The sequence below is a fragment of the Excalfactoria chinensis genome, chromosome 5, assembly GCF_039878825.1.
Source record: "Excalfactoria chinensis isolate bCotChi1 chromosome 5, bCotChi1.hap2, whole genome shotgun sequence".
Lineage (NCBI taxonomy): Eukaryota > Metazoa > Chordata > Aves > Galliformes > Phasianidae > Excalfactoria > Excalfactoria chinensis.
The window spans coordinates 17,912,802-18,025,945 of NC_092829.1; the positions used below are offsets into that span (position 1 = coordinate 17,912,802).

The 113,144-nt window shown below is 39.3% G+C and overlaps 2 protein-coding genes across 4 annotated transcripts; both read left to right on the plus strand.

The window, feature by feature from the left end:
• Nucleotides 1-4,703: 4,703 nt before the first annotated feature.
• SEL1L (SEL1L adaptor subunit of SYVN1 ubiquitin ligase) lies at nt 4,704-32,077 on the plus strand. Its single transcript, XM_072337785.1, has 21 exons — nt 4,704-4,860; nt 10,677-10,714; nt 11,059-11,281; nt 13,602-13,769; nt 14,414-14,519; nt 15,893-16,055; nt 17,125-17,178; nt 17,275-17,334; nt 17,608-17,689; nt 17,982-18,136; nt 18,857-18,913; nt 19,873-19,941; nt 21,048-21,125; nt 21,844-21,906; nt 23,296-23,383; nt 23,645-23,793; nt 24,367-24,532; nt 25,253-25,327; nt 26,359-26,531; nt 26,619-26,747; nt 28,086-32,077. Exons 1-21 carry the CDS (start codon nt 4,788-4,790, stop codon nt 28,290-28,292), a joined length of 2,376 nt encoding a protein of 791 aa, XP_072193886.1. The 5' UTR covers nt 4,704-4,787; the 3' UTR covers nt 28,293-32,077.
• Nucleotides 32,078-35,155: 3,078 nt separating this feature from the next.
• On the plus strand, nt 35,156-102,882 carry STON2 (stonin 2). 3 transcript variants are annotated; one of them, XR_011903914.1, is made up of 8 exons: nt 35,156-35,324; nt 49,611-49,817; nt 50,289-50,543; nt 56,639-56,836; nt 86,770-88,605; nt 93,042-93,244; nt 94,350-97,184; nt 98,150-102,882. XR_011903914.1 is itself a non-coding variant. In XM_072339307.1 (7 exons), the coding sequence occupies exons 2-7, from the start codon at nt 49,730-49,732 to the stop codon at nt 94,431-94,433; spliced, it is 2,664 nt and encodes an 887-aa protein (XP_072195408.1). In that variant the 5' UTR covers nt 35,156-35,324; nt 49,611-49,729; the 3' UTR covers nt 94,434-102,882. The 3 variants fall into 3 exon arrangements, 2 of the variants coding, with proteins under 2 accessions (XP_072195408.1, XP_072195409.1); XM_072339307.1 differs by having other exon boundaries at nt 94,350-102,882; XM_072339308.1 differs by lacking the exons at nt 35,156-35,324; nt 49,611-49,817; nt 50,289-50,543; nt 56,639-56,836 and adding an exon at nt 68,431-68,528 and having other exon boundaries at nt 94,350-102,882.
• Nucleotides 102,883-113,144: the final 10,262 nt, after the last annotated feature.

Below are 113,144 nucleotides of genomic sequence, written 5' to 3' on the forward strand. Positions count from 1 at the left end.
CAGCATACCAATATGTAAGGGAAACTGTTCATCATAGCCTGAACCTCTGATTAACCATCTGAGGCAAGCAATGAGTCAGCTGTGGGAGCACAGGTGAAGGTAATTCAGCTGTGCTCCCAGAAGGGGTGATACTTGACTCCATCTATCCTAGATCCCATTTAAGGGCTGACCACTGCTAAGGTAGCATCTCTTTCTAGAGATTGTTCTTTTTTGGAGTGTCTTAACATTGGTGAGCATGCATCTCAACTGAATGCCTCAGCACTGGTGAGTCTTCTTAGGTATCTTCTGGCTGCTTACTCTGTAATCATGACTATATGCTTATATTGTTCTAACTATACGCAATATCATTTTGTAATCATAAGAGCAGTACACATCGCTGGAAGCAAAAAAAAAAAAAAAAAAAAAAACAAAAAAACAAAACAAAAAAAAAACACGTAATTTTAATTTTGCATTCTTCAAAGGTCAGTGGCCCATTCCTCCCAGAAGCATAAATCTAGTTACAACGCTTCTCTTCTGACAGCTATAAAAGTGGGATTCTGCAATGGAGATGTTTGTCTTTGAAACTCTTCTCAACAACCCTTAGCAAAATATGTGTTGCCGCTCCATTCCAAGAAATATAGTCCTAACTTCCTACAAGCTTCACTTCTACAGCTTAACTTAGTTCTCTGTTGTCACAGGTTAACCGAAAGTCTACCTGCGCCTGTGACATCTGCTGATGCACTTTATATAATCTTGGATGGGCTGATGCTTTTTCTGAATATTGATTTCTGAATATTGATTTCTCAAGTCTTAGACTATTTTAGATACAGGCAAGTTACTTCTACATGTGTTTCTAAATATCTACAGTTGGTCAGGGTTGATCATTTCTCATCCCCAAACTAGCTCAGAAAAAAACCAATGCATTCTCCAGCTATTGTTTCTTTATAAATGATAGTCTAAACCTTGTGATTCTTTTATGTTCTTCCAGCTGAATGACTCAGTTTTTCTAAGTAAAGAATTATGAACAATAAATAACCATGCTTACAAGCTAACAATGAAAATACCCTAGAAAGGAGGGCATTGCTGGAATACTTCTGCAAACACAAACTAGGTACTCAAGAATTCACAGAATCCTAAGGAATAGCCAATATAACCCAACAGCATTCTCAAATATCCACTTTTCTTCATCTTGTTAATGTTTTCCTTATATCTGAGGATATTTCCACAAATAATAGCTAACAGTATTCCCATAACGAATATCTGGAGTACATCTTTGCTTGCTTACTGTTTCACCAGAGTTCTTCCTTGGGTCCTGAGCCTGCAATCAGCACAGTAAGTTTCAAGAATGGGACTCTCAAGCTGTAAAGGAAAACATAAAGTTCAGGTTCCTCCTGCCCTAGGACCCATCCCCATGCTGCACTTGTGATCTCTTATTTCATCTTGAAGGATTTCAGTTCCTTTGAGTGCTTCTTAAAGTAACTCAGGTTACCCTAGAGACTGCCATTACTACAGCAGTTTCTGTTGTATTAATGTGCAGGAAAGTGGAATGTATACAATATTTTTAGGTTGCAAGCATTTTTAATAGGATGTTGTATATGTCACTGCAATAAATTCATTAATTTGAAATTGTTCTTTCCCCACGTATCTGCACCACATCTTACGAGTCACATCAAAAAGTCATTTCAAAGGTACTTTAATATATTTAAATCCACAAATCTGTGCAGATGTACAGAAACAACTCCAGTTATTTTCAGTTACAGATTCTAAACCATTAGACTACTTTTCTTCTAAATTAAGTTGTTCTCTCTACTTTGATTAGCAGAAAAGAAATCCATTGCCACATTTCTTCAATAATTAAGACATTTTTAAAAGTACAAACACTATGCTTTCACCAAACCTGGACAAAGACTGGCCTGATGTCACAACACTTATAGTCTCTCTAGAGTAAGCAGGTGTTCATTATACTGTGTCTGTTATGCACTGTCATCTAAAGACAAGACCATGAGCACAAAGCCAATTGGATAACACTGTTTTTAGTGGAAGCACACCATCTGTACTTCCTGGAAGGTTGCCATGGTAGGTGTAGAGCTGAAGCTCCTGGCACAATTCAGAGACATAAGGAATCTATACAAATAATTCATACCCCTGGGTCTGCAACATTACAGCTCCAGTAAGAATATAATGCTCAGATTTCAATAAAGCCTATAGGAAATTCCACTGAAGATAACCAGAGCTCTTCCCCTAAGAAATATGCAGCAGGGGGGAAAAAAAGCAACTGATAGCAGTAATTCAATAGCAGTATAGTACAGCAGTATATTTCTCATTGTAAGAGTATAAGGAGTGTAAGAGCATCTGGTTAATAAAAGTACCTGATTAAGTACTATTTAGTGTTATAGAAAAGACAAGCAACAGGGAAAAAAAAGAAAGAAATGCACAAATATTAGTGAGTAGGTAAGAAATAACACAATAACAAAGATGAGAAGCAAGGAGTCATTGACTGATAGCTTGTTAAAAGATAGCCACACCACAAAATTAAAATTGTTGTACTATGGAAACAGGACTGTGATAGTGTATAAAAATATGAAACAATAGTAACAACTTGAGAGGTTATACAAACATTATAGAATGCTTTGGGGAGGAGACAAAGGCAGGGTAAGGATGGGGTGCAGCTGGGAAATAAACACAGGACACTTGTCCAACTAATCCCTGTAACTGACCAGTCTAATAATAACAATTTCCATTAAACCTTTTCTGTAACCTCAGCACGTTCACAGACAATATCAAACAGGAACATTAACCTACCCAAGGATAAGAGTGACCTGAAGGGGTTCTGGACAGCCTAGATAGGTGGGCCACACCCAGTGGAATGGCACTGAACGAAGTCAGGTGCCAAGTGCCACACTTAGGTCAAAACAACCTCATGCAGTGTGTCTGGAAAATTGCCTGGCAAAAGGACCTTGTCACGGAGTTCTCCCTAGAGAACAGCGGGAACAAACCCGGAGAGAGAACAAACCCCTCTTTAACGGCGCGGCGCGGCCCGGCCCGGCCCGGCCACGTGCGCTCAGAGAGGGGAAGGGAAGGGAGATTGCGAATGGGTCTAGGGGTGAAAAAATGAAAAAAAAAAGAACGATCTGAGAACGAACGGCAGTTTAATGAACCCAATGACAGTAAACAAGAACAAGAGAGTTTCAACAAGGAGAAAAAACAAGTCCGAATCTCACCGGCAGGCTGTGGGAGGCGGGAAGGTTCCAACCACGCTGACCACGCTGTCTCCTCACAGGGAATCGGGCAAAACCGGGACCCTTCCCGACCCTCCCTCCGGTGCCGCTTCCCTCCCCCCATGCCCATTTAAGGCAGTCCGCAGAAAAGAAAGAAAAAACTTGTCTCCTTAACTCCCATTATCCCACATGATGTTCTGATGTGGAATAGCAACACGAACCAAATTACAAAACCACAATAGACCTGCAAATGCTACTTAATAGCTAGCTGAATGTGATGCAGTAGCTTGCCCAGGTCAAGGCCAACAACATCACAGTTTGCTTCAGAAATGCCACGGCCAGCAGGGCAAGGGAAGAGACCATCTCCCTGTATTCATGCCCTGGTTGACTGCACCTTGAATCTGACATTTTATGTCCTCACAATCCTGGTTAATGGGACTTGATGGGTCAGGCTGATGGCTGGACTTGACAATAGGGAAGGGTTTTCTCAACCTAAATGATTCTTAATCTTATGTGTATGCCACAGAGGCCAATTGCCAGCAACAAGAGACCACGGATTGCTAGGTCTGTATACATCCAGGTGACTGCACCATAGCACCCAGAGCACAACAGATCTGAGTGCCTGCAACACAGAAGGAATCACAAGCCACGGGGCTCATAGGACTGGCAGCCAGAACCAAAAGTGATGGAGTGTACAATGCAAGGAGCTCATTAGAAACATGTGAAGAGTAGTTCAGGCAGAGAATTATGTATACATGTATGTGCCCACATGCATGGCTAGCTAGGAACTAAAAGACCTGTATCTGAAAAAGGCTCCTGGATCCAAGTAGATTACCAGGTAAGGTATACAGGGTCTGTATGCAGGGTCACCAGCTGGTACCAGTATTTGAGGGGTGCTTTATTTACAACATGATTAAGGAGCTGAGGGGAAAAAAAAAAAAAAGAAAAAAAAAAAAAAAAAAAAAAAAAAAAAAAAAAAAAAGCTGCCTGGTGAAGCCTCGTGTAATAAAATAGTAGTGATCCAAGGTACAGGTTGGTTTTGCACACAGAAGTGGATGCTGAGCCCCCAGGGCCTGCTGAGGGGCAGCCCGTCACTCCCCCAGCACAAACGGCATTGCAGCCCCCCCGCCGTCCTCAAGCCGGACTCCCCTGCAGCTCCTTGCGCAGTTCGGTGCGGGGAACTGTGGGTAATGTAGTTCTGGCTCGCAGTGACTCCTCGCTCCCCGTAGTGACGGCAGCGGAGTGACCTCTGCGAGGCATTGTGGGCCTTGTAGGAACGGGCGCGTGACCAATCGGAGGCGTCGCTTGGGCAGGGCTCTCTCGAGCGGCCGGGAATGGTTCAACCATTATTTCCTACTGCGATCCCATTGGCCAGCGGGAGGGTGTGACAGCCTGTCAGCACCTGCCCTGGCCAATCGGCGCCGGCCATGTAGAGAGGAAAGTCGTTTCCTGGCGGCTTGCGTGTGTTGCGTCCAGCGGTCGGCTTTCGTTCGTTAATACTGAGAGCTGATTGGTGGTGCCGGAGCGGTGGGTGGGGCGAAAGAGCCGGGCTCGGGGTCCGGCGGCGGCGACGCAGAGGAGGCCGGCGGGATGGGGCGGCGGGTGCGTCTTGCGCTGCTGCTGTGCGTCGCGGTTCTTCAGGCCGCTGGGTTGGCAGTGGCTGGTGAGTGTCGGGCTGCTGTTTCTCTGCTACAGGCTGGGTTGGGCTCGGCTCGGTACGGTCCTCGTTCTCAGGGCCCTGCTGCTGGGAGACGGGTTGGGGCTGCCGGAACGGAGACCTTGGGGGTTATTGTGGTAGCTGCTTCGGCCTCAGCAGGTGGTGTGGGAACTGGGCTCCTGGCAACTGTTTGGTCGCGGGCTGTAGGAGCGTAGCTGGGCCGGGCCGAGCCGGGCTGGGCTGGGCTGGGCTGGGCTGGGCTGGGCTGGGGTAGGCCTTTAGCGGCGTAACTGCTCCTCTGGGGTCCCTCAGCGGCTGCAGGGTTAGTGCCTCGCTCGGTCTGGTTCATTCCAGTAACGCGGCTGGAGCGTATTTGGTGCAACTGGGTGTATTTTGGTTTAACGCAAAATGCTGTTTTCTTCCTAATATGGATCTGTTAGCCAACATGCTGATAGCGATGATGTTGGTGTTACCAGATGAACTTTCTCCCACAGATAAATACACAGTGTTCTAAGAGCCTACACTACCGCACTGTATATAATACCTTTTGCTGTTTCTGTTGTGGAGCTGCTTGTGTTCATGTATTTTGTGTTTGTTGCTGTTTTACTTCCCTTTATGAGTTCCTGTCTCCCACTCCCTTCATGGCACCAAAGGAGTGAAAGAGAACAAATGTGCAGTGCCTGTATTTATATAGAGTCTTTAAAATCTGTGAGAACACCTTGAATGTACAGCTTTATCTAGTGTTACTGAGGTTGTGCTTTCCAACTGATATCTCAAGAAAGGTAACTTAACCTCTTCTCTAGAGATAAGTTCATTAGTCTGAGATTTACTTTCATATGTGTGGTAGGGGTTTAAACTTAAGTTCCACTGTTGGAGCTCAGACCGAACGTCAGTTGTAGTTGTAGTGCTTAGTGCATAATGTTATAAGCCAGCTCAGCACTTCATGGCATGGAAAAGGCATACGCAAGGACTGTGAAGCTAGAGAGGAGATGCATCAAGACAATATGAATGCTGTGCTCTCACTGATGTAAAAGATAAATCTGAGTTAAGATAATTCATGTTAAGTGAACAGTCTGTTGTGTTCTGTCAAAATTAAGGGCTGCTTAATGGCACTTCCATGGCTGTGGTGGCATGCAGAATGCAGGTCTTCTGACTGGACTGCTTTTCTACCATCTTATAGCTCAGCTGACGAATATGAGGTTCTCATAGCTTAAATCAACCTCAGAAAAACTTGTGCATTTAGAGTCAATTGGACTAATATAATTAATAGGCCCAGGACGAAACATGGTACAGTACCTGACAGTTTGGGTGCTATTGCCAAACTTAAATTACTCTTATGACATAAAATTTTTCATTCATATCCTGATTTATTTAGGAAAGGATACTAGGTTACAACAGGGAGGAGAAAAAAAAAACAACAACCTGTTTTGTTCCTACTTTTTTTTTTTTTTTTTTTTCCTGAAGGAAAAAGAAGTCATAATCACTTCATGGGTGTTTTGCTTTCCTGCTGTAACAGTGAGTCTGTTACATGCCTCCCTACTCTGTTAAATGCTTCTGTAAATACTTGATCATTCCCTGATGTCAGGGAACTGTTACCTGGAACCAGAGTATATTAAAGGGAGGGATTTTAAGAAGTTTAAATAAAAGTGGTTCATTTGTTATTTCTGAACTCTGGAAGTTACTTTTAATAGGGACTTTTCTTAGTCAGCCAATTAGCTGTGTATTTAAATCCTAACTGTACTCATAGTGTGCTCAAAGCAATTTCCTGAAGGTTTCTTGAGAGAAAACTCATCTAGAGAAAGGGGTGCTACTTAATTAAAGACATGATATTAGTACAGCTTATGAAGAAGTTTGAGGTTGGGTCTAGGGAAAGAATACTAAAGCATCTATGGGGCGTGGGCAAAAGCAGGTGAAAATGGTAACTGCTTCTGTTCTGGTGAAAGGTGGTGATCAGCTGCTGATTGTAGCTGCCATGGTCTTCTGCTGTTTCTGCTTCATTAAAAGTGTTAGGGGGAAAATAATCTTATTTCTGATTGCAGATATTATTTGATTCTAGATATTTTTCCTTGCTCATGGGATTAAAGAGAGAGAAGTTCCTTTGCTCTGTCTGAAGAGAGGAAGTGGTTCTTTCAGAGCTTTTTTTTTTGTACTGGTATTGTTTTATTAACTGGTAGGATAGATGAGTACAAGTATGTTTGTATTTGTTCTCATAAAAGTCAGAGTTTAATGGCTTTCCTTGACCCTCTTGAGGTTGTTTTATTTGTGTGGGTTTTTTTTCCTAACTAGAATACATTCCTAAGATTGTTGCCTTATTGAGAGTTTCTACAGAGGGGCTGTAAACAGCTCGCAGCAATTGTAGGGAGGCTGGAAAAAAGATTTGTATTCAGTATGAGAGTTAGCCTTTATTTTTATCTTGCAGCCACCCTAAAATGAGGGCAATATGAAGATTGTAACTGGGAACAGTTTACTTACGTAATTTGAAGGGATAATTTGAAACTATTCTTGCAGAATAGATGCTGCTTAAGGATTTTGCTTAATTCATTGCAAGTTTTGGAGGTTCGTGAAATAGGAATAGCAACAGTGTTAAACTGGCTCTGGTGACCATTTCTTTTCTGAATTCAACAGTTGAAAGTTTCTTACAGAATTACATTTGTGTTTTGTTTTTTTTAGTTGGAAGGGATCTTTAAAGGTCATCTAGTCCAGCTCCCCCAGGGATATCTCCTTGGGACACAGTGGCTCAGAGTCCCCCATCCAGTCTGACCTTGAATCTTGAATGTCTCCAAGGATAGAGCATCTACCACCTCTCTGGGCATCCTGTTCCATGCTTTACTACCCTTTTGGTTTAAAAAAAAAAAAAAAAAAAAAAAAAGAAACTTATACCCAGTCTAAATCTCCCCTTTTCTCACTTGAAATCCTTTCCCCTTGCCGCTATCATAGCAGATCTTGCTGAAGAGTCCTTCTCTTCTCCAGGCTGAACAGCCCCAGCTAGTTCAGCCCATCCTCCTAGGAGAGACATTCCATCCCTTGGATCATTTCTGTGGCCCTTCTCTGGATATGTTCCAGCAGGTCCAAATTTGATAAGGAACAGTCATGGGTAATTTTATTTTAAGGTTTCCTTTGTTCCTGCAGAGTTGGGATAAACAGGGCTTGCATGCTGTTTCATCATCTTACTAGCTACTGGCACAAGAAGAATGTTGGAATAAGTGAAAATACAGATGATCTCCAGAACAGCAGTCATTAAACTTCTGTTGATTGTATATATTAAGAAGGATATCTATGCTCAGTGTTTAACGTAAAGATAAATATACCTGTACATCCTTCTGTTAATACAGTATGTACACAAAATAGAAATGAAAAAAAATGATGTCAAAGATTAAGTACATGCTATCTTATTTTTTGCTTTATTAATAGAAATACTTTCTTCTTGCACCACAGAGCCGTGTCTTGCACCCCCACTGTGTACCAAGTATAGAGCATACTAAATCTCACTTGTTGCTTTCTTGTGATAGCGTTTGAAACTTGAAAATAGTAGCAAAAACTGTAAAGGAACCAGTTGTCAGTGATCAGTTGGAATGTTTGTCAGAACTCTGAGAGATTGTCCACAGTACAGATCCTGAATTTTGCTTTATTTCCCAAAGATGCATAAACATTCTAATGTCAAAACCAAAACTATTTGTTGTCTGGTAGCAGCAGCACTTTAGCTTTGTAGTTTATTTGTTTTTAGTACAGCAAAACATTGGAACTTCTGGGCTTTTTCAACTTAATGTTCTTATCTGAACTGCACCACCTGATTCCTACTATTCCTACCCCTCTCTCCTTACTACTGTCCTGGAAATGGTAATTCTCACAAAACTCATCTAGCTCTAACAGCTGGGATACTTCTGCTGTATTTGAATAAGCGAACTGAACACAGGTTTTTCTACTTGAAGAATAATAAATACATTTATTTAAAGCTGATCTTAACTATATATGAAGTAGTAGATAATTGAAGCAGATGCTTAGCTGTCCTAGAACCCTGGCTGGGTATGAGAACACTCAGCTGTGTCTGTAGTACTGCTTGTGAATTTCACCAGCTGCCTGTTTTAGGAACAAGTTCTTTTGTCTACTCTTTCCTTTCAGTACTTAATAGTTTTCTAATTATTTAAAAAAAGATAGGATTCATTTTCAAGTTTGTTTGTTTGTTTCCAGAAGCTGTTTATAGAGTTAGGCACCCTCAATAACAGACTGAGTGTTAAAAAAAATGTCTGTTACCTTTTCTTTAGGATTTGCATGTGGAAAAACAAATGAAACTATCAGCTTTAATCTCTGAAGCAGGTGCATGAACTTATTGACTGTGACTTTATTCAGGAATTGAACCTTGACTAATAAGCTGTTCTTAGGTCAAGTTGTGACCTGCCACTAATGCTGTCAGAAGTTTTTTCACCTGCTTCTTGGAAGTAGACACCTCTGTGAATAGAGGGTACATATTATTCATCAGTCCTCTACAATTAACATTAATGTAAGTTATATGTAGTCATGTAATCATTAATCTCTGCAACCTCTTCTGCTTTACCAAGAGTCACAAACAGTTAAACTAGACTTTTTTGCTTGGAACCAATTATTCAGGCACAGGTTTTCAGTAACAAAGCTGGCTCCTTTGGAGAGAATGATAGTGATGCAATAGAAATGAAACAGGGTGATTTACTTTCCAGGATGAAGAGCAAATGCTTAATGAGCTCTAGCTTGTGTTGGTTGTGCTCAGATAGCATTGCAAACCCCAGAATCTTGGGGTGGAATTCTTATATATAGTAGGAGTTAGTGGCATGTTTGTTTAGGTTTTAAGCTTTGTATTTTTATTTGAATTCTGTACTGGAGGGAGGGACACCTATAGCATTTTCTTTCATTTCCCCTAAGTGAGTTGGTGTCAGATGCTGCTAACATTGTCACATCTGATAAGAGTCACATTTCAGCTGTGAAAATTTGAGGCTTTTGATTGAGATGAATGGTAGTGCAAGTAAAGTTGTCTGAGGTTCAGTAAGTAGCCCTTTGAAACAGTTACACAGCTCTGCAAAACAGTGATAAAACTGTCATAACAAGCTTTTGGGATGATCTGCTCCCTTGTTTTCATCTCCATTCCTTTTGCTTTTTGGTGGATCTCTGCCTAATGACCTTTCTGTCTTCTGCTTCTTCTTTCCCATCTTTCTAACCAGTTAGCCTATAGTAGCCCATTCAGGTGAGAAAGATGACAGTTAAACAAAGGTTACAGCTCTTAAATGATATCTTAAAGCTCAAGTCATTTCTCACAGTTCTGAAGATAAGCTTGTGCCTGAAGTTTGAATATGCTGGTCAGGCACAAGGTTTTATCATTCTTATGTGCAACTTAATGTTTAATTATCAGTGAGATGGTGCTAATATCACTTTTTGGTTAATCTTGAAACTGTTTATACTAAAGCTGATATGGTGACTAAAACCCTTTGATTACTCGACTAATTTTCACTTTCTGTGTACTTTTTAAAGCAGTTTAGCTGAACTGGAAGAATTTGGACTACAGTTAATATAGAGGATTACTTTGAGTTACAGTAGTAATAAATCCTGTAGCTTTTCTAATATTGAATACAGTCATATGCGCATAATTTTAAAGATGTGAGATGTTTTTATTCCTCCTGACAACACTTGTTGACAAGGTCTATTTTGAAGTGTATTGCTTGCATTATTCAACTTTATACACTAGAGTATTTCAGAACAATGGTAAGATATGACTAAATCAAAACAAACCTTTAGCTGTTCTTCAAAAATAAAGCATTATGGAAAACATTTGAAATAACTTGCAACCTCTTTTACAGATGAAGAAGGAAATCAAGATGAATCACTGGAGTCAGAGGTGAGAAAAGTTTTAGTCATTCTGTTGTTCTTTTTCTTGTGGAGTAAGAACAAGGGTCTGAAATTCAGAACTGTGATTCAGTTCCTGTGCAATGAAAGAATTAATGTTCTGTATCTTGAAGAGTATTCTTTTCATGGAACTAGGAGGGAGTCAGTGAGAGCTAATAGTTATCTTGATTTATTTATTTGTTTCTGCTACTTCTCCTTAAATGTACTATACTAATTGAAACCCAGATAAAAACTAGGGCACCATATCTTCTAAAATTAATCTTTTTTTTTTCTTTCTTTTTTTTCAACTTCTGTTCTTCGGTTTCTAATCTGAACTATGTGCCTGCTTTCTTTCAGGCTTTACCTGCAGAGGACCAGGTAAAGGACCGTTCCACAGGAACTCGAGTGGTAGCAGGTCAGATTTTCCTTGAATCGGGGAAGTCAGACTCGCAGCCTGAGGATGAAGAGAATCTTCTCAGTCAAGAGGAAGAAAAAGAGAGCTCTCTGGAAGAGTTGAACTCTCTAGACATGTCTGATCTATTAAATAAGGATTTGGAAGATGCAGAAATACAGAGTCCAGGTAACTGCTTGCAAGGTTATAAACAAGTGGCAAGGGAAAGCACTCTGCATAACTTTGGGGATGTAAATAACCACAAATAGTCATTCTTAACTTATCAGCTAACAAGCATCCTTATTTTTCCAGAATTTAATGGTAATTGGTGTCCTTTTATTTACAAGTGTGTATTTTTAGATTCATTTACGTTTTTTGTCTTATTCCTTCCATCTTTTTGAAAAGCTTGCACTGTGAAATTGGTAAAGCACTGAATTTTTCATATAGGACACAAGTACATGTACATTATTGTGTGTGTATAGTAATCATAGAAGGAGAAGTTGCATCAGTGTGACAGTCTGTTGACTGCGTGTCTAGAGAGTAGGTTGACAAAGAAGAAACAAACCTTGATATAAAAAACAAGCTTCCCACAAGTGCCAAAGGGCAACACCTGAGTTGCTTGTAAACTTCAGTAAATTTGTAAATCCAAGTAAAATCTTGTCTAACATGCATAAATTCTAGTGTTCTGGGCTGTTTGTTTGTTTTGGCTAACATTAAAAGTTATATTAAACTCATAACTTGCAGTTAGTAGTGAATGATACTTACATGGCACAGTTGAGTACTCTAGACTTTGTATAGCAAAGAATTTTCCTTTTCACTTTGTCCATAAAAATAAAATCTTCAATTTTGCTAAAAAAGTAGCAACCTGTTAGTATTAATGGTGTCTATCTTCTCAGTTCCTGGTTTGAATATCAGAAGAAATCAAGAATGATAATCAAAAGGGTCTCCATTACTATATTAACTTTTAAGTTTTTTCTAAAATACTTTCTTAATGCATAACCTTTAAAAAAAAAAAAAAAGACAAAAAAAAACACTAATAATGAATACTGCTGTTGAGAGATGTAGTGTTGTAAGAAGTACATTAAAATCTACTAGAAGCTGTCAAAGACAGAACTGCATTAAGAGAGATTAAAGCTTTTCTAAATATAGTTTCACTCATAGGCAGGGTGATGAGATTACGTGAAAAATATTTCTCAGCTTTCCCTGTGTACTTTGCAGGTCATTGAGCAGAGAAAAATTTCGTCTTTGGAATCTAAGGATTAGTGTTATTAAGGCTTTTCTTTTGAGAAAGAAGTTAGACTGCTCTTCCAGCTTGTGAAGAGGAAAAAAAGGAAGTAGTATTTTTGGTTATTTTTCATCCTTTATTGTGTGGCTTTGTTAGTACAGACCTTCATGGGCAGTTTTCCACCAACTGTAACAATCATTTTATATGGAGCTGTCAATTCCTGCCACATTTCCTTTCCAATTTGTAGGTATCTTACAGTAATGCAATTTAAAGTAGCTTATAATACTTTTTATAAATCTGTATTTGGAGTTCATGTGGTATAAAGTTTGTTCGTAGTGAAGTCCTGTCATGAGCTCATAGCATGAGATTGTGTATTATGCAATAGCTAACTTGCATCTAAAATGGTTCAAACATCAAGGCACACTTAATGCACGTTTGATAATACTTTTCCTTGTGTGTTATTTAACTTGGCTAGTAGCACCTGTCAAGGAATCAAATTAGGAAGAGCACTTTGAGCAAGTGATCTATTTCTGGGGATTTTTCCTATAAATAAAAATAAAGTAGTATGATCTCTTGACCTTTCAAGTGTAGCCTCTAGAGAGGAGGAAAAAAACACAGAAACTTTCTCTCTAGCCACAAGAGCTAGAAACTTTACCTTTAAAAAACAGTATAGTTGGCATTATCAATTGCAGGTCTTTGCAAATGTCTTCAAATGAAGCTGAAGACAGCTGCTGAATTCAGCGTGCTGAAACAGAACTTCATAAAAGGCAAACTGAAATAATTGTTTGTTCAAAAAAAAGTTGGTCCGTAGTCTTCATAGAGGATTGACATTACTTAAAAATAGTGCAGTAGTGGAATTGCTTACCTTTGCTAGCATAGTGAGTGAATGAAAAATAGCACTCCCAAAAGTAATTTTGAGTACACCTTAAACTGGTGAAGTGAAAATGGTTTTCAGTGTAAGTATTTACTGAAAAATGTGCACTTGGTGTTTTCATAAAAGTCTTTCCTTAAAGTTGTATATTCTAAATGCATTTGCTGTGAAATTAAAAATAGGATACCTGCTGTTCCATTCCATAACTGAAAATAAGATTAATATTTTTGAGTTATTTGGGAAAGTAACTGTTTTTATAGGCTTCTGGAAGTTTGTATCTTTGAAAGTTTGATTAAATGCAATTTTAACTTCACAGAAGTTAATACATAGGAATGCTCTTCTGTGTTGATGTGATAGACAGCTGCTTCTCTTTATTCTATAAATTGAAGTTATTTCTGGGTGTGTATTTTCAGTTTTGACAGCTATTGGAGGCACTGCAGATGGTGAACCTTGCCACTTCCCCTTTTTGTTTATGGAGAAGGAGTATGCAGAGTGTACTGCAGATGGGAGGGAAGATGGCAGACTTTGGTGCGCAACAACCTATGATTACAAGAAAGATCAAAAGTGGGGCTTCTGTGAAAGTAAGTAAGCTCTTATCTTTATTTTTGTTCAAAGAATGCTTTCTTAATTCAGTGTTTTCATATCTCCTTATGCTCCTTACCACAAGGTCTAGAAGTCCTGATTATGTATTAATGGTCATCCCATGTAAGAAATGAGAAAGGCAAAGCTTTTTTATGATGGGAAATACTGGGAGGGCTGAGGAGGATCTATAGTGTGAAAGCAGTTTTTTAAGCATTTGGGGAATCTTGTAGTGGAAGAACCTATTAAACTCACTTTCTGAGGCTGTAGAAGCATAGAGATTTGAAAGCATTCCCCATTGTACTTGCTGATTTTCTTGTATGCAGGCAAGCTTTTTCTAGAAAAGATCGTTCTGAAGGTAGAATATTTTTTCCATGCACAGCTTGCTTTGGAGCAATAAAAGGAATTCTTTTTCCAAAGTATTCTTTCAAAAGGAAAACTCATGAGAGAGATTGCAAGAGAAGTTATATTCAAAGATGCTCAACACCTCCTTTACCCAGTAATTACTTGGGGTTGTTGATTGGTCTTTAGAAACGTTCTTTCAGCTGTCTTTACCCTTAAAACAAGTAGGAATTTTGAGAGAACAATCTTAAGGTGTGTAATTGGAGATCTTAATGTTTTGGGTTATTTGTTTTGCTTTTAAAAGCTGAAGAGCAGTCTGCTAAGAGAAGGCAGATGCAAGAAGCTGAGGAAATTTATCAGACTGGAATGAAAATCCTTAATGAAAGCACTAAAAAGGCTCAGAAGAAAGAGTAAGTCCACACCCTTCATCCCCACAAGATAATGACTGTGTAGCTGATCAGTTTGGCTTAACAATGAAATGACATAAATTAGACGTTATGGTGCTTTCCTGCTTAATGGGACTTTGCAACATGTTAGGCAGTGATGGTACTGAATAATTTCTGAGGAGTCAGTGTCTTCGAAGTTTTGACTTAATGCAGTGTAGTGCTGCAGTTTTCTTGTTGCAGTCTGAATGTGAGTCCTGCCCAAAAGGAGTTCAGAGTGTGATACAAGTAGTTGATATCACACTCTTATTAGATACTTTTTCAAATGTTTCTTATGGTATGATTTTCATTCAAATTCGATTACTAGATTGGTAAAGAAGAGTATTTCTTGTTCTGCTCTGTTCAGTCTGCAGGGAAATACTAATCTTATTCATGAGTGATTAAAGCTCTAGTAGTCAGCTTTTTTGAGATAAAGTAATGTTTGTAGCAGAAACAAAAAAAGGAATAGGAAGAAACGTGTTCTCTTCTTTCTACCCTCATAATATAATTGTTGAAGTAGTTTTCAGTTTACTGTAATAATAGCAAAGTTAATTTAGAGCTACCTGATACTTGTTTTGGCAACTTCATCAGGAAGTGATGACTTCAGGGTACTGACATTATGTGAGCATGATTACCACGTTAAATTTCTTGATGGAAGTAAGGGAGAATATTACTACCTCAGGAAGATGAACTGCAGCTAGAGGTTGTCCATCACACCTTGGCAAAGATAAGGAGAGATAGTATCTTAGCATTTGATTAAATAGTATCAGATTTAAAAACACTCTCAGCTCTCTTGAACATCTTACACTTTCCTAGAAGATCAAGTGTTAGGAGCCAGATGTGCCTCAGCTATTTCTTATAGAAAGAGAAGAGGAAATAAAAGTAAGTCTTAGAATAGAAAACAAGAGAAGAAAAATCTTGGTATGTTATCAGAAGTCCATGACAAATTGAGTTGAGGCATACTATGTATTGGGTTATGCTGTTTGAAGTTACTGTTCTTCAAATTGCTGTGTAATTTCTTGGGAGAATTTCTGTAAGTTCTGAGGCTGGAATTGAAACAGGAGTTTCCAGAGAACTTTGTCACAGCGTGACTGTTTTATCACATAACTAGTATGTGTGCAGTTGTCTTGAACTGCATTTGTTGTTTTCATCTGAATAATTTTGTACTCATAAAATCAAAGACTCCAAAGTAGTTTTTAGGCTTCTTTTACTCTGGTTATATTCTCTGAGGTTGTTAGAGAAATGGTCCTTGTAGATATCCAGTACATTACCTAAAATTGTTCATATAAATATGTGAATTTTATAGGTTTAAGAATGGAATCTGTTTTGCTTTGCTGTGACTAAAATTGTTTTCTTTTAAGAGCATATCAATATCTTCTGAAGGCAGCTGACATGAATCATACCAAGGCAATGGAGAAAGTGTCTTATGCATTGTTGTTTGGGGATTACTTGAAGCAGAACATACAGTCCTCTAAAGAGCTGTTTGAAAAACTAACAGAAGAAGGTTCTCCTAAAGGACAAATGGTATGTATATTCTTGAATTCTGCAAAAATTTCTATAGGTTTATTAATCATTTAGATTTATAGATTGTAGTTGTTTTAAAATGGGTTTTATAGATCATTCTTTCATCTAGAATCAGATGAAAACAATGAATGTCATCTGTTACCTAGATGAAAGAAAGATAGTAGACATGGTGCTGCTTTTATGTTGTTTGAAAACATGATGCAAAACATCTTGTTCAGGTTCTTACCGGGAGCTACCTGTTTTAGCTGTAGGAATCCCTGCTCATTACAAGAGAGTCATCTAGACAACTTTTAGGGCCCATTTTCAACTGAAATGATTGTGGTAATTGTTCATTACCTTGTGAAATGTGGCTATTGTCAATTTGAGTGCATCAGCATTTGCATATACTTATTTCATTCTCTGTTTCAGAAGTATCAGTTTCTTTTGGAGTAGACCAGTTTCCCTTCATTCTTGGATTTTAAAATCCATGTTCCCTATTTAGTGTTAAAGCTCTGAATTACCTTAGAAAGTGAGAGTATTTTTTTTTTTCTAGAGACATCTCAATAATGATCAGAACTTTCATCAGTCTAGAATTCAATACCATCTGCATTGTTTCTCCGTGCTTTGAGAATTGCTTAGAATAGTTTATGTACTGTATTTTCTATGCTACTAGTTTCTCCACTGAGTCATAAAGCTGGAACAGGTGTTAGAGTAGATACAGTAGTACCTTACCTAAACATAAAGGATAAAAGTAACCTAGAAAAATGTAGATAAACAGTTCTTTTTACTCTAACTGATGTTGTATCTGTGTGCCATATGTGGATGTAGCGATTTCGACCTTCTGTTACGTTAGGCTGAATTCTGGTGAGATGTGTTTAAGAAGCCACCATAAACAACTAAACAACTTAGGAACTTGATATTGTAAAATAAGAAAGGAGGGGCCTGGATAGAGGAAGTACCAATTGGAGGTAGAGAATAGCATATTCTTTTCAGCTTTGAGTTGTATGATTCCTTTATAATTATGTATTCCAGAAATACGTAATCCTGGAATTTCCAAAGAATTTGCTGACTAACTTCATTTTATTTCTAGGCCCTTGGATTTCTATATGCATCTGGTCTAGGAGTCAATTCTAGTCAAGCTAAGGTAATGTTTAAAAAAAAATTTAAAAAATCTGTGTGTTCTCTCTTTATCTTGCAGGGAGATAAAATATAACCAGTGATATTTTATTTTATTTTTAAGGCCCTGGTCTACTACACTTTTGGAGCATTAGGAGGAAATCTGATAGCCCATATGATCTTGGTAAGTAAAATTTCCTAGTCAAGTTTCTGTATTCAAGCAAGTGGAAAGACGTTTAGATTTTCACCTGTAAGCTTGTCCTTGAGTAATACCTTCTGTTTATTGAATACACTTAGCCTTTTGAATGGTATCAGTCAGTTGCTTATCATTTTTTGGAGTGGTCTTATGACCTTTAAGCTTGTTGTATTGTTACTTGCTGAAGTAATGTGAAAAATGTTTGTAACCTGGCAGGTAGTAAGTTGTCAAGTAAGTACCATCTTCTTGTTTTCTTTTTAGGGTTACCGTTACTGGGCTGGGATAGGAGTCCTACAGAGCTGTGAATCTGCTCTCACTCACTATCGACTTGTAGCGAATCATGGTAAAAGTGCTTGCTACTGGACTAATATTTTTGAACAATATAGAAATACCTAAAAAGTCTCTTCTTGTCAGCATTAGAAGTGTGAAAATATAATTCCTTGTTCTAAGTTATCGGTTCATTTCTGAATCATAAGACTTTTTTTTAACCTCTATTTTATAGAAATGAATTTAATTCTTAAGCAGTGTGTCAGCAATTTATTCTCTCAGTAAAAAACTGGATCTCTAATTGTTACTTGAAGTTGCAGTATAGTTTTTGTACTGAGAAAAGCTGCCTTTTCAAATCTGTTTTCTAGTTGCTAGTGATATTTCATTGACTGGTGGAACAGTGGTTCAGCGGATTCGCTTAGCAGATGAAGTAGAAAATCCAGGAATGGCAAGTGGAATGCTGGAAGAAGACTTGATTCAGTATTACCAGTTTGTAGCGGAGAAAGGAGATGTACAAGCACAGGTAAAAGCTTCAGATCATTTGATGGTTTGCAGGGATTTTGAGGAATTGTATGAAGAGTTTTAGAAAGCTAAAGGTCTAATATCTCTATTTCACAGCAATAGGGTTGATTGACATTTACTGGTTATCTTTTATGAGAAGGGGCTTATATTTTAGGGTGCTTAAGATAGGACTTAGAGAAAAGCAAATTCCTGTGGAGAAAAATAAATCTAAAATGTTATTGCTTCCATATCTTAGAAAAGATGACATTAGAGTTCACTGGTAACTAATCAGAGTAGTATAAGAGTAGTTTTAGATGTTGTAGGGGAAGTCTTGATTAAAAGAACTGGTCTTGTGAGAGAACCTCAGCTTCTTACTGCTTTTCTTTTGCATGATTTCTGCATGCTGCCAGCTGGACCTCTTCTGTGAGTAACACAGATTGAGGAGAGGACACCGCAGGCCAACTGTCACAATTTAACTGTTAGCCATGAGTTAGGAATTTGATAGAACTGAAATGTACAGACTGTATTTTTTATATAGGACAGTCGCTTGGTTATTATTCTAGGATAATTTTCCACTTCATCTTAGCATAATGTGGAGGAAATAGGGACTGTACAGTAGTTATTGAAGCAGATCAGACATAAGCATCTTTGTATTCTGTCCTTGTCTGTGTAGTCTGTGTTTCGAAGAAAGTAAATTTTGTAAGGAAAAGTGATTTATTTGTTTTGTACGCTTTATTTTTAGGTTGGTCTTGGACAATTGCACTTACATGGAGGAAGAGGAGTAGAGCAAAATCATCAGGTAGCCTTTATGTGTAATTCCGATATGTATTACAGTTATAGAGGCGGGGTGAAAATGGTGTACCTAAGACCACAATAAAGCAGAACTCTTAAGTACCATAAGGTATTCAGTTCAGTAAAACATAATTTTGTGATTAGTACAGTTAGCTTTGTACTAATCTTAAAAATGAGGAAGTAAAAATACAAAGATGAGTTTTTCCGCTAGGCATTATCTGAAACTGGCTGAGTTTCTGCATATGTAGTAGGATCTTCATGATGGACTGTGTGCACATTAGTAGTGATATTCTGACTCATGAATTTCAGGGGTAGTGCACTTTAATAGACAAAACAATGGGACTAAAGTACTGCAGTTAATAAATCCGTTTAGAAAGCGAAACTTCTGCTGATGTAAACTACCCTGGCTATTGCTCATAGAAATTAAAACAGCTAAACTCTGAAAATATATACTGAAAAACTAGAGAGCTGAGTGTGCTGTCCTCAGGATTATTTCAGACTCTGCTACTGACCAGAAATGATATACCAGCAACCACCCTTAAAAGTACCTTTAAAAAAAAAAAAAAAAAAAGTACCTTAAAAAGGACTCATCTATTAAAGGTTTAAAGAATATATTCAGTGGTCAGAGTGAGTATACCCAAGCTTTGTCTAAAACTGGAGTAGAAAATTCCAGAACTACCTGTCTTCCAAATAGAATTTGGAGATACAGTAAAGAAGCAAGATTAACCTGTATAGCTCGTGTTTAGGAGCTGTTTTTGGTTTTCTACCTTTTGGAATACACTGAGCAGGATTGCTGCTCGGTATTGAGATTTTATATGGGGAGCTCCCTTAAGCAAGGTGGGATTGACAAGCCTTATGCCCAGAAGAACCTGCAAGCTTGACAATTGCACTTGTGCTATGTTTTGCAAGAAAAAGTACTCAGATCATATGTCAAGGTAACTAAAACACTTGTTTTCCTCTCTACAGCGCGCATTTGAGTACTTCAATCAAGCAGCTAATGCTGGCAACTCACATGCCATGGCCTTTCTAGGAAAGGTAAATATGAACACTCAAAAATAAGACAATTGACTATTTTGGTAGAATAATATTTCCTACCTACTGATTTCAAGTAGTCTCAATCTGGAATGCTGGAAGCTTTGCTAGTGTTTTAAATTGAGAGTAGCAGTCTACTATGTCTAGTCTGTCTTGTTTTCCCTTTCACTTTTGGAAGGTTTGTTTTTAGTGGATATTGCTTGAACTAGACCTTTAAAAATAGAAAATGGGCATCTAGATAGTTAACTGTGATGTAATAAACGTTTGTTCCAGGAAGGAAAAAAAAAGTTCTTATTCTGTATAGGAATCTGAGACATCTGAATGAGTTGCTGGTCGGTCTGCATCTATTCTGTATCAAAGCCTGAATCTGTATGCAGAATTAACCTTTTCTGAGACTTATTTTCTTCGTAAATATAAATTGGACTGACAAGCTGCTATTCGTGGTGTGAATTTCTTTCTCCTTAGAAAGGTATTTAGGTCACTTGCCTGAGATCTAGATTGCTAGCTACCTTTACTCTGTATGAGGAACTAAATCCTTATTACTTGACGTGAGTGCCCTCTAAGGTTAGGCAGCAGTACACAGTGGCTCTGGCTTACCTTCTTGAGGTTCTCACTGCAGTGAAGATTACAGAATTCATGGGGAAAAAAAAAAAAAACAACAACAAAACATAGTGTTCTAATCAAGGCACCTGATGTAAGTGATTTCAGTTTTCTGCTTTCTGGGCTGTTTGAACACTTATCTAATACATGCTTGAAATAAATCAGGCTAGGAACAGGGCCTAGCAACAATTATTGCTTTCAGGCAGTATTTTACATGCTAGTATAGCTTTATTTCCACTGATCTAAGAGGACTTTTTTTGCCTGTGTTACTCCTCATTGGTTCAGAAATGAAGGATATTATTACTCAAAGGTTTTAACTTTATGGGCTATTAATTCTTCATTGGAATCTAAACCCTCTGAATCTGAAGTTATAGTATAGATGCCTGTATTCTGCTTTAGTAGAACTTCTTTATTTCATAATAAAATAGACGGAATTGTCTACAGTGCTTCATGATCTCCACAGAAAATTGACTTAAGTAGTCATCAGTAATGTTTTTTTTTTCTTTCAGATGTACTCGGAAGGAAGTGATGTTGTACCTCAGAATAATGAAACAGCTCTTCAGTATTTCAAGAAAGCTGCTGATATGGTAAGATTATCTGCTTTCTAGAAATGCAGCATCTGCACTATGAAAGTTGAATAGCTCAGAAGTACTACAAATGCCTGTTTGCACACTGAAGTATGTGCACTGCTACTTCTGTCCTACAGTTTAAGTAAATCCTGAATGTCAAGGATACTGGAGACTGTTCTGATCCTGGTCCTCTTGACTTGATAATTTGCTAAATTAGCTAAAGGTTTCTGACATGCCCTGTTACCTGCCCTAATACTGAAGGAATACAGGTCTACATACTTCTGTAGCAATGCTGGTGAATAATGCTAGATGACCAGCAGCCTGCCTCAGTTTAAGACAGATTCTTAGAGCTTTCCTATTTGTTTTGGGTGTTTCTCTGGCATTCAAAATGCTTCAAACTTGTAAAAACTAAAGGTGAATAGGTTATTAATGCTCTAGCTTCCTATGGGTGAGTGTTATACATCTTGTGCAACATTTTGAGAGTGCACTGTAGACTCTAACATTAAAAGTTTTTTTTTCTCTGTTAAACACCTATGTTGCTATTGCATAAAATTTCCCAGGGATGCTATTTTCTTCCTAATTCTATTAAGCAATAGTTATTTGTTTTGCATGTTTTCACCTATTTCAGCACTACTTGTTTTTGTGTTGCTAAAGAGGTGCAAAATTTTGAAGGTTTAGCGGTAGGCTTGATTTGCTTTACAAGATTTTTATTTATTTATTTGTTTGTTTGCTTCAGGGTAATCCAGTTGGACAGAGTGGATTAGGAATGGCTTACCTCTATGGAAGAGGTGTTCCAGTGGTAAGTTTTTGATGGCCATCTTTCTAGTTGTAGTGGAAATACTAAGTCACATTCTGAATCTCTTGCTAGAGATCACTGCCTACCTGAGGCCTTCCAGAGCTCTTTTATTTCTGCATCTGTGGCTGCTGCGTTTGGGTTTGTTCTCATTTGCTGTAGTCGAAGACTTTGCCACCCTGCTATGATCGTTACACTATAGCATTACACTAGTCATAGCTGGTTGTGCTGATTTTGTAATTTCTTGTTTTCTACAAGCTCTTTCTCTGTAGAGAAGTACTGTAGAACCCTAACTTGTGAAATATTATTTTGCTCTGAGAACTTCATGGAGGAACTTGTAATATAAAAAATAATAGTAATTCACTGAGGGAGTGTATGGGAGATTGGTAATCACAGCCTGAACCTCTGATTAGTCAGCTGAGGCAAGTGTTGGGTCAGCTGTGGGAGCAGGTGAGAGTAATGTAGCTGTGCTCCTGGAAGGGGTGGAGCTCGACTCCACCTCCTCTAAGACCTCATTTAAGGGCTGACCCCCACTGAGGTAGCATCTATTGGAGATTGTTCCTCAGTGAAGACTGTCCCAGCTTCTTCAGCTAAGGCATCAACACTGGTGAGTTTTTCCTTTGCATATAGCCTTTGTACATTTACCCTCATCTTCGCTAACATCTTTATATTAGCCACCTATACAGGTGGCAACAACCATTAGACGTTCTGAGTTCCTTTCAATGAGTTTGAAAATATTGCCAGAACAGTTAGAAAAGTGGGGCAAAGTGAAATCTTAGCTGGAGTTTTAAACTTAGCTTTATTTTTCTTGTGAAGCAAAGCAAGCCTTAAATGCCCCCAATTTTGTTTCTTGTGAGACTGGAGGAACACCTTGAGGCTTATAATTAGTTCATTGGCCTCATTGCATTTCTGATGCAGAGGTCTCTTTTTCTGTCAAATGTTTTATTTTTAGTTATATAAATTAATATTCAAAAAAAGTTGAATTTTTCCAAGTTGAGGAAACAAGTTGCTTGCTTTTTAAACAACACGAAGCATCCACTGTGCTATAACTATTTGTGGCAATGTTGTGTGTGGCAGCTTTCATTTGACCTCTAGAGGTTCCTTCCAACTTAAGTCATTCTGTGCTATTCTGTAAGCTATATGGTCCATGTGCTGCAGTAGGGCTTTCTAGAGCAAGTTTCTGGGGACCATCTACAACCAGCCATCTTTCAAATATCTCCAAGGAGGGAGACGCCACAGTTTCTCTTGGCAACCTGTTCAATTGTCAGTCAGAACATACCTGCTATGGCTTATTTTTATATCTTAAGCCTGTAACTGTTTCATTTGACACACATTCTTTTATTTAAATTGTTCTATATTGCAAGACTCTAATGATTGGACCCAATCTTCCTGCAGAACTATGAGCTAGCTCTGAAGTATTTCCAGAAGGCTGCAGAACAGGGGTGGGTTGATGGACAACTTCAGCTGGGTTCCATGTATTACAGTAAGTGGCACCAAAATGGTTTGCTGGGTATAAACAACTGTCTTTTCAATATCTGTTCACTAGGTGGCATTAAAGGTGTGGATATACTGTATGTATACTGCAGTGCTACTCGACTGCATTTATATTTTGTCCTATTAGTCTTTCTCCCCTCACATTTTCGTAAAACCATTCTGTAATGTTTTTTAGAGATTATGTACTGTATTTCATACAACTTTTGCCTGTTATGAGGAATGAATAGCATTGACTTAATATTTCTTTTAGATGGTATTGGAGTCAAGAGAGACTATAAACAAGCTTTGAAATATTTTAATTTGGCCTCCCAGGGTGGCCATATTCTGGCTTTTTATAATCTGGCTCAGATGCATGCTACTGGCACTGGAGTGATGCGTTCTTGCCATACTGCTGTTGAGGTAAGATTGTCTATTTATAATGCAAGTCAAATAACATTAACTTGCAAATGATTGGATCTAACCATGTCAGCTTACATAAGATATATTGTAGTTAAAATCCATTGGTGACTGCAGAGCCAAGGCTTTCATAAGGAGGTGTTCAATTATTGAACTGCTTTGTATCTCGTGAGGAAAAATCTTGAGCTTTTATGTTGCTTTGGTGTGACAGTTTTTTTAGCTTTGAAGCAAATCAAATGAACATAATACAAAGCAAACATCAGTATTTAAGTACTGATTTTCTTCATTTAGACACAGTTTTAAGTGTACCATTTCAGCTGAGGAAATGAAAATTTTTTGAAAGCTCTCATTCAGCATATTTCTGAGTAAGCATCTGAATGCTGGTGTGTATTTACTTAGGAAGCTATGTAATCTATCTTAAAGTAAGGCTGTCTTAAACAGTGAACTTATCAATTTATATTTTCCTTTGAAATGCAAGTGCTTTTAACTAGTATTTGAATGTATGAGATTTACCTCCTGCAAAATACAAATTTCTGAAGTTCCTCAGTCTTCTCCCTCTTCTCTATTCCTCTGCAGTTGTTTAAGAATGTTTGTGAACGAGGACGCTGGTCTGAAAGACTTATGACTGCATACAACAGCTATAAAGATGGCGATTCAAATTCTGCTGTTGTTCAGTATCTTCTTTTGGCAGAACAAGGCTATGAAGTTGCACAAAGCAATGCTGCTTTCATACTTGATCAAAGTAAGGACTCCAGCTTGTACTCAGAGGGTTTTTTGAGCTGACCTGCAATAGTCCTGTTAGTAGAATTTCAGAATGCTTGAAGATCTATCTTGTTCAGTTAGCACTTCAGAGGAACTTTTGTTTCCTTCTCTTCACACTGGAAAACTGTCAGCCTTTTCACCTCTATGGCTATCTAACCTTCAAGTTAGAAAACACTTAAAATTTGACTTCTGGGATTTAAGAAGACAATAGTGAGTGCTGTTTTCCAATGGGGCTTTAGTTACTTATCTTTACATAAGCTAAATCTGATGCAGCAACGGTATTAGTTGTGGCTGGGACCTAGCATCTTTCCCTGGGTTAAAATTCCAATTATTGTTGTATCCATAAATCTACATCTCAACTAGAGATTAATGTAAAACTGTTATATACATTTCATACTGAAAGTCTTTAACTGTAAGGTAGTATGTCTGAAACCTTATTCATGCTATAAGTGAAAAAAAATTGAGGCTTTTGAGGTAAAACCATACAGTTTGTTCATAACTTATGTGTGCAGAGATGTAGAAAAAAGTATAAAAATCTAAGTATTTCTTACTTATTTCAGATCTGCTGAATCATGTTTGGGCAATAGCACTCTTAAATTTTAAATCCTTTTTTGTATACAGCATATAAACTTTTGAGGGCAGCTATCTTATTTGTGTGTGTACCAGATTCCCACTTAACTAAATTAAATTTCTTCTCTAGAAGAAGCTAGCATAGTAGGAGAAAATGAAACATATCCTCGAGCATTGCTTCACTGGAATAGAGCAGCTTCTCAAGGTATGTTTGTACTCTGATTCTAGTTACATTATTTTTTTAGATGAGCCACTGATGTCTGATTCCCTTGTTTTTTCTTTATGAAGCGTGTAAGGGGAGAAGAGCTTATGTTTTCTTCAACATTAGTCATATTCCACATGTGCTTGTGACTGTTCTTTATTCCATTGGAATCCATAAAGTTATTGCAGTATGCCTGCAGTCATGAAGCATTCTCAAATCATGGAAAGTGTATTTACAAAAAAAAAAAGCAGCATAAGGTAGTATTTAACATCATAAGAAATACATATTTACTTGAATAGTTCAGTTGATCCACTTTTTAATGTGGATACAAACTATGCTTAGGGATTTTGGTACTTGTCATCATTTATAAGAAACGTAGTTTCTTATTAAAAGCAAGAAAAACCAAGTGACCAAGAATGAAGCCTTATTGTTTTACCAAGTGGAGTTTAAACACTAGTACCTGTGATCCTATAGTAAAATACACAGATCTAAATTCAGTAATCATATATATTGGTGTGAGTTCTCTAACCTTTGCACAGGTTCAGCTACATAAGTGACGATCTATCAACTTTCTGCTTTAGTAAGGTATCATTTAAATGAAGTCTAAGATTTTGTCCGAAAATACTTAGACTGTGTACTCTTGTACTAGAAATATTCAATTCCTAAGTGATGATCAGAGACTTAAGTTTTCATTGTCTATGTTTTAAAAACAATTCTGTAGTCCTTAATGACCATATAACAAATGAAAAGCTCTTTTACTTGAGTATGGAGATTACGTAGCTTTTCAATTTGTACCAGTAATAGAAATGTTGGTAGGATTATTGGGAGAAGTACATCCTAGAAAATACAAGTCAGTTTGGTTTGGATTGTCTAAACCCAAGTATTCCTTTAAAAAAAAAAAAAAAGTCTGTTGTGAGAGAGGCAAAAAAGAGAAACCATATATATATGAAGCCCATAGTAAAGCTTTGTATGAAATTGCAAGGCTTACTGCGACTGTTTTCTCTTTTATGTTGTTCTTTTTGTTTGAATTGTAGGATATACAGTTGCAAGAATTAAACTTGGAGATTACCATTTCTATGGATTTGGTACTGAAGTTGATTATGAAACAGCATTTATTCACTATCGACTGGCATCAGAGCAACAGCACAGTGCCCAAGCAATGTTTAATCTGGGCTACATGCATGAGAAGGGATTGGGCATCAAGCAGGTGAGTGAGATTTAACCTGATAGGTAGATTCATTACAGTATGTTTACTAATGTTAAAATCACTAATGTTTTGTCTTTTTAATTGTAGGATATTCATCTTGCAAAACGATTCTATGATATGGCTGCTGAAGCAAGCCCAGATGCCCAGGTTCCAGTCTTCCTAGCTCTTTGCAAGCTTGGAGTGATATACTCTGTGCAGTATATACGAGAAATCAATGTAAGTAGAATTAAGATAAACTTGTAAACATTTTTCTTCTTGTTTTAAAAGAAGTTATCTTATTTGAGCAGAGATCTCGTGTGAGCCTTAAAGTAAATGTTTCTTTTTTGGTGTTGTCTTTTAAAGTCGTAGAAGCTGCAGTTCTTACTTATCTGTGCAACTGTGGATAACTGAGATAAGCTTAGACAGTGCCTTTCAGTGCTCTTCCTCCCTTGAAGAGAATATTCCCAGACCTATTTGCTGTTTGCATCTGATGTTAAAATTGACAAGGTGTTGCAGTGACTGCTTAGGAGAAAAGAAAGTGTTTGTGTGTAGCCCTAATTCTTATGCTGTTTCATATTCAGTTGTAACAATCACACTTTGTAGTGTTTGCTTATATTTGGCAACTTAGTTATCGTAGAGTTTCTGCTTAATGATGGAACTGAAAAAAATACTTGGAATTTAGGTGATTTTTCTCCATATAATATCTGAAATATTCTTTAGTGTTCTGACATCTTACTGCCTTTTGGATTACTTGATAAATTCAAATGGTAGGAAAGCTATTTCCTCTTAAAGTAAATTTGATTTCAGGCAGTTCGGGTAAGATTGATGGAAATTAATACTCTGAAATTTTCAAGAGTGAACGATTGAAACTTTTAAAATCAGTTGAGCTTTTAAAATCAATCAGTGTTCGCAGAAGCTGCTGTGTAGAACACTGATTCAGAGTTTTAGATCTACTGTCAATAGGTTTATTAGAAATGATCGTAGTACAGTCAGTGTCACTGTAGGAAAACATGGTTGTGTTGGCTACAGCTTATGTAAATTATAGTCAGATACAAAGTAGTTCACAAAACTAACAGTGCAATATTTTGGCCAATAGCTTCCCTTTAAGTTATCTACCTCAATCTCAGTATCATATGATGATCCTTGAACTTGGCATTCCATTGTTCATGGTAGTCTGTGGATACTTCACTGTTCGGCTGGACTGATGAGTTCATCTCCTCTTTGTATGTAGTATTTGCCCCCTGTTTCTTCAAGACAACTAATGTAAGAACGGGTTACATAACAATTTAAATTATTTCCACTTGTTGTGGGTGTGAAAACCACAAAGCTCTGTATCAGAAACAGTGTCTTTAGAATAGCTCCTTCTGCAGAACATTGCTTTTATTGGTATTTAACTCCTGGAAATTGAGGATGTCATGGTAATTATTATTTTTCACTCTCAGAAATAACGGAGGGAAGAGCAGCAGTCCTAAAATTTCAATAGTTTGTACGTTAAAAATATTAGAACTCAAATATAAAATTAAAGTACCTTCCTATTCTTGTTCTCTGACATGATAATATGGACTTCTTTCTTAGTTAAGGGAAGTGTTCTCACATATTGATATGGACCAGCTGCTGGGGCCTGAATGGGACCTTTACCTTATGACCATCATCACCTTGCTTCTGGGAACAATTATAGCTTATAGACAAAGGCAACATCAGGCAATTCCCAGACCAGCAGGACTACGACCAGCTGTGCCTCAACAAGAACCACCACCTCCAGAGCATCAACCACCGCAATAGCAACAAGAGCCTCAGTAGAAGAACTGGATTTTTCCAAAAAGAACAACTTTCATTGTGATTTATGACTTCAGATTAATGGTCCCTTCCATGAAAGAGGCACAAAGAAGTTTATAAGGAATAAAGTATGAAAAGCTGCTTAGAATGATGCCTTTTTTCAGGGATAAGAAAAATTCTTCTGAAACTGATTTGAATGTTATTTCAGTGCCAATGGAATAACACTATGGCTTTTTTTCATGGAAACACAGAAGTGTGCTACTACAGAAAATGTTGCCTGCTGTATCTAGTTCCTCTTTATTCAGAGTCCTTTTCATCTTAGGGAGAGAAGGCTAGCATTAGAAGATTTTTTTGCCTGCCTGATAGCAGCTGCCCTATAAAAATGAGTTTATGGCCAATTTCAGTCCAAGAAGCTGAACTGTATTTGAAGTTCAAAACAGCTGAAGCTCCATGAATTCATATTCTGATCTCCACCCCAAGTATTTCTACAATCCTTATTTGATTTATATCTTACACTCTGGTCTTTTATGCTGTCTTGAATGGTTTAATCTGGATTATTTATAAGTTCTGTAAAACTAAGCCAGCAAACATGTCACTGCATTTATGCTTTGAGTATTTTTCCCTCATTACCCATAAAATAGGCAATTGTCAATAGTATGTAGCCCAGGAAGGAGAGTTGGAATGGATAGGGTTTGTAAAGCTAATTAGTTGAAAACTATGCTGGCAATGCCCAGATCTTACATCCTTCTTAAAAGTTTTTTTGGAGCATCTTAACTTGCAGTCCTTAGCGATGTAAGGAGAAGTTGGTAGTGTCTCTAAATAATGTAACCTTGCTGTTACAGACTGATTTACATTGCAGAGAGCACCAGTATTAGTGTGGACACCAAAGAAAGAACAGAGACAGAAAACTCTTGAGTTAGCCTACACCTTTTTGGTTTTAAGTAGAGGAAACCTTGTGTGTAATTTTCAATGATACTGCATGTTATCTTCACTGCAAGAAGATCTCTCATAGGCGAAATGTAGTATCTTATCTGCATCTGTTTAATATGTCTGCAACAAGAAAAAAAAAATGGAAGGGCCCCAAGACACATGCTTTCTACAGAAAGGTGTGGACTGAAGCTGGTGATGCTACAAGTTTAGTTACCTGATTTAAAAAATCCTGTGTTAAATCATAGCTGTGGCCTACCCTTTTTGTATCTGACATACATGAGAAAGTCAGAATGTTTCTGAGTAGCTGTGCTACTTGAGGATCCCCTGTAACAAAATCTGAAGACAGCTGTTATTGACTCTTGATACTACCAAGTTAGTGTGAAGGCCTTTTTCTGAGTGTAGAGACTATGTATGACCTGTGGGTATATGTTTTTAGACTGCAAGAAGTTAGTGACAGTTTGTCATTGAACAACAATTTCAGGGTATGAGGTTGGGAAACAGTATCTTAGATGTAACAAATAAGGATGTTTGTGCTCTTGGCAAGTGCAAGCTGAAACCTCTGAATATGCTGTTCTAAAGCAGAATGAGATACAGATGACAAGGCTTTAGCTTCTCTCTGACAAAGTCTGCTTCATTCAAAGGGGTGAGAGCTTCCTTTCATACACTTCAGTGCATTGGCAGCAACCTATCTTTGATCTGTTTCTTAAATTCTTAAAATGATACTTAAATGCAATCGTTGCATACTATATCTGTAGTTTGGGAGAGAGGGGAAATAAATACGCTGTTCTGTGGACTGAACCGTCATGGATGACTTAGTATTAAAATATAGTTAGAGCTTCTCAGTACTTCAAAATGCTTCTTCTAGTTATGTGGGGACAAATCCATCATTGTAGTTTGATGGAAGGTTGCAGCATGTGATAGAGGAATGTTTTTGTTTCAGTTTTTATCATCATTATCAGTTGGAACAGTATTGAACTGAAATGAAGAGTCTGGAATGTACAACACTCACCAGTTGCATTTCTAAGGTACCTGTGACTTCTGAGCCCTTCCTCTGAAGTATTTTTTGCCTCTGTCACCTAATAGTTCTTTTCTAGCTCAGCATGAATAAATTAAAGATTATATGGAAAATGTTTTCCAGTTAACTATCACTGATTCATTGGTCTCTTAGGATGTTCAATAATTTTGTTACTGCTTTATTAAAGTGTTTTTGTTGTTTTTATCTGCTAGAACTAAATTCTAAAAGCTCTGTTTGCATGAGACTCTCTCATCATTGTTGCTATGTGACAGTCTTACAGCTAGCTTTTCACTGAACTGATGCGTTTTTACACACTAAGAAATCAGCGGAAGAAAATGGCTGAAGATCAGCAAACTATTCCATTTTTAAAGAACTGCTTTTTGAAGAAGCAATAAGGAAGTCTTTCTGCTTTTTTTTTTTCCCCCTACTTTCTACCAAATTGCTACCACTAACTTTTTTCAGATGACATTCATTTGAGTGAAGTGGTAGTAGTAAAAAGGTACTTACCATGAGTAATAGCAAGTTAACTCAGGGATTAAAGAAATGAATACATTTTCTTAACCATTTATCATACAACATCACTTCAGCTTCTGTGACAATCCCTTGCTACTCTACTCTAAAACTTGCATTTTGAGAGAAATAACGTTTAACTCTTACTAGCAATATGTTTCTTGTGTGCTTGGTTTATCAATCTGCTTTTTTCCTAAAGGAATTGGATTGCTCAGTTGTTTGCAGTGAAGTGTTCTTCCCTTTTGGTAATAGATTGTCCTATAGCTTGTATGAACTATTTTAGAAGGGATACTTAATTTTAATGAAGAGAAGTGTTTTTACTTATCTGAAGTGTTCTTTGAATGGAAAGGCTGTATTCTTTGTAGTTACTTAGGCCAGAGCATGCCTATTTGACCTACCCAGACACCTGCTCTTTTCTCCCTGCAGGGGGAATAACAACGATAAAGAGCAGCAACTATTGTTAGTGAGAGTTGTGTATTCAAGAAAACAGTGGAAAGTTGTGGAAAATACTTTTCTACACCTGCACTGTTAATTGAACACATCAGCTGTTCTTGCAGTCTGAAAATAGCATGAAACTGTTGAGGAAACTGAAGTTCTAGTTTTTCCCTTTGAGATTTGCCCCAGGGCTCAATCTATGAAAATCATTTTCCTTGCTTTGTATGTCTGTTGTAGGAAATCCAAGTACAGGTAAGGCCTTTGATATAAATATCCCAGTGAGACTCCTGAAGCAAACTTTACTTTTTAGTCATTCTTCCATGAAACATCAGCTGCTCTTATTAAACTTAAAAAAATAAAAAATAAAAATAAAAAAATAGAATAAATGAAGAACTATCAACTATTCTTCTTGGAGAAGAGCATTAAATTGTGGGTTGTGAAAGGACTTTTAAGACTATGCATTATCTAGTTTCCACCTACTTTATGCTAGTTCTGGTCTATAAGGATTATATTACAGGGGGTCGCAGTCACCTTTGCAAGTTGCTTTATTTTTAGATAGGCAACAATAAACTGAGACTTTATTTTTGTTTCAGAGAATATTAAAATAAACAAAAACTTAGTTTGGTTTGAGAACTACTGCAAATGCTTATGGCAAATAGGATTCCCCCCTCAAATAGTCCTTTGTTTTTATCGGCTGCAGTTCTTTAAAGAGTCTTGTAGGACTTTTGTAAATTTATTTTGTATTTAAAATCAGTATAAAGGCTGGTCAAATGTAATATAATTGTGTAAACAAATTCTGTTAATAGAAAGATGTACAGATTCATTTTGTACTGTATCTTTAATCTTGTGAAATAAAGATACCACTTGTGTGGTTACCTTCAGTGTTTACAGTGCTTATGGTAACAGGATGTCAACTGTAAATCATTTATACTGATGTTTGCCACTACTGAATGCATGCCTTCTTACAAGGGTGCTCATGTTTCTTTCACTTTTATTTCTCTTCAAAAACAAAACAAAGTTAGAGTTTAGGTATAGAAAAGAGAACTGAGAAACATGCATCATGTTTTCAGCAGTGCTGGAGACTTGTCTTCTCTGTGTTCTGATGTTTTTTTCTAGTATGTACAGCATCTGGACTGTGTGGCAAGTGGGTGTATGAATGTGTCGCGGGGGGGTGGGGGGGGGGAGGGTGAAAAGGAAAAGGAGTTCTAATTAGCTAAACCTGCTGCCTAGTAACACTTGCTAACAAAATGAAACTGCTGATACTAAAACCAACTTGAGCCTGATGTATAAAAACAAAGCTCACTAAGCTTGAGCTACAAGTTGACAAGCCTGTAGGAGAAAGGTCTCTATGGGAGAACTTTTTAAATTGTTTCTAATTACTGTTCTGCTGCAGAATTTTGTTTCTACCTGCGATGTTTGCTTGCAGCCAGTAGGGGGCATCAGATATTAAGTGGTGGCCCAGATGAATAAGAACAACTTCAGAAGTCAAAAATAAGTAATTCCTGCCCCTTCAGACACTGTGAAATCATGGATATATTGAGAGAGAAGGGTTAAGTACTGGATGGCAAGTGCTTCAGAACTTACTTTACAAATAATCAAGAATTAAGTATATCGATCTACTGAGTTGTGATAAGTCAGAATTAAAAAATCACCCTCTTCTATATCTGCTACATCACCTCCCTACAGGACTAAGTCAGAACAGTGTGTTCTTCTGTTGTGTTTGAAGTGGAGAGGAAAGAGAACTACATTTTTATACTTAAAAAAACAAACAAAACTGGACTTGAACAGGTTGCCCAGAGAGGTTGTATCATCTCCTTGTTGTATCATTCTCAACTTGATTGTTGGGCTGAACAGTCCATCAGGAATAGTAGCTATGCAAAAATATGTATAAATTCTACAGTCAATTCCAAATTTGATGATTAGTTTATTGCTAGATTTTTATATGCAGTTGGACTGATCTTCACAAATAGCTTTTAGTTTGCTTTGATTGTTTTTTCTCTGAGAAACACTGCACAGAAGGGAGGTGCCTATAGTAAGAGAATTCAAACCCAGTGAGATAAATGTAGTGATCTCACTATGCACAGCTGTGTTGGCTTTTTCTGCCACTTTGCTAAACAAAATAGCCTTCCTGAATGTCTTATTAGGAATATGGTCTTCAGTAGAAGATAAAGGGTATAACCAGATAGGAATTTCTCAGAATGAGAAAGAGGAGGCTCTTAGTTAATGCATATCTCTGAATTAACTATTTTAGTGAGTATGACGGTATATTAACTGTTTTCCTACATGTTGACTTTAAAAGCCTCTGAAACTTTGATCTTCACTCCATTTGTCATTCTTAGTTCATAAATTCATATGAGACATTTTTAAATGTTTCTGGTGTATGTTCAGCCTCATCAAATGTAGCTCTTATCTATTTACGTTTTGGCTCAAAACTGAAAACCTGTGTGGTAAATACTGAAAGTGAATAGTTAGAGGAAAAATAAATCACTTTACGAACTAAAAGTAAACTCCCTTCTTAAACTTCTCTAATGTTGCGTCTCATTAGTTGGTGGAGAGCTCTCTGGTACTGTGAGATTTTCCTGCAGCTACAGGAAGGAGGTTTTCAAGTCATGTGAATGAATTTCTTTGCAGTTTTCAACTATCCTTGAACTTCTCTCTTTTACAATGAAACATTTAATGCTTCCTAATTCTTACAGTGACCATAGCACTTGTAGCATTACTATTCCACAAACTTCTCGTTTGTTTCCATCACAGCCATCTCTGTGGCTACTGATTACAGTGGTTTACTCTTAGATAATGAAACAAAGATGTCTGGATACCTGAGTAAAACCTTTTCTTCTGAAAATGCCCAGTCTAGGATTAGGAAAGTGATAGTCTTGAAGGAAACAGGACCTTTTTGCAGAGTTATTTTATTTAAACTGATATCCATATCCAGGCCATGTTATTCTCTCTTGAACTGTATGATTGTTCAGGTTTGCCTCTGTTGGCTGAAGTGAAGACCTCTCATGCACATCCTTTTTTGTACAAGGCAAGGAAGTTAAGCAAACAATCTTGTGTATTATATCTTACTGCTCTGTGTACTCTCTCAAGCTCTGGGCTGAGGCACGTGCATAAATACTCCTGTGTGGCTGTGTTCTGTGGGATGTGGTGTAAACAGGTGTGTGAAGTACAGATTGATTTATTTAGTGGCAGGTGCACATTGTGTACTCAGTGCTGCTGAGTCAAGTTAACCTATAATGGCTAATTCTGATTCTGTCTGGAAGACAAAAAGAAGTAAAAAAAGAAGAAACGAGGCTCAAGGCTTGACCAGAACCGGGAAGGGGCTGACGGCTTTTTCAGTCCCTTGGAGCGTGGATCTCTGCCAGCCGTGAGCTGCAGCTTCTTTGGGAACTCCTGCAGGAGAAGTGCTGATGGCGGTGAACCAGCTGCGCCCTCTGCCACGCGCGGTGCTTTACAGAGTGGCCCTGTGCTACTGCAGCTCCTTTGAGAATTCCTGGTTCGGCAACAGCTCTTTTCAGGTAAGCTGGTTTTAAACTTACAGAACTTATTCATTTATTTATTTATTTGTCCTTCAGTGACTCTGGTGCTAATTAAGGCTGTTAGCTTTTGCATGATTATAGCCTTTACGGTTATTAACATTTTTCAGCTTGCAAACTCCAATTTGCAAGGAAGCTCTTCGGTAAGCGGTGCTTCCTCAGTTCGCAGGAACAATTCTTCAAAGCCGCTGAGGGGTGCGGTGCGTGCACGAGCACCTGCGCGTGTGTTTGTACGCGGTGCCCGTGAGCGTGTCCCCAAGTTGCCTTTCGTTAAAAGCCTCGGCGCTGAGACGGTTACAAATTACAGCCTGCATACACTCATTTGCGACCTCCCTGGGGCTCCACCTCGCTACAGGTCGGCACCAACGCTGAGCCGCTGCCAGGGAGAGGCGGAGCTGCAGCTCCCGCGGCCAATGCGGAGGCGACGCCGCCGCACCCCGCGCCGCCGGGGAGCGCCCAATGGCGGCGGTCCCGCACCGCCAGTGTCCCGGTGGGGCGGGCCGGGGGCCGCGCCGAGTGCACCGCCTCCTCCTCCTTCTCCTCCCCCTCCCCGGGCTGTGCCGTGCTCACGGCGGGCGGCGGCCTCGAGGAGCAGCTGCTGCACTCTCGCAGGTAGGTGGCCGGCTGCACGTCGCGGCAGGTTGAGGGAAGGTGGAAGCTGGAGCTGGACGCGGTTCAGGTGGCTCCGGGCCGGGAGCCGGGGTGTCTGCCTCCTCCGGGTGTGTTCACTGCTGGCTGAGCTTCCCTCGAGAACCTCTTTGCTCTCGTAGAGCTGAGACTCGCCCCCTGTTGTGGTGCGTTTTCCCGCTGGGTTCGTGGTACTGCTCCTCGGCATGGCCGTTTGGGCCGTGTTTCGGCCAGCCCTCCTCGTTTCCCGCACCCTTCTGCATCGCTGTTGGCTGGGGGGAGCCTTGGCAGCGCTGCCCGGTGCCCCGCGTAGGAGCGCTCCCTTGTCCATAGCGCCCCGCGCTGTGTGCAGGAAGGTTAATGAGTGCTGGGAGTAGCGCAGGGAAGCTGTCCGCATCCACCTGCCCCTCCGCTGCTCCGGGCAATTACTCATGGGCTGGGTTTTTCCTTTCTTCATTCTACAGAACTGTGACGCGTTGTCGGTTGCTTTCTCATGTTAAGATAGTAAGAAGGAAAGAGAACTTGCCGATCACCTTTCCATAATCTATTTCAAATACTAATGGTAAATTATAGGCTATAAAGGCACAAAGTACATAATTCTATGCCAAGCGAATTTTAATGCCAGCAAACGATCAGAAACGGCTCTTTGCAGCTTGCTTGCTTGGTCTGTGAGCTACATCGCTGTCTCTGCTGGAGCTCCACTTCTCTCCTTTGATCCACAAAACCATGACACTTGTTCTGTTGATTTACATTCTGTAACTGGGCACAAATTCTCACCTTCAGGCCCATGATATCGTCTTTTCTTTAGTCCGTAGTTTTTCAATGAAAAGCAGAGTTTAAAAGAAAAAAAAAAACAAACAAACTAGACTCCTTCACTGGGGTAGATGTTGCTTTACAGCTCCATTCTGCATTACCTCCTGGGCCATTCGATGAGAACTGTCTAATAGTGTACAGGATTGGTTGGAGGGCAGAACTGGACTCTGAGTTACCTGATCAAGCTATAGGTGTCCCTGCTTATTGCAAGGGAGTTGGACTGGATAGCCTTGAAGGATCCTTTCCAACAGTTTTGTGTGTCCATATGATTTCTAATTTTGTCAATGCAAAAATCTGGCAAACGTGAGCATTTTGTTGCTTATGAAACATCTGATTAATTCTTGTCTGGTGTGAATTTGTATCTTGCACAGTTTGGGCATGCAAGCTTCAAAATGTTGGCTGCTCATGTTCCCCAGTGTGTTTGTCTTCAGTTTCTTTTTTCCTTTCTCTGCTCATCTTGAATAATACACACATGGGCTCTGGAGTTTGCCTTAATATTTGGCAGTTAAACGAGTTTGTTATTGGATCAGGTTTGTGTTATCACAAAAAAGCATGATGACGCGATCCTCGCCTTTAGTGGGTTCTATGATGTTGTGTTATGGAACATCTGCCCATGGGAGTGGTGGGCTCACTGTCCCTGGAGGTGTTCAGGAACCACGTGCATGTGACACTGAGGGATGTGGTTAGTGGGTATGGTGGTGATGGACTGATGGTTAGACTGGATGATCTTAGAGGTCTTTTCCAACCTTAATGTTTCTAGGGTTCAAATTGATTATAATATGAAGTGATATTTGTTATGAATTAGATTGGATCTGTGGTATCATGCTTTGGTCAGGCGATAATCTTTGCTTTTTTCCTTATAGCATTACAATTATTTTGTGATACTCCTATGAAGCTCCTAAGCACAAGGCAAGTCACAGTAGTTCCCCAGGATGTAATGCCTCATTTTGTGTGCATTTAGGAATACAGCTGGCTGCTCCAGTGATGAGTGGTCTTTTATAGTCCTGGCTTTTAAATCATCTTTAAAATGTGGAAACTATCAAGAACTGTCCATTAAATGTCTGAGAAGAGAAATGGGCTCTTTTATTGTTGCTGTTTTTGTGTTGTTTTTTTTTTCTCACATGTTGCACTGCATCTTGGTTCTGGCTGTCTGTGTAGCCACTTACGATTCACGTTCTCAGTTCTAATTAACAGCTTCCCAGAACACCTTGTTAACTGCAGATCTCCTTACTATGAGTTCCTGGGATCTGCAGTTATGTCAGTGGCATAATTCATGCACTGTTGTGTGTTTAGTTTGAATAAAAGTCCAAGGGTTGCAATGTAAGAAAGCAGCAACTGCATCTTCCCAGGACTGGTTTTGACTCCTGAGCACCCATTGGTGCTCCATACAGCTTTTGGGAAGGCAGTTCAGCTACTGATGTTGTTCACTGCTGGGAAATCCAGACTGTGTGTGGGTTAAACCATATTGTACGTGGGCTAAATACATCATGTTTAGAGCTCTTCATTTTCAGCTATCTCAAGTCTGGCATCAGCAAACGAGAGGTTTGTAACAGATTTCAGTGCTGCTTCTCATCCTCAAGATGTTCTGCTCTGTGAGGCTTCTGCCACCTGTTGTAGCAGTGGCTTTTCCCATCAGCACAGTGCTTACCAAGGCAGAACCAACCACTACATGACCGTGGTGCTTTAATCCTCCTGCCTTAATTCTGCTCCTTGCAACACGATGGTCTCAGGCAGCTTTTGGCCCCTATGTTGCACCAAGGCTTTTTGCAAAGCACTGGTGGGTCTGAGCCTCAAGAACTGTTCAGGTTTGTGCCCCTCGCTACAAAAAAAGACACTGAAGCCTTTGCAGCAGTGACAACCTTGTCTTTGAAAATGGAAAAACTTAAATAGTTATTAAAAACAACAACAAAAACACAATCAGGAGAGTAGTTATACACCTGCAAGGTTTCATGTGGTGACAACATTCTTGTTATGTAATCTTGCTATGTAGAAGTTGGATGTATATGAGCTAAACCCTAAGAGTGCTCTTCTGTCAGCCTGGAAAGGAGAGCCCTTGGAAGGAAATTCTCCAGCATTTTTTCTGAATTGCCTGTTTTATTTAAAAAGAGAAAAATTCATAAAACACCCAGTGACAAAATCAGATATTTTTTGTTCTCTGATTTCTTAGCACGTTTTCTTTGCAGTTTAACCATGCTGGGTAGTCCGGTAAAGGACTGCAAGTTCTGCTAATGGATAAAATGACTTTACAACCACTAACCTCAAGGGAGGAATGCCTGTCTATGTGTGCATTAGGATGAGTGTATTTGTCTTCAGTGCTGTGCCTGTGAGCAGGTGCATTTGGATCCTGGGCAGCACAGCTGGAAGCCTGTAGCTCATACATCTGGGAACTTCCCTGGATCAGTGTGTAAGTCTTTGAAAGTGTGCTGCAGTTCCATCTAAGCGTGTCTATACAGGTACAATTGCTGCCCAAATAGGGTTTATGAATTCCTTATGTGCTGCTGCTATCTTTTTTTTTCCTTTTCCACTCTTCATCTTTTAAATGTGCAGATAAGATGAACTGTGCTTATGATCCCATCACTTTCAAAATGTCAGGGTATAAAAATTCTGATAGGAATTGGGGGAAAAAAAACTGAGGAAGTGCAATGCTATGGGGGTTAGTGCCAGGGTTGCAGGCTTCCCTCCTTTTCTGAAGAACCATGGGTGCATATGCATTAGTGTGTTAAAACAGGAATGTACTTATGCAGTGAATGTTCGGTAATCCGCTCTTGTTGCGCTTTTCATATCAGAATGCATCAACAGGTTTCATTACAGATGAAACCAAGCCAGAGGACAAATCACTCTGGGGACTCACATAATGTTCTACAAGTGCTAATTCCCTCCACAGGATCTGATTGGAGATTACTTTTTAGGGGCTTCTACTTCAAGTTATGTGTTATCTCTCTTAATGCCCTACAGCTCTACTCTTGCTGATAGGGTACCATAAACTTATATATAATATAACGTATGTTATATACATGTATATAATCTTGTTCATTTTATTTATTTATTTATTTTAACATAATCCTTGATGTATATTTAAACAAAATTATGAGGGAAAACAAGCACCAGAAAATAAAGTTTAAAAAGAAAAGGTTAAGGTACAAGATAACATTAATGCATATGCTCCTTGGATAGCAACAGAGACAAATGGTGCTTTATGAATAGGAAATACTTTTATAGCAAGTAGGTTACTGAAATATGGGTGTTTCTTAAACATAAGCTCTATATGGCTGGTGGAAGGGAGCCATGAATTAAAGAGTTTTTGCTGTCAGCCATGCCTGAAATCCTTCAGTGTGTGCTTTGCTTGATGCAAAGTATTTCCTAAAATGCTGAAAAGAAAAAGTGGAAATTGTGAATTGGTACAATGTTATTTGTGACTGAGATTCAGGTGCCCTGGCTTAGGTGTGCAAAAGACTCACAAGCCTAAGTGTGCTGCCATGGGTCATCACATGGGGAGGATTCACCTTGTTCTAAAATAGACCAGACGAAGGGTTCTCTGGAGGTGTCATCTTCCATCCACTGACTATAAACAGAGCATCAGGTGACTATCTTAGATGTTGAACTCTGGTGTCCGGAGTTGAGTGAAATGTGATTCATCTCCATTTATTAAGGTAACTGAACTCAGTGTCTCAGCACAATTCCTTTGACTTGAAGCTAAGGACAGAACTGGCCAATAGGCTTCAAGATTTGGTGAAGGTGCTGTAGCCATCCACAGCTCTCTCATCCCCAGAGAGCAGCCGGTGTGCTCTGGAGCTGAGGTCCCCATCAGACCTATCTGGTGAGCTGGAGAACTCAGATCTGGTTTTGTAGGGTTATTTCTTGTTTTGTTATACTCTTCTGGCCAAGATCTAGCTGGCATTTATAGATGTGAATATTTATAGAAGCTAATTATCTCTGTAGGATCTTAAGGTTGCCAGCTGTGAGATGAAATGAAAGCCTTACCTCTAATTTACTCTTGAAAATGGGGAGGGTATCTGATATAGCAATTTCTCTTCTCCCACTGTCTAGAGCAGGGGCCTCTTGTGAACAGAAAGTACCATTTTGCAGAACTGTGCAGTGGTTTTGTGGTCATGTGGGTGACTGAAATGCATGGAAAAAACAGTGCTAAATGTTTTCAAAGAGAATCAGTATTACTAGCTGCATAACTGAAACCTGAGCTGGTCAAGCTCCATTGCACAAAGCTGGTTTGTTTTCTATTAAAGTGGTTTGAGTGGAGCAGCTATGGGGAGGAATTTAGACTATGAAGTTTAATGGTTAGTTGCTTTTTAATTACCAGCTGCTCCTTAGGATGGGAACTTGCAACAAGAAATATTCCTTCTTCTCTGGTCCTAGACATATTGTTTCCAGGTCACTGAAGTTCATGTATTTACCTGACTAAAAATTATATCCCATATGCAAAAATTATATATGGTGAAAGCATCAGACCTACAGTCTAAATGTCATTCCAACTTATAAGGTACATGGGTTCAGTGTGAGGGAAAAGAGCTCAGAGAGTGTCTGGGTGCATGTTTTATTGTGTACTCACTGCCAGAATCTCAAGTGTCATTGAAGGAAAAAGGCTGTGATCGAACAGAAGAGGCAGATCTGGGCATTTTCCCTCTTCACAAGTAACTCGTCTTTGTGACTTTTGTAAATTTAATTTAACTGACTCAATGGGATTGAGCTGAATTGATTTACCACGCTTTATATACAACCAGACTCTGACACTGGCATATTAGCATTCACTTCATTTTCCCTAAGAAAAGATTACAAATATTCCTCATGCTCAATCCAAGCTATTGATACAAAGATGCTTGGGGCTAAGACTGATTGAGAATGACCACAGACCTCTGGTAGCTACAGCTCGAAACAGAGGGACAAAGCTTTTCTGTGACACTGAAATGAGTGCTGACTTAAAAGTTTTAATCAACACCACCACCCCCCCCCCCCTTTTTTTTTTCCCCCCCAGGAAACTTGCCTTAAAAATATGTCTTTTAATTCTGCTGACTTCCAGTTGTTCACAACAGTTTGAGGTTGTTTTGTTTTGTTTTGGTTGTTGTTGTTTTTCTGGGAAAATTTTGATGAAATTGGATTTACGACTCTGCTGAAATGACAGAATCACAGAATGACCTGGGTTGGAAGGGACCTCAAGGATCATGAAATTCCAACCCCCTGCCTGGCAGGGTCACCAAACTTCCAGTATGTGTCGCTTCCAGAAATGTGTCGCTGCCCATTCAGGTAACAGAAACTGAGGGTCTCGGTACCTCTGAATTTGTGCCTCTGTGGAAGAGGGACATAGATATCTCAGATATTTTACAAACTGCTTGTCTGCATCCTGTTTTCAAAGCTGGTTCATTGGGTAGACATCCTTTGCCAAAAGTTACTGGAGTTCAGTCCCAAGAGCTGGAAAGAGAGTTTTAATGCTGCATTAATGTTATTGTTAACTGTTTATGCTGTGCAACTGAGGCACGTTGTGGGGTGAGGAGCAGAATAGCTCTGTTGGCTCATAGCTGTGTTAGGTTGTAGGTGGACCATAATGTTCCACCTATTTTGTACTGTTTATGTCTTTGGTCAAGATCTTTGTTTATACTTTGTGTGTGTGTGAGTGTATTTGGTACTGGCTTGTAAGGTACTGAGTCCCTTTACTCAAGCTTTTTTTCCTTTCCGAGGTGCTTTCCATTCCCCTAAAGGTAGGGGCAGTCATGTTGGCAATCGGCACCACTGAGTGTAATGGACCTATATTTAGAGCATCTAAAATAAAGAGTGACAACAAACATGGTATCTGTGGGTTGCCCTGGAGGGCTGTGGTGTCCTGGCGTGATACTAAGTTGCATAACTGCAATTGGCTCTCTGGAGGCTGGAAACGAGGAAAGACCAGTTGGATCATCTCAGGAATTTTCTGTCAGGGCAAGTTTGTTCCCCTGATACCTCTTTCAGAGTGCTGTATTTTGTCTGGCTTTAAATAATTAAGTAGCACTTCCTCAGGCTTGAAGACAGCCTCACGTTTTAAGACTGCCTGTATGCTTAGCCCTCAGATAGCATCTTCCTTACAGAGCAGTCCCTTTTTAATTTTAATTCCTTTGAAATGTACTGCAGATTCAGCTTTGAAGTTATCAAAGATGTCATATAAAAGTATAGGTACAGAGAAGTTATTTATACATGTAGTTGTTAGTGATATGGAATTACAGAGAAAACATGAACTGAACAGGACTTTCTGCCTCAGTGTTCCCAGTCTCCCTTTCCAGCCAACATTAAGCACAGGCAAACTGCTTTCTTTCAAGACTGCATTGCTTCCTCAATGCTCCTTGTTTTTTCTCTGCTTTCACAGTTGGATTCTGTGTTTTCCAGTCACTCAGAATCTGTTCTCCCGTCCTGTTCATACTGCTCAGCCAGATGAATGCCCATCCGCTCTGTAGGCATTCAGCCTCCATTGAAGCATCTCTGTGTGAATGATCCAGTTCTTGCATTGCCTTGAATGTGACTAGTATTTGAGGAAGGGCCTGACTTCTCTTTTTGTGTTCTCTTAGTCCAAAATGAGTCTAACTAAAGCTCATTGATGGCAACAGATTATACCCACCATTTTCAGCAAAAGGTTTTCACTGAATTTCTAGCATTAACCATAGTGTGAACTTGTCTATAAATTAGAAGATAAAGTCCTGGTGTCATTTATGCAACAAAAATCAGTTCCAAGGTAGTGGAGGAGTTATGCTGGCCCTCCTTTCACTGTTGGGGACAATATTGGTTTTAGAGTCGCACTGGATTCTGGGAGTAAAGCAGTAATCTGTGGCAAGGTATACAGGCAGTGCTGGAATTTTAGCATTTGACAGAATAGGATGATATTAATGCAAGCCAGGCTGTGTATTTACTGCAACAGTGTGCATCATCCAGCACCGTTTTTCAGTAAATGTACGATCACTTTCTTTATTTGTTAGCTTCAGTTTAGAAGAAGGATGCATGCAGTAGAGCTTTGTGATCTGTGCTCACCCATGGACAGTTGTTCTGGGTGATGGCACTCTGCAGTGACGTAGTTCTTCTGGGGTGGTTAATTGTATGACACTGAGCTTTTTATTTCACTAAACTTGAAAATTTAGAAAGAAAACCACACCTTGATGACCATCGGGATTTAGTGAATGGAGTATATATGTGTAGCTTAACTGCATGATTTAGACTGAAACAACCTAAAACAGGGTGCTCAGGGGGAGCTCTCTTTTGATAAACATATTCCTTATATGATTCAATTTTGGGTTTTGACAGAATAAACCAGTTTTTAAGCCCAATTCCCTCCCCAGATTATGGATCAGTATGTCAGTTATTAGTTATTGTAGTAGAAAAAAATCAACCTTTTGTGAGGTAAAATGAGCATGGGTTAGGGAGAGTCTGTGATGTGCATAGTAATAACGTATAGAAGTCTGGGATCAGTGCTTAGCTTTGGAAGTCTAGCTCTTGGGAGATCAAACCCTTAGTCCAGTGCTTTGCATATTTGTTCTCTATTTGTGCAATGATGATGGGAAAGGAAGTCCACAGATTTTAAGTATGCTAGCTTAATTAGCATCTTGCCTATTTCTTGTGTTTTGCTGTGTTTTTGTTTTTCCCTAGTCCAGTTTTACAGCACTGCTGCTCTGTATGGTAAGAGAAGCACTTGACAAGGCTGGTCTTTGCTTCAGATTCTGGTTTGAGCTGGAAGGCTGCAGTTTGGGAAATGATCCTTCTTATTCTAATGCAGTTAAATGGCCAGAGACTTCAGTCATGCTTTGAATACATAGTGAACCCACAGTGAGCCATATTTAAAGAGCCCTGAAATGTAGAGCTGCTGATGTGACTGAGAATGTGAATTATCATTGCTAAACATTTTTGTCCAAAATCTTTAGTTTCTGCCTGTTAGACCTTACTCATAATCATTGAGGAAAAAATAAATCCTATTATTTCTGTTTCTGTATTTCTTCCCTTCTACACTACCTTTCTATGTTACTCAAGTCCTTGGGAGTACGAAGAATAGAGGAGGAGGTTGATGCTTTTCTTCCAGTATCAGGTTTTGAAGCCATTAAATAGTATCATATCTAATTGGGTCTGGTTATGAGTATTTCTAAAGGAAAAAAAAGCAAAAAGAGAAAGACCGTTGCCTTCTCAACTGTCTGAATATCCTGGTGTTTTCTGCAGGAGAGAATCTAAGGTGCTCTTTTTGAAAAATAGAGGAGCTTCTGTGGCAGAGAAATTGTGAAGTACAGAAAATGACAGCTTTCAGGTATTAGACTTGATGCAAAGATTCTTGAGGGAGATGCTTATGACTTCCTTACCCACACATCACCAACAGACTCTCTTTTCTTACTGTCAATGGATGTGAGCTTCCAGTAAAACTGAACTGTGTCTTTGTGGGGCATGGTTTTGTGTATCATTGGATTTTTGTGGTCTAGAGAAAATAAGGGCATTTCAGGTCACATCAGCTTTAAGACCGGTTCTGTCACTGCAAATTGCAAATTTAGACAGAGCACTTAGTCTGTTAAAGTAATTGGATATAGTTGTTAATTAGAGTGGTTATGCTTGGCCCTGTGCTCAGGGGGACCCACACCAATTCTTTGTCACCCAGTGTGTCAGATGGCTCTGGTTATCATCAGTAGCACACTCTTCCTCACTCCATCTCTGTCTAAAACAGCCACCTGTGTCATCTGTCCATGGGATAGTGGAAATGAACTATCTGGTAATGGCATACAGTAAACTTGGCCATGCACTGAACAGAGGTCTGGTTGCTGATCCTTTAGGAGTGATCTGCGGCAGGAAAGGGAGTTCCTGCTTCTAGAGGGTCTGGAACTCTGCAAGTGAGTCAGTTTGACTCCCTTAGAGAACAAGTTCCTCCTTATCTGTTGAGAGCTCTCATACAAGTGTCATATGCACAGACAGTGGCTGAACCTCTTCAGCTGAATCTGAAATCATGGAACTCATGTAACAGCACATGTACATTGGAGTAGTTGGGGAACTGAGATGAGTTCAAAAACCTGACAGAAACTTTCTTAGAGCAATTTATAAGCTAAGGGGCTGAATACATGAAGAAAATCTGATTATCAATATCAGGAAATAATCAAATATGACTCTTCTCATCATCTATGCTGTTTGTAAGATAATCTTATGTGAAGTATTTGGGCAATTATTTTTCTGTTATAATGAAATCTGAATTTCTTTATTTCTTTGATTTATTGCAAACATTTTTTTATTTTTTTTTTTCTTTGTGTCATTTGTCACTGGATTTTGTTTTTGCTGTGGCTTCCTTACATACCTAGGACTTTCTTTTGATGCTTGAGAACAGATTTCCAATTTGGAATTTGCTTATTATTCAGGCCACGATGTGCTGATGGCCACAGCCTATTGCACGCCAACTTGAGAGGAAAAAGTCCATGAGCTCTCGCTCACTTGGAGATTTGCCCAAGGAAGCAATCACTCTGCAGTTCATGAAGTTCCAATAGGGAAAAGTTGTAATAGGGAACTGTTTTGTCTGTAGAGGTTTGCCCAACAGACATGGTCAAGATAAAATTACATATTTTTCCTTGAGACATTCCTGGAATCCATGGAACTTCATTGTTACATAAGCCATTGTAAGTCATGGCTTCTTTGCTGCTCTTTTGACTTAGTTTCTTTTTCGGCTATGCATAATAGAACTTGTTTAGTTTATTCCTCTTTTTTGTCATCTTTATCTCATGCAGTAACCAAATGAGACCTAAAGTAACTAAAGTAAGGCATTATGAAACAAGGAGCCTTAGCCAACATGACACCGATGTGACTGCACATTCTATTAAGAAAGTGATGCTGTGATCTGCAGAGGTGCTTGTCTTTTGGGGATCCATTTGATAAACCTGAAACATTTCCTTAGGAAAAAACAAAACAAACAAACAAACAAACATACAAAAAAAAAAAAAAAAAAAAAAAAAAAAAAACAGAAAAACCCCACTCATTATTTTAACGATGTAGAGAATACTCTGCAAGTGAATTTTGGAGTTTTTCTCTGCATCCTTTAAGTCCTTCCAAACATCCACAGCTATTTCTAGAGCAATAAATTTTGGAGCTAGGGCTAAGGGAACAGATAGATTCTTTTTTACTCCAAGAGAGCTACAGTAAAAGCAAAAGTTTATGCTATATATCTCAAACAAAAGGAGGTGAAAACACACTTAATGTGTTAATGTGATCCAAGTGTTCCCAGGCCAGCGTTACACCTCCATACAGAAATTGAATTCATGTCAGTTTAGATTTTGTTATTTCTGGATTTGCATTATGTGGATTAAAGTTTTGGTACATAACTGGTAAAGAAGAAAAAAAGAAAAAGGATACTCATTTGATTTTTATCAAAAAATTGTGATTCAAAAGTTTGTGAATGTGTGTGACTACTGCTACATTGTAACTAAGATACAAAGCTAAATGTTATACATATTTTCCACGTAGTCTATGCAGAAGTTAGCTCTACGTTACTCATAATTCTGTTACAGGCATTTTGGTCAGGTAATGGGATTAGAGGTTTCTTGTGAAAGCTGAGAGAATACAAAATTCTCTATTTAGATTTTTTTCATCCTAACATTTATCCTCGAAATGCCTCTGCTTTGGAAATCTTTGACACTGCAATCTACTCAGACTACTCAGCAGTTTCAGGCTACTTATCTAAAAGCTGTGATAGCTTTGGTACGCCAACACAACTGCCTTCAGATACCAAACTGGGAAGCCTGTAGAAAATTCCAGCAGTGGGGAAGCGGTATAGTTGCAATATGTAACGATGGGCTTCATAATAGTCTGTTGGATGTGAAGACCTGAAGCCACATTCATCAGCTTGACTTGGATCTCAGGCTGAGGGACCTCATTTCTTCTATAATTGGAGGGTTCTGTGGTGCTGACATAACAGAGCACCTTGCTGAAATCCAGCAGTAAAACTATAGGACAGACTGAACAGAGCAAATCTAACTTCTGCTTGATATTATAGACTGTGAAGTACCTTTGAGTGGATTTAGACAAAACGCTTGTCCCAGGGCTGTAGGATAAAAGAGCAAATTTGTGCTAAAACAATGGTTTAATTCTCTCACATACCTACGTAGCTGAAACTGTTTGTTTTCTTGTCTTCTTTCGTGGCTATTTTCTTTTGACGTTTATAAAAAAATATAGGGAGAGTTCTACTGGCGTCTCTGTGTATTGAGTACAAAATGAACTGTTTTCCTTTTTCATTTCCTGTCATTTCGTGCTTCTGTCCAGGCTTTTCCAGGAGAAAGAAGAAGTCAGTATTCAGTTGGTTAGGAAAAGATGCCTTGTTACAGAGAGTTAAACGAGCTAAAACCAAACCAAACAAAAAACCCAGCCTAAATAGTCACTTGAGAAAAACAAGTTAGAAAGGTCATCCACTCCTTCCTTCATATGGAATCGCTGGGACTCAAAATATCAGATTATTCTTTTTTCTCTTTGTTTACCTCTCTGTTTAGCTTTGCAATTTCTATTAATAACACCCAAAATCAATTCTGTTCAAAGCGGGCAAAGACCACAGCACATGACATCCTGGGGGCCACACAACTGGGAAGCAGCTTTGCAGTAAAGGATCTGGGAGTCCTGATGGACACCACATTGGACATGATCCAGCAACGTGCCTCTGCTGCTTGGAAGGCTAATGGTGCTTTTGGCTGCATTAGGCAAAGTATTGCAAGATGGTCAAGAGTGTTGAGGAGGTGATCATTCTGCTTTGTTCAGCACTGTTGAGGCTGCATCTGAAGTACTGTGTCCAGTTCTGGGCCCCAGTACTAGAGATACAGATGTACTGGATAGAGCTTTTCTGTGAGGAGAGGCTGAGAATTGGGACTGCTCAGTCTGGAGAAGGGTCAGGAGTGGGACTGGATGAACCCACTGCCAACCACAACCATTTTGTGAATCTGTGAATGCAGAGCTCCTACCATGGGAGTGGATGAGAAATAGGCTGGGGGTCACATTGCAGATGTTTTCCCAACACTGGGGAATGATGGGGGGGGGGGGTGGCCATAAGCTCTGAAAAGTTTGTAATGAAAGGAGACATACCTTCTATGAAATTGCCTTTAACCATCAGCATACCATCTTGGGGATGGGATCTTTGTGTTTGTAGGAAACTGTCTTTTATGTTCAGTTTCTGCTCTAGAAGGTCAAGTTTTCAGTTTCAGGCAATGAACAATAGCCCATGAATTCCCTCTGTCAGGTGTCAGGCTGTTTTGTGACTTTCAGGCTTCAGAATTCTTCAGCTATTTGATGCAAATCTTATGTGCTGATGGGTCTTCACCAGTTTGATAACTCTGAGGCCCTAAACAGAATAATCATTCTGGAAATATGGAATGGCCTACTTCCTGTAGAAAATGTTGTGAGAATCAATGTGTTTAACTACTGTTCTCTTCTTTGGACCTAGACACTGCTTAGAGCAAGGAAAATTTCAGTGTATTTTCTTGTACAATAGCCTGAAATTTTACTAAAGTAAAATTAGTTAGGTGAGAGACAGCAGGCCAAGAGATGCCGCTTAAAGCTCTTGAAAATAGCCAAGTCTGGGTTTTAGTATTCTGAAGCACTCTTGTACTGTGGCAACAAGAGCTTCAATACTTGAGATCATTAAGGGCAGAACTCGCAGTCTTTCCTAGATAGAGTCAATAGCCTTCTGAGAGTTTTGAAGTGGCCTGCATATCTGGAGCAGTCATGGGTGCTTGTAAAAGAAGAATTTCACTCCCTAGCTCTGATTTTCCCACCTATCAGCCAAAAGTCAGAGTGCCCTAGGCAGTGTCCTATCCACTCTGGATTCCCAGATCTGTGTGGTGTATGTCCTAATAAAGTACATCCTAATTAATGTTGCCACTTCTGTGGAAGTGTTTGCTGGGTTGCAGCAAAATCATGCTCAACTCCAGGCATGATATAAGACATTGTGTTTTAAACTTAATATAATGTTCCAGTCAAGCAGCAGAATTAGAAGTGCAGCTAAAGGGTGTCCTTTCATGCCCTGACTGCAAAGACAGTCATGAGAAACCTGCCAGTTCCAGAACTGGCTACATGAATGCTATCAATAATGAGACTTGCCAGTTATTGCTAACACTTGGGAAGGATCAGATTTCGTATGGCAACAAGATGAGCAGGAATGTGACAATATGTTGGAACTGGAATTAAGTTTTATCATAATGAAAATCTGCCAGACTGGGGAGGATTCCCACATAACATCTCTTACTGGGTTTGTAAGAAGCAGTTCCCTGAATTTTCATGATGGGCTGTTTTAACATGAGGGTGTTTGAAGATGCTCAGATGTTTTCATCAGGGGGTTGCTCAAGCCCTCGTCTCAACAGAAGTGATGTTCTTCTCTCAAGGGTTGCAGCATTTTGGCAGTACTGTGCCTGTGGTAAATAAGTCTGTATTATAAAAATAGTAGCAATTGTTTCTTGAGTTTAATTGTCTAAAAGTTATGATTTAATCTTTTCTTAACAGCATTTGAAAAGAAAGCACAAAGAAAGTGTTTCCCCCTACTGGTTCATCTCACTGTGCCTCTCTCCCATTCCGCTTCCTGCTTATAACAATCAAGTGAAGATGAGTAGCCTGCTGCTAATATGACGTCTCTGACTAGTGTCATTGCCTCCCACCAGTCTGAGTGGGTGTCCTTCACTGATGAACTGCTCCTCCCTGTTAAACCACAAGGTAAGAGAACTCTGATTTCCACTGAACCTTTTAAGTCTTTTTGTTTTGAATTATACTGTCATATATGCAGCACCATGTAGCATACCACTGTACCGTATAGTGCCATAGATCTTGCCTTCTAAGTGGAAGTGGTATGTGCAAAGATTGAATTATGCCTTATTGCCCCAGTATAATAGAATTTGGGCCAAAAATGTTAGGTGTTTTCCAGCTTTCAGCACAGACCCATTACAAGGTTTGAATCCATCCTTGGACATCCAAAACAATATCCAGCTGACCAAAGAAATAGTCTTACCTATTACACCTAACTATAAAACTAAGCCCAATGTTAGGTTAAAAATTTTGTTAGGTTAAAATTTTTATTAAGTGAAGAAAAAAATCTGTGTATGTTTAATGGCAAGTTTTAGAGATTTCAGTAAAAACAGTGAAGTAATTGTAGTTCTTATCAGTCTTTCTCCTTTGTCTCTATTTTAGGTAGCACTGAGGAACCTCTGGAAAAATGTTTTTCTTCCTCAGATACTTCCTCAGAAGAGAATCACAATGTGGACGGAGAATTTCAGGACCTTTTGCACACAGATCTAGACAATTCAGGTGACAAGCCAAAGGAAGATTCTACAGTGCTTGAGAACCACGTGTGTCCCAAAGCTGATCTATTGTCATCTATCAAAGCTTGGGTTCAGTTTGAGGATGCACCATGGGCCAGTGCTCCACCAACCCATCCACAGGCAGGTGAGGCAAATGCATGAACAAATCCATTCTAGTAATTTAACAAAATACAGTGAGAGCTGCCAAATATTTTCTTTGCTCTTTGATTTCTCAAAGGCTTAATTTTTATTTGTTTTACTGTATTTTAACTCAGTTCATGTCATCAGGGTTGCCAGAAGGGCTTACAATATTGTTCTGGATTGACCTAGCAGCATAATCTTAATGTCTCTTCTTCATGGAAAGAAAACAAGAAGCTTCTGTGATTCATTCAGTCTTGGAGAATACCAAAATATACTCACGGATAAATAATGTAGTGGGGTTTATAGTAGTCATGTTTCTTAGGTACAAGTCTGAACAGCCATCTGAAAGGAAACTGAGCTGTGTTTGCCCCTGTAAACTGGAACTGGAGGAGTGGTGATTGCTTGTTGTCTTTATATGCTCATAATCTCCACATGGCTTATGCCAGGAGCTTGGAACTGCTGATAGCTAGCATGCAGTTCTTTTTGCTGCCTTCTGATGCTTGAGCAGCTTGAAATTTACACAGACAACAGAAACTGATTCTCACTCCAGGACTGCGTGTGATTTTGCTCCAATGCAAAAGTTCTTTCTGACATAGTTCAAACATGCATGAAAAGCCTTTGACTTACCTACTCAGCTTGTGCTAACTGATACATCTGTATGAGATTCTAGCTTTTCTGTATGAACACACATCTGTCCCTTCTTAGAGGAGACTATTGAGTAATTGCCCAAGGAAAACATTAGTTGACTACATGTTCAAGGTGAGATATCCTCTTAATAACTGCCTTTGTGTACTTCTAGTTACAAAAGTATTTTGAAAGTTATGGTTTTCTGTTCACTGAGTCCACCAAATGTTCTCTGCAATATAAATAACACCTCTGTCAGAATACTTGGACTTTGTGTTGGGATTTGAGTTTTGTTTTCCATCTGCTCTTTGTTTGGGTTTTGTGGGCTAGTCCACACTAGCCTGCTAGAGACAGCAGTCCCTTTGTGCAGGAGATGTGGAGAAATATTCAGGCAATGATTTTTCTCATAAAGATCAGCATCAGACCTTCTTATCTTTATTTCTCAATTGCTTTAATTGTAAATATTTACAGATCTAGGTGACAAAGACAAAAACAATAACACCCATAACTGTAAATCCAAAAAACGGAGGTGCCTTACCTCTTTGTCAGCTAATTCATGATAAGGTAAAATAGTTTATTGTTAAAAAAAAAAAAAAACACAACAAACTATCTTACTTTCTCTTATTCTTACTCATCCAGGTACGTACAGATGCACACTTTTTTGAATGGATCTGTTGGTTGCTATTAAACCACATTTCCTTCTTCCTGTTGTGGCATCCTTGTTGACTGGAAAACCTTAAGTTCACCTTCTTATTAAACAACAGAAAAAGCCTTTGCTCAGTCTAAATAAAGCTTGCCATAACAACAACAACAAAAAACTTCCATAAAACTAATTTAATGATGTATTACTTGTTTTCCTGTACTTAAAGGAACGTGGCCTGGTTTCAAGGTCTGTGCTTAGCAAGAGCAGCGCCTCATGGTTTGTACTGAAGTCACAGTACACAGATCATAGGCAAAACCTGCAGAAATCTAAAAGAGGTGGTCAGGGAAGACTGTCAAAAAACACTGCTGTTTTTGAAGAAGGCACACACATGTTCTTGCCCTTCTAGGGCTTTCCTTAAGTGATGGAATATTAATATACTCCAACAGTGAGCATCAAACTGAGATTAATGGGGGAGGACGGTTCCCCTGACAGGCATAGCAGGAGCCTTGCTTTGTTACTCCCTGTAGTCACTGTGTGGGAGGCAGCGTTTCATTATTAACTGTGTAGGAAGCTTAGGGACACTTCCTCTAAGAAGAGGTGATGTGCATAACCTTATTTTAAAATCCATATTTATCAGCTAATTCCACTCCTGCTCTGGACTTCATCTTTTAGGGGGCCCAACCAGCACAGCTGACAGCGAGTGAAGGGAGGTCACACCGCAGAGGAGATGACAGCTCTTTGTGTCTGGCTGCCTGCTCTGAAGGGTCTTTGACAGCAAGATGTAGGATAAGCTTCAGTTTTGTTCACAATTAATTTGCAGGTCGCATCTTTTTTTCAGTGAGTGGCAGCAAGGCCAGAGTCTTTCTGTTACAAACACGGGACACTCACATGCTCTTTGAAAAGCCAGCAGTGACAGCAATTGTTCATTTCCAACAGCAAACAGCCCACACAAGTACAATAGCAAATAGCCAGTCGAGGAGGGGGGGTGGGGATAAACGCCAACTATCAGCAGACAGATTGGTGTGAGGAGGGTGGAGGTGTTTGAAGCCTGTTTCCTGCGTAGGCAGCTGTGAAGTGCTTTGTCCTGAAGCCTCAGCGTTCCCAGCTCTGTTTCTGTCAGGGCTCCAGCACTGAGGAAAATGTCTGTCTGTCTCTCTGCACTGAAGCATCTGCTCAGCTGATTGGACAGTTACCCAGAGCAACAGCCAGGCTGCAAGAAACACATTTTGAAAATGGCTTATAAAACAAGTGCCCTGAAAGCAGAGGACAGGTCCTGGGGGAGGAATGTGCTACTTCCTGACCTCAGTGCTATGATATTGCCGCACGGGTTCCTCAGAAGGTGAACGTTTGTGCCAGGGTGCTCACCATCTAAAAAGCCACTAATTTAAAAGATAGCAGCTACGTGATTGTTATTCTGTAGGTAGTATGTTTAAAAGAAATGTAAGCTGTAATGTTGGACCCTTGTTGTTCTGGCAAAAGTGACAGTGTTATCAAGGGAGCAGAAACTAGGAGCACTGATAGCAAGAAACAGCACTGAGAGCGTGGATAAAGAATATACAAAGTAGAAGAAAGGTTAAAGTGTGAAGTTCAGAAATTAAAAGCACATAATTTCCACTGCAAGGCTCACACTGTCTTCATTTATGACATTTCTGTAAACCTTCCTAGCACGTTCAGGCAGAGTAAATGCTTAGCAAAATCCTTCTTTCAGCATATTTCTGCCTTTCAGGTTCATGCATAAACACATGGCAGCTGCAAAATCACGTGGCTTTCTCCCTGGGAAACAGTAGCTCTTGAGTGAGGCCATAGAAATATTTAGTCAAAGAAATGATGCATTGTGCTCTTCTTTCTTACACATCTCCCTTTCGCTAGGAGAAAAATAAATAAATAAATAAATAAATAAATAATAAAAAAAAAGAAAGAAATTATCAACTAGCTAGTCAGCCTCATCAAACTCACACAGCAAAAAAGAAAAGTGGGATTCTAGAATCACCCAAATGTTCCTATCACAAACATTACATAATCAACAAATGATCACAGCCAGCTGGTGACAAACATTTGCATTTGTTCTACAGCAGGCCTTCAGCTGGCAATCTCATATTCTATCGGTGTTAGCTGCAGTCTTGAATTCAATTAGGTATTTGGCAAAGCACCAAAATTAGAGCAAGGCAAGATCTGTCAGTCATCTCCTCCACTCCCCTTTACCCCCCCACTCCTTCCCAAGAGCTTTGTCTCCATGGTTTTAAATTGCTCAAGCTGGGCTTGCAGAATGTCCCTTGAGAGACTGTCCCACAGTAAGGCACATCTCAATTTAATCGTTTTGTGCTGTTCTGTCTGAAAATGGAAAGTACATGCAACACATGATCAGCAATTGAAAACTAGACAAACTGTTGCTGTCCTAAAAATCAAGAAAATCTAAGATTCTGCATAGAACTGATAGGAAGGAAAACAGCATTGATGCTAACAATTTTTATTGGAATACAGTGCAAAGGTCAAGGAGTACGTTCTCAATGCATCAAAAAGAAACAAATGCTTAAATCTTCTGATTAGTAGATTAGTACTGAAAGCCAAGCCAGTGTATTAGGAACTAATGGATCAAGAAAAGTAAAATGCAAACAGAAGGAAACATTTATCACTTTAGGAAACAATGATGTAATTTTTTGTATGCAGTGGCATTTATAATTTAGTGGTAGTTCTGGCACTGGTCTTTCAACAATAACAGAGCTTTGAAAATTGCTGCAACCTCTGCATCGACTAATTTTGACTGAATTCCAAATTAATGTGAAAAACATCTACACCATTTAGGAATTGTTTCAGCACTTCAAGAGGCTGGAGAGCAGCAGAGGAGCATTGAAGAGAAGCCTAAACATATGGATATTTACTTCAGCTTATCTCACTTTCTGAGACTGATAGTTGTTTGAGTCAGTGTGGGGAAAATTTTTCCAGTTCCAAGGTCAGGAACCTAGGACAATGGTAGGTGGAAATTGGCTGTAGTAAGGTTCTAAAGAATGCCTATTACAGAAAGGCTCTTTGTGGTTGCTATTTCCCTAAATAAAATTCACTTTCTTGGGGGGGAGAGGGAGGAAAGAAGTCTTCTTCCAAAGTGGTACAACTCACCTGGAGTGAAATTAACATATCTGCAATGATGTTCAAGTTGGCCTCCTTCATTAGGCAACAAATTAACAAAAAGATTGTTATTATTATGTAAGTAAATGGATTATTAAATCCTATATGCACCTCATATGTTAAATTAAAAGAAAAAAAAAAAAAAAGTGAAAATTAAATACCACTGCAAATTTACATGTAAGATTCTTTTCATAAAACTCATTCTAAAAAATAAGATGACTCTTGCTTCTGGATTTAACCTTGTCTTCTGGGTCCACGTGAAGCATTCTGTCTGTCAAAGCCACTTCAGGTGAAGTTTTGGGGCTGACTTCAGATATCTCAAAGGATGTTTAACGGAAGGGCTGAGGCACTGTCAGACTGTAGTGATGTTCTTGGCACTTCTTCACATACGGCAGCACAGTGCGGAATTGCTGGATAGAGAAGTGGAGATTTTTTGGTTATGTTGCTGCAATGTAACTGTCAATATGTGTGATAAGGAGATAGATCTCCTCTGCACATAGGATCACAGCTGTACAAATACAAACAGATTACTGATTGCTTACCTGAGGGTAATAGCACAGCTACATAAAATACATTTGCACTTCTGAGCTGGTAAGCCTACAAGCACTGTTTCGATAGTCTCTCCATGCAGACAGCAAATGTACACTTCCATAAAAAAGATGGTGCCCCATCACACCATTTTTATAGAGTAGAGAGAGAGAGATCCTCTGGAACATTAATTTGCCATTTTCTTCCACAGTATCTCTCAGGCTGGTTATATATTACATGCTGAGATGCAAATGTATGTATCACTTATTTCTGTAAAAGCTGTTTTGGAATGCACTTTCATCTTGTTAATTTAAAAGATAAACATAAATTTACTAACTTAGAGAACAGTTACTATGCTGAGATTAAAATAGACTTTCTCTCTGTCAGTGCACTTTCCCTAAGATTCCTTTTTCCTTTTTTTTCTCCTCACTGAAGTCATCCATTGTTTCTAACATCTGAGTGATATGATGGGCAGATAGTTCACAAAACACATTCACAGCATTGGACATACACATTTGTTTAATCAACATGAGATGATGGTTAAGCATAGCTTACTGTTTGAAGTGTAACTTCTGACAAGTGAGTAGAATGAGATTTCAGCCAAAACTGAACAGAAATTTTATGAAGTTGATTCAGAACAGGGCACTTCATTCTGCATATTCAGAAAACAAAAGCCACTTCTAATTCAGATCAAAAGGTTTTTCTAGTTTTATATACTAGTCCCACGTGGGATTTTCCTAAATAGTCTTTCTTAAGATGACTGTTACATTTGAGCATGTGTCATTGATGCAGATGTTTAACTTAATATAATAAAAATACTTCTTGATACTCTTAAGAACTTGACTGGGTTACACAACACAGGTACTCAGATCTTTTCAGCAGTGATAGAAACATGAAATCTAACTGCTCGGTAACATTGCTTCTTCTATTGTGCTTGAACAACAGGAAAACCAGCAGCTGCCAGCAGTATGGAGTGCAAGGCACACAATGGAAGGTAACAGTGCCAGGTGCTAGTTAAGTTGCTGTGTGTTGTTAAAAAACAACTATGTTGCTGCAGCTGCTGGAATTTATATTTACAGTGTCTCAATAGGGTCCTGTAGTGTACCTCTGGAATAGCTGTAGTCATTTACTTCTGGGTGACTGCCCTGCAAATCTCACTGGTGACTCTTTCCTGTGCCCAGTGTCTCCACCAAAGGCACCCAGCTGGACTTCTCCCTCCTCCAGCTCTTTGGAGAGGCGAGCCCATGCATCAGAAAGCAGCTGGACAACCAACTCAGAGGATGCCAGCAGCCCCAGCATTGCTCCCTCCTACACAGATCTGCAATCAATTAATACTGAGGACCTGACAAGTGGTGGAACATCCGCAGCAGATTCAGCTGGTAAGAGGAAAGCCCTCAAGTTTTTCTGTCTCAGTATTTTTGATGTTACTTAAACACTGTTCTCAGAAGTAGGATGCAGGGAATGAATCCAAAGCAGAAGAAGCTCAAGGATTAGGCAGACTAATATCTTTTTTTCTGGTCCAGTTCCCAAGTAAGCACACCTGGAATGACACACCCATGCTTTGTGCAGACTCCCAGGGCAATTCCTGGAGCTCCTGCAATACCTTGGAAGGTATCCAGCCCACTCTGAGGAAACCAATTTGCTTCTGCTATAATAGCTCAGACATGTCAGGTATTTAATAAAGTGTATTTCTCTCAGGTGGTGAATGTAACAATGTGTTGAGAGAATGGATTTCCTGAACCTCACTGAAGTTTGTCCTCTTTGTGAGATGCACAAGATCACCTGAATATGATATTATTTGATGGTTCAGTGAAAAGGGACTGGACATTGAGACAGGTGTATTTAATTTAAAACCAAAACAGGCCCCTTAGCCATTATCTGGAGTGTGCCTTTAAGTAAGGTGTTGACTCAGGGATACCTGGGGAAGACAGAAGTGACCTGAGCAATCCCAAATCCTGAGTTTACTCTCACTGGAGGGGGTGGGGTGTGTGCTGCAGAAAGCCTCCAGTGGATGGAGTGAGGGTAAGATTAATGATTTCCTGTAAAGACAATGGATTTTATAGCAGCAAATGTAAATACTGCATGAGCAGATCTGGAAGCAAGAATTTGCTATTCAGTCACAGTGCATCTGGAAGATGATGTACTTTATTGTGTATCCTATTTTGATCTTAGGCACCAAGGAGCCTTTTACAGTGACTTTGTCAGTTTAAAGGGCCATTTCAGCCTGCAGCAGCTAGCCAATAAATTTGGATCAAGTGACAGCAGACTGTCCATTTAATATGGGCATGTTTATATGGTTATAGCAACAAGTACTTTACAATCCCATACAGCTGAAGTTTCACAGTGCTTGGGAGTTGTATTTGCTGCTGGTAAAGGGGCCTGTTGCTTCAGAGCTTCCTACCATGCACTTCTATGTTGCTCAGCTTGGATCAAAATGCACTGAAAGGAGCAGGAACTTGTGGCATTTGTGCTGTGCTCTGCTAGATAAGTAACACAGGATATCTCTGTTACTGATACAATTGAAGTATTTATTCATTCTGCAATGGATGCCTGCCTTCACTTTCAAACAAGGCCAAACGTCTACATGTAAGCAGAGCAAAGGGGAATCTGTCTTGCAACTGTGATTTGAAGTCTGAAAGCCTTGAAATCTCTTCTGAAATTGTGCATAAATACCTCACCAATAAATACTTTGCATTAAAACAGTCTCCCCTACTCAGCTTGCCTTGGATTTCTGCAGGTCACTGTACTTCTCTAAAATAATTTTGATTGTTCATCATAAGTGTTGGTTTAATTAACAAATAAATCTTATAAATAAAATATATAAATATGTAATGAAATAGATAAAATCAATTCTATATTATTTCATATTCAATAGAACAAAAGTCTGTACTCTATATAAGTAGAAACTTTATGTATAGTTACATAATCATAACAGTACATGATATATATGTATTCAGTGTCTATAATTCTATAAGTATACATGCATACAATTATCACAGAAATATAGATATAGGATATATACATATATGATATAGACAGGTATAATTGTTACATATCTACCTACCTGTAGGAAAATAGATGTAGACATATACATGTGTAAGGTGGAATGATACAAAGATGGTAACAGATATTCAAAAGGTTATTTATGAGGAAAAACTCACCAAGATGGATGTCTTCACCAGGAAATACTGAGGCTATCTCCACTGGGGAGCAATCTCCAAGAGATGCTGCCTCAGTGGTGGTCAGCCCTTAAATGAGGTCTAGAGGAGGTGGAGTCAAGCTCCACCCCTTCTGGGAGCACAGCTAAATTACTCTCACCTGTGCTCCCACAGCTGACCTGACATTTGCCTCAGCTGATTAATCAGAGGTTCAGGCTGTGATTACCAGTTTCCCATACATACATGCATAGCCTTGTTGACATGTCATATATATTTTAGGTGCTTTGTTGTCAGATCTGTTATAGTTTCTGTTCTGATTTGTATCTAAGGAGAGCTGCAAACACTGGTTTGCTGTTGACAGTTCAGTTTGCTGGCCAGTTGCACAGTCTGGCATTCTCTTAAAACTCAAGGGCTATTGGGACTATGAGAGAATCACAGTGCTGTTGTTTTCTAAAAACATCTGCATGTTTGGAGATAGAAGGTTGCACGTGTGACCCATAGCTGCTCAAAATTCAGGAAGTTAATAAATAACACAAGGAATTAACTTTTAGAATTTTATTATTGCCAAAATAAACTGTATGTTTTGAGGGGGTTCTGCTGCTTTGTTTTTAAAACTTGGAGAAGATGATTCTGAAAAGCTCAGCTCTGGTTATTTCTTGGAAGTAGTGAAGAGTAAGAACGAACTGCAGTACTGACTTTTCAAACCTTTCCCTTTGTCTTTTATGCATTAGTTCTCATACAAATATTGTTTCTGTGACTTTGGCCAGCTAAGTACAGAGTCCTGATGTGATAATTGCAAGGAATGGTGTTCTGTAAGTTTCAAACCAGCAGATTTGAAGAGATTGTATAGCTGTGCAACATGTTTTCATTGGGTGTCAGAAAAAGGCTACAAGCATTGTTACAAGCTCAGAAGATGAAGAACGTTAAATAACCAGAGCACAGGGGAAAATAGAATATGATGACAGTTACTGACTTCTGCCTAGAAATGTATTTCAGCAATCTGTATAACTATTAACCAGCTTGTTCTGGTGTCCAAATTGCAAACACGGAACAAATTTTGTATGGGAGAGTCTGCCAGGGCCTGCTGCAGGGACTGCATGGAGGAGTATCAGACTCCTCCTTCAGGGAGGAGGGGAACAGCAACACGAAGAGGAGATGGAACCCAAAATGTTCTGGTCCTTGTACTGGGACTTTTTTCTTCCAGCCATCAGCCACCAGTAGCAATTTAGAAGTCCTGTAATCCAGTCTTAGTCCAGTATTTTTTTCAAGGCATTTCTAACAAATGTATATGTGAGGTAGAACTATAAAACTAGATAATTCAAGGGGGGAGAGAAGCTGTGGTCCCAAATCAGACCTGTGTGCTGGAAATCTTCTTTAACCTTCAATGACTTCTTTAAAGAACCCTTATATCTCTGTGTCATCTACAGAGGTGTCAAATCCTCATGCTTGTTTTGCATTGGAGGAACCAGGGACTCAGTTGTGCAAGTTAATTGTACACAGCATTATTGTTTTCCAGTGTCATTTTTACCCCTTACAAATACAGTCACCGTGTATGCTGTTCTCCAGTTCTGTGGTACTGTACCCATCTGAACTGATTCTTTAAAAATCCTTGATATCAATGCTGTAATTGCATTTGTCAGTTCTGTTGGAGTTTGGGTTATACTTCCTGATCCAAGTAATTTCTTAAAAATATTTTCTTACCTCATTGGCATTAATTTTCATTTCCACTCCCTCCTTCTAATTATCTGTCCTGCCCCTTGCGCTCTTATCACTACATTCTGCATCATCATTTGCATTAAAGAATAGTGGCCAAGTATTCATTAGCTTTGGTGTAACGTCTTTTAGCTGGCTTTGTATATGCGCACATAAGGAAGCATGCTGGTGCCTGAAAGAGGAGTAACTTGTTGCACTCACTGTGAGACCTTGTGGGTGCAGCTGCCTGTAGTAATCTTCTCGCTGGTGGAAATCTTTGTGTAGGTAGGATTTGAGAAGGTAAGTGGCTGTAATAGACACCTTTTGGCTCTAGCATGAGGTTTTGTTGATCATTTTCAAAAATGCAGTAATGGAATGGCAATTACAAAGTGCACTGTTTCCTGACACACCCTTAGGCAGGTCTGGGGGCTGTGGAATAATTTAGCATATGAGTATTGTAAATTTGGATAAGTTAACACTTAGGTGTCCTCAGTGCTCTGTACCAAAGTAAGAAGTGAAGTGTAGGATAGAGGCCGGTGGCTCCTAACAAAGGGTCTCATCATGTAAACTGGGCATGCTAAAATAGGTGGCTCTTTTGATTGTTATCTGAGATGCAGATAAGGTGTAAGCTTAGACTTGCCACTTTCCTGGGTTTCACATTATGTTAAAATGGGCCTTTTAAAAGTTCTGATTTTCTGACTCACTCTTCAAAGACAGCGGCTCTACACTATAATGCTGATATGTGCAGGGGGAGCACAGTAACTTTGAGTGTGTGTTCAGGCTGATCTGATAGATCTGTGTCTTTTGAAAAAATGGGGTACGTGTTGTATAGTCATTAATTGCAAAGGCCTGTTAGTGTTTAAAGGCATGTAAAGGTGAACATGGTGCTGAGATATTTTCTGTCAAGAACATGTATGTGTGATAAGACTGTTGGTTTTGAATGAAGGGAAATAAATCCATATTCTTGCATAAGCACCAACAACATTCTTGATTCTCTTCAGCAAAACCTGCAGCCAGGTCCTTCTCCAGAAAAACCCAGCAGAAACATGCAAAGAGTACAAATATTTCCATATGGCTGTGCCCATTACATTCTACCTCCACTTAAGCATGTGTTTATACACTTTATGGTAGGTAGGAGTCTCTGGGAGGGACCTGATCAGAACAGAGCATGGCATGTAGGGCCCAGAGAGAGATCTGGGTGCGGGGTCTGGCCAGTGGAACAGAGAATTGGAGGGCATTTGCTGATTTGAGGCAGCAGCTGGCATGCCAGCTTCATTGCCTTGCTGCCCTTCTCGGCTATGGGCCTTTGCCTGCAGCACAGTGAACTGGCTCCTAAAGTGGGACATGAGCTCCACCCAGGGTGCTGTGCTGCGCCTCACTGATGGCAGGCCCTTCTCCAGTCAAGCAGAATTAGGATTTGGGTGGGAAAGTTTACATAAAAGAAATAGAGAGGGGCTTTACTGGGGACTTTGCTTTCATGAACCCATCACTCCACCTCCCCCGGACTGATTTGTTTGTTCAGGCTTGGTTGCCTCCAGCAACACATTATTAGTGTGAACTATGGGGTATCCTGGGAGACCTGCAAGATTCTCTGCAACCTTTTGAATTCTTAGTCTCCAAGGAGGGGGAAACAAAAAGGGCATTTCACTCCATTGACGCAGTTGTGCGTACATTGTTTCCCCTTTTTGAATGCTGAAGTGTCTCTCCAGCAAATGCTGTAACTGGACTCTACAATCTTCATTGTGCTTCTTCAACTCAGTCAGTACAGTATCTGTTTCTTGGTAAAGCCACCAACATGCACTGCATTAAAGACCATATTTATGACGAGGCAGTCTGCTATGATTAGGTGGGTAGGCTTAAGCAGGGTTGTGCAGTTGTTATCTCTGTTCACAGAGGTCAGTCATTGCTGACAGTAAGCTTCAGGCTTTGTGGGTATGTCTGACCTTAAAGTAAATACAGATTGCGTCATTTGTGAGCAGCTTTCCATTTGATTTAGCATGGATACAAAATCAGTGAAGAGTGACAGGAGTTTGCAGCACAGGTATGTACTCAGAGCACTGTTAAGGTTATATATCTATGCTTAAACCTGTGCTACTGTAAATTCTTCAGATATTAGCAAGTGCTATGAGAGCCTCCCCATTATGTTGTCAAATCCTGTAGGTACACTTTCCATCTCTAGTTGGTTTGAAATTACAGGATCCAATGACTTTTCTCAGAAATCTGCTTGAGCTCCTTAGGCTGCCTTGTGTCCTGGATACAGGAACAGACCAGCCTGTCTGTCATAAGATAGTTCAGGCATCATGAAAACTATTTGATTTCCTAATTAGTCACATATGTGTTGAGAGACAAACAGTGTCAGGTGAACTGAGCTACTGTAAAGGTCAAGGTGGTTTAGCTAAGTGGGGGTCCATTCTCCATCAGTTAAGGCATTGACATCTCATGGCATCTCATAACAGTGCAGAGTCAGATGAAAGGCACCTGACAGTGATGTGGTGGTGAGGGGCCTTTAGGAAAGGCAAGAGTGTTGTGGAAATGCAGAGAAAGTATCTTCAGTGCCATCTACTTTCACCATGCAGTTCACTTAGCAAGAAACTTAGGTGCTGAAGAGCTGTGCAGTTTTTCTTTGTTCTCACATGAAAGTTTTGTGCATTTTGCAAGAGCCACAGTGAGGGACACTGAGCACAGCAGGTTTCCAAAGGCTGTCCTGAAGAGCTGTGTCCACACAATGAAACAGGTTTGTCTCATTCCTCTGAGCAGCCCAATGTCTGACACACTAAACAAGTGTGAAGAGAGACTGAGTTTTGCCTGAACCAGCAGCTCCATGTCTGGTAGATGAAAAGAAAATCAGGTCAGTTGGAGGAACTCATCCCATCTAATGAGCCACTTTTCAGTGAAGGAAGACTCTTGACATTTAACTCATTACTTGCTGGGGTTTGCTGCTGAGGAGATCTGAAGTCAAACAGCATGTGATAGTGCTCTTCCAGGCTACTTCTTTAGTGCCTAGAAACTCAGCTCCAGCTCTTCTTTGTTTATTTTTTTAGGGAATAAATGAGAAGCAGGGATATATGAGGACAGAGCTGTATAGGACAGAGCTTTCTGTCTTCATTTGAGTTCTTTTTACTGTATTAAGAATGAAATGACCTTAATCCACATCTTCATCAGACAGTGGATGGGCTGAAGTTTCAGAATAACTCTCAAGCCTTGTAGCTCTTTTCTGAAGAGAAAAGGGAGCCAGCAAAAGCTTCCTAATGAAAGACGGTTCTGTTTTGGGTGCTATCATTGTAAATGATACTGCCTCCTTGCATGTTCTTGGAGTTTTAAGGAGAAAAGGCTTATTTTCACCTGCTGGTCTTTGTACACCTTTAGAAAGATTGTGTATTGTTTCCCAGAAGTGACTCTGACTCTCATTTCAGAATAGGAGGTTCATTCTTCAATTAGTAAAGTCAGTTTTTGTTGGAAACTGCAGTATTTCTGTAGATAAGATCATAGGTGAGGTCATTCTTTTCCTCCAGAATTGCCAGCATTATGTACTTCCAGATCTTAGTAAATCACTCAAAGACATTTTCTGCACATCTCAACAGACTATCTACTGTACAAACTGCACTGAAACACCCACATACAAAAATCAGACAAAACTTCTACCTGGGTAGCCTTTGACTGAATTCCTAGTGTTGTCCAGGATTTCTTTTTTTTGTCTGTTGTGTTAGTTGTATATATCTAAGAAGCAGAGATATTCTGGGTAGGTACAAAAATTCAGCTGCTGAAATGTCTTAAGTGCATCACCTTGCTCTAAGAATTGTTATTTTACCCACAGAGTCCATTTTCCCTTCCTCTTCCTCAAGATGTCCTCTCCTTCTCTCTGCTTTTTCACTGCTGGGTGTTGCATTAGTACTTTTCCATTTAGAAATGCTGTAATGCAGGTTACTTCAGCCTCTTCCTAGCAGGTGAGCCTGCTGCATTTTGCCATCTATCAGTGAAAGAAACATGAACAAAGGCACTGTCATCCCCATTTCTTAGCTGAGGAGCTATGTTCGCAAAGAAGAATTTATTCAAAATCAGCTTAAGGATTTAAATGCTTGTTCATTGATTGGATAATCACAGTAGCACTACTGCAAAGTAATGGATTAATGGTAGACTCTGAAAAAACAAACACCAACTACAGTAGTAGTTAATGCTGTGCTGGAGCGCACTACTGTGAAATTTAAATTTCTTCAGTGATAATAAATTTTGCATCTAGCAGAAATCTGAAGCTGTAATGTTTGTCTGCGTCTCTATCTCTGCTTAAGAAAATATGTGTTGACTTTAAAATTCAAAGTTGTGGATGAAAATCTTCAGGATGTTTTCATTCTTGCAAAACTCATTCAATCCTTCCACTCTCAAAAACAAACAAAAATACTCACTGTGTGTTCTTTATACTCTAACACTTTGACTCCAATCCCATTTAATTCACACAATTTGGGAAAGTACCACTCAAGTCAGTGAATGTCTTTTTAAGACAAATGATCGCCATGTTTTACAGGGCAATCACCTATAGAGTTCTATGCAACCTGCAATTGTTGGAGGCAAATATTCTTCACGATTTTTTTCCTCAAAAAATTAAAAGCCTAGTGTTCCCTTTGTAGTCCTTAAGTGTTGTATTTTGTTTGTTTTAAAAGCCTTTAACTCAGAAGACCACAGCCGTATTTGGAATGTGCAACATTCTGTATTTGATCATATTAACAGAATTGGATTTGTGATGTTCTTAAGAAAGCCAATTTCAACTTCACTATGTACAACCAAAGGAGAATATATTTAAGAAGAAGAAAATGTGATAGTGAACAGATAGAAACATTTTAAAAAGATTACCAAGCTGTCTGTCAAATCTGCAGTTTATTTTAAAATAAATTTCAAGTTGACACCTGTAGAAAATGGTGGCTGTGCCTATTTGGGTGCAGATTAAAAAAATAATAATAACAAAAAATCATTAAGACAATGAAGTGGAACTTAAACAGCCACAGCATGTTCTTTGTTGTCTCACTGTCCTCTGTGATGAATAGCAGGACAGAGGATAATTTACTTTATTACTAGCATAATTAGGGATAAAGTCGCTTTTAATTCCTATGAAGAGAAAAGATGGGTGAAGGGACTCCATCATAATGTTCTGCTCTATGGTTTGTCTCATTTGAATGCAAAGGCTGCCTTCATCAGCTGTGTGTTGATTTTCTCAGCTTGTCATACTTTATAATTTGTCTATGAATATTAAAGAGCATCAAATTGAGCAGATATTAAAAATTAGCACCCTTTGTGTCCTATTGAAAGCAGAACAGCTCTTCCGTCTTAGGCACTGCAGTTCTTTGCTAATAAGGCTGCCTGAACAAGTCTTCATTAAACTTCATGTTACTGGGCTGGGGAATTTATTTGGCCTCATCATCTGTTCAGACCGTGACCTGGACAAATCAACCGTAATGCCTCAGATTTGAAAAGCCTTTGTTTGGCTTCTCACATTCTTAGCACAATTAGTGGCTCTGCAGCCTGTCTGCTTGGGCAAGGTGGTGTCACGCGGTCTCAGTACAGCTACCATTCTTTGTAACTTGCCAGGATCATCCCTCGCGTGAGTCGCTTCCACGTGATTTTAGCCGTGCTGCACTTGATCCCATGGCATACAAGCATAAGGTCAGTAGCACCCACCTGCCACAGTGTCTGTGCCTGCTACCTGACCAGAAATGTCATAGCCAAAATTTCCTCTAAATTAGAATAAAGAAACTTAGTTATGCAATATGTCTGCCCTCAGGGTGGCTGAGGTTTCTCTCTTCCAGGCACTGTGGGGCAGACATTTACCACCTCTTTTTTTCATTCAGAAGTAAGTTACAACAGATATGACTTCTATGTAATGTGACAGACACTCCACAAGTCTTTGATGAAAAAGCATCTTCTACTTGAAGCTAAAGCTATTACAGACAACACCAAATAAAACAGCTTTTTTTAATAGTCATTAAAGCCTTAGGAGTTGTTTCACAGATGTGTAATTCCCTGAGCATGTTGGAGTTTGCTTTTCACAAGAAGAATGAAAGGACGGGGATTTAAGTTGTATTTCTTCATCATAAATCCTGGGGATGATGCATTTACTTTGGCACTGGTTTTGCTGCTTCTTCAAATTAGATCTCTGTTCCCTTCAGCGTTACTGCACTGGAGGGAGTGGTATGATCTCCATTTATTATGGTCTGGAGTTAAGATTTCAGGTTTCTCCCTCCAGGCAGTGGCTTATGCAGCAGTGAGGTTTTTGCCTTTATATGCCTTAAAGTCACAGTAAAGATCCAGCACACAACAGGAAAAACAGGGTGCTTCCTCTTTGTGCAAGCATATACATATGTATATGCATATAACTATATGGTATATACATGTATACACATGTATCAGAATGTACAATGGTATCCATTTCTCCATATGTGCCTGTATGTGTGTGTATGTGCATTTACATAAATAATGTGAGTTCATGATACAAGTAAGATCTTTGGTTTCTGGCTCACCTTCCTACAACTTACACACTCAAATCCAGTTCTCTTTGGTGTGAATCACAGGCTGCTTTGTAGCATCATGTAAGACATTTTATATTTAGGTGTCATCCAGAGTGTTTGTAAGGAAGCAGAAAGAGCATTTGCAGACTCTTTTGAGCCAAGCTCATCTTTGAGGGAGTTAGAGCTCCTACCTGCAATTCAGACTTGGAAAATGGCTGTACATTCTGTGTTTCTAAACATGGAAAGCTTTGTATGGATTTGAATAGAGAGCATGGGGACGTCTTTGGGAGTGAAGAAGGCACATCTGAGAGGGTACAAACATAGGAACTATATATAACATCTGGGCATTGGTCTGTGGCTATGAACTTCCCTGTACTTTCTTTTTCTCACAGACTTTAAGCGTTTACTGGCAAAACACTGATTCAACCATGTGGAAACAAGTAACAAGCAGAGACTCATCTGATATTAGTGGGTTCAGCTATTCATTTTTTCAGTCATGAGAAGCCATACTTAGCTTTAATGAGTGCCTGCACTGAGCTATCTGTGGTTATCTGGCTTTCAGTTAATCTTTCCTCCCTCTGTATCTTGATGCTTTTCATTACTTATATCTTTGTTTCTCCTGTGTCTTGTTGTTGGTGTTTGTTTGTTTTGTTTTTAGTTATTTGAATATATCGTGATCCAAACCACCTCTTCCATCCCACCAGGACGTTACTCCAGAAATGCATTTTGGGCCACTGAGCTTTAATTTTGCTATTTATTCCTCCCAAGAATAGGGTTCTGGGATGGTTCCTGTTGGTTGCAAGAGATGTTATAAACCCAAGCCAAATACAGCTGACATGGAATTGTTTTCAGCTTAGTTGTGCAGACAGGATTTGATTTTTTTTTTTTTTTCTCTTTCTCAGCTGGTTGCAGGATGAACACAGGCCAGCAGACAAGATACTGTTTAAGGATAAAGCTTTGTCTGTTATCTACACTTCAAATGTGTCAGGAAAGTGAGCTGAAACAGATTTTGATCCAGATTTCTTCTTTTGTAAGGATGAATATGAATAAAACCTGATGAGCTGTGATGAGAAATAGACCTGGGAATTTTTGAAAGGCTGAACTTGAGCCGGCATGGTAGAGTCCTTCTCTAGAATGAAGGACGTGAATCTCAAGTTTCTGTCTTGGGTGAGAAAGAATAGAATTGTACCTGGACTTCTTACAGCCAAACAGAATCCCCTAGCCACCAGCCCAACAGATAGTTTAGACTGAATTCTGATTTTTCACAAAGGCTGTCTTCAGTGTTCAGCTCAGAAGTAACAGCAACTTTTTAAGTCATGAGGTTTTTTTGGAACGAAGAAATTTCTTTCCACAAATCTGATTCTACTCCTACTTTGAGTTTTCTGCACATTTTAAAAGTTTTTATCAGACAAAAGGTCAAGGGACTAATAGCATGTGAGGGAAAAACCTCTGCTTCCTGAGGATCAAGTTTACTTCAGTATGTCCATTGCATACCAGCACCTCATGCAGTGCTCAATCCTGGTCACCAGATTAATTATGGATTTAATTGGTAACAAGAAACAAAGGAAAGTGTCTAGGAGAAGATGACTTCATCTGCCTGCTCATCTTTGCTGTTTCCCACAGAAAGACAGAGACAAAATTATCTGCAGAAGAGTTTCATGTGGCTGAAAGGAGGAAGGATAACATGAGGAAAGGATCACCGTTCACTTGGAAAGTCATGAGAGCAGGTTCATGTTTTCATTCTTTCCAGACGTGGTGTTTGTTTAAGCTCCACACCTTTTTAGTTTTTATTTAAGCAGTTTGTCCTTGGGCTAATTTCTCTATCTCATTCTGCCTTGGCCTCAACTTGCTACAGGCCAGGGAGTTTTTAGCCTCTGAATCAAAAGATGCCTTTTTTGCAGTGATAGAGAAAGCCCTATCTGCTGTATAAAGCGATTACAAGGTGTAGGAGAAAAGTGAGCAGCAATGCTGTTGTGTAAGGAGTGGCTTCATGGTTGGCAGAGTTAGGGTTATTAGAAAACAGATGATCCAACTCTGCCATTAATTATCTAATTTCAGGCTCAAGTTTGCTAAGGAGAGGCTAGCAAAAGGAATAACATTTTGTGGCCATTCTTCATTTGTATTTCTTTCCAGAGAAGGGCATCTAATCACTGACTTCCCACTCGCAGTCTAGCACCAGTGCATCCTGTCATTAAGGTGGTCGAGTCTTTTCTGCAGGTTGGCAGCAAACAGCTTTGCTGCATGCTTTTCTGTGCCTCTCCCAGCTGGTAGACAACATACTTGTCCCTACAGTACCTGTTCATATAGTCATTCCAGCATCTTGTTCCCCTTTCATCATATAATTAGTCTCATTGTTAGACCTAAACCTCTAAACTGTAGCTTGTTTATTCCACATGCTGTTGTGCTTAACCGCTCAAGTGTACTTAGAATGATTTCTATACTGATGTATTTAAGTGTTTGAATGTCAAATCAGTGATTTATTGGTAAGCCAGATTTCTGCCATGATTTCCAAATTATCCAGATAACCTTGCTTTCAGATAATCTGTTTGTTTTCCTCAGTGTGTCAAAATCCCACACAATTTATGCTTCTCCACAATAACCATTAAGGGGAAATGAGAGAAACCTGAATAACCCTAAAATGTCACAATGGAGCGGAAGGATGCTGGCTGTTCCCCAAGGGCACTGACAGCGTGTCTCTGTTGTTTTCAGTTGTATGTTCAAATTGCTTGGGGCAGAGAGAAGAGCAATGAAAGGGGGGGATGAAGACAATATTCTGAGGCTTGGTAAGATCAAGCAGGGTATTTGGCAGATGGGGCATTCTGTTTTGATAAATCAGGCTGTTTGGTTTATAGGTTATATTTTCATCTTTATTTTGGCTTTTATGGTAAGAACCAAAACAAACTTCCTGGATCATGAAGTCTAATCCTGTGCTATCACAAACGGACACGTCCTGTTATCTCTGTCCTAGATCTATTCTTGGTCTTAAAAAGAAAAGAAGTATTTTCATGACCTTCACATTCCCTCTGTAAGGCTGTATATATTACTTTTAATGATCAGAGTGATCTTCCTAATTTCTGTCCTTTAGTTTGAAAGAGGCATAGGAGGTAAAAAACAGGAATTGAAATAGATTGTCTTTAAAATTGGTGAGTGCTTCCCATTTAAATGTTGCCTCTGCATTTTACCCAATCAGGAATAAATCCAAAACAGTTCACCTGAGAGCAAACAAGAAAATTCTAGCCCTAAAACCACCTGGAATCTGAAGGGTTTAAAGGGTTTACGGGAGAAAGTGATTCAGCTGCTGACACAGGCTACCAGGTTTCTTGCAGGTGATGAGCTGAAATGTTTGGAGGTTTGGTTTTGTAAATAAATAAATAAATAAATAAATAAAAATAAAAAATAAAAAAAAATAATAAATAAATAAAAATAAAATTAGCTTTTCTATGAAAGGAAGGGGGGGAAAAAGCTTAGTTTCTTTGGCAGGACTTCACATGAAGTTTCTCACCCATTCAGCCTGTTGCTTTCTCCACCTTCTGGGTGCGGCAGATCTGGAAGTAACCTGCACATTTTTTCATCTCTGCCCTGCCCACACAGGCAGGCCGGGCTGATTGGCAGGCGGGGAGCCGCGGGTCCTGCCGCAGCACGCCGAGCGCATACCTCCCCTCTCGGCTCCCACTGCGGGCAGCCGGCTGGGTGACGCGCCTGGGCTGGCACTGCTGGGCTGAAGTTATCTGATCCCTGGGTGAACGCAGCTAGGGGAGAATCCATTCATCAGAGCAATCTGGATTTATCTTTCTTTCTTTTTTCTTTTTTTCCATCATCAGGAGTGTATCAGTTTAAGAAGAAAGGTACGGTAAGAGCAGGGGCGGTTCGTGACTGGATGGTGGGTGGGTTGGTGGAAGGACAGTGACGGAACTACGTATGGGGAAGACTGGAAGAAAGAAATCTCAGCCGACCGAGTCTTAGGGAACCTAAGTGTCAGTGTCGCTGACTTGGGAAAGTTTTGTTTCCCTCGGGAATCTGGTGCTGTGAAACTGGTAGGATAAGGCAGGGGACTGATTTTTGGTCCTCCAGGAACAAGTGGTTAAAAAGGGGCTGTAAGTTATACGCATACAGCTCAATCAGCATGCAACATGCCGTGCTCACAGTGCTGACTACATAGGAGGATATGGAGGAGGGCTGTTTGGTTCAGGAACTTTTGTGAGAGGTTATTTCTTTTCTGATCAGGCGGAGGAAAAGCAGGCTGTTTCCTTGTTGATAAAAGCTTCTCCATGCTATTAGAAGATAATCTGAAACATAGAAAAAGGGCTATATTAATTTTCTCCAAATGTTGTTGAAGGGATAATAGAAAATCTGTATCTACTGAGATGTTTTAAAAAAAAAATGGAAGGTTTGAAAGGTTTGGAAGCAGGTTTTGCTGCAAGATTAACAGCTTTGAGCTGTGCTGTATAGAATTTCAGTGGGTGAGTGAGCAATTCAGATTAGTCAAGTGCTGCATTGTTAGGGGACTTCAGTGTTCCAGTGTTTGTTGAAAACACAAGAAATGCATTACCCTCGTGTGTGCAGGAAAAAGCAGCTGGAATGACAAACAAGCTTACATTTGGAAATGAGTTCAGAAAGGCAAAAAGGAAAGTTCAGCTAAATGTTCTGTGAACTATATGAAAAGATAATTTGATGCAGCTCTTTTTTTCTTATTATGTTATTTTTGAGGAGTACTTCTACTGCAGTATCATTATGTATAAGAGCTTGGATGTCTGAGCATTCTGAGATCAGGTTGTGTGAGGACATCCTCAAAGATACAGTTATCTTGGGCCTCCTGAATAGTGTCCTGGTTTTCTTTAAAACTTTTACTTCCCATTCCTTACAGTCAATTCCAAAAAAATTCAGCTCTCCATACTTAACCTAGTTACATCAATATTTTTCTATGAGGGAGCAGCACTAATATTCATTCAGCTATTTCTAAATTCCTAAGCATGAGGGGAGTGAGATGGAACTGCCCTTACCTAAACAACTGTTGCCATAATTTTTCCCATGCACAGTCACAAGAACAGCTGTTTAGAAATTAACTAACCATTTCACAGATTTAAAGGTCAAAAATCATTAAAGTGATCATGTTGCAGAAGCTGCTGCATATCACAGACTGTATCTCATCTCTGAATAAATTCCCATGAGAATCAGAATAATTCTTTAGAACAACTCCTAACCTGCCTAAAGCACTCTGGTGATACAGAAACTTCACAGAGTTTTTAGTAAGTCAGTTTAATGGTTAGTTGCTTTTGCTGTTAAAAATCTGCATATGATCTTTAATCTCAGTTTCTCCATGTTGCCTTCCAACTATCCATATCATTTATCAAATCAAATCTTTCATAATTTCCTGTGTAGGTACTTATGGACTGACTGTTTCCAAATCTCCTACAGAGCAGATTAAATACATTGAGCTTTTATCTTTTCTTGTGTGGTAGGATTTTTATTCCTTTATAGTTCTTGTGGATCTTTTCTGAACCCTCCTCAGTTTTTTTGCATCCCTTTATTGTGTATGAAAGACTGGCTTATAGTGTTCCTCCAGGAACTACACGGACAAAGTGAATTATTTTCCCTCCTGCTTCATGTTTCTGTTTCTAAATCCTAATGTTTCATCATTTCATCAGTTCTTTTCAACTTAGGGTTGCACCAGAGGTGATAATGATCCAAATCTTCTTCCAGAATCACTGCTTCCAGATGTTCCCTCCATCCCATAAGGTTGCCCTACTTACCTCTGACCATGCTTACATGAGTGAAATCCATGTGCAATTATCCCTAAGTGCTGAATACACCACTGAGTGAAACACATTTGCAGACAAGAGTAAATGAGATTTACAAAGAGTCTGGACCACAAGTCTTATAAGGAGTGGCTGAGTGAATTAGGATTTAGTATGGAGAGGAGGAGGCTCAGGGGAGACATTATTGCTCTCTACAAGTATCTGAAAGGAGCTTGTGGTGAAGTGGGGATCGATCTCCCTTTCCTGGGCAGCCTATTCCAATAACTCACCATTCTTTTCAAGAAGAATTTTTTCTTAATACCCAACCTGAGCCTCCCCTGGTTCACCTTGAGGCCATTACCTCTCATTCTGGTTTGCATCTCACCTGCTGCAGTGTGTAAGGCCCACAGAGCCTGACCAACTGTGGAATCTTTTACCAAATAGTGAGATGTTCTTGGCATGGCCATCCATGGCAGCACACCTTCCAGGCTGTCCCTTGCAAGGAAATGAATAATGCAAACAGCATCAACCTGGACTTTCTTCTTCCAAAATTTGAAATGAACTCCAAAGTTTTTCAGAAGCTGAACTGTTCAGTTGTACTGAGCTTGTTGTCTGCTTTACAGCTGCCTCTGCGCGTATAGGTTCCATCTGGGACTGAAGCAGAATTGCTGAAATGCTGTCAGGAATGCTGATCCAGGAGACTCTGTCCTGACCTGAAGTTTATAAGCTCTCAGGAGAGCTCCTGTTCTCAGGAGACTTTCCTTCTGCTTTGCAGGCCAAAAAGATGAGTGGACATCCAGCCTTCAGTGTACTTGTATGAACTTAGTTTGCAAACTGTTGAAGAAGGCAGCTGCTGCAGCTGGAGATCTTGTTCCTTCCACTGCATTAAAAGTCAGATGCTCCTGGCTGGGAAGGGAATTGTTTTGTCTCTGCTGGAGTGTCTTCTCCCTGTTTCTGTATCTGAGGATTATGCTATCTAATAAGAGAAATAATAACAATTGATTTTTTCTTTTTCTTTTTTTTTCTTTTTTTTTTCTTTTTTTTTTTTTTTTCCCATCAAATATAATCTAAAAATGACTTGACTATCACAAAAGCAACCAGAAGTTTTCAGTTTGTGCAAAGAGTCTTTTATTGTGGAGCTGTAGATCTGCATGCTGTAGAGCTGCCTACACATACAGGTAAATACTGAGAAGCAAAAGTTAGTTAAAGCCCACACAACTGCCCTCCTCTAACCTAAGTTTACAGAGGATAATACTGTCAATGCTATTTATATTTGTTCTTTGCCACTTGCATTAATGACTTGTTAATTTCTGGCACTGTAGTACTCTGTGCAGGAGGAAGAGGTAAAATGCGCAGGCTTAGTTGTTGCTGTGTGTTAAGCTGCAAAACCACTTCTAGCATTCCTGATCCATGAACTTCCTGAAAAATGACTGGAACCCAGGACACTGCTGTGCATTTCTGGATGAAGAAGGAGGCATGTTCCATGTGTGCTGTATTCATGAACTGTTTTGTGCTCATTAGTTTGATCAGACTGTTTCATATTCTGTACTGGGTGCCAAGGCTTGTCTGTACAAGCAACTAGTTCTGAATGTTTCACAAATAATTTTGGGACAGCTTGCTTGTTCCAGCTCAGTGCTTGAAATCTGCATCTGCTACCTCCCCCATCCAGAGGAGACCCCACTTACCAAATCCTGCCTCCTCCACTTAGTGAGTGAAGGACACACAGGGGTTAACATCTCTTCCCCTCATTAACCTCAGTGCATTAATTGTGGGCTGCTGGGGCAGTGGTGGCCCTGCCACAAGCCTGGGTGCACTGCCTCCACTCTCACCCCGCTGCTATAGCAACAGGTCGAAATTCTTCTGTCTACCCATCGCTATGCCATTCACCAATGTCTGCTCTGCAGACAGCAGCATTGTCTGCCCGATGCTGTCTTCCCACAGCTCCCAGCCAGGCTGCCCCTTCCCCAGGACAAAAGGCCCAGCACAAAGAGAGGACTGAAGAGGGCTAAAAGTTGAAAGGAAAAAAAAAAATCCCACAATTTATGTTTTAATTGTAGGGGAGAGAGGAGAATAATAATTCTGACTTCTCCTAAATGATCATTCATGGTGGAGGAGAGGGGGCATAATTAGGTTTTGCTGGGATTCGGCGATTGCTTCCTGATCCCTCAGAAAGATTTACAGGGAGCCTGGCTCACCCACAGAGACGTGTGGCCCCATAAGGTCAAGCTGCTGCCATCTGACAGCTGCAGATTCTATGGTAGGAGAGCTAGCATTTGCTCTTCTTCAAGGGAATCCAATTCTTATAACCAAAGTCATTGGTGGCCTTGATGCTAAGGCACAGTTCAGTTTGTATCCAGCTTGGAGGGTTCAGCCACAGGTTTAGCCACACGCCAAGCAGATATCTTCTTTTCCAAGCTGCTGCTTATGTTGTGGTACACAGATGATGGGGAAATTTAGTGGAGAGGATACTGCTGAGTTAGTAGATACAGGATTTAATCTTCCAAGCTGTCAGCATTTCTAAGCACTAAAATTCTGATTCAAGTAAACACACTCCCTTATAGTACAGTCTCTTTCCCTGTCCCATGCATAAACATACTTTCATTAAGCCACAACACAAGCAGAGTTCTCCTTCATGATTTCCAGTGGTCAGACTCATGTTCCTTAATAAATCTTAAAGAAAAATCTTAAAGAAATATCGTCTTGCATGAGAGGTTAAATTCAGGGTCTTTCTCAACTGTGTATCTCCTTGTCTTTGGGATGTGCCTATTTTGTTTCTGCTCTTTGGTCTCTCTCTGGATGCATGGCATGAAACTTTGACATACAGTCCCTGAGGAAATACAACATTGAGCAGATAGCATCATTTTCCTGAGCCCAGAACATGTCTTTCTGAAACTTCTTTACCTAGGGGAAGTCAGCTGAGGGTATGTTTCCATCTGATCTCTGTCTTGACACTTTAATCCCACCATATCTAAGTAAGCCAGTGGGATAAAGAAAGTCCCCGTCCCTCATTTCCTTGTACTAAAACAATTCTGCCATACTATCTTTGTGAAGAAAAATTTCATTTTCCCAGGCAGTGCTCAGTTTATTTCTTGGGACATTAGAACATAACACTCACTAGTGAACAGCTGTTCATAGCAGTGTTGCTCTTTTCAGGTAACTCCTCTCCTGAAGCTGTCAGTGCCAAAGCTCAATAAAACACTTCTTTACAGTGCTTTGATTATCTATTAAATGTTTGCTGCCCATTGCCAATGTTGCCATTCAGATGTTTATTTGATCTTTTTACATGAATTTTTTTAAATGAATTACTAATTATTTTTCATTTTACAGTGTAACTTACTTTTCACACTCAGTAGTCCAAGTCCTCTTATCATTTTGCTATCCGACACTCCTCATTTCTCTGATCACTGCTCACTTCTGGCAGATCTCAGTCCTTCCTGGGCTCTTCTGCAGAATCTCATATGGACTCAGAAAGATGTGCTTTGTTTACAAGGCACAGCAGCTAAGGGGCCCCTTTTGTTTTCTTTTCCATCAGTCACATTCTACGCTCAGCCCTTGTTTCTCAGCAGCCACCAAAGCTATGCAAGCCTGGAAGGACTGCCTGATAAAGGCAATAAAGTTTCTCATCACCTTATCCATTTCATCATACTGTCCTTATCCTGAAGACCTTCTAGGTCTCTTCTGTATTTTCTTTCCCTTTGTACCCCATCAAAAGAATGCAGAGCTTCATTTGGGTAAGAGGATGCACAGCTGAGGCTGCATGGTGGTAGGGGGAGCTGAGAATTAACAGCAGGAAAAGAAATCAGCGCAGCTGGTAAGTTGTATAGGACCAGCATAAGAGAATTTGTGGCTCATATAGTCTGTGTGATGCCAATTGAAAGAGCTATAGCTTGGAGGGAAGATAACTGGAGGGAAGACATGTAAGTTAAAATTAATGCAACGAAAAAGGAAGCATGGGTTTCCTTTTCACTTCTCGCTACAGAGCACTGCAGTAACATTATGGGTTATTTCTTTCTCTTCTGCATATATGTTTCTCTTTTGGTCAGACACTTTCATTTATCAGTAGGGCCCAGACCTTTCTCTTCTGGGACAGGCTTGCTGCTTTACTTCTGTTTGGCTGCTTCTACGGAGTGACCCTAAGTAATTCTGTGTTCTGTGGTGGCTCCACACACACAGGCAAAAGGGAAAAACATGACTTCAGAGGACATAAAAAAAGATAACAGTCCAGTATTTGGTTCCTTTCATTTCCTGTAATTTTGAATAGCTGCAACAGCTGGGCCTTTATGGTGGGAGCCTGGCCTGAAGGAAAAGGCCGTGCTAAAGGAGTCACAGACCTGGAATAGATGAGTGTGAAATGAGGTGAATGGCCTCACCAGTCAGAACAGTGCATCGTAAAAACATCCATTCCCTCAGCATAGCCCCAGAGTCATCAGCAGCTGCTTTGGGGCTGGAGTTGAGGGGCTGATGGTATTGCACAGTGATAATAGGACTCAAAAACTGAATCCTGTCTCATTGCAAGAGCAGTTAGTGGACGTTCATTTAGATGAGCATACTGACAAGTTTTCTGTGTCTTCTATCATCCTGGGGAATCCTTTTGTTATGGCTGTATGAAGCTGGATTTGCTCCATTTGTTTCAGCAGTTGGCTGCTGTTGTCTCAGTGTGGTTGTGGAATTGGTCTGGCAGGGCTGCTGTGAGCTGTGGTTGCTGATACAGCCATGCAGTTGAAAGCAGTTTCCATGACAGCCCTTTTGACACCACTGTACTTTTCTGGATGGACAAAAACTGAGAGGAGTCACTTTGTAAGAGGTAATGTTAGGTTACCACAAGTGGGAATATTTCTTCATTTATCCTGTCATTGTGAAACATTCTTTCTCAGCATAAAACTAAAACACGTCTATAAAACCTCAAGAGGTGAAAATGAACTATGCAAAATCCTGCCAGCCCTGCAACTGCTTCAACTTAATAAAAATACTGAAAATGAATGTGGAGTTTGTGTCTGAAATAAACTTGCTCAGATCTAGCCATAAAAAGCACATTCTAGTTAGTACCTGTTGAGGCAAGATCTCTGTGCTGTTTGGAGAGAGAGTTTCTCTCTATAGTTTCACTGAATGGAAACTTTTTTTCCTTGGGATAAAGCCCTACAGGCCATATGTTTGTCTTCCCAATTTCTCCCTCAGCAAATGTTTAGGTCTTTCCGTAGCACAGTTTAGAAGAGTGTGTAACAGCAGTCTTTACACCCTTACAGCCATAGCATGAGGTGTAGTCCTATGCTCACTTCACAGACCTGGAAAAGCTTCAAAATCTCTTCTTCTTATCTAATTTTCTCCCACTACCTTACCACTTCATCTCAGTGTCTCACGCCTTTCTTTGTCCTGCTCCTTGCTGTCTACTTGAAGCAAAATGAGATGTGAAATAGTTTGGTTGTTTTTTTCTAATGTAATTGTAGGAATGTTTTATGTATTATGTTTTTGTATAATAACATGACTTCCAGATTACAATTTTTAGTGTTCCAACATTTTTCAAGGCAGATGCATTCAAAAATGACTGTTTTTAAACTCAGTAATTCATATGATAATTTCCAAACCATCAGTATCAAAACCTGATAGAAGATATTCTTTCTAACTAGGATCAGTTTTTCTCCAGTTATTACTAGGTCAGTCTTGGCAGGGGAAAAACTGGCTACCCTCAGTTACATGTCTTTTCCGGAACTTTAAAACAAAACAAAAATGTTTACATAACAAGCTACAAGGGGAAGAAATGCTAGCATCAGCGTCAGGAAGAAGAGGAGCACTGATAACTTCAGCTCTCTATCAGCTATGTTGTCTGTGGATATGGATGAGATCAGAGTGTGTTGCTTTGCAGCCAGTGGTCATGTTGCTTAATGGGACCACCATTTATGGAACAAGTCTGTCTTCACAGTTAATCAGGTAATTAAACTATTAAAACATGCAGCTGAAGTTTAAGTTTACACAGAGCTTTGGATTAGAAATAAGGAAATGAGTCTTTTTGTTTTTGTTGTTCTTTTTTTCTTTTGTAAGGAACAGCAATGGCATATCTTGTAAATCATTCTGATATCGCTCAGGGTAACAGTGGTGTATAAATATGGGTCTACCTCTTGCCCAGATAACTTGAGATATGCAGACAAATCTGGCAGACAGAATCTGAGCTGCTGACTTGATATGATATAAAACTTGATCCTGGGAAATGCCTTTGGGGCAGGAATCAGGAAGTTAGTGCTACTATTTTTAAGCTTTGAGGGGAGCCAGAAGTGTTGGGCAACACATTGTGAAGATGTAAAATACAAATGTCTGTTTTTTTCTCTTCTTTTTCCCTTTAGTCTTCTTTCCCCTGCAGTAAAGAGATTTAAGTCTTTGTATTTCATACTAAGTTTTACTTTTAAATCTTTTTATAACAGTCATTAGGCAAGATACATACCTTTTCTCCCTGACTTACCTCATCCTGTCTCCTCCAAAATTCAATGCAGACAGAAACATAACTGTTCATTTTTGTAACTAGGGAATTGCGCACCCATGTATTTGACATCCCTGTGACTTTTTTTTTGGTGCAGAATCAGTACAAGGTGGGGCAGATTGTTGGGTTGCTGTTGGCTTCAGTAATGCAGAAACTGCCCAGCTAAAATTCAGAGATCAGGCAGCTGTTTCACACTGACAACCAAATTGTCCTCAACTGGTGTTACTATGTGTGGCTGCTACCAGTACAGTTTATAAACTGTTGAAACTGTTTCAGATGTCCAATGCACTTAGTGGTCTCTGGACTCCAGTTTTCCTATGTGTTTGGAAACATTTCTTGTGTTTATTTAACAGAGCCAGCCACCTATGCTTTTTACTGTAGTACAGCTGCCTTATGGACCTGTAACTCTATGAATAAGAGCACAGTGTGTTGCTTTGCAGTCAGAAGTTATGTTGCTTAGTGGGACCCCAATCTCTGGGAGGATCCATTAGCTGCCAAATTAGTTTACCCCCCATGGTACTATCTCAAGCACTGAGAATGAAACCAAAGAAGGTTTGCAAAACTCCATTGCTTGTTTCTAGTCCATCACATATTGTTTATCATATTATGACAGATTGACATACCTTATTTTCTGCATATGAGAGAGTTATGTATGTGCTCTTTACAAAAGAGAGCATGCTGCTGTTGACTCCTCCAAAATGGAGTGGGACTGTCATTTTTAGTACTGACTTGGGATTTGTTCAGCTTTCCAAATGCCACAAACTTCCCAAAACATTATCCCAAGAACTAATGTATTTGGGCTACCAGTAGCATTTCCCTTTCTTTAATTTCTCTTGGAGTATCAATCCATGAGTTCTACCGTCTCATCTCAGCAGCAGTTGTACTACTGACGTATATTCTCATGTGCTGCTGAGGTTAAACTCAGAGAGGGAAGTAGACCTCTGGATAAACGAAAAGTCCAAAGTACATTCGGAGGCAAACTGTCGTCACTTATCATAGCTAACATACTTCGACATGAACTGCATTTAAAAAATGTCATGAGTATCTCTTCCTCTGTTCTCATTTCTTTTTTTCTCCTTTTGGATGAAAGATGGCATGGAGGGATTCATTCTTCTCCAGATAACCTGACATTCTCATATTGATCTGTCTGCTGGAACAGGTTTGGCTTTATATTTCCCAGCTCTGTTCTGCACTTTCTCATATATACTAGCCAAATTGGGAGCTTAAGTATTCCACAGGTAGTAATAATGGCTAAGACTGGGGTGTAGCCGTAGTCTCGGTATCCTCTGAACAGGGCACACCTTGCTGAGAATGAAGTTAGATGACCTGCTGGTAAAAATATGTGTCGTATCTATGCTGTGTCTTCAAGGGTGGATATGAAGTTGTTCTGTGATAGTTTATGAATCACGCATGTATGCTTAGTTGCTAAGATGTTTGCTTTATGAGTGTATTGTGTTTATTTAATAGAAAAAACAAGCTTTTTTTTTTTTTTTTTTTTTTTTTTTTTTTTTTTCTTCCAAAATGTTTTCTTTACCACTTGCCTGAGATCTGATCACAACCTGGTTCACATGATGCCCAGTTACACACTAATAATCTTATGCCACATATATAACGTGAACTCTTCAAACAGGCATCGTGTCTTTCCCAAATCTTGCAAAAATCTTAAAGACTTCCTCAAGTTACATTAGTCTTAATGTACCACCTTCTGGCCAGCTGATGGAAGCACATGAACTGAGCTAAAGGAAATGCATGTGTTTTCTAGATCTGTGTCTCTCAGAATGATTTAAAATTTAAAGCCTCTCTTCCAGTAAAAATTTTTAGGGTCATTCCCTACCACTGTTTCACATGTAAGAGAAGAACTGCACTTTCTGTCTATAAGGTAACCTTCATAACTTTAAAACCAAACAAATGAACAAAACACGAAGGAAGCTGCTTTCAAGGGATAAATAAATAATGCTTTTTCCTGGAGTACATAATGTCTCCTATTGTCTCTAGAAAAGTTTTGTTCTCTTTTAAAAGTTAAAATTTTAGAATACTTAATTTTTGCTATCTAGTTTGATAGCCAATAGTCATGTGCAATTTTATATAAAGATTTTAAATCTTTGGGAAAGCACCTCTTTAAATGCAGTTGTCTGTGTGATTTTGCTTAAGGAGACAGAGAACAATGGCAAGCAAGGAAAAATGTTCAGGGAAGTTGGATGCTGGCTTGAAATAAATCCAGTTAATGCAGTGACGCAGAAAAGCAGTGTATACTATTTATTTTATTTCTTGAAAGAGTTAGACCCTTCCACCACCTTTGTCTTCCACCTTCAGTTTTTTCCTCTAATGAATCCCAAAAGTTTAAGCTAATAGAAATCTACATTAGTAAATAGTTTTATTGTTAATGTAAATGCTTATACTTAGCACTTTTAGCTACTTTTTTGTTCTGCTGTATGAAGAAACTGACTTGGTTTCTTGTTTAAGGAAATACCAATACCAAGATCAGAGTTCATATTTAAGTGTTTCACAGTTTCTTGGAACCTTTTGCATGAACCGGAGTTTGAGAAACTAACCCCTAACTTTAAAATGTCATCATATGATTCCTACCTGACAGAAAGCTCTATCAATTTCCTCAAAGCTCTGACCAAGTCTTCTGTGACTTGCAGATTAAGTGAGCTCACACTGCATCTGCAGGACAACCAGGGGATCAGGCTTAGCCAGCCTGGGTTCATGAAAGGCAGGTCCTCCTTGACCAACCTGATCTCCTTCTGTGATTGAGTCATGTGCCTGGTAGATGAGGAAAAGGCTGTTGACATAGTCTACCTAGACTTCAGCAAAGCCTTTGACACTGTTCCTGTGATCTATGTCTAGTATGGAATTTGCTGTTGAAGTGATAAATGTATTAATTGGAGACTCCACCTGTCTTGCTTGCTGTGGCCCCGGGCACACAGGCACTTTTATTTCAAAATGATCTTTGTTACAGTGTTTAGGTGATTTCCAGATAGACTGTGATTTCATTCTTCGCTGTAGTTCTTTCTAAGAGTGTACAGGTTCTAAGTGTTTTCAGGCTAAAACCTGAACAATATATTTGGAAAATTCATTTTCTAACTATAGATACATCTGCTGTAGATACCTAATATACCAGTTTTGTGCGAGGTATGTTATAGATATGATTTCGTTTCAAGGCTAGACATGCCCATTCTGATTACCTACAGGCTGCAGGATTTGTATGAAACTTGTACTAAGCTACAGGGATAGCTGAGAGCAGGTAACAGCAAAGACATCTGTACAAGAAAAAGGGGAGCTACCTGTGTGTAGGTTTTGAGTTATTAAAATACTGTTCCAGTTATTTCATATCATATCTGAAATGTTTGAGTTGAACTACTCAGTAAATATAATGTAAATTAAATAGTGAATATTATTAGATTATATCATGCAGGAATATTCTAAGTTGTAAATTCATTTTGTTACCTTGATCATTTGCCTTACTGCAGACATAATGGCAGGACTCTGATTGAATTCTGGGCTCACTGAATTTCTGGTACCTGTACATCTCATAGTCAGGTCAGGCTCAGATGCTGGAAGATGTTCTCTTCCCTCTCCAGTTGCAAGAGTCAGTGTCAGTGAAGGAGACACAGGGCAAAAAATGGAAAGCAAGGAAGCACAGTAGGAATCTGAAATGTGGTTTTACCTCCCACAAATCTGTAAGTTCCTATAGTTGTAGAATGATAAGAAAATGTCAAAACATCAACAAAGTTTGCAGAAACTATGCTGACCTCTAGAGTCCTTCGGGATGGGGTATGAAAGACAGTTCTTTTCAACAGCTTGCTTGCAGTATTAGGTCTGCTGCAATCTAGCTGTGAAAGGCTGAGACAGAATTTGCTTCTGTTTCTTCTTCAGTATAGTGTCTGCATGATGGCTTACATTTAAAATGAAGAATAGCAATTCTCATAAAGATTAGAGATTCATACAGTTAATTGAGCATAGATGAAATTAATCGTGTTTTAAATAGTACTGGAATCTCTATGGCATAACGTCTTTGAAACTACAGATAATTAAACTTATTTGGGGACTTTTGATGAATTTGCAGTAGTTAGCCAAGCAACAGGAATTGTGTTTAAGTATTCATTAGCCCACTGCTGGGAACAAGTTCTTCAGTATTTTGTATTAGAACCACTGAAGATTTGGGACAGAACTCCACTAGGTTAAATCACCAATTTGCATAGCCTACATTTAAATACTCGAGTTCAAACAGATGTCTCAATAGGATGTGACAAAGCATAGTGAAAATATGGTGATGGATCCATTCAACATAATCTGAGAAGCCTTTTAAGTGGAAGGAGGAGGAATAAGAAAGGGAACCACATGAAGCAGGTCAGTGGCTTTACCTTGTGCCTGCCAGTTACATAGCTGGTGATTATTGTTCTGAAATACCTCTTAGTTGTGCTGTAAATCATGAAGTTAAAAATATAACTTATTTAACTGACAGTTCAGAAAGCTGGAGAACCAGATTGTTGGCCAGCATAATAAAATAGGAGGCATCACTTTCAGAGCTGTCATACCTTCCAGCCTGCTGGGTGTTTGTGCTCAAAGGATTCTGGGCTTTCTGCCCCTCATTGCCCTAACCTGAGAAGAGGCAACTGCCTCTTTTCCTGTTTCCAAAGTCTGTTCTGAATCTCATGGAAAGAAAATGTCATGCAGGTTGGTAGAGAGCATTTCCGAGTACCCCCTAAATGCTATCAGCACTGATTGATAGCAGAGCTACACAGGAAGCATATGGAGGTAATAACTGTTATCCTCTCAGGGACATTCTCTGTGCAAATAAACATTAACTTCCCATTGGCAAGACAGCTGTGGTTCTTTGAGTTGCAGATTTTAATAGATAAATTCCATGGTATTTTTCTACTGTAGCCTTGTTCAGCAAAATTGTTAGAAAAATTTAGACTGATGTCTGCAGCAGTGATTCACTACCATTAACAGAGCTGCGATAAACAGGAAAGCTTGCAGAAGCTAGCTTTCATAGCATGCAGCAAACTCTTCACAAGTGCAGTGAAAGAGCAGAAGTATTTAATGAACAAGCTTACAGGTTTCTATCCAGCTTATGTGATATTTGCACGCTTATACTCTATTCTTTGTGAAATAAGCATAATCAGTTCAGATAAAGTTCAACATAAGTGACATAATCTTTATTTAGATTATTTAGATTTGCTCCAAGCAAGTTACTATCAAGAGGCAAAATAGATTTAAAAAACTGGGCTTTTGCTCAGATATATTTTTTAACGTAGTAGTTTTATCGGGCTTTTCAATAGATCTGTCACACCTTCAAATCTTCTTACTTGTGGGGCATAGTTTCTATCATAAACAGTTTGCAAGGTATCAACATCCTTTAGCAGCTGGCTGTGTGCCTTTCCCCCGGGCATAAGTAAGGTGATACTGTGTGGTAATTTGGGCCAAAAGAGTTTAAATGGAAAAATGATAAGACAAAACAATAAAGAGGACTAATGCCTTCTTTCAGCAGGCTGCATAGTGAAGTGTTCTATGTCCATTCAGTACAGTTTTCCAGTTTATCAAATAGAAATGATTAAGCATTTTGCTGCTGAACACTTGTAAAGCCAACAGAACATTAGGAAGCCTTTTGGTGGAAAAATAAATAAATAAATAAATGGTACAATTAAACATGGCATTTTATTGTTCACCAGGAATTATAAGTTTCCTGGTTATTTAATGGCTTGGTCATGATGCTCATGTATGCATGTAATGAGGTACAGACGGTGCTGGTTGGAGGCACTACTTAGGTGAGAGAATTTGAGCAGAGCAGTATAGGAGATACATATAGGGACATAGAACTACTGTCCTCATCTCCTTCCTGCTGTGTTGTGTAGCTAGGCTGCAGCAACCTTTCAGATTAGAATCTGACAAGATCAGACAAATTAAAGATGTTTTAATTCTACTAAATAAACACCTATCAAAGTCTTTTTAAAGTCAGATTGAATCCTTCTCAGTCAGGAACAACTCTCAGGGCGCAAGACTGTTCATTAAGTCATCTTCTTGATTTTATTTTCTAGAAAGGAATTTTTAAAACACTTATGGAAGCAAAGTAGTAAATGAGCTTAGCTGTTCATCTAAGGAATTGTTTTCATAAGTGACCTCTCCCAGAACAATTAGTGTGCTTCCAGGAAAGACACTTGCATTTTAAACATTGTCATCTATGTTGAGGAACTCACCAAAAGTCAAGATGAGAAAAACTTCAAATACTCGTCTAAGCTATCCCCTAGCAACATCAGGATTTTTCACCATGAGATATTTTTCTTTCCACAGAAGTCAGAATATCTCTTGAGATATACAGACTATTTCATCTAGTTCTCAGAAAGTTTCTTTGAATACTTAGTTGCATTATCATACTGTTATTTTTATCCTCGCTGCTATTAGTCATACTCTCACTGACAAAGCTGAAAAACTGTCTTTCATGAACTATGCTTGTTATCTTCAAATATTTGTGAACTCACCATATGGTTCTTTGGCAAGAGAAGAATATACTTTTGAATTTACTTTGAGAAAGAAAGATTATTTCGCTTTCTTAATCTTACACTTTCATGTATCAATTCAAATAACAGTTTATAAAAAATAAAGTTACACAAATGCTTACATTTACAAAACCATCTTTATTTAATGCTTCTGTAGTATTTCTAAGTTTCTCAACTAAAACAAACACAAAGTAAGAAAAGGGTTTACTTTATAACTTCTTCAGTTTAGAAAGAAATTTTGTAAAGTGAATTCTATCTGGTTTTTATATGAGCTATAAAGGATTCTGGCTCATCTGCCCCTTTAAAATTTGCCATAAGTGCTAATATTTTGCTTTTTGAGTAATGCTTGGTTTCTGCAATTCTAAAGCTAAAATACAGGAAAAGAAAAAATCATAACTGCAAGCAGACAAGAGTCATGTTCTTGAGAAACTCTGATGTTCTTATCACAGGACTATTTTTGCTGAAGAACTGTTGTGTAAAACATAATCTGTATATTTATTAGAAGTAAAAGGCACAAACGCCACAGATTTTAATACTTTCATTCATCAGCACAGTGGGAAGAAAACCCTGTAATCTCTGCATGCTGAAAAAATGATGTTCATTTTGGAAAACACCTTATTAATGTTGTAGTTATTTCCTCCAGAAAGAGCTGGGATTAAAATGGCACAGTACAGTGCTGGGTTCTGGGGAAATGTCTTGGCAGTCAAGAGAAAGTGGTCAAAGGAGCCTTGTTCTGGCAGAGGTTTGAGGACAGCTCCCATAATACAAGCCAAAAATATATTTTTCTTTATCCAAATGTACATTCCTAGACCAGAGATTCTCCAAGAGATTTTTCAGACATCTCTGGATTGGCAGATAGTTTCCCACCCTGTAAGCTACAAAACATCTCTTCTAAACACAGCTAGGATAAAAATGCCACGTAAGCACCTTTTATGGTACTTTTTTTTTTTCTTAGCTCATTATGTTGGAATCAGAGCTAAGAGATACAACCATTGCTGTCATTTCTTCTGTAGTTCTTCCTGCTTCCCTTTTTTGTTGTTCAACTGCCTATTTAAAAGTGTCTGTATCGATTTCTTTGTAAATTCTTGCCATGTTCTTCAGAATGTTATCCAAGTTTCTTCTATCTTCACAGCGTGTGAATAGGCCTTTCCTGAGCATGCTATTTTGCAGACAGTGCTTTTCTTTTAGTGCAGAGAACTAGATAATTTCAGAATCATTAGCTGAAATTTCCTCCCCTCCCCTCTTTTGTTTTTTTTTAAAGACAGTTCCTCATCTTTCCAAGAAGATGAAGAGGTAGATATGGAGGCTGTCAACTGGCAGCTGAACAACACCTCCATGAATGGGCATTCTGCTGCCCCAACCACAGTTCGCTTTCCCAGCTGGGTGACTTTTGATGACAATGAAATCAGTTGTTCACCACAGAACCTTTCTCCTTTGAAAACAGACACCTCACCTCCAGAAACACAGGCTCCAGATGTTAACTTTAACCTCGCTGCGTCATTTAAGAAAAGAGAACGCCCCAAAAGCACATTGGGTGACCTCTCCAAAATTCAAAAACTGGATCTATCCTCTTTAACCAAGTTGCCTTCTCTTGAAACACCACCATGGAGTGCTACTAATCCTTTTTTGGATGAGTCTCTTCGAGATGTCCAACCCTCACCCATTAATCCATTCAGTTCATTCTTTGAGGAGCGAGACAGGCGTTCCAAAAACTCTTCTGTTTCCACTGTTCCAAGCAAAAGCCAAAGAGACTCCCTCATTATTCTCCATCATGAATCCGATACCATCAGTTTCCAGGAGGCACACAAAAGTGTAACTCATGCAGATGCTGTGGAACAGCTGAAGCAACTCCAGATTGGAGACCCAGATTATGTGAGCAGCCCTACCTTGCCTGATGATGACCCCACAATGCCATATGATCCAGATGCCACTTTATTTAACCTGGCACCGTCACAGCCAAAGGATGGATGGCCAATGATGCTCAGAATCCCGGAGAAGAAGAATATTATGTCATCCAGGCACTGGGGACCAATATATGTGAAGCTGACCGATAGTGGATACATTCAGCTTTTCTACGAGAAAGGACTGGAGAAACCTTTCCGTGAATTCAAACTTGAAATCAATCATGAGATTTCAGAGCGCAAACTCCAGAACTACGATGAGAATGGAAGGATACACAGTGTGCGGTTGGATCGCACAACCTACAAGGAGAAGAAGAAGTATCAGCCAAAACCAGCCATTGCTCACACAGCAGAGAGAGAGCAAATCATCAAACTTGGGACTACAGATTATCAGGACTTCCTAAGCTTCATCAGTGCTGTGCAAGACACGCTGATGAACTTGCCAACCTCATCAACAGATCTGAGCACAGTGGGACTAAACTATCAAGAAGAAGAAATCACTGTTGATGTCAGGGATGAGTTTCATGGCATTTTAGCCAAAGGAGACAGTGTGATTCTCCAGCACAGTGTGCTGACCCATATATATGTTCTCAGCTTCCTTTCAGGCCTGGCAGAATGCAGACTGGGCCTTAACGATATCCTAATCAAAGGGAATGAAATAGTTGCAAGGCAAGACATTATGCCCACTACTACCACAAAGTGGATTAAATTATACAGCTGTCGGTTCCATTCATGTGTGGATGAGGACATGTTTAATAACTCTCGTATTATCCTGTTTAACCCCTTGGATGCTTGCCGATTTGAACTGATGAGATTCAGAACTGTTTTTTCTGAGAAAACTTTGCCTTTCACACTGAGGACTGCAGCCAGCATCAATGGTGCTGAAGTGGAGGTGCAGAGCTGGCTGATGATGTCCACTGCATTCTCTTCTAATCGTGACCCTTTAACTCAGGTCCCTTGTGAAAATGTTATGATCCGCTACCCAGTACCAAATGAGTGGGTGAAGAACTTCCGCCGGGAAAGTGTCCTGGGGGAGAAATCTTTGAAAGCCAAGGTGAACAAGGGGGCTACTTTTGGATCAACCAGTCTGTCTGGTTCTGAGCCAGTCATGAGAGTTACTTTGGGAACTGCCAAATATGAGCATGCCTTTAATTCCATTGTATGGAGAATAAACCGACTGCCTGACAAAAACTCAGGTGAGTTGTGCATACCATCTCTACAGGACTAAACTTAAAGAATTTATGTGCTTTGGAAGACAGGAAATACCACGTTTACATGGTGAGATAAATAATTCTTTGCAATGTACTGAAGGACATCAGATGGTTACACACAGCATTTATCTGCCCTTCATTGCAGTAGTTTTAATTGTCCTGCCAACACTGGTAAAGATAAAAAACAATTGGGGCTTTCCAGATGCAAAAATATGCCTTCTTTCTCAGTTTTATGAGTGCACTATGGAATTTCCGCATCAAACACCTCTGTGTGTTTAGCACTGTCATTGGAAGCAAGGCTTTCTCAGTTGACTTCCAAAGGCAAGATATTATGCTACGTGACTGAATAACAAGTCATGTGCTGTAGTTCTAACACATGTGATTTGTATTTCATTCATTTCCATTCATCACCATTGCCATGCAAACATACTGGCCACTGCTATGTATTTTGACATACACTGCAGTTAATACTTAGTGTTTGGAGTGGGAAATTGTAAGAGAGCAGAAGGTGTAGTGTAACTATTACGAAGATCTTTTTGTAATTACTAGTTGTGGCTATTCTTCTGTGATCAGTGCAGACAGGTAAATGCAGCATAATCTCAAAGAAAAAATACCAACATAAAATCCACAAGTCTTTTAATTTCTTCTAAATTGTTAATAATTAAACATTCAAATAACATGTGCAAGTTACTGTTCGCTTTGGCCATCACTGCTATTTGTTCCACTTCCAATTCTTCATCCTGGGCTATAAAACCAAGATAAATCAGGTTTGTTTTTTATGTTCAGTGAACTCTACTTCTTGATTTTTCTCACTTAGACTTTTTAAAATGTGTACATATTTTTTAGTATTGATGCTGCAGTAATGCAGCTGTGAGACTAAGTGGGTTTCTGTGTTTGGTGTTTCCTGAAAAAAGTTCAGTGTTGGACCAGATCTGGCACTTTCTAAGTATAGTCGTTTATCCCAAGTTTAGACTGCAGTGTTGTGTTTGCAGTTAGCAAAACTTTGATCCATGTTTTCTAAGCTTTTGGATCACATTTCAGCCCAGGAACACCATGTTACACCATAGGCTACAAATTCGGAGGGATATCACAGACAAAAGTGAGGACTCCTTGTATTCTTTGGTGTAAGACATAAGAGAGAGAGCTTGGGAACTCATGAAATCTTGCAGTGAAAAACTAACCTCAGGCTGTATATGAGCAACAACCTGCTTGTGAGGGAAATCTCACTATGCCATCTGTATAAGCTCTGGGAATGAGATCCTGTGAAACTGGGCCTTCTGTAGCATCTCCTCTCCAAAGATCTCATCACACCATACCGATGTTTCTGCTGGGAAAATATAAGCCACCAGACTTTAACACAATCATGGAAGATGCCTGTAGCAAACCAGGAGAAGCAGAACTCCTGGCTCTGTTGTCTGCTGCAAGGCAATGCTCTCTTACCCACTGCAGCTGCAAGGCAAAATGTTTATCCGTGGCTCTTGCTTCCTTTATCTTGTCCCTCCCAATGTGAGGCTTCATTACACATGCCCTGTGTCAGAGGGAAATGAATCACACTCAGCACTGCTGCTGGCGCCCTGCCACAAAGCACCTATCTGTCAGTGTCACAGTGCAGTACACAGGGCTGTAGTATTTGTTTACATCCTGAAAGGAAGAGAGTGTCCTCACTCCTCCGGTCAGGCCAGATGTAATTTCAGGGAAAGGAAGGGCCTTGCAAGCACTGCCTTGGCAAGGACACATGGGGTATATGAGAGGGAGGGAATCCCAAAGTGATGACAGGATAGGTTAAGTGTAGCTTAATTCTGACCTTGGCTCTCAAGGGCTATTTACATTTCTTGACAGTACTCATTCCATGGCTTTCCTTACTCAAGAGTATGTGGCAAACAAAGAGGGGTGTACATGGAACCACTCAAGAGTGGTTCCCTGCCCTGAGTGCCAGCTCTGCAGAGCTGAGGATGCAGAGTGGGTCTGTCCTATGCTCACTGCCTGTACACTGGCTGCAGAATGGCTTGGTAAGGGTTATCTCAGTGGTTTCACCATCTTAAGTAAATGTTTTCTCTTTGTGCATCCTAATGGGATGGGGCCCTTTGCACTCTCACTGTAGGAACTTGTTATCAGCACTGTCTGTATTATTCTGTAGACAAAGCGTCTGCTTCTGACTAGAAGTCAAAAAGTGTATGACAAATAATGGACTGTGTGTACTCTGACTATAATTTGACCTAGAAAACTAATGTGGATTGCATTTTACTGAGCATATTGCTGAAATCACTTATAAAGTAACTTGGTAAATGTTACTGCCTTTCTCTTATTCACATCTAACACAATCACAACATTTGACAAAGAAAGGTCTTGCAGAGTTTCACGTGCAGCAGTCTGGGCTCCAAATGTTTCTGTTTTTTATTAACCCACCAGCAGAATGTTAGGAAAATATCCACCAGCCACCAGTCATGGGAAAACATTCCTGGAATGGGTTAAGGCTGCAGCCTCTGAGTGGGGATCTGGATGAACTTGGGTCCAGTTTGGTTGAGGGTCCCCAGCATGCTGCCTGCTGCACCCTCTGCAGTAAATTAAATCCTGTAATGCAAACATGTTAGGACATCAGAGGGCTTTGGAACAGATTCCCTCCAATCACAGTAAGCCAAGTGTCTCCATGAGTTACTTTAGGAGGTCCACAATAGTCAGAATGGAATGCTGGTAGCACAAGGAAGCAGAAGGCTCAGAGGAGAATCAGTCTGGTGATTTCCTCCTGATTTTATTAGAAAAGTGCATTTGTCTGTTGCAGAGGTAGCTCTGAGTGAGCCTGCTGAGCACACACAAGGTGCACAGAAGTTGTCCATTGTGTACCTCAGGTTACTGATGAACACTGATGTACTCGGTATTTCTTTTGGAGGAGGAGTTGCTCTCATAATCTGTTCGCTTGACTGTCTACCATGCTGATCTGGTTTACATTAATAACTTCTGTATTTGTCTCAGCATTGTGCATGGTCCTTTTTGGTAGTTGGTATTTTTGCTGGAATAAATTAAATAATCGAATAATTCCATTGTAAAGTGAATGTCATGGTTTTATGATTTTTGGTTACTGGTGTTCCACATCATAACATCATGTAGTGCACTGGGAGATAATGATAATTTTAAAAAATTTGGATATTTCTTACTATTTGAATTAATTCAGCAAAGCTAAATATTTCATGGAATCAGGTTATTTCTAGCACTAAACTACAACTGTAAGCTTTTCTGAAGGTTCTCTGCCTTGATCAGCTTTCCTGTAACGTAAGTAGGACAGGTAGACAGCCCTCTTATTAAGGAACCTGGACATTCTGCACTTCGGAGCCTTGTGTCCAGTTCTGCTACAGGTTAACAATGTAGGCTGAAATATTACATCCTAAGTTTGGGGAAATTTTTAAATTGAATTTCCGCCCAAATTGTTCAGTCATTCCAGAAAATGAAGTTAGGAGAAAATGCAGTGTAGGCCATATCTAGCAGTTACCAGAACTAGGGCTGCTGTGCTTTGCACTGGGAGGGGAATATTATTTACTGAGCTTGGGATTGGTTTTCTTTTTGTTTTGTTTTGTTTTGTTTTTTATAAAACAAATTTATAATGGGATCCCCTCAGTCAGAAATCCCAAAGTGGCTGTGAATGTTCTCATCCTCATTGAGGCACAGAACCTAAATGGCTTGCTCAAGAGCTTAGGGGGTTGGTAGCAGTCAGAAATACAGCCAACTTAACATAGCTAGCAGTTCCTACTTCATTTTTTTAAACATTTCTGCTGTCCAGCAAAACAAAGGGAAGAATATAATAGCAAAAGTTATCAGTTACTGATGACAGAGCTAAACATGGCTGGTTTCTCACCTTTCCATCTTTAATGACTGGCTATCTTTTGGAGGGTAAGAATGACAAATAAATTGTTACTTCCAAGATGTGAACAAATATGCTTTTCGAACCCAGGAAAGTTTAATGTTATCCAGTATGTTTGCTTTCAAAATAAATGGGGATAACCGTTTCAAAAATAACTATGAAATATCTGCCAAATCTACCTTTACTTACTATCAGTGCATATTTTAGAGGGATATTCCACAGTGTTCTTATCATGTTACATAGACTGAGGTAATAAGAAGAGGAAATATATCCTTACCTACAGTGGTTGATTTACAGCTTGAATTTTCACCCACTGAAAGCAAATTGGACTGATTGACTGTCATTTTTTTTGCAGTTCATTTAATTTATTTACTCTGACTAATTAAACTGAACTGGAACTCCAGCATATGGAGCATTAAAACAGATAAGATCCTAACATTTGGTGCAAAGTAGTTCGCCCAGGCTGATTCTCAGTTTCTTGCTGCTTCATGATGTTGCTTTTACCTCGATGCAATCTTCTCTCAACAAAGCAAGACAACTTTCATGTCTGTTTGCTCTCTTTTTTCAGCTTCTGGCCATCCACACTGCTTCTTCTGTCACCTAGAGCTTGGCTCTGACCGGGAAGTGCCTTCCAGTTTTGTCCGCCATGTAGATGTGGAATTTGACATGCCCACTACTTCTGCATCCAAAGCCACTGTTCGGTCCATCTCTGTTGAGGACAAGACTGGTGTGAGAAAGTGGGTCAACTATTCAGCACACTACAGTTACAAGGTAAAAATGAGCATTTGTCAGTCACCATGGTTACTTCACATACTTTATTGTCTTGAAAAGTGTAGGCAAAAAAATGGGAATTTGATACATGTCAAGCTCTGTACTGTGGCTCCCCATGTGCAACCTGCAGATTCACGGCAGACAAGGTGTGGATTATGGCTCAGTGAAAATATACTAACACTGCTTGCAGTGGCTTTGTGAAAGAGCATGCATACAACCAGTTCCTGGGGAGAAGCTGATAAACTAGGAGTGTGAACAGGGACTTTTTCTACAGTGGGAGTTTTACAGCAGGAGTACTACAGCAGACAAAAGGATCACATTGCTTCTGTGCTTATAGTTTTTTTTTTTTCTGCCTGCCCTAAGGAGATGAACAGATGGGAAAATACACAATATGTATGCCTGCCAAGAATCTCAGTATGACAGACTTGCATGGTAGATGATCACTCAGCAGACAAATAGGCATTCTACCTGCCTTCTGTAAGAGCAATGATGGGAGATAATGAAAAGATTCTTGTGGCAAATATTTTTAATGTGAAATGTTATTACATTTTTAGTAGTATCTGAAATTCCCCAGAGATTATATTTGATCTTCCTAACTATCCCTTCTAAGAATTAAACATTTGATTGTCCCTGAATTTTTGGAGGAATTGAAATTTAGAAAAAAGATATGGGCATGCCTTTTGCAAATGAATCTCTTTGCTTTAGTCAGTTGCTTTGCAGAGTTTGAAACTGAGACTAGTCTTCTGCTGTCATGTAAAAAGCCACCTATACTCTGCAGATTTTGCTCTGGATTTGGATACAAAATACAAATGGGGCTGGAGATGAATGAAAAATGAGACCTATTCTCTTTGTGATGTTTTTTCTTCCAGGAACTGTTATGACCCAGTTGAATCATAAAATTGTTTGGATTTGACTTAAAACACTTACAGTAAATCAAATCTATATTTCCCTCCTCCATCTATTACTCTTTACAATCCTCTCATTTTACTAAGACTTGCATCATCTGAGTGGTGACCACTAAGGTTTTTTCTATTTATTTATTTATTTATTTATTTATTCATTTATTTATTTATTCTCATTATCAATGTTCTTTTTCCTCTGCCAGGTAGAAATAGAGCAGAAAAAAAGCCTGAGTGAGGATCTGAAGGGAGAAGATACTGCAAATCTCAGTGAATGTGCCATACAGTGAAGGAATATCAGTGTTCAGGTCCCAAGACGTTTGGTCAAACTAAAAGGCTTGGAAGAAAGGACTTACGTATTTTGGTATCTGTCTTTTGAAAGTATGGAGTATTACTTTTAAAATAATGCTTTGAAGAGTTTTATTTTTTCCTGTAATTACATGTGTCTTGAGAAGAAGGTCACGAGTAATTTGTTTGGAGTGGACCCATGGGCTGGAACAATTAAAGTACTTATCTCCAATACATTTGGTATATTGACAGGATGAGTCGCTTTATAGTCAAGCCTGCCTTTTGTGCTTCTTCACTATCTGGGTTCTGCACTGAACATGCCACCATCACAGCCAAATCTGAAAGCACTCTTCATCTCGCAATCTTGCCCTCCTGCAATAGGCATTTTTCCTGTATGTTGGTTTGGTCATCAGCAGATTCACTTCCTTCTGAACTACCAAATAAAACCCAGGGAGCATCAAGTGAAACCGTGAAATGAAACAAGTTTCATTTCTGAAGTCATCAACAAATTGAAAACCCTGAGAATCATGGAGAATCAACAAACTCTACATGTTAAATGTAGTAAACATCAAGCAAACAAACTACTGGCAGCATAGCTAAACATGTAACCATTCTTCTGTTTATCCTTTCCTGCCTTGTTCTCTGAACTATGCTGTCACTGTGCACATTTTCATGGGTTATGGACAGTATGTAAGAAACCTTCTGCAGTTTCTTAGAATTTTCATGTGCTAGTCAGGGCTGTCCTGTTATTTTGACTGAACGGGGTTACAGCTGCTAGTAACAGGGATTGTGTTATAGTAGAGGTTATACTGAAGGGAGTTCTGTAAAATTAGATCATTCCTAAATAGAAAGATATTTAAGGGAAATACATTGGGTTATGATTTTATTTTATTTTATGATTTCTTGAAAGGATAAGGCAGATGGTTATAAAAAATGTGAGAACAGTATTACTTTTACAAGGTTTTTTTGACTTCCCCAAACTCCTTGGAAGACTATCCTTGTTTGCCGCACAATATTGCTTTCATTTTCTATCTGTAACCTACAACATAAGTAATTTTTCTGCAGCTATCTTTGTAAAATCCCAGCTAACTGAGACCCAAAATCATGTTTTGAAAAATTGGAAACAAGCTTCCATCATGGAGGCTTCTGGAGTAAGGTAATTTTTAATGTAAAAAAAAAAAAAAAAAGTAATTTATTAAATAATTTATCTTTTGAAAGATTACTACTGACTTTAAAAGCACAGATTTGGAACGCCTTGGCAGCGTATTTGAATGAATTAAAACGAAAGCTTGTTTATAATTTTGTAGGTTTATTTTATTTTATGTTTCATATAACAGAAAATTACTATTCACTCCTGGCTTACTACTTTCAGTATGACTCCAGTAAAAATCACTGCAGTGTTAAGGTCCCGAATAAAGCATGAGATTAATTATACTGACCCCGTAACTGGCAGTGGTAGAATATAAAACAAACTGTAGGGAACTTCTAAATGCTTTTTTATGCCTTTTTTTTTTTTTTTTAAATGCCTAGTGATAAATATTTACACAGCCATGTTGCCACATAACCTCTGGCAAATGTACACTGCTGTAAATATATCAAATCTCAGTCCTACTAGGACTTCTTGATAATAAGCATGTAATCTTACTGAAGCCCAGAGAGCTTCTCTGAGCCTGCCAGTTAATACTAAATTTTCAGTCATCTCTCAATAAAGGGAAAAATGGTATTAAATTTCACAAAACATTTGGAGATACATGGATGAAAATTACTGATAAAGTGTCAAGAATTATTTATTAAATAACAGTGTATATAGGTTGTGAAACAACTGGCAGCATGGAGCTGAATTCATGACTGATTCTCAGCTCTGTTACTGCTTTATGTTTCAGAGGCCTTCAAAGAACTTCTTGGTATTTTTCCTGTTTTTTTACTGTAGCTCCCTGTATGGGAGATTGGTAATCACAGCCTGAACCTCTGATTAATCAGCTGAGGCAAGTATGGGGTCAGCTGCGGGAGCACAGGTGAGAGTGATGTAGCTGTGCTCCCGGGAGGGGTGGAACTCGACTCCATCCCCTCTGAGACCTCATTTAAGGGCTGACTCCCACTGAAGCAGTATCTCTTGGAGATCGCTCACCAGTGAGGACTGCCCCAGCTTCTTCAGCCAAGGCACCACCATTGGTGAGTTTTCCTTTACTTATATTTACTTATACCTTCTGTACATTTGTTACCGTCTGTATATTAATAACCAATACACTCCTAGTGTGCAGTTTCTGAAAATGACCAGCAAGAAACCCAGCAAGTTGAAACTGAATGTGTTCTGAAATGTTGCTGAGAAAGCATGAGATGTTCTGTGGACAAACTGCATTCAGACACTCAGTGTCTGAATTTCTTCATTTTTCCCCCATCCCTTAAAAATACAAACATGAAATAGCAAATAAGAAAAGGAATATGTTGTATTCTTTAATGAAAGGGGTAAAAAAAAAAAAAAAAGATTTTCACTTACCAATCTGTCATACTTTCACCATAAACTATTTCAGCCCCTGAAAGCTGACAAATTGACATAACAGAGTATTCTGGATTTACTTCATTTCTCTACTTCTTCATCACTGATTATTTATTTATTTATCTTTTTCAATTAAAAGTTAAAGAATGAAGAGTATGGGCCTGAAGCTAATCTCTCTTCCATAGTTAGTTGAATGACAGAAGAATCTCTTCCAAGACTGCAGGAGTTATGCAGCCAAAACTGGTGGAGTGTTGAGGTCTGTAAAAAAGCTATTTTAATCCATTTTGATCTCTGGGGCACATCTTTGTGATGTTCTTGGCACTGGATTTTTCTAGAGTATGAATTTTTGAGATGTGAAATCCTCACACAGAGTTTCAAAAGATCATATTTGTGATCACAGTTCCCATTGAAACACTAGTATAACTAGTTTGATTTTTCAAAAGAACACTAACAACCAAAATCTTCAGAAAATATAATGTTGGTATCATCAAGTGGCACCACTCGAAGATCTTTTCAATCTGGACCCGTTATAAGCACTGAGCGTCTGAACACTGAGCTCCTAAGTGCCACTGCTGAGGCTGTCACTGTTCTTGCTTAATTAAGCTGTGCTAATTCTTCAACATATGAACTTCATGTATGTGAACTGTAGGGATAGAGCAGTAATTTAGACAGACTGTTGTTGGAGGTGAGGGGAAAAGAACTAAGGGCTTCATCTGTTTTAGAGTAGCAGAAATTACTAACTATAAGAAAGGACTGTAGAGCAATTTTTATTATTTTTTTTTAAACTTAGGGAAGAATTTCTTTGAATATTTTCAGTATAACAGTCCTTTTGATAAAGATATAATCACTGTCTTTGGTCTATTTGAAAGCTTTGTAGTACTAAAAATGTTCCATGCAGGAAATGTGCCTTCAAGGTAAGCATACATTTACTCCCTGAAAATATTCCCACTTTGAACTGCCTATTTTTTCATTATGACTTTGCTTCATTTTGTGCTGTGGTACTTGAGGTATTGCAGGGAATTTTGCCTAGAAAAATTAGCTGAATCAGTCTTTGATCACAGGGGGTAAAAATGAAGATCATCTCCGGGCAGCTGAGCTAATTTTAGTGAATTCCTCTTGAATTCATTAACTATATGCATACTCTGTTAGCAAAGGAAAATGGGTGAATTCAGCTGAGAAATGCTGTAACTAACCAATGATATTTTTGTCCTTTAATTTTAGACTCAAATTTAGTCATTCTCTGAAGGAGACAGATTGTAGTTTCATCATTGCAACAGTATCATAAGAAACATCACAGAAATAATTGACCTTTCCTGGTGGGTTGCTGGCTGACATATTTACTTGGCAAGACACCCAAGTCCTTTTGGTGTACCTGTCCATGATTCCTCTTTTTTCTCTTGGTCATTCACCCTTCAGAACTGAGAGCAATTTCTTGCAAAAGACCAACATTAAAGGTGTACAAAGTTCAGCCTGAGGTAATTATTCTGTCTGTTGCTTGTATGAAACTCAGTAATTTCCTTCTGTCCTTGAATAATCAAGGCCCTGATAGCTCACTTCTGTTCAAGAGCTTGAAAATTTCCTTTCCGTAATTTTTGGCAACTTGTTTTTATAGCCGTACTCATCTCCAGAACTGGTCAGTGTAGAATGCATATTACTTATTGATGAAGTACTTGCCCTCTTCTGCCATTGAAATAATTTCTACATCATGAGTTGTTGGAGAGGGAATTGTCACTGATCCTAGCCTTCTTGTTTTGTTCAGCCGTCTACCCATCCATCCAACTATCCGTCCTTCTTTCCCTCCCTCTCTCCCTCTACTTGCAGTCCATTCTTTGCACTATTGACATTGATTGGTTTGATAATTATTTTGTAACATGTTCCCACCTTTTTATTCTGTAAAATGAGAAAGTCTATACACTGGTTAATGTTATAGAAGTGGTGTTTGTTTGTTTGTTGTTGTTGTTTTTTCCTTTTGATTTTAGGGGTTGAAATGGGATGTAATGTTTTGTTTAAACTAAGGGAAAACTTAAATAAATGTTAAGATGAAACAGCATATCCACATTTTCACTCTGAATTTGAAATTGTATGTAGCATGTGCTATGTGTCCTGGTAACTCGATACCAATCTTCTTAAATTTGGAGGAGGAAAATAAAGTCTTTTGAATGGATTTGATCACCTATACTGAAAGATAGACTGCAAATGAAATAAATCAGGTCTAGAGCTTGAACCTTTCAACAGATCATAGGAGACAGTCCAGCATTTTCCATGAAGATGTCCTGAAGCAAAGTAATTGACAATTGAAACATCTGCTTAGCAGATCTCTTAAACTTTTACACTTAAACAATAAAGCCATGAATGGGATCTTCCTGTGATCAGAATATATTTCTGCAAAACAAGAACAAGGATAACTTCAAAACAATTTAAAGAGTCCTCTGCTATGATTCTCTGTTTTCTTTCAAATTTAAATAAGCTGTATATCATTTAATACATTTTTCCACTTCTCTCTTAGTCACTTTCTCAAAAGCACTCCCTGAGTTGGATTGAAGAGCTGGACAGACTCATTGACTGAAGAAAATCAGACACCCATTGTAAGGGATTCTTAGATTTTTGCTGAGCCCATTGTATGTCTCAGTACAGCGCACAGTTAATATGCCAGTTATTTTATAGTATAAGAAAATGGGGGCACACAGGGAATGATTCCTCATGTTCATTATTCAAGAGTAGATTAGGTCGGCCATAAGAAAGGAGGAAAGTTAAATAAGAAAGTTCTGGGATTGCTAGCAATAACACTTTATTTATTGTTTCTCAGATACTCACTGGCATTAGGAAATGATAATATTACATTGGGAGTGCAGCATTAGATTAACCATCATAGCTTCACAATCTGCCAAATGGATTATAAATGGAAGAGTTATATAAAAATAAGAAAGTTTGAAAACATGCGACTTAAAGTTCTTCAGCAATAATTCAGTCCTTCAAGATGAGCCAAAATATTGCCCTACAAGAGATGGAGATGTCAGAGTGCCTGCACAAAGTGTACCCAAACAAAAGACATCCTTAGAATGAGATAGCACAATTCGGAGGGAAAAGACATCACAGTTTTCCCCCAGTGCTCACAGCTGCCATGGCTGCCCTCACCATCTAATTCAGATATGCAGAAACTTACTAGTCAAAAAACTGCTGAAGGTTAGCTGAAGAAAAGCAAAAGATAGAGAAGGAGCCCATTGTTTCTCATCCAGAATCTTGCTGCAGCAGTTCTGTGCCACAGCATTAGAAGCTTAATACAAACAACCATTAAAATAAATAAATAAAGTAGTTGGCACTGTGTTTCAAACACCAGCTATGAAAAGTTTCTTTTTCAATCCTGACTGATGGAACCTAATCTGATGGAGAGGAGTGGCTGCAGCAGTTCCAGTAGCTACACTGAGGAGCCACAATCCAACCCCAATGGCAGATACATACTCTAGTGCAGTGCAGTGATTGGGGTGGGCTGGTCCTTCCATGGTGCAGAAGGCTGCTGCCACCCCATGGACTATAGATAAACCTGGAACAAGTAATGTAGCCTGAAGAATTTCTGAAGGCATGGGATGAATACATTGTGGATGCAGCTGAAAGTATTTTTCTAAGGGGGAGAACCTCCTCTGTAAATGTTTCTCTATGAATGAACAGAAAAAAAGAAAGATCTACTTCTCTTTGTAGAGGCTGAGAAACATATCAGAGTGCAGCCTGTTCAGAGTATTTAGATTGAAAGGGAATAAATTGGGAAAGCTCCAAATCAGCTCACAGATGCAGGCAGAACTGTAGGGGAGTTCTGTCTTCTGGTCAAGAGAAACAAAATGAAAACTGCAGACAGATTTAAACCAAGAGATGATTAGAGACAGCTTTTTCTATCCCCACCTTTAGTTGAATCAAAATCTCTTTTGAACTGCATCAGTCGACAGGATTGTTTTATTTTCTCCCCAAGCTGTTCTAGCTATCCTTTGCACAGGAACAGTGATTGTCCCTGGCATTCAGGAAGTGACAGCTGGTATGAGAGAAATGACCAGGGGAGTGCGGGTGGCAAAACAGAATGTGCTGAAGTTACCATCTCATCAGAGAAAAATGTGTTAATACCTTATGATGTCCTGGGACAAGCCTGAATCTACCCAAAACTGTGACTTGGAGAATCCCAGTCTGCAAATGCTGATTATAGGAACAAATGAAAAAAAATGGGCCACAATAATAATAATAATAACAACAACAACAGCATAAATTTTATGAAATACTAGATGGCTTTTGGATAAGTATAATTTGATTTGGAACTGAACCACAAAAAAGCTGTGGCCTATGACTTTTCTGCCATTAAACTCAGTCTTTAGGTAGGTCTGAGTCCTACTATTCATGCTTTTGTCATGGTTTTGACTGTTCATGAATAGTAGGACTCAGACCTACCTAAAGACTGAGTTTAGTTTTGTATTCATGAGACACTTTGAATATCTCCAACATCCCACAGTCTTTTCAGCCCAGAGTAGAGCAGGTTGAGTGGAGGCCTCATGGCTTCTCAGGGAGTGGGGGGGTAGTACTGAGCTCTGGTCTCAGGTAACAGCAATAGGGCACAAAGGAATGGCATGGAGCTGCATCAGGTGGTGATCAGGCTGGGTGGTAGGGAAAGATTCTTCACTGGAGGGCAGTAGGCATTGGAACAGGGTCCTCTGGACAGTGGGCAGAGCCCCAAACTGCCAGAGTTCAAAAAGCATTGGACCACACTTTCAGACAAAGGGTTTGAATTTGCATGTCTCAATCTACCTTACACAACCAAACAGACAAAATTTCAAGCCAAGCATTCTGCATCCTCTCTCCTGAGAAGTTTCACCTGCTGTTGTGTCCAGAATATGCAGTGTGCTTTATAAACTTGCACAATATTTAGGGCACTGTGCAAGAGGCTTTTGGTTCTCTTTTCCTCCTTGTCTTGAGACAAGCTGGCAGGACGGGATTGACAGCCAGAGATGAAAGCAGTTCAAAATAGAGTAAGAGTGAGCAAAGATTTCAAGTGTTCAGGGTACAGTCTGGGTTCGTCAATCCTTCATCACAATTTCTGAAGCTGTTAAGAAAATTTAGAGGAGGGCCACAAAAACAATCCAAGGGATGGAACACCTCCCTTACCAGGACAATCTGAGAGAGGTCTGGAAAAGAGGAGGCTTGGGGGAGACCTGAGAGTGGCTATTCAGTATCTAAAGGGGAGCTCTAAGAAGGAAAGGGCAGATTCTTTAGCAAGGTGATTGGACAAGGGGAAATGGCTTCAAACTAAAAGACGGAAAGTTTAGGTTGTATATAATGAAGAAGGTTTTTTTTATGATATGGGTGGTGAAGCACTGGCATAAGTTGCCCAGAGAGGTGATGGATGTCCCACCCCTGGAGACAGTCATGATCAGGTTGGGCTGGGCTCTACATAATCTGATCTAGCTGTATGTGTGCCAGTTCATTTCAGGGGAGCTGAACCTTTAAGTGTCGCTTTCAACTCAAACAATTTTGTGATACTATAATTCCATTTAATTGTGGAAATAGTCATAGAGCAGGAACTAGAGTCCAGATCTGCTCTCTACCTCCAGGTATACACTTCTCCACTGAGAATGGTGAACCTACAAGTTCTTCTCCACATTGGAAGTAGTTTGTAGTAGATAATAATAGTTCTTTATTTCTTTGTTGTGGTTCTAAGGAAATACAAGTGTTTAAATGCAATCTTCTGCTGGTTTTTGTTTTGTTTGTTTTAAGAACTGATGTAATAAAAAGTATTCTTTCTGAAATAAAAAGACCCTTCTGTATTGTAGCCCAGCAATAACACAACTATATGCATTTGAAACAAATCCCTGATAGCATGGAGACTGTTCTATCCTGCAGAATTCACTGGAAAATCAGTTTCAGCTTGTTACATAGTGATTTCTTAGCTATTTTTCAGGTTTAATTAAAAGATGTATTATTTTCAGCATACGTTGATCATTTAACATATTAAATATTATGAACCTACTTTTACAGAACTTACATCTGACAGTCATTGCTCTCAGTAACTGCTACTGCATGATTTTAGCACGGAGAGGCATATTCGGAAAAGACCCTTCTCTGTTTTCTTCGTTACTATATTGTCATTCAAGTACTCCTGCCTCCCTCTTGTGGCTGCCACTTTTACATTCAACTTGGAACAATTACAGTGTAACCAATAGTGCTCATAATAGCTACCTTCTTGATACATGTTGCCTCCTTAGTTTCGTTCACAATATCCCATGCAAAATTTTTCTGCCTAAGGCAAAGATTCTTCATCACTTTCACGTGGGAGCAATTGAACATGTGGGATAAAATCAGCAGTAATTCGTGCTGGTTATGTATTGTAATTGATTCAGAATGTTCAGATTAAAGTTAGCCAAATGTATGAGCTACACTTAGTGGCCATTATGGTATCTATACATAGGTGGTGTGATATTTTCACATAGTGCTGGAAAGCCCTAGATAGTTAATTTTGAAGTCACTGCTTTGTTGAAGTGAAGCTGCAAAATTTCACAGCCTGTACATTTTTGGATACCACTTTGCCCTTTCCTATCACCTGCCATATAAAAATGTATAGCCTTTTCCAAACATTAAGAAATCCAGCCCAAAAAATCCTAACTGAAATAAAAGTCTGAACCTCTCAAACAACAAAAAATTAATATTAATATTAAAAGCTAAGATAGCATTAAGTTTTTACCTTGTAACAAAAGGACCTCAGCTGAACATAGTTCAAGCCTTCCACTGTTTCCTTAATCCACAAGAACATCTTCTCCCTTCAAGTTCCATAGCAGATTACACCACACGTAGTGCTATTTACCTTGAATGTCTCTTCTCTGTGCCCTTGTATTCTTCATTCCTTAGCAATTTGCACTGATATCAATATAGCACATTGCCTACAGCAACTTTTCAAGAACTGTTTGTTGAAAGCCAGTGTTGGAAACTAGGCAAGAGGGATCTAGAAATTTGTTGCAGGGAGTGAAAAGAAAATGAGCTGCACAACTGAAAGATGACAGCCATGCTTCTTGGTTTGTTAGATCTAAAAGAAAATGAGTCTGAAGTTCTGCACCACTGCTACTTAGTCACATCCTCCAGCTTCATCTCCAGTTTCAGCTGACTTTGGCAGGAGGGGAAGGGACTTGCTTTGACCACTCACACACTTATGCCAGTGATATGGATAGAGATATTATCACTCTGGCTTTGAATGTACTTTCATCTGCTCCATGTTAGACGATACCCATCAGCACCTCCTTGGCTGCTGGCCAGTAAAAACATTCATGGGAGTTGAGCCCAGCACCGTGCAGACTGCCAGGAGCTGGCTGCAGCAACAGATACAGCTTCTTGGGGAAAAATCATTCCTGGTGTCTACAGACTGCATCCAACATGGACAGTGTTGGGCCCTTCCCTCAGTATCCACTAATGCTGACTGCATCTGCACCTGTCCTTTTTGCTTGACATAACACATTCAGTCAGACCTGGGCACAACTGCATCTCTGTTGGATCAGCCAGAGCACACTCCATAATGTGTCTGAACATCTTCATAGAAACTTCATAGAAGTTTTTTCATCCGCTCCAGTGCTCTTTGAGAACATGGGATAGGAAGGGTTGCAGGAAGCTATTTTCAGGGTCAAGCCTCTTGGTCTCAGTATAAATCTGCCCCCTGGAGAAACCCCCAGGCAGTTTCCCAGGGAGCTGCTATGCCACAGCTGCACCCTTCCCACAAACTTATAAGTTGTTGTTCCTCAGATACTACATCATCTATGCCTCATCCCTTCAAGAACCATACTGAGCCATACTGAGTAGTGGCCTGGATAAGAGCATAGTTACAGTTCTTAGAGAAAAAATGCAGTTGCCTGAAAGCTCTCTACTGGAAGAAACGCTTTCTGCTCATCAGCTTTGCCCATATGAAAAACAGCAACTGACTCTGCAGGTATGCTGGATGTGATGGGATGCCTCACTACATATGTTGGAGGAAAGGGAAATAGAGACACAGATTTGCTGACTGCAACTCTGGTTAGAGTCTGCCTCTGGGAAAAAATGAGATGGCTGATGTCAGTAAGTCATATTGCAAACATAGAAAGATTTGTATTGGAGGGTGATGTTTAAGATGGAAAAACAGTCTTTCATTTAGAGCAGCAAGGTGGGAGTAGGAAGAAGCAGCTGAAGGAAAATATGATCTCAGATCTGTACAGGCAGCTACACTTTTTTCTATGTATATATGTGTGTGTGTGTATGTTTGCAGCTGTCAAAATCTTTGTATGCCCAAGACTCCCAGGTTACACACCATTTAGCATGAAGACTAGTGGAAAGTAGCTCTGGAAATAGGTCACAGGTAAGAAGTAGCAAGAAATACCTAGGATTCTATAACTCCATTACAGGATGAGTTGGGCTGGCTTGTTCCTGCTGTTTTCCTTTCTCTCAAAGCCAGGGTCTCTGATTGCCCAGCAGTCACGCTAATACAGCTTTGCCAGTAAGATAATTAGCCCAGCATGAGAATTCTGCGCTAACTGCTCATGAGCAACAGGATGGCCACAACCAAGTTCATGCTCACTGTTCCTTGCTAGGAAAGTTGAACATAGCCAAAACTGAGCTGGATTTGTTTTCTACAAATTTCCATCCAGTCCTGTGAAAAACAATGATCCCCAGCAATTCAGGGACTTACCAGGCCACTCATCTGAGTACAGAAGAACAGATTTCCTACCTGGGAGGTAGTGAATAGAGCAAACCTGCCTTGCACAATTAATTTTTAGTTTATTGACACACAAATGTGTTAGCATGGGACAAACTAGTAGGTAAACACATGCTGTTTCTCACCTGCCAGCGATGTGACAAACCCACACTGTATACATAAACACTCCCAGATGAATCACAGGGTTATCATATACACCAGACCAGTACCCTATCATAGTTACATGCTGTCTGTTTGTACTCTGGCATACTCCATGACAATCACTTTATCATAAGACACCACATGGAGTAAGAGGTAAGCAAGGCTTCTGAAGTCACTGTGCAGAACACCATGTAAATTTTTCACTATTAATCATTCATTCTCCAGTGCCTCCATAAATCAGAAATAACTTTGCTGAAGCGAATTCCATTTTGCTGTGGACCTTTGCACATTGGAGCCAGAATATATGGCAGTAATTGGTGAAAATATTTATCAGTACGCTGGGTAATGGTTTGCTTTAGAATCAGTAATGTAGGATGTTGTATGCAGGGAGAATCTAATTGGTATTTGAAACACAGACTTTCTGCTACCTGAGTTCTTTGTTGCTAGGCTTCCTGGCTCATAGCCAGCACTACTTTGGCTGTTGTCAGAACCTCATCACAGTTGAGTAGCTGTGATTCACAACAGTTGCAGTCCAAGTGATTAATCTTACTCCTTAAAAAGCACTTAGGCAAGGTAGCGCTGACAGAATACATAACTTGAATGAGCTGCTTTAGCTCACACCTCTGCAGAAGTACTCCAGCCTTCAGAATTTTAGGGGATTTTTAACTATTTAACTAGCTCAGTGCTCTGTATTCTCATTATGAATCATTTATTCTGTAGAAATCTAAACAGTAGGCTGAACCTGAACACATATTCAAAACAAACACGTGATCTCTACTCTAAAACTTGTAACCTTCCTATTACAAGCATTATTGCTTGCTTACAGCAAGTGGAGTGTGCATTTCAGCAAGGACCAATTATTCTTTAACATAGAAGAGTCCTGGAGGCTTTTCTTCATGACAAAGTGGCAAACAATGCTATTTTGAAGCATTTCCTCTACTGGTCACTTATTCCTACTCCTCTCAGCTCCTGCAGTCGTACTAACGCCTTTTGTGGGGTTGCCCTATGAACTAGATCAGGAAACAGATCCAGGTTAAAAATTAGCCTGCAGAGAACAAAAATAAATGACACAGCAAGGAACTGGCACAGCTGCAAAAGCAGAGATCAGTGGCATGGGGATGAAATTAGCAAAGGATTGTACAGAAAGGAAGTACAGATTCCAAAAATCCACATTATCACTGAAAGCAGTGGGACTGGGGAAAAAAAAGGATCAGTGTCCCACTTGTTTTGTCTTTTCAAACTTGGCACAGTTTTGCCAACCAGAGGTGTGAAGGAAACTACGCATCTCTGATCTACGAGTATACCAGCAGAAACTTCCCCTGAGGTGTGAATAAACGTACTATGTGGCAACAGCCTAGGAAAAGCCTGTTGTCTCCTGCAGCTGTAACTGATTGTGCCACTAGAAACAGCTGCTATAAAGGCCGTGGGGTGAGGCACTGAGTGCTTTTTTGAGGGTTGTGCTGAAGGAGGCAAGAGAAAGTGAAAGTCTAAAGCTGAGGAGGTAAGAGAATTCCAAGAAAATTAAGAGTTTTGCAGAATTTGATGTGGAATTTGTACTAAAATTGTGATAGGAATTGTGAGGTTGAGAAGGTTTAACTGTTGGGAGTAGTTTTACAAGACTTTGGGCTGGCCCCTGCATTTTATGATATTGATCCTTACCCTTTAAAAGCCTGAGGCTTCTTCTGAAGGTATATGGGGACAGGAGTAAGTGTAACAGAGACAACAATAGGTGGTCATCCTCCAACATGGGCTTCAGCAAAGGTGGAAGTTGCGTATTTTGTGTGACAACGGAAGATAGCTTTTTAAAGTAGTGAAGTAGCTATGTGGCATTTCCTGTATAATGAATTGCATAGTTTTATCATCCTGTTAAGGCATGCTCTAATGAGAAAGGTGTTTATTAGTTGTTTTCAAACAACTGTACATATTCAAATGATAAACAGTCTCAAAGTGTATTAAAGCTAAATTCTCCATGCTTTCTACTTTGAGTAAGCACTTTGTAAAAACAAGACAAGCCTGAGGCTCTACCAGCCTGATCGTGACAGCAAGACTTAATGTGCAGCAAGATCTTCACCAAGCCCTTGCCTGGTCTAGCATATCATGCTGTGTACTCCAACCTTCCAAGAGGTCAGTAGAAACAAACCATGTTACTCTAGAGCAAGGTTTGGCTCTCTGTGGGCTTTGATGAGCACAACTGAATTGTGCATACATTGGACTCTTAAGCTTGGGGTTGGTGTGCTTTGGTGGAGTGCACTGTTAGGCTTCAAATTCTACATACGAGAGCAAATCCATCACAGAAGTTAAAGTATCTTTGAATAAGACTCATGAAATGTATTAAATCCTATTTCTGTCTTGCTTAAATTTTTGGGGGGGATAAAACTAGAGCTGGAGGCAAAAAGGATATGAGCTTACAGACTTTTGTTTCCATCTACTAAGATTCTGAAGAGTAGGCTGTGAGAAGGAAAATTTCATTCAATTTATTCTTATTACCTTCTAATTAGAGGACTTTTTGCAACACCTCGACACTGATAGAATAAACTACTATTACGTAAGCTTCATTATGTGCTTCTAACTCTTGAGGGCTAGTTGTATCCAGAAAAGCTGCTATATTTTATACACTGCTGTAGTCTGCCTGTGCCTAAAACATTGAGTTGTGATTTGGACCACCTATTATTCTTTCAGCTCTACAGGAACACGCCAATAAAAAAAATCTCACCTTTTATTTAAAGTTGCATTGCTTTTTGTATAGTGTGTGGAGGTAATGAGAGTGAGCTCTATGTAGAGAACTGACAACTGTTTCCTGGGCCAGTTTGGCCCACTTCCATGACTAATTAGGGTGGAGGAACCTGTGGACCCATGCCTATGGAGAGGGGGAAGAGGGTTAGGGAAAGGTAAGGAGATGGGCCCAAAAACAAAATGGCAGCAACAAGCTAAAGGAAAATACTGATTTACTAAATACAATAGAGGAACATAAGATAACACAATATAATAAAATACAATTGGAACTGAAGCTAATAAATCAAATAAAATGAGAAAGTGTCCAAAACTGAAGGCCTTACTCTAATGCTGAAGGTGAAATGGTTAGGGAGTACGCGCTGCAGAGACAAGCAGCAAAAGAAAGAGCAAATCTTGTGACTCTTGAGCAGCTTTATCTTTCTCTCTTAATGGAAAATGAAACAGTGAACTCTTCTGGGAGATGTAGTTTTTTCTCTCTTCTGAGAACCAGGTACCCAGAAATATCAACAATCCATGGAACTGGAACATTAGCTCTTCAATTCCCAGTGTAATGCATGATGTTATGATGTGGAATACCAGTAACAAAAATCATTAAAAATGTGACAAGGGTATAAGTTCTAAACTGACAATGTATGAGCATAACCTCAAGCAGCTTTTTCTTCAGCTACCTTTTCTAGACTGCACTTGTTCTGTGCTCCTGTTTTATCATTTTCAGATGTGCCACTGCGATTTATAACTATATGTTTAACTCTGCAAAACTGTTATTTCAAAGTCTGGTAAAATAAGTTTACTTCCTTGACTGATCACACCCTTTGAGAAGTGTTCTTTTGAGAAGTGTTCAGTGACCTAAATTGCTTTTAGAGCTAGTGTATTACAGTGTTTCCTTAAATTGTAAGTTGCCTCTGTATGTGTAATGGGAGACTAAAGGAAAGCTACAACAATAGATTAGTAGCATGGACAAGACCTAAAGATGGAAAAAAAAGCCAAAATGCATACCGCTAGTAAGTCTCAATTTATGACATCTATGTCACAGGTTTGTGCTCCTGTACTATGGTTGAAATGAATTTTTGTTTCCTTGCTTAATACTCCCCCTGCCCAGGGCCGAGGGGAACGAGCTGACATAGCTGCACTTAATGAGCTTTTGTGTGGTTTTGAGAGCTAAGAAGTTGTAAATCAGTCTTAGAGTACCTAACACGAGGTGTTGCTGTTCTTCACTATGTGGTAAGAAATGTTTTCTCAGAGGAAAATAATAATAATAATAATAAGAAAAAAAATGTGGGCACTCTGTTGACTGAATATTGGTTTCCTCCATGAGAATGAGATTAGGTTTATTCATTGTCTGCTCTTGGGAGACAGAATGGTAGCTTCCGTTACTTTTTATTATTATTTTCAAATGAACAACAAAAACAAAGAAGACAAAAAAAAATAATGTTTGATTGAACGTCAAAATGTTGTGGATTTCATTTGCAGCTGAACTGCTATTCTGGTGGCTTTCAGTGAAAATCAAAGGTACGTAGCAATTTCAGGTCTTTAGACTTAGTCCCACCCTAGCTCCTCAGTTTAGCAAATACTTGTACATCAGCCTTGCTTCTGCAAAATATGGGAGATATCTAAGAAGAACCATACATTACTGCTGGCAAATAAATTTAGGGTAGATTTGCAATCAATACAATGCATATAAATGAAAAAAACAAAACAAAACAAACAAAACTGTTTTATTTTCTTTCTCTTCCCTCATCTCCAGAATCCCTCTTGCAGCTTAAAGGAGAAAATCTCTTTTAAAAGACTTAGGTCCTCTGGTAAAGAAGATGTATTAAGAACATTGCCATAGTTTGTTCCATCTGTGCTGTCTTGGCAAGCTAATGTCACAGAGGTAGGTCAATTTGAGTTATGCAGAGTAGTCCTCTTTAAAGAAGCATTATGTTCAAAAGATAACATAAAGGACCTAATTTCATGGTTTTTTTGGAAACAACAATCATACTTGGAACCTTGCAACTCCGGAATAATCTTTGCTCTAGAACCCCAATATCTAGATACAGTATTGCTTAATTATTTTAATCACTCTGTTCATCTAAACTTTGTAGCAAATGAAACTTTCAGTAAGAAAAACTTGAAATTTACAAATCATTCCAACAAATATACTGCTTTCACCATGGTGTGGATGATCTAGAAGTTAAGATAGAAAATCTTGAGGAAGATAAATCCCCCACAGTCTCAGACAGCTACTTTACACATCCACGCAAGGAACCTACTAAATATTTTGTTACTGGCTGTACAAATTGTTATCTATAATTTGCTTGCTCTTCATAGCCAGGGGCACATGGATAACTTATGATCTGAATAAAAGGAAACTGTGCCAATGCAACTCTTTTTGGTTAATAGTGTCTTCAGTAACTGTTCCAACAGCTACTGCAGAATCTGTCCTACTGCACAAAGTGAAACATTTAGGATCAATCCTCTAGAAATCAAGATGTGTCTATAAAATCACAATACACACCAACTCGTTCTGAATTGACTTACATAACTTGCTGGATTTTTCCTTTAGCTCAACACCATTTAAAGATCATTGCTTTGATGAGTATGGCTCATGTACAGAATACAATAAAGCCTATATTCTTCTGCTGGGTAGGAATGAGGGATACTCCTTGTATCAACAGGTATTCCTGCATGTTTGGTACAGCTGTAAAAGACTGTGGATTTCATTAGAAAGAGAGGTGATTATGCCTAGGATTGAGTCTGAACTTTGTTTATTCCTCAGGGAAGGATCAGCTTTTGATTTTTGGACACAAGTTTTTCTTCCACATTATCCACTGTTTGCTTGCAAAGGGAGGGAATGTATCCAAATATCAACACCTTTGCTTTGGGCATGAAGTGTAATAATACACATCACCGTGCAGTTCAACCCTAGTGCAATGGCTAAAATGTATAACTGGTGAAGCTACCGAGTTGGCAATGGTAAGAAACCTTTGAGATAAAGAATACAGGATAACAAGCAGGCTTAACATGATTCACGACTGGCAAACAAAAAATACTTAACTGTAGTAGTACTGCTGCATGTAATTTATGCTAATGATGCTATCTAAGTCATCAGTGTTGCTACTGAAGTATATATATGCATGCATGTTAATCCTGACAATGCTGAAGTGAATAGCAATCCATTAATAGCAATACAGTAGGGCAGCTGAGGTGCTGGGGTAGCATGGAGTGAACAGATGTCAGAAACTGCCTAATTCACTTGTTTTCCCTCAGCTGAATTGCTGTTGAATTAGGTGGACCATTGATTTGACTCAACAGAAGGAATTTCTCACGAGGGACTTTATTTGATTCACTGCAATGCTCGTTATAGGAACTTGGGGGTTACAGTGCCACATAATAACTTGATTCTGGTATCTGCTGAAACAGTGACAGGCTCTGCCCACCATTCTGACCTTTGAGGGGAACAGAAAGGAATGTGATACCCCACTGAGTTACTAGTGCTATGGTGTCCACGTTGGTTTCTGAATTATAGTGAGTCACTCTGGAAAACAGTGGGGTTTCTGGTCTATCTGGGGAAAGCAATTGTAGCTACGCAGTGCTTAATGTTGAAAAGAGGAAGGGTATCAACTGCAATCTGATTAATCTATGGTGGAGCGGCAGTCACTTCGGTGGCTAAAAGTACTTGTGAACTCTGACTGCGAATGCCCTCACTGATGTGTGTGTGTGTGTATATATATATGTTTAAGCTTTACATGATCATTTGTGCAATTATTTAAAGTGCAGAAAATGGAAGTCCTGGAGTGTTGGACAATTTAGATTCACTTCACAAACTCTCTGCGAGAGATTACTGCCTCTTTATTGGAGATGTCAGGGTGAAGTAACACTAGCACCTCAATTCCTGCTGCTCATTCAATACAGCTAAGCTTAGCTCATGAGCTACAGATACTGACTCTCATCACTGCTGTTGGTTGTGCTGTGGGAGTGGGAAATTCCAAAAAGAAAAAGAAGTATAATTAACAGGAGAGGACGGTAAAACTCTGTCCCATGTAATTTTTGTTGGAACTCCAGCAGTATGTGCCATGAACAGTGGAGCTGGTTCATCAGCTGGTCCACTGTAGATCAGTCACATGCCCATAAAAGCTCTGTGAAGAGAGACAAAGAAGGGAGAGGAGGTACTCACTACTGCAGAACTAAAGCATTTAGAAGTATGGAATGTGAAGGTCTCCTGTATCCACTAACAAATTAATTCTGGTCTTCGGCTACCAGACAGGAGTTTGTAAACATGTTGCTTGGTCTAGCTAGTAGGTGGGACTCTGGAATGAAGGTAACATGCCAAATATGGTCTGTAAAGCACATTGGGTTTTTTTGTTGTTGTTTGTTTTTTGTTTTCTGAGGAGATTGATGTAACATAATACCTTGAGCATAGAGTTGGAATTCAGTGTTGCTTTTAATGTATGTTTGAGCAGGTCTTATACAGGTGGGTTACTGCTGGAGCTCTAAACTGTATTCAGAAGTTATCCTAAGGAGTAGGTGAAGGTGGGAGCAGGGAAGTTAACTGATGGAAGGATCCTCATGGTTGAGAATGCTGTTCTGTATTACATGCATCTTGCAGGTTGCTGTGGAGAAAGGGGATAAGCAAAGGGAATGGAAAAGGAAGAAGTCAAT

Coding starts and splice junctions, on each gene's coding strand:
- SEL1L (XM_072337785.1), top strand. CDS start 4,788: ATGGGGCGGCGGGTGCGTCTTGCGCTGCTGCTGTGCGTCGCGGTTCTT. Junction 16,056..17,124: donor GTTCTCCTAAAGGACAAATG/GTATGTATATTC, acceptor TTTTATTTCTAG/GCCCTTGGATTTCTATATGC. Junction 19,942..21,047: donor CCATGGCCTTTCTAGGAAAG/GTAAATATGAAC, acceptor TTTTTCTTTCAG/ATGTACTCGGAAGGAAGTGA.
- STON2 (XM_072339307.1), top strand. CDS start 49,730: ATGACGTCTCTGACTAGTGTCATTGCCTCCCACCAGTCTGAGTGGGTG. Junction 49,818..50,288: donor CCTCCCTGTTAAACCACAAG/GTAAGAGAACTC, acceptor TCTCTATTTTAG/GTAGCACTGAGGAACCTCTG. Junction 88,606..93,041: donor ACTGCCTGACAAAAACTCAG/GTGAGTTGTGCA, acceptor CTCTTTTTTCAG/CTTCTGGCCATCCACACTGC.